The following is a 127,882-nucleotide window of genomic DNA, read 5'->3' on the forward strand; positions in this document are numbered from 1 at the left end:
GCTTCCCTTTTCACAATGTTAAGTGAAAATAAAATGACACAGGAAACATGCCAGGCTTAAAGTAAACAAACATGGACTGTGCACAATATGGACAGAAAGGAACTGAAAGCATACAATGAAGTGGTGCTGTGGTGTGTTGTAGAGGTTAAATGCCGGGGGTGGAAGTGAGTAGTGCTGGATGGCATTCCTCTGACATTCAGAAAGCGACGTTCCTCTGGACTTTTTCCTCTTAGTGATGTGGGGGAATTTGTCCATGCATTGTCGGCCTATAAAACTCCTACAGTTGCAAGATCGCTAGTAAATCTGGAGTCAATGACAAGGTAAGATCACTTTTGACTGACCTAATTTGAAGAGCACTTATTAAAGAAAAATAAGTCTCTCCAGCTAGAAATACATCACCAGTTAAAGCAATACTCATATAAAAGTATGCAGTTATTATTATTATTGTATGTTTTTTTTAAATTGATGTAGACACTGCTGATTATTTAATATAGCTAATGATTTTACCACTAATAGTCTTTTTAAACTTTATTCTATAGGCATGTCCAACCAATATTCTGTTCTGTTATTATTACTTAACTTTTTTTTCTATTCCATTATACATGTTACTTTTTCTTTCTCGTCCACCCTCTTCACATCATGGTCCTCACTTCTCTCTTTTTTCCAGATGAAGTTATTTCTTCTCTGCATCATCCCTGCATGTCTACAAGCCACATTCCCAAATCCTAGGAACCACTGGACTCTGTTGCCCAACAGTATGCTTCATCTTCACGACAATACATGTTCCCCTCTCTTCTCTTTTTTTCTCTCTCTGAATAAGCATATGTATATATATATATGTGTGTGTGTGTGCAGGTATGTATATATAGACACACACACCTCTTTCATTTCCTTTATTTGTGAATGTGTCCCCTCCTAGTTCTGGTTTTGGAGGTGGACGGCACTTTGGGTGAACAGCCTCTGAGCTGCATTGAGTTGCCAGAAGAGCGCCTGAGGACAGACAATCGGAGCCTAAGTATTGTCTGGAAAAAGAATGGGGTAGAAGAAACTCAGAGAGGAAACTCGTATATGGTGCATCTTGAGGAAAGCATAGGTGGGGGCAACTACACCTGCCACAGCGAGGACGGATCACTTCTTAATCACACTGTAGTCTTGATTCAGGAAGACTGGACCAAAAGGAAGAAGATTCTAGTGAAAACTGATCAAGGTAAGGGCTAATATAACAGTGACACGGCAGCAAATGGAAATTTTGAAAGTATTTGCACTGTGAAATAGTCTTGTGTTGTCTGCCGTTTCTCATTAGAAGATTACCTAAAGTGCTATGCTCAAAACTACAATGGAGAGTTCCACTGCTCTTGGACTTGGCACAGCAGTCGTGTTGGCAAAGTAGCATTCATCAAAGCTCGACGGTAAGCTCGCAAGCTGCTGACATGTTTTCTGTTTTGCTGTCCAATAATAACACAGTGTTCCAACTTGTGTCGGTGCTGAGACTACACAGTCACATCCATAAATACCATCTTCTAAAATGAAACATAACAAAGTACATGTTTGTGTAATTTGAAGGACATTTGAAATTACTTTTCATATAAAAATAATACAGATACAAATTTTCTTTAATAATATATTTTATCACTAGGTGCTCCTTCACCTAAATTGCTAGTCAGACCGTGTTGCATCATCAAAGTAAAAACATTTTTTTTCCACTTTATACAGTAATTCTGACAGCTACACCAGTCAGTGTTCTGTGGACAGCAGTGCTCAGCTTTGGACGTGCTCTTCAGGTCACAGTAACTTCAGCTGTTCAGTGGATAACAGCGGGAGTGGCATCTCCTGCCTGGATAAGCTGCACTGCCCCTATGCAGAGGAGAGCCAGCAGATCCATATCACCGTCTATGTGAGGACTGACTTCCTGGTGGAGAACTACTCTAAAGACTTTTACTTGTCAGAGATAGGTGAGACTTGTGCAATTCTTATTTTCTTTTGTTTGTTTCTATTTGTTTTCATCTAACCATATGTTTTGTTTCCACCCTCAATAGTGAAACCTGACAAGGTAACGATTGGCAAAGTCAACACTACATTGATACAGTGGAGTTACCCAAGTTCCTGGAGCAGCCCCTACTCTTATTTCCCCCTCACTTTTCAGATTGCACAGATTAGGAGTAGATGTAAAAGGTGTGACAACCCGTGTAATGACTCAAAACTTTCAAAGGTAAGAGGAACTTTGCCAAATTCTCATGACGATTCCAAACTTAAACATAAAGCAAAGTGAAAAAATTCAGGAAATGTCAAGTTTGCAGTTCAAAAAAAGATGAGAAAGTGGAAGAAAGACTCAATGTTGTTTCACCCTAAGGTTGTTTTCCTTTTAGACGCTGAAAGTTCACTCTTCAGATAGCTGTCAGTTTCAAGTGAAGCACAAGGCAAAGGCTGTGTGTGTCCGTGCAAAGGATGCTCTCTGTAACTCACAATGGAGTGAGTGGAGCCATGTCAGGTTAGTTTCAGTATCCTAGTAATGTTCTGACTGTAAAAACCTTTTGCAGGTTTCTGAATATTCAGAAACAAGATGTGTTACTGTGCATTGTGATGTGTATTGCACACAGAAAATGCTGTTAAAATGATACACTTAATAAGCTGGGTAGCTTTCTGCAATTTAATTCCTTTCTTATTTTTTTTACAGTCTGAGAAGAAATGGAAAGAACAAGAGAAAAGACAAACTGCAAAAAAGCAGACGAGCACAGAAGAACCAAACATCTTAAGAGATGTATGATTTTTTAAAATCTTTTATTATCTTTTATTTAGCAGTTATCAAGTAATGTGATTTTTTTTTCCAAATAAATAAAACATAATTAAACACATCCTTTTGTTTTTGTTTGTCATGAAATACAAAGCACTTTACTTTTAATTTACTGAATGACTAAAGGCTTCATCCTTGCAACAAAATACAATTTACTATTGGGTATTGCTGGAGGTACCTATATTCTTTACTTAAGCAGTTGTAGTAACCAAGTGTTCGAATTACCTAGAAGTTGAATCCAAGTTAATGAAAAGTTGACCTTTGAGGGATGCATAGGTTTGCAACAATACAACTATATTAAAAGAAAAATAAAACACTAACTGTGGTGAGTCTGATTTGAAAGTGGTATTATCCTTCGGTTTAAAATTGTCAGTAACGCAAAATATTCACAATTTTATTACACGTTTCCCGACATATATGGGAAATGTGTAAATGGTATAACACCATCTTGTTTAAGCAGAGACAGTGGTGTGACTGGGTTGGTGGGTGTGGAATGTGGCAATTTGTGCTACCTATCAGTGACAGCTTGACAGTGCTGGACCACGCTGGAGCAATGCAGGCGAGGAGGTCACATTTTTACAGCCACTGGATGTAGTGATGAGGTTTTGTTTTTGTATTTTTTACACAGTCAATAACCAGGGCAAGATTGCCTACTTTCATGCTTTGCCTCTTAAGTGGCAAGTGGTTGGTTGGGTAACTGCGCTGAAATGAGAGAACCCTCTTTGTAGCGACTACTGTGTAATCAGCCGTAGTGTGGAGGATGTGGTGTTTTAGGTTCACTGTTGACTCAGCCTACCAACAAGTACAACACAGCACTCTCTGTTTTGACTTTTCCTCTTACAAGACCAGGTGTACATACCGGTACCTTCAACTCATTTAGCCGTTAGCCTTTAGCAGCAGTGCACCAGTACAGAAACAAGTCAATGACAATATGGCACTGTACATGTTCATTTATGTATAAATTAAATGACTTGCTTTGTTGACAGTGTTAAAGATGGATTATCCATATTTTCATATTGCTATTTGCACTGATCAAACATACACATTGTTACAGCAGGAACAGTAATACAGTTTTTTCACTGAAGTCCACACCAGTGTTTTGTCCTTGTGCCATAAAGTCCAGCAGTGTCAATAGTACTTTCTGCTTGACTAACAGTGAAACAATGTTCAGGATTACATCACTGTAGCCAGGTGGTGAGAGTGTGGTTTTTGGTAGAAACTGTCCGTCTCACACTGGCAAATCACTTAACTGTTGGTAAATGTCTGTCTGCTTTCTGTTCACTGCAAGCAGATATGGCACATGGTATTTCCTGTGTTCAGTGCCAAGAGACACATTATGTTTTTCTTTCATCTTTCTGTCTCTTGGATGCAGCTTCATATTTGTCAATCAAAGTTTTGGCACATACCCTAAATCTACTTTTTATTTAAAAAAAAAGCATGAGGATGCTGAACAAGTTTTTACAGGATCAGCTGATAAATGACAAAAATATAGTTACAGTCAAAACCAATGATAGTAACATAACAGAACAGACTATTTAAAATCCCTAAACAGTGAAAACTAATATGCAAACTGAGCTGAGTAAACACCCCAATGAGAGGAAGCTCATTTACGGTTTACTGCTGAGTTTAACCTCAGTACATTGACCTTTAAACAACAAAAGGGGCCAATGTGTTAAGATAATGCTGGTCCCTAATGACATATTCATTGCCAGTAAAACTTATTTTCTGAGACAGAGGAAGTGTCTTCTCTTACTCAGGCTTATTGTAATGTAAGTATTCAACTAATTTAGTCACTGTAGTGAGTCATGACTTTATCCTTCCAGTGTGACTTATTTATACTAGTGTCATGGTCCCGTGGTTTTTGACATGTGTCTCCTTAAAATGAAACCATGATGAATTCTTATGTCAAGATGTAGTATGTAATACTTCACAAACACTAGTATACAAGACTACCACACCAATATGGCATATTCGACTCAACTCATTTAATGCCAGGTTAAGAAATCTTAAATAAATTATTTATCAACTTAAGTCTGATAACTAGCCACCAATACTATTTTTTGTTTTTTGGATCTTAGAACTGTTACTTTTTCATTGAAAAAAAAAGACCAAGGGTATAGGAATACAGACGCAATTTCCCCGTTGTGGGACAAAAAAGGTTTTCTTAATCTTCTTAATGTAGAACTGTCACTAATCTATGTAACTTATGCTGATGTTCCATATTAAATAAACCGGTTAGCTAACACCATGTGGTGAAAAGGTTATCCCATCCTCACCAGGAGAATGACAGTAGTATTTTCTAAAAGGCAATTTAAGTGCAATAATGTTAAGCAAAGTGAATTTAAAGCTTAAATGTATTTAACATTAACAAAATTATATTTGTATGTAGAAATGTGATGATTGTCTTTTTACACACAGGAAATTAGAAGAAGTCCCCCAAATTATTATTAAATAAGGGAATTACTTGCCCTTTAAAAGCATCAATCTAAACACTCTAAAACTCCAGTGTATTGTTAACAAAGTGCATCCACCTGACACGTTAAACACCAAATTTCCGTGTCACATGTAAGAAAAGCCCATGCAAACAATGTCAAAGAATAGTAAGCCACTCTTCTCAGGATTTGTCCATAACTTGGTTGGTCAGGTGGTTGCAGTGAGCACTTATTTCATTTCCCTGTCATTAAAAAGCAGAAGAGGTTGTCAGCTACTTCACACCCCTGACCTTTGGCATTTGGCTGTTTCTTGCAGGCATCTGACAACATTTTTTGGGAAATGGCACTGATCTTCTCCGTACACTTAAAATGTGATTTGCTGGCACTGCATTCCACTTTTGAAATTTCTGCATCTTAGTGTATCTGTGTTGGTGTGTAAATCACCTTGGTAAAATGACAGCTTAAGAAACATGTCCGTGTAAAGCAATTTAGATCCCATTAAATTATTAAAATAGGTTTCACATTAGTTTTTTACATATTATATTTAGTCAATCTATAAATAAATCCCCCCCCCCCATAAATACATAGCCTAATAATAATAATAATATTCTAAACAAACTAACAACAGTCAGTTTTGCACATGAATAATGTCATTACCATCTGATGTTACCTACAAGATCAATTACATTCACAACTTGTTCTCATGACTCCACCATCTCTCTGACCTTGTCTCCATTTGTTGACCATGTTAATTAATGGAGCACATAAGTAGCTATTTGGACAGATGGTATTTTTCTGCATGCTACTTACTATGCAAGTGCTACATTTGAGAATCCAACTGACTTTAAGTGGAGAAAAGGTGCCTCAAGAGTCATGTAATGTATTTTATAGGCCACTAGATGGCAACATTGCACCTGATACTCGTCTGTATGTGACCTGCGGTAAAAAGAAAATTGCCAGACACGTGTAACAGTCTTACAATTTAAAATGTACATTAGCTTTCCCCGTCACAGTAATAGCCTATCTTTTAATATTTTATCCCAAGTAACGTCATGCTTGATGCCATTAAAGCCTGTTTTTATTCTTTCTATATAAATAACATTGTTTAGTATGCCGGTATCAAGGTAATTCAGTCTGCTGGTAATGCTGCTACATATTTAAAGGATAAACATCTATATCGGTTTCCTTTTATGTCGTCTAGAGAGCATATTGTTAGACATAAGGCCCATTCTCATAAGCATATGCCTGATTTTTACAGCTAGTGATTTTTATGAGTCTTCAATTCAATCAGGCCATTATTATCATCAGCCCAACCTTTTGATTTACGAGAACATCTGGTGGTAGTACAGGAGGCTGACGGCAGCGCCTACAACTTCTTTCTCATCAGTTACTTCAAAATGTCTAATAGAGTTATAGCGCAGGGAATTTTAATAGACTTCCCATATGTGGACACTTGAACATGAGTCACATAAAAACACACACAGACACACCTTTACATCGTTTAAATGGCGTGCGCATTCCTGTTTGTGCGTAATGATCAGAGAGATTTTGCAAACTGTGTGTCCGGGTGCCATAGAGTTAGTTAATCGCAGTATTAACATGGCTGGATCATCGGGCCCCAACTGACATCTCTGTTTTTGGATACTGAGAGTGATATTTGGGCTAACAGTGTGTGTTGGGGCTCTGGGATATAAATATATGTCACCCCAGAGGCCTTTAGTGTTCGCGCTGGCCTGCATGCCGACCAAGGCAGACAGATCATAGATGGAGAGTCGGGCCACAATCAAACAAATGTGCTGAAGGATAGCTCTGGGCGTGTGTGTGTGTGTGTGTGTGTGTGTGTGTGCGAGCGCGTAAAACTTAGGCAGTGTGACAGACATTTTATCTCACGTTGCTTTTATTTATCACTATTTATTGTATCATGTACTCACGTGGTGGGGTGCTCACATTTCCCCTCCCACAGCAGGAGACATAAATAAACAGATATAGACAATGATGAGATGATTGCTGGTTTGGTGTCTAAGCTTGACCGTTTATGGCATTTATCAGACTCCGCAACTGGCCGAGACTCTTATGCTGTCTGCTCTGTATGATAAACAAAGCGTGTTTATCGCTCAAAAAGTAATATCACTGCTGAAATCAAAGTGGAGCTTGTCTTTGAGTTTAAAATCTTAAAAATTCAAATGACCAAATTTTGCGCATTTTGTTATGATTGCATCGCCTTTGACCTTTTAGAACGTCAACGTGTCAGACGGTTTCATTTCGACAATTCGTGATAAAATCTTAATTTTCCAAGATATCCTGATATAACGACTCTCTCCCATTCATTCCAATTCATTATAATTAACCAAACAGTGCTTGTTGAACAGATGTCCTCCGGTCAATTCAATTTGGCAATTTAGAAATGACTAATGATCTTGGAGGAACCAGGGTTGATGAAGAGCATGAGGTGTAGCTGTAACATCTTCATCTACTGCAGAGTTTTCATGCATGTGAGCCCACTGTGCAGTTTCATGCTTCTGTGAGCAGGCATGCAAATATTTCTTTCTCTTCTCACACATATTTTTTGTCGCCTGTTGTTTTTGAGTAGTTCTTTTTTGAGTGGTTGCAAAATTGTTGGACAGCGGGGCGCAGCACAGTTTAGCTGTAATCCTCATATTTATGTTGGATTCAGCACTTAGTCCCGCAAGATTTATGTAATGCATCTAATCAAAGCTAATTTCAAACCACCGGGCTGTAACAGAAAAAAATGTGCGCAGTGGCTGCCAGGCTTTTTTTGGTTAGCTGAAACTTTCTTAAGCTCATAATCTGCCAGAGTTGATACTCTGAATGAACGCTTGGACTGCAGTTAATTCAGTTCTTCTCTATAAAATACAAGTTTCTGTTTGCATGTTTGAAGTTTCTGACAGCACACGAGTGCATAATGTGCACAATTAACTGGATTTCTGCTTGTTGAATTAATCTGACACATAAGTAAACACGATTAAATCTGCACACTAGCTATGCAACTATTCATCAGATTGTTTCTTCTCACTGGAATCTTGTGAAGTTTGTCACATAATAACGAGACAAAATGACTTCTGTGTGATGCTCATTTAAAACATTTGATCGGATTGTGTTCTGGTTTGGTTTGCATGATACATTTTCATGGCTGCAGCTCAAGTGACAACGCAGCAAACAGGCGATATAGATGTTACAGCCGCCCGGGCTCTCCTCCTCACTCATGCTCCTCGGTCTGTGTACTAACTGCCAGGCTTAAACTAATGTCCTCCCCTGAGTTGCTGTTCGATTCTCGTGAATACATTAAATGTCAACTCATGCACAACAAGACACGGAGCACACACATTTTTGGCACAGAAGAACGCGCACCCACACATTGCGCACAGCTTCTGGCTAAGTGAGTGTAGGGCGGGACACTGCGTGGGACGAGGCGGGGACAGCAGGCAGGCGGGCGGGCGGGCGGGCAGCGTGCTGGTCGGGTTGGTGGACAGCTGATTGTCCGTGTTATTAACTGTATTTGAGGGCGTTCCTGTTCGCCTCGTAGGCCACGCCTCCCTCACCTACTCGTTCTCTCCTGTTTGGCATCCCAGAGATGGTCCAAAGTGATTCCTCAGGGAAGAAAAGAGCGCAAATCACCCGAGCTGGAGCTGACGAGGAGCTGGGCTGCTGTTACCTACAGGACTGCTTCGTAATTGCGCGTTTCATTCATCTGAACAGAGGAGAAGACTTTGTAAATAAGGGAAGGGAGGGAAGAGGGCGAAATCTCTTTCATCTCCTTGGTTTTCTTACTCACTGTGGACTGTTTGTTGCAAAAACTGACATTTTGCCTGTGCTTTTGTCAGCTGCACCTTGATCCGAGGGACTGTCGCCAACTCAGCGCAGCCTCTCTCATCCTGCGCTTCCCCTTTCATCGTTCTCACGCTGTTCATCTTCATAGCTGCTGCTTCCCCCCTCCTTTTTTCTTCTGGAGTCGCTGACATGAGGTGCAGCTAACCCTGGATGCTGACAGCTCCCCTTTTCCTTCCACATGTCGCATCTTTTGTTTACTTTGAGAAACACACGCGCGCAACTAAACGCCAAGTGAAATAGACCACGCCACTTTGCTCCTCTGACAGCGCGATCAAACAGACGCAAGAGGAGGGGAGGCAGGGGAAAAAGGAGGGAGTCAAGGAGAAGAGGATAGAGAGAGTAAGAGAGAGAGAGAGAGAGAGTGTGAGTGAAAGAGAGAGAGAGACAGTGTGAAGGTGCGTTTTGATGTTTGGCATCCACGAGAGCATCCAGAGGAGTGGGAGTAGTATGAAAGAAGAGCCCATGGTGGCCGGGATGAACGCGGTTCGGACATGGATGCAGGGCGCCGGAGTGCTGGACGCCAACACAGCCGCCCAGAGGTGAGCCTGAGGCGGCCTTAGCGCTGCGCTGACTCTGGGGTTGTGGAGAGCGGGGAGAAAGCAGGTTGAGATCTGCGCTGAGTTAGGGGAAGACGAGGCGGCTGCATCACTCGGGGCAGCACGCGTCCCCAGAGGACATGGGGATAACCACGGTTCCCGCTGGCATTAGAAGTTTTTAGCTGAAAGTCTTTCTCGAACAATTACTTTAACGTAAAGCACAGCAAGCGTGTAAATGCTGCCTTAGAATAAGTTTAGTGTGGAAACTGAGCTGTGCGCCTGTTTTGAATCTTTTCTGCTCACTTCACTGTGTTTCAAGCAGAGCAGATCACAGCCTGCACGAGGGTTTTTAATGCTTGAATTTAGAAGCTTCTTACAAAATAAAATAGTTATTTACTTTCAATAAAGTTGAACAAAAAGAATGTAAAAAACACACTTTTTTAAAACATTATTTAGAATGGCATATGCACAAAAAATATTGCATATAATATTGGAATATTGGATGTATTTAAACATGGCAGATTTAGTCTTACAGCTTAATATTTTACTTTATTTCTTCTTATATTGTTGTTGATTAAAGTGTAAAGCGCATATGTGCAGGGCTATTAAATATATATATACATATATATACTTTTAGAATGCACACTGACTGGGATATTAGCAACTGCGGTTTTGCTTTAAAAAGCATATTTGTCTGATGTTGCACTTTTACTGTATGGGTTTATATTAACTCTCGGCGTTGTGGGTGCTGCTGCTTTGTGCTTGTGTCCGCAGCGGAGTGGGGCTTGCTCGGGCACACTTCGAGAAACAGCCGCCCTCCAACCTTCGCAAGTCCAACTTCTTCCACTTCGTCCTGGCTTTATACGACAGACAGGGTCAGCCGGTAGAAATAGAGAGAACCACCTTCGTGGACTTTGTAGAAAAGGAAAAGGTAAGTTTGACATTTTTCATTTCATTAGCGTTTATTATTATTTATGATACATTTTCAGAGTATTCAGAGTAAGAGCATAATGTAGGAATTTACAGCGTGCATCGACTGATGTCTGACTCAATAAAGTGAACTGTTAAGGTGATAAATTACCAGACGTGTGTTAACAAAGTGGCCAGACGCACACAGCAGGCATCAGTGGTCCTGAAGGCTTCCCTGATGTGATTTTTAGATGTGCTTTCCTGAAAGCCTTACACGTTTCTGATTGTTGCTTAGTAATATTCAGCTTTATTTATTATTGCTGAATATCCCTAAAAGGATATTAGTTTTTCAGTTGATGCTAATACGGTGACATTATTTCCTGACATGTAGTCTATTTCTGCAAGTGTTGTCAGTCATGATATTTTATTTTTTAAACACTCATCGATATTCCAGTTTGATCACGTCAATCAAGTGTAACATTGACCGGTTTGCAAGTGGGGTTAAAAGTGAAGCTCAATACTTTTGAATTCATTATCTGGAATCAACGTATTTATTTCATACAAATGCATTTTTATTATTAGTCAGTGATATTAATACTGCGTTGTGATTTACAGCAAATGTGTGAAGTTTGATTTTTAAAATGTATGTACATGAGTATTTAAATAGTTTTTATTATCAGGTCATGTCAATAAACATGAGAACGGCTGTTAATTATTAAGAATGTGATTTAACTTTATTTCGTCGTAAAATTAAATCATTTTGAAACTTTGCAAAAGTTGCTTTTTTGTTTATTATTACTGTGGAAGATATAAACGAAGTGATGTGATTCGAATGACATCACAGTTGGGGAAACATAACATGCTAATAATCTAAAAATATCAAGTTGTGGAGCCGCAGTAAAAGTCCCAGGAGGAGAGGGCTTGCTTGCTCTGACTGGGTCTGTTTGGTTTAATTTTCATAGGAAATGACGGGGGAAAAGACCAACAATGGGATCCATTATAGACTTCAGCTCCTCTACAGTAACGGTGAGTTTGGTTTCCATAATTTTTATGGAGCAATAACAAAAGCAGTGAGTGAATGATACGCCAAACCAAAGTGAGGAAATTCCAGGGAAATTCTTTCAGGAGGTCAAATCGCTGATCTTCTATTTTCCCGCATTTATTTAAATAGTTTGCAATTTCATATCAGCGCGTATTTATTTTAAATAAAATACTTTGTATAATAATATGCATACTTAAAAAATTAAAACGGGTCAATATTATTATATCCGTTTCTATTATTAATATTATGATCTTGTTGCAGTGCTTACTGTCTTGGTCCTCGGCCTACTTTTGGAGCAGCAATAACTCAGAGGAGCAAAATAATATGTCATCATTTTAAAGTCTATTGCATAATTACATTAAATTGATTATGATTTAGAAAAATGATTTTTATTACTGCTGTGCACATTTGCAAGCTTTAATTGTTAATAACTGTTAATAGAAATAATAGAAATAAAGTAAAGGAGGAAATTAACATTTCAAAGTCCCAACCAAACTGAGCATGCAACAAATACTGAAAGTGTAGACTCATACTTTGTACAAAGTGTCTCTAAGGGGAAATCAGAATAAGAAGAAGCTGTTTTGTAAAAGATTTTCCACATGGGTAAAGCCGTTCCCACAGATGTGAAAATATGCAATGTGTGAATTACATTTCAACATCTCTCTCTCTCTCTCTCTCTCTACCTGTAGGCATCAGGACAGAGCAGGACTTGTATGTTCGTCTTATTGACTCAATGACTAAACAGGTAAGAAGTTCTGTAGTTTACTACAGGCTCAAAAAAATTAAGATCTCCATCGGTGTGTTGCTCTGAAAGTTGCCCCTACCTTCAGCCACCACTCCCCTCCTCCTCCTCCTCCTCCTCTTCTCTACCTACCCCCCTCCACCCTCGCCCTGCTGCATGCCTGTGTCTGAGACCCTCAACTTCAGCACAGCACAGCCGGCTTGATAAACGACCTGTCTTACCTGTGGAATACATTTACAGAGGCCCAGAAAAGTAGAGGACATGTGTCCTCATACTCTGCACAGCAGCCAGTAAGTGGGGATGGTGTGTGCGTGTGCGTGTTTTTATCAGGCGTTATATACGTGTGTATGTGTGTGATTGTGCACATATAGTGTGTGAATATCTCGCTATGGTGCAGAAGTAGTTGTGTGTTAGTGTTTGAGAGAGACAGTGATGCATGCCAGCTCACTCTTTGAGGACCTTGACCCTCATTTCCTCAATGTGAAACAGAACAAACTATCCCAGAGTGTGTTATGGCCAATTCAATCACACAAAGAAATACAGAGCAGCACATGTGGGCTGGCGCACACTGAGGGAATTCTCTGTTAGGATGAATTAGACAACGAAGAAAGTAAGACCCTTCAATGCTGTTTAGATATCAGGTCTTTTGTTTTGCCAATTCTGCCTCTAGTGCCATTAGGCTTGACGAGAGTTTGCCTTAGAATAAAAAGAGTAGGAGGAGATGTTGTTTGTGTGACTGTTTGCCTGTTTATCTGTGTGTATGTGTGTGTGCAGGGTGATCACAGCCCTGGAGAGCATGTTGAGTGGGGTTGGAGGGGTAACCAGACTAGATTTTTGGACGCTGTGCTGTATGGACCAGATGGTGCACTATACTCCAGTCTGGCAGTCCAACTGCTCACTGTACACTGCATAATAAACACACATGCATGTACAAACACATTTGCACATGCAGAAGTACACACATGTGCACGCACGCACACAAAAATTTCCCTCTTACTGTCTCTGTCAGAACAGAGCGTTCCTGTTCAGGAGGACTGGATTCCCACGATACACACATTTGCCAGATAGAGAAACAGTACTCCCAGATGAAAGACACACACACTTTTCTGTTTTTATTTGTTCTGTGTTATGGTAGACTTTTCTTCAGCACAGCATTCATTAAAAATATATATTTTTTATGCTTTTTTTTCTCCAGCCAATTGTCTATGAGGGGCAGGATAAAAATCCAGAGATGTGTCGGGTCCTGCTGACCCATGAGATCATGTGCAGGTAAGACGAACCACACCAAGCAACATTTCTCTGTTTTTCTGGCCAATATTTAATAGCGTGGATCAAGATGAATGTTTTTCTTACTTTGGAGGTGTCTTTGTTGGCATAAAGAGGGGACAAAGACATGAGGAGCACTGCTAAATTACAATAGAAATCTTATCATTTTCCTCAAAGTGGGTTGGGGAGATGGGCCCTGGCCTATTTCTGTTGTGTGTGTATGTCCCTGTGTGTGTGTGTGTGTGTGCATCCCTCTCATGTTCAGCTAATTAGGACAAGGAAAAGCTCATTACTCAAACCCATCCTCCTCAGTCTGTGTAATACATGCAGTTTGCTGTGTCCTGACAGTGAGCTATGTGCAGAGGGGGGCAGACTCGAATTACACATAAAATACAGACACACACACTTGCTCAAAAGTAGTAAGCAGGCAAAACTCTCACCAGCCCATCGCATGCACTTACAATCAATAACAGCATCATAAAGCATGTGGTTGCTTCTTACAACCATGTAGAAGTACATGTGGAGTTGCATGTAGAAAAATGGCTAGTGGCAAAGTGTAGCCACTTCCTGGTTATCACACAAGGCAATTTAGACCACTTGTTTTCATATGCTGCAGGAAACGGTCGAGATCAGAAATCTGATCTGGCTCTCCAAGCCTCTTGTCCTGAGGGACTCCAGAAAGTAGGGGGAGGGTCAGTCTCCCTCCCTTATCCCTCAATGTGGTGTTTCTCTCCATCTTCTCCCACACACATACAGTCGTCAGACACAGGTACACATAGACACACAAACACTGAGATGAGCAGATAGAGAGAAAAAGGTAGACGCGGTGATACTTTTAGGGGTATAGGAGGGGGTTGACAGCACAAAACACACTGTTACATTGTGCTGCAGTCAAATGATTCAGAAAGGACTCGTCACATCAGTATGCAACCCCCTTCTACCCAGCATGCACTACTCCCCAGGTCCAGTGGGACCACTCTGTGACCCACTTCTGAGAGAGAGGAAGAGCGAGAGAGAGGCGGGATAGAGGGAGGGGACGAGCACTGAGGAAAAATAAGGAACATAAGATTGTCTGGTTGTGTGATGTCTGACAGAAATGGAGCTAACCTGAGCCCTGGAGGCTAATTCAAGTTTGTATTCAGCCCCATTCAAGCTCACTGCTTTTTTTCTTTTCCAAACTTCGCCTAAAGTCACCGGGCTGATCTCACCTACAGTCGTATTAGAGCCCCGGTCTTACCTTTATAAGCTAAACAGAAATCCGACTCTTGTTTTTTTTTAACTCCAGAATAGTCTCACGCCCTTTATTCCTTTTTTCTCTTTCCTGCATGCTCATCTAACTTCCTCTCCCTCTTTGAGCAGTGCCTTATCTTGTACCTCTCTCTGTTGTTCACATCTTGGTGACTAACTCCCCTTTGCCTCCCCTTGTTCTCTCTTCCCCTCAAACCCACAGTCGGTGCTGTGATAAGAAGAGTTGTGGCAACAGAAATGAGACCCCATCAGACCCTGTCATCATCGACAGGTAAGCAAACTGTGCCTTTTAACCCTATAGTCAACGTGATGCTGCACTGTCAGTGCAAATACAAACACAGCACAAACATTTCCATCAAAGGAAGCAGCTGAAAGTTTTTTTCAATATGTGATTTGGCTGAGTGAATGTGACCCACGGGCCTAATCGAGCAGGCCACAGGTTGTCATTCAGCAACCATAATCTTCTGTGTAAGCAAAATGTGTGAAACTGCCGTAAATTATATTCCAGTGCTATGTGTGTGAAGTGGAAGAGCAATCACAGAGCAGTTGAGCTCTGCTTCAAGTGTGGTTAAACAGTGTTTGTGTGGTTGTACTGATGACTTGGCTGATGAGCAGTTAGGGTTACAGCTACAGTCTGGTGTGTATAAATCTTGGACGTGTATGGTGTGGAAGGTTGTTAGCTGCTTTTCACACTCACACACACACTTTTCCCTGGCTGTCATAAACTACCTCTGACTGATGGAGCAGCTTGCATGATTTACAGGCAGTCAGAAGAAAAGAAAAGCCCTGCAGATTTACTGTCCGGCTTCGGCTGTGTGGCACTTGGGTGAATGTACAGTGCGAGGGAAAGTGTTTGTTTGCACTGCAAGTGTGCAGATTAAAGGAGAACACCTACACATTGAAGTGAAGTCCCATAACTTTCTTTGGCCTATGATCTACAAAATGTCAAAAACGCTATATCAGGTAAAATGAAGGACATTGGTGGCTATTTTATGTCTGATTTGACTTTGTCATATTTGAGTGTATTTGTGTGAGTGTTAATGAGGCAGTGACCTGTGCTATCTGATGAACACAGCTGTCTTGTTCTCACTGCTGCTCTGTCAAAAGCTACTCTTTACCTGTGTATGTATGTGTGTGAAAGTGTGTGTGTCTGTATGTGCACAAGTTTGTGTGTGCGTGCGCCACCCTCGTTCCGCTCCATTGAAGCAGAAGGCCTCACCTCAGCGCTCCCTGAGACAGCTGCACCCCACCACGTGGCCTCAGACAACACGCCTGCCCATCACTCTGTGCCATATTTCTAAATTTTTGTTTTCCTGTGTGAATACTTGTTGAATTTCTCATCTGTGCACTTTGTCGCTTTGTCTTTATGGGCTTCATCCCAGCACACTGCAGTTAAACTTTTCCTTGCGTCTGCAGCAGTTTGAGCAGATCCACCTTAGCAAAGCAGGCTGATCTCCTGTAAACAGCTAGCCCACACTGTGCATGTGTTGTGGTCGCTCGCTGGCGGTATTCCCCCGACGCCCAACGGCTCAGGTGTGAGGGCAGCATTAACGAACAACAAATTAGAACAGAGGGAGGGAAAACAACAGCGATATCTCCGTTTTCCTCTCCAGTGAGCACTCTTTCTGGACAGGAAAATAGGTCAGGTGAGAGGAGAGCCTTTGGGAGGGGGGTTGATAGCTAGTTTTAAAGAGGGGGGGACTGAAGGGGAATAAAGATAGGAGGGTTTATACGTTTGCTCATTTAGTACCAATATATTCTTGGCAATTGTAATAATCAGGGATTCATAAACAAACAAACAACTGTGAGGCTGAAACTGACTCAATTACCACGAGTTCCCCTCCTTCAAATTCATAAAGAAATACCATCAGCAGCCCCTCTCCACCCTTGAAGTTATTTAGTTCGTTAAATAAGGGCTCGTTAGCCCTCTGCTGTTTCGCAGAGATGATTAGATTTTACAGCCCTAATTAGCTGGGCTAGCTCTAACTCTTCTGGAAGAGTAATGGGTCTGATTGCCTAATTAGCTCTCTCTCGTTAAGATGGGAGAAACAGGCCACTGCAGCAAAACCGCAGGAATGAGGAAAAATAAAGTCAGCTAATGAGAAACTTATTTGATTGTTAGGAGAACAAATCTGGTACAGTGTGGATCAGCAGCGCTCTGGGTACTGTATTGGCTCACCGGGAGAATCTCTCTCTCACCTTGCTCTTTATCTTGACTCCTGTTGAAAACAGAATTTGTTTGTGCTCTAAAGCATCTGCAAAAACAACAATATGATTCTCATTTTAATTATATAGGTATGTACTTTTGAACATTTGTGTATGCTATGATTGCAAAAAGCACTAGTTTAAGACTAATATATATGGTTATAGTGCTAAGTTTTAGAAGTTAGGATTAAGAAAACCTTTATTTGTTCTCCAATGGGGAAATCAAGTTGTTGCAACTGCAGAGCTAAGAGCAGCAAAATGTAAGATACAGTATAACAAGTATAACATTAAAAATAAGATACAGTATAAAAATACAATAGAGTTACAATTGACTATACTATAGACTGTACAGAGTAATGGAAGCACTAAAAACGAAGACAAGTCATGATAAAGACAAGGTGGCGAGTTCCTGGAAATTCAAATAGACCTTGGCATGACATGTTGTGTCTGCGCTTGACGCTTGGCAAAGAGAAGCAGCAGAAAGGTGAGACGTTCCGGTGCGTCTCTTCCCCAGGGAAACATGTGTGGTCCACTTTAGCCTCTTACAGAGACAGGATAATATGAGGGGAACCCTTAACCCCTCAACCTCCACTTCCACTTCTCTCCATCACTCCTGGTTATCGTGGGGTTAATCATATACAGCCACTGCGATCAGTCCATTATGTGCCTGGATGGGCCTCAAATCACAAACACATTTCCCTCTTGCTCTTTCTGTGCATAGCTTATCTTAAAATTGTCCCTCCACAGAACTATTTCTGGTAAATCCATGTAACTGTGGACAAATCTGTGAACCCTGCTCGCTTTGGGGGTATAACTGTCCCTGCAGCGCCATGTGTCCTCTCCTGCCTCTTACCACCTGTGTCCCTTGGCCCTTTCCTGCTCGTCCAGCTCCCATAGGCCTGCTACAGGGTGTCCCCCAGGCAGGGAGAACCTCTCTGGAGGAGGGATAGAAACACTCTGTGACCAGAGATAAGAATCCGCTGGTTAGTTCTGCAGAGCCTGTGTCCCCCCTTTCCACTCACATTGCTGGGTGGAGCGAAGTGGTGTCAAGTTTACATGCACAGACAATGTTATTTTAGGTTTATTGCTGTTTTTGTGTGTGTTTGCATTTGCACACACTCCTGCAACCCGCTGTTGATGTGGCCCATTTCCTTGCATGCGTGTCTGTGCTTGTGTATCCGCATCGTTGTTGGTTATTTCCCCAGGAGCGAGTGTGTGTGTTGATAGAGGCCATTTCCTGACGAGTGTGTGTGTGTCTTGAGTGAAGAATGTCGGGCAGGAAGTGCTCCTCCCGGGGAGGATGATGTCATGGCGAACAGTTTCCTGTTCTCTAAGCCAGTGGAATGGACTGACTCTCAGCTTTACGGCGGGTCATTAGCACTTGTGGACAAGGTTTTGTTTTAAAGACTACACCTGGTCTAAACAACTCTGTGATTAAGAGTATTTTAAAGACAGCATTTTTGCAAGCTAATGCATTGCTTGTTTGTCTCTTAGGTGGGAAACCCCCTTATTGTTTTGGTTGTTATGTTTGGATGCACTTCCTGGGGTGAGAGGTCATGTGTTGCCTTGGCTAGGCTAACGTGCTCTAGTGAATAATGTATGTCATTGACTTTATGTCAGGCCTGCCAGCCCCCCAAGCATAGCCCACCCATGTTTTATTCATCCATCTCATTTGTGTGTGTGTGCCTGTGAAAATGTGTGTGTGTGTGTGTGGCTGTGAAATTTGTGTGTGTGTGTCATTTAGAGGCCCAGTCTGCACCTGTCCAGCCATTAGCCCCCTTCTCATTTGCATTTGATGCTAATGCGGTTTACTGGCAGCGCCTTCCGTCCCCTTAGCTTAGTTTCATTTTCATATCCATGACTGTGTTAGTAAGAAGGCAAACACACACTTACAGTACAGCTATCTGACATTCTCCTGACTGTATCTGCTGACACATTAATGTCAAGGTCTTCATTGCTTGCTTCTTTTTTCCACTTCCTGGGTCTCTTTTGTTTTAAACATGATAGTCATTCTTTTATTTTCTTAGAGTTGGTTTTCTATTGTATCGCTGACCACCTATCAGTAGCTTGACATTTCCTTCCAAGACAAAGGAAAAAGAGAGAGACCCTGGGGGTGACAATACTCTGCTTGGTGAATCGCCGTATTCTGCTTCCTGTTCTTAACTTGTGTGATCTTCCTTTAGCTTTAGCTTGATTTGGTGCTTTTCCTCAGGGTTGGGGTATATGTGCATTGTATACACAGCCCCCCTCGTTTTTTTTTTTTTTTTGATGTGCTGTTTCTTTTCGTGCAGTCTTAGGAGGGACAGCTGCATTAGATGTTATGTGAAGCTTTGAAAAGGACTGGCCCTGAGCTGGTTCTGGTGTTTGTGCAGGGCTCAGGGGCAAAGAAGCAGAGTTGCTGGCTCATCGATATGCAGGCAGAACTCCCCTCCCTCAGGTGCTAGTTGCCTCACAAATCTAGTTTACACACACACACAGTGGACGCAGATGCAACTCTCACCCACAGATAAACTCATACACAAATACATATGCAGACACACTGATATGTATGGTATGAGAATCCACTGGCGTTCACATATATAGTACATACATAGACACTGACCTGCAGCTTTCTGCATCTGTTTGGTTCTGTTCTTTTTTCCCTATGGTGGTACACCACCCCCCCAAACACTGAAGGAAAGCGCTTCCCTAGGGGACTGACGGCTGTGCTGATTGACAGAAGGCAGTTTGGAGGTCGCAGAGCCTCAAACAGCGCTGCCACTTTCTCTCGGTCTGGTCCTGATATTCAGCCCTTTCACCCCTCACAACTGTCCAACTTCCAGTTGCAAACACACCACAAAAAAAAATCAACACGCAATTCTAAGACTATGTACCTGTTAGTTTATGAAAGATCATGTTAACACAATAATCTTTGTTTTGTGTTAAGGAAACAATTAGAAACATAAGTATTGTTATTAATGTTCAAGTTTGTGTGTGCACAATTTAATTCTTTCCCCTGTAAACTAAACAGAGCCGCTATCACCCTTTATAGGTAGTTGAGCTAATGCTCCCCAGCTGAAAGCAGGTAACAGCCAGTTTATTAGGGCATATAAAATGTAATTTACAAATGTCATAACAGTGCAAAGTTCTAGGTTTCATGACGTGAGGATATTTTTTTGGCTGGAACTACTGTAAATAGCACTGTTGTAGCTCTATTTTCCCTGCAAACTGCTTTGTCATTACTGCTTGACATTCCCTGCTTGACCTGGTCGCTCTCCTTGGTTGTTCCCTCTGCCTTTGTGTCAGTGTTTGTTCTGTCCCAGAATGAAGGGTTTAGCTGGCCAGCGCTGACCCAAATGAGTAGCGTCCTACTTCTCTGAGAGCTATTTAAGACATTTCTGGTGTTGGAAATTGCAGGTTAGAGAGATAGAGATAGAATGGGAGTTAAATAGAATGAAGATATATTTACCATATGAAAGGTCTCATGTGTGAACGTGTGTGGTGCTGCAAGTGAGGAAAGAGTAACGTTTTCCAGGATTTAGTCCGTGACTCGCCCTAGAAGATGCGCTCAATTTGCTTTTCAAATGAGGCGTGAAGAGCACAAGTGTGTGCCTCTCGGTGTGATGCTATACATTTGGACGTGCATGGCTATGTGTGTGTGTGGCAGGAGCAAGGCTTTGTTTTCGCAGAGCTGTGATGTGTGTGGACAGTCTAGCACACAGCCCACTAAGTGCTCTCTCACAGCCAATGTGTTACATGGTTGCCTGTGTTGCTGCTCTTAATTGAATAGACACACCAGGCTCCTCTCGGTGAAGGATACTCAGGACTCCTCTCGTGGCTGGCTAAGGCGGTGTGTCATAGAGCAGCATAGCTTCAAGCTGTCCTGATCTCAGCCCTAACAGATGATTCATTGTTTACTGATTATTTCTGCTAAGTGAGAACACAGACAGTATGTTTCATGCCAGCTTTATACCACTGCCCCCCACCCCCAGCCTGGTGTCTCACTTCCTATCAGCCAGTTTCCATTCCAGCCCCTCCTCTGGCGTTTTACCTCAGCACTGTAGCCCAGGATGTAAGTCCAGGTGTCCAGGATGAGTGGTTGTGACCCGCTGTGCCCGAGCAAGATGTATAGTCTGTTGATTGTTTTCCATCAATCTGTCCAGGAAGAATGGATCGCTGGCCAGGCACTGTGAGCGGCGCTCTCAGTTTCACACGTCACAATGGAAGGAAAACCTGCGCGGCATGGGGGAGACAGGGAGGGAGAGATATGTAGTGTGATACTAGTCGTGAGATTCTATGACAAAGTTATGGCATTTAAATCATATTGAGAATATTTTTTTTCCCAGAGTTTATTTCCAGAATTTTTATTGTCTTTAAAAACATAAATAGAAAAATGTGTATAGGTTTTTTTTTGACCATCTCATTCTCTCCAAGTTCAGCCTTTTCTTATCTGCTTTTATATGTGAGTTTTGTGACAATGAGCTTGACTAATTTGAGCTGTTATGTTAAGAGACAAAAGAAAATCTTCACAGGAGTATCTTCTCGATAATTAAATGTAAAGCAGGGACGTCAACATGCAGACAACTATGGTCAACGGCATTGTTTGATCAAAAGCATCCTATATTCTTACATTCCTAATATATTCTTTTTACTTTGCATTAATCATCAACAAATGAGACCCGAGCACATGTCACTGTTCCACTTCAAAAAGCGGAGCTGAATTTAAAGGCCTTTGTTTGTGTTTATGTAACTCATGAGGGGAGACAAAGTAAAGGCGTAGGCAATCGGCTGAGACACTTTGTTGTTTTACACCGCCTCACCCTATTTACGTGTGTGTAGCTAACGTTGTTTGTTTGTTTACCAAGTGGCTTGACCTAGCTGGGAGGAATGTTCACTTGTTTCCTTTTCTTCTCTGTCTCCTTCTGTGTTCGGGTTTTCTTCATCCATGATTCTCTTTGCTTTCTATCTCTCTGCCCCTCTGTATATGTGTCTTTTTCTTTGGTCCTCCCACTCAAAACTCCAGATTTAACTCTGAAGGTTTTTTGGTTAATCACACTTGGAATCTTCCCCTGCGTTTGAACACTTTTCCTCAGCAGCACGCTTTTCCTCGATCTCTGCATGCGGCGCAGGAGTCACGCTAATTATCCCAGTTATTGGCTTCTCCAACGCAGGAGCTGTGATTTACATGAGGTGACATTCAGTTCAAAAGCACAGACCTTTGCAACCTTTTTCTGGAAAACAATTAACAGCGCCGCTTTCTCCTCTGCCTCTCTCCCCTAGCTTCTTTTTTCTCTCACTACACCGCTCCCTCCCTCTTCCTCTGGCTATTGTCTTCACACAAACAGAGACGATTTATTGCCAGAAGAATGAAGGGTGTGTGAGGTGTGAGAGGCAAAATTGTTGAAGTAGCAAGTGATTACTTGCTTGTTAGTCTACTTTTATTCAATGATTCAGTTTGGAGATACTTTTAAGTGAAACTAACACTGATAACACTCCTGTAGAATTGTAGTTGATCTTTAAATTCTGTAGAAAAAAATATTATATGTCCTCTGCTCCTACCACTCACCCTTTAAAATTCAACACTTACTCTCTTACACACACACACACAAACTCTATGGACAGATAGCCCAGACAGGCACGTTCAAACACAAAGACAAACTTACAAGCGTGCCGTTAATGAAGCGCGTCTCTCTTCTGTCATGACGCCCATGTTAGCATGACAAGATGTTTACACACACAATCACAGCTCCTCCTCTGATGTGGGCCAAGATAAAAGAGAGATGAGAGGAAAAAGAAAAAGAGGAGGCAGAGACATGATAGTGTGCGTCTGGTATGGACTGCTTTTCTGTGTTTGACAGGAGGACAGTTGTAACAGTTCCCCACTGAGAGCCGAGAGAGATGCTAAGAGAGACAGATAGATAGACAACAGCAGAGATGTACCTGCAGAAAAATAATCTGAAAAGATTTTCTTTTTCCTACAAAGGACTTCTCTGAACTCAGCCACATCCTCGAATCTGGAAGAAAACAATTAGATCCACCCGCTTCCCCTTGTCCCGCAGTGTAGATTACAAATGAGCAAACCTGGCATTTATCACATTACTACAAACATTTATTAAAGCCGGTTCCCCTCTAAAGCTGCAGAGATAACAGTGGGTAATTGCAGAGACTGGCTCTATTAGTTAAGTATGCCTAATGTCACTGCCTCAGAGCATTAATGGACGCCGTAGTATTATGTTCCTGTGCTCATTACCACCCCACTCCCCTTCAAACAGATACACGCACACTCACACAAAATCACACATACACACACACACACCCTCTCCCCCCCTACATTGACCCTGCAGCAGGAGTCTGTGCCACTCTAATGAGAAATGGAAAACACTACTCCACAAGCTCCAAGACACACACACACATACATGGACACACACACACGCTCAACGGGAGACATTACAAAAGGACAGAGGGGTACAACACTATAATCACACACGCCCAGGGAAACAATTGTGCCGTTATCAGAGTGATCACATTATAAAAGTTTAATAAACACCAAACGGCCTAATGGTGAATTAGCCTGCATCTGCCCTGTGTTGTGCCAGGCTATAATTAGTGATTTAACAGAGACAAACAAATGTTTTTAGCCAGAGCGTTTCACAGTCAACACATTTTTAGTCGGACATAAATTATCATGTTCATCCTGAATTACAGAAAAATGAAGGAGGTTTTCGTCCCTGTGATGTTGACTCCAAGACACCACAAAAGTCCCACACACACGCAGACAGTCACACAAACACTGAAACACTAACTAAGAGGAGAGTTTGGCTCAAGCCCCAGTCTGGTTTTCTAAGTGGCACTTGAGATGTGTATGGAGAGAGGCGGATGGGTGCTTGAGATTGTTGAGGAGGAGGAGAGAATGAAAGAGAGGTGGGGGAGAGCAAAGAAGAAAAGAAACAGGAAGAGATGACGTTGAATTAGACAAGAGGGGAAGGCAATTGTGTGTTTTGATACACGTTTGTGTGTGTATGTGTGCATACGTGGGCAGGGACGTGGAATCGATGACAATTTATAATTTAAAATCACAAGGACTTATCACTTTTTACAGGGCCTCCATCCTTATTCATCAATATTACATCAGGACCTAGACTCTCCGTGTGGAGGAGAAGGAGAGTGAGAAACGGCTGAGGGGAGAAAATATGGCTTTGGTCCAGGGTGTGTGTGTGTGTGTGTGTGTGTGTGTGTGTGAAGAGGGGGAGTGTTGGGTGGAGGGGTAGAAGGAGGGCATCTGCTGAGGTTGTAGAAAACATTGCTTCCAGCATACACAAATGTGCAAACGCATAGCCCACCTTGCATGTGTATATGTGTGTGTCTGCATCTGTCCGTCTGCTGTTCTGTGTGCATGTATATGTGTGTGTGCGTGCTTGCCAGCTGAGTGACAGCTTAGTATTGATCTGTGGGAGGCCCTGGTGTCATTAGACCCAGTATGGACCAGCAGGCACACGTGGAGGTCAGGGCACAGAGTTTGTGTGTGTGTGTGTGATTGAGTGTGTGTGGACTGGGGGACCAAGTGTTCAGTAGTGACAGGCTCAAGCCTCTGAAAGAAAATCAATCGTGTCATAAGAGGAAGGTTTCCTCCAGCCTCCTTCACCCTCCTCCTCCTGTTCTCATCCTCTCTCCTCTTTTCTTGCCTTTTCTCCTTTTTTTTTCTTTTCAGTCTCCTCATCTGGGAGGTCACCCACAGACTCACCATTTATACATTTACCCCTCTCTTCTCTCTGTCTTTTTTCTCTGTTTCTCAGCCACACACACACACACAACACCCCTGGGTCAGAATCAGGGTTGCATGTGTGATGTGTGGATCAATTTGAGGGGTTATCCTGGCAAAAACGGAGCCATTAGTGACAGAACTGATCCTGGATCAGCCCTCATTAACTAAAAGGGCAAAGGGACTGTTTGTCCAGATAAAAGAAATGACCCTAAACCTGGGCCAATTAACTGACAGGGCATAGACTAGTTAAATTGAAGGCATCTACTGTTGTAATGTAATGTAATGTTTAACAAAAGTTTGATTTGAAAAGAAACTGATAGGACTTTGTTTTATTGTGAATTTAACTGTCCTTCAGTTATTTATCATTAAAGATGAGCACACATGCACACGGGGCAAGCATCCACCTGTTCTCCTCTCCCCTCTCTTGCCTGAGGGGACTAGTATGGTAGATAACAGTTTGAGTGGGCCTGCTGCAAAACACTAATCAGACCTAACACTGCCTAATTAGCACAGAGTCCACTGATTGGCTTACAGCAATAATTAACACAGGTGAGAATAATTAGCTCCCCATAGACCTGTTTGTGGCTGTGTGTGTGTCTGTGTGTGTGCGTGTGAGGGAGTGTCTCTCTCTCTCTGTGTGTGTGTGTGAAGGATGTTATTATGCAGTCTTGGTCCCTAGTGAGACTCAGGAGGCAGAGAGAAGAATCAAACTCATTACTGAAACCAGGCCAACCTGTGTTAGGTGCTCTGCTTTCCCACACCCAGAGAATTAGCCACACAGAGATCCATCTCTCGTCTCTCTTTGTGTGTGTGTGTGTGTGTGTGTGTGTGTATACTTACTTTCTCTCTGTTCTTCACACTGTGTCCGTCCCTTTCCCTACAGCCCCCTCTTGCTGATGACTGAAGGTGCGTTTGAGGAATCTCACCGCTAGGTGAACCTGCTAAGATAAGATGAAACGCAGACATGGGGCATCTCTCTATCATATTCTGTCTCTCTGGTGTTCTGCTTCTCTCTTTTATCCCCCACCCAGTTCCTCTTTCAATTTCTCTTTAGAACAGTAGGAACAAAATTAAGAAAAAAAAATGTTGGCAGCTGCTGTCTTCATAAAAAAGCTTGGTGATGTAGCCTCTCCCTTTCCATAAAAATTGTACACTATACACTTCATGAACTACTACTATTACTGCTTGGCTAAATAGAAAAGATACTGAATCGTGCTAAGCCAACAGTTCATGTTGCTTTTCCAAGACGGAGAAAGCTTGAGATAATGAGAAAGACTGAACAGGAGAGACAAAGAAACGAAAAGGGGGACATTGTTTTGCTGAAAGACTGGCCGTCGTTCATCAGTCTGTAAGCAGCATGGAGTCCTCCATCTCACTCTGCCTGGTTATTTTTATCAAAGTGCTGCTTCTTTGATCAAGCCAACATCACAGAGAGGAAGACGGGCATGCAGACATTGAGGAGGGGGTTAATATTGGAACACAATTGACAGCTTGTCACTTTTAGCTCCGAGGCACCAACATCGCAGAGTAGTTAGTTAGGTGCCAGAAAGGTAGATAGAGGGGGGTAACATACACATACCTCCAAGAGCTTTTTGTGTGCTAAATAAATAACAAGCAATGATGTAAATTGGTGTTTTCCTGGAGTGTGCGGCTGCTCCTGGGATGTATTTTTCATGTCAAGGCATTTTAGAGTGGTTTAGGAGTGCAGGATGTACAGGTAATGAATTTAACCCCGCAAACTGTGTGTAAACACACGCAACCACACATTTCCCCCCCTCTTACATACACATCAGTAAGGGAGTCAACAATTTACCTGACCACAGGTGCACCGCAGCATTAATACGAGGCACAGTCGAGTTGATTCCCACCCTCCATCTCCCTCTCTGCATGATTGTTCTCCACCCACAACAATCCAGGGAGGTGCCAGAGGCGACATCAGCCTATAACCATAAACTAGTAGAGACACAGTGGGAGAGGAAAGCTCATTGTTGGCTGACTGATCTCCAGTCTCTCGCTGACAAGCCTCCCATGTTCCCTAGATTTGTTTTTTGTTCTGTTCGCTCGTGGTAAACACTTGCCTCTCATAACAGGCAGCTACTACCTCTGTCACATTGACGCTGTCAACACAGCACTCACACACACACACAAGATGTATCTATGAACAAAATGGATGTACTCAAAAGCAGCTTAAATGCATATAAGAGCTGTTAAAGCAGTGTTTATGAGAGGAATTTGCATAGTGTTCATAGCACTTTCTGCTTCCTGTCTTTCCTTACACACACTCTCATAAGCTACACTTTTCCACCACAAATACTCTCAACTTGCCTTCCTGACTTTAAAAAAAATGAAAGAGAAAAGAAGGTTGATTGAGGCAAAACAAGGAAGGCTGTTTTTTTCATATTTCCTGTTTCAATAATTAATATGCATGAGTTTTATGGCCGCTTAAGATGCGATCAATTATTCATTAACAGCATGTTAATTGCATCCACAGTCGTGAATATTTAACCAAACACTAAATCAATGAGGTCGAATGAGCAGCAATATGGACGTTTTATAAGCTTTGCCAAAAATTAGGTTAGGCTGTAATGAAAAAACAGCAGAGAACAGATTGAAAAGGGACAAATTTGAAGAAAACACCAACTTCTCAAAAGGGAGTTTTATGTTTAGGAAGCAGACAATATGAATAAATGCAAGGTTGTTGACTCGTAATATTACAGTCAGTGACTCTTAGGCTATTCTTTTGCTTTGTCTCTTTTTTTTTAAATATCCTTTTTTCAAATGGAGAGGATGTAATCTCTTCATCTTTGTCCACTGTAGCCAGCCTTTTTCGCTCTCAAAGACTCCAGACTCCTTTGTCCTGGATCTTTATGTGTATGTGTGTCTGTGCAGCTCTTGTTTGTGTGTGTCTGTGCTGTGTGTCACAGCGGTGTCTGGACAGTGACATTTCTCTGCTTGGATAACCATCGCGCCCTCTGTCCCTCTGTCCCTCCAGCCATGACGCAGGGTAATGTCACCTGTCAGTCTCAAACTCCTACTTACAACCGCTGTCCCCCGTCTCAACTCCTCCACCCCACCCACATGGAACATCACCACCACCACCTCCCTCACCATGACCCTAACTGCTCCTCCCTTGGACCTCACCTTGGAGACAAAGCCCTCTCCATCTTCCCCTTCCTACTCCTTTTGTCCTCCTCTCCTCTACCTTATATGACTCCATATCCTCCTGCTCTTTCGCTGCTCTATATCGAAATGGCAATCCCACCCCTTTCTTCCGCCTTACATTTGCCCCTAGGACTCTAGAATATGGCATAGGAAGACAGCACATACTTTGAATGGCAAAGCCAGGGGTGGGAAGTTGACTTTTTGCCTGGACGTTCTGTGCCTGTTTTCAATTACTCTCGCTGCACTGGCAGGGTGGAGGTTTATGCATTATATGGGAATGTAATTGACTATAACTGCCCTCTTAACATTAACCAGGTGTACTAGCTGAGTGTGTGAGATTAGGCCCCAGGTCTTGGCTGTTGCAGTGTGTGCGTGGACCGTCTCCGTGGTTGCATTGTTGTTGATGTATTTATACCCCACTCCTGTGAGGTGCTGTCCATTAGCACCACATTTAAAAAAAGGCCATTTTCCTGTGTGTGTTTTCCATGTACACAATGTTTATATGTGTGCACACTAGCACTGCTTGTGTAAAGTTTCATCATGGATCGGCCTCTGTGCATGTAAAAAATAAGAGGGAAAGTATAGAAGGAGGCAGGATACAGATACAGCCTGCTTCAAGGGGGGGCCTGACTTTACAAGGACAAAGTCAAAATGGGCCCATTCACAAGGCTGACACGCTGTGATTTGTATGTATAGTAGTGTGCAGCCTGCGGGGCACTAGCCCAGGGGCTATCACAGACACCCAGACCAATACGCCAGCAGGGGGAGGTGATAGGGGCGATGGAAGAGAGGGTGTATGTACAATGTGCGTGCATGTGTGTGTGTGTGAGAGAGAAGAAGAGGGGTGTGTGGTGAAAAAAGGAGCATCAACAGGCTGTCAATCAAGCACTAGCCACAGCTTGTCACTCTTCGATAGAGCTCGTCTAGGGGAGAATGGGAGTCCCTGGGACCCTGAGAGGAGAAAGGAGGAGGAGGTGCTGGAGGGGAGGTGGAGGCTGCAGGGAGGAGGTGACTGTCTGTCTCAGTGACTCAAGCTTGATTTGATATTTGATACCGGGCATGTGGCATTTGAATGCAAATCTATTTTGATTGTCTCACCGTCTGATAGGGTTAAGAGGAATCTATAGGGGATATGTATGTATGCATGCGTATCGGAGGGCTGGATGGAGACAAAATAGGAAAGGGAATTATTCAGTTGAATTATATTACTCACCAATTCACTTGCATTAGGTTTTTTTGTTCTCTCTAAGCAATATAAAGCTATTTAATCAGTATAAATATAATAAGGTAATGGGTCAGAGGTTACAAAAATGTGTTTTGCAGCTATCTTCTATCTGTTTAAGGTTATAGTATTACTGCAGTTGCCAAGCAGTGTATGTAAACATAAAGTATATTACCGTGTGCAATTTGGCAATGTGTGCTTGTGCAGGATAATTATTTTTCCCGTATGCACAAGATTATGTTTAAAAGCGAGTATGCCAAGGAGATAGACAGACGGACAGATAGATGGATGGATAAAGTCGGTATTACTGCAGTATGGAAATCTGAGGCTCAGTTCCCTCCCAATTAGAGCAGTGACTTCTGAAATGCCATAATACCCATTAATTAGCAGGCTGCTATTTTCTCAGTGATTTGGCTAATTAGTCTGCGAGGCTCTACACTATCTGGACCATTATTATTGGGTTGAAGCCATGCAAACACACTCACATGCACACTCTCATGTTTGAGCTGCTGCGCAAACATGAGCACACATAGACACCTTGCAAGTGGAAGCAATACACATCCAATGCACACTGCAGCAATTTCCCATGGTTAGGTGGCCCTAATTTAAATGATACCATTATATGGTTCAGTAGCAGGATAGAAAAGCATGAGAGAACTGTAAACTGTTAAAATGAGGAAAATTAAGAAGAGGTTGCTGATGAAGAGTTAGCCACATGCTGCTCTCTTCTGCTCTTTTTGTAACATACAGCAACTCTGCCCCATCTTCCTATGAAAGAAAACAGGGAAGCATTAACTGCCCCCTATAATGATTTGAGGGGTGTGTGCATGCATGTGTGCGTGTATGAGTGTGTATGCATGTATCTCTCTGTCTCTCCCTCTCTCTCTTTCTCTCTCTACCTCGACAGTCCATCAGTGTCTCCCACCGGACAGACAGGCCACTGACACAGCACCACAAGGCCGAGAAACCTCTTCAATCACTCCCTCACTTTTCCCTCTCTGTCAGACAGCAGATAGGCGTGATTGATCTGTTGTTTCTCCACAGTGGTAAAGCAAAGAGGTTGTGTTGGAATTAAAAAAAAAAGGTCTCCTGGTTTGTGTGACAACCACTTTCATAAGTTTATAAATCATCTTCATCAATAACATAGTCCTATTGGTGCTGGTCATCATATAGCATGTGAGTATGTTTGCATGCATGTGTGAGGGTGTGCTTACACTTCTTGCAGCCCGATGAACTTCATAAGTGTCCCATCACCACTTTAATCAAATTACTTATGAACCAAAATTGACAGTTTTCATTAATTATAAAGGATTATTCTAATTGCGATTCAAATTTATTCATTTAGAACAGACGGCATTCAGTAATGTTTCAGGAAATTTGCATATTAAATGGAGAGGGTAAGCCATTAGCTATGCTAATGTATGCATGATTCCTTATTTTGTGATTGGTGGGCCATATGTAGCAGGCTGGGGGTGTGCAGGTGAGGAATCTAGAAGGAGCTGTAATATGTTTGATAAACACAGAGGGACTCAAGGCCAAAACATGCACATGTGTATACACACACACACACAAGCACTGTAGGAAACCATAGCACTCTGTTCAGTATCAATCTCCCTCTGTCTTTGTCACACACTCTCTGTCTCACATTTACACATTTTCTTCCACTCCCTGTTTCCATATTCCTCCCTCAAGACCCATTGGTGGGAACAACTTTTCACCCGAGAACAAACATGGCACACTAATTAAGTTTCTGATTTCTGATCCTGCTGCATTTAGAAACATAACCTTGAGCCTGTGTACAGTCACAGTCATAGTTATGATTTAATACGGTGCTTAAATGGAACAAAAAGAAAGAACTTTTGCAAGCGGCACATTCATCCCCACAATGTATGGTGCTGGTCCTGGGTTGACACTACGCTCTTTATCAAGCTATATATAGTTGATGCATTATGCATTAAGTTTAACATGTGCTTAAATCAACATTATTCAATATGAATACATCAGTCCTTAACTAAGGCCGAGAGGAGAACAGTTAGGGTAAATGACTGCGCAGGGGAGGTACGCAGGCGGACACAAGCACCCGGTCACACACACATACGCGGTCACACACACCCTTCGGCTGTGCGATGGTGTCTACCCAGGCTGTTGACAGGGCCATTATTCACTGGTCAGTCCCATGAGGGCAGAGTTTGGGCTGGACAGTGTAGCAGCACGTCCCAGCATGGCAGGACAGCGCTGAGGTGAGAGGGACCAGGACCCTTCATTACTCCCACGGTCTAGGGGCCTGCAGCCTCTCTCTCCCTCCTTCTCTCTCTCTCTCTCTTTGTCTCTGTCTCCATCAGATTAATGGGCCAGGCCCGACAGAGGAAGTGTTTCAATCAGCACCGCCTGCCAAGATTGTCCATCACTCAGACAGCCCTTATTCATCATGGCTTTGATACACAGACACGCATACACACATGCACAGATGTTTATTTAGTCTCTTTTTTTCCCCTTTGGTGCTGTGGTGTAAAGTCAGCCCACAGGTACTGATATTATCAGGCTACAAGTTGTTGAAACCAGCACTTCGCACTCTGTCACTGTTCCTGAGTAGCAGAGATGTCATTGCCTGTCTTTCAATGCCGCCTGCAGTTTCTCAGTTGAATTTTGAATGATCCTTTTTGGATGAAATGGATGAAACACAATTGGTTAAGTGTCTCTGGGACTTCTGTCCCCAAGCTGGGACTGGAGCTCTGGCTCCGGGGGAAGCGACGAGCGATCTCTCCCAAGTGGGTCCTCTCCCTGAGCGGCAAAGACACAGCGTGGATCTCCCCTGACCAACCGTCTCCCTTCTCCAGGGTCCATTTGTTCTGAGAAATATTTAACGACGGGGCAAATTCAGCTGACATGACATGCACACACATCAAGCAGATAAAGAGGAGGACGGGACGATGCACGGAGTGAGCCTGAAATGAATTTTTCAGCACAGTGAGATGTTCTATTTGAATAAATCATGACACTTAAGATAGACATGAGGGCAATATAAAGGTGCCCACCACTACTTTGTGGAGCAGCACTTCAAAGGAATGGAGTGAAGTGTGTATGTGAGATGGTCTTTCTTCGTCCATCCAAGGTTTCTGTGTGTTCACTACATGTTTCCATGTATTTTGTTAGATTTGTTCTTCTTTTTAGTCAAGTTGTACCTAGGTATTTATCTAACTGACAGAATGGCATGATGAACTATAGATGTTTCACTACCAGCCTACCTTAACTGGGCCACTGCAGCCTGTTACAGCCTGGTGTCCGAGACCGAGGGCCAGGCCCAGAGACAGACCTGGTTCTGGATTATTAATGTTCCCCCCTGTGGAGCCAGGCACCCTCCCCCACCCAGTGCCCCCCTACACCCCTGGGGTCAGCCTGCATGGCTCCTAGTGCAAGGCCCCCATCATAAATCTCCCTAAATTAGTGTGTGTGTGTGTGTGTGTGTGCTTCCATGCTTAAACGTATACTGCAGGCAGGCAGACAGGTCACCACGAAAACAAGCCAGTCAGGCTCTTGGTTGAAGTGTCAGTGATGCATGGCGGAAAGAGCAAAAGAAAGAGTTGAAAAGAAAAAAAGTGAAAATGAGAAATGAAACACACACAGGGAGGAAAAGAAAATACACAAAACAGTTGAGTTGAGGTAGATATTTGGTTCTCTGAGAGCACCACACTTCACTTTTAGTTTAGTTTAGTTGTTGATTTGTGCTGTAACTTTATTTGCTCACAAATATTTACACTTAATTTGAACTTGCCTCTGACTTCATTAGGATTGATTTCCTGAACAAATCTTAATGCTTAATTGCCGAAGTGCTGCATCCACCATCCGTCTACCTGCCTAGATTAGTTCAACATGTCCCACAGTGGTAACAGGCATGGGGAAGTGCTGTTGTGTCACTTAGTTAACCCCCGAGACAAATGGCTCCCCTCCGGAGCACAGTGAATTACACACCTCATGAAGCATATTAGGAGCCAGACACAGTGCTTTTCTTCTGGAGATGATCTGTGCAGCAGAAATGGATGGAGGGAGCATAGAGGGCTGAGTTATGGCATCACCCCCAGCTATTTTTCCAGTGCATCGGCATCAGAACAAAACAGAGAAAGCACAGAGAGGGGGGGGAGAATAAAGAAATGAGCACAAAGATGTACAGCACAAAAGGCTGAAAAGATAAATAAGCCAGAGCTACTGGAGAAGATAAAACCAGAGTTCTAAAGTTATCTGTGTTAAATTTGACAAGGAAAACAACTCTTTACCTCATTTGTGGCTGATGTAGGAAAATTATTAGAAAATATAAGAGAATTGTACCTCGGAGGCTTCCTTGCTGTTAGCTAATCGCTTAGACAATCTTTATCACCGCAGTAATAATATTTAGATGCTACAGGGATTACTTAAAAGTTGTGTTGTAATTGCTTTCCTTGTTTTGTTTTTTATGGGCAGAGGGTGATTTTGTGTTTAATTGCTCCAAAGTGACAAATAATGCACGTTATGATATGATGAAAGTGTGAGATCATTAAATTACTACGGCGACCAGCTGCATGTGTTTATTCGTTCGTTTTTGCTTCTACAAATTTATGCCACGAGGCTTCAAGAGGCCAAGCAGTTATTTACACAAATTCACTTCCACAGCCATTTCTGGATTTGGGGGTAATTACGTGAGAGCAAAATGGTTTTATTTCATTTAATCCAGCCGGTGCAGCAATTTGCACTAGTAATATTTGTAGCTGTGGAGTAAAGCGGCATGAAAGCAGCAAGAGTTTCAAACACAAACAAGAAGAGGAGGTGATGATCAAAACAAGAAACCGCGCACGAGAGAATAGTATTGATGCATTCAAATCAGCTTGACTTTGAAAAACCAGAATTTAAGAATATAAATACATAAGGAGTGCCCTTAGCACAAAAAAACATACTACTTTTTTAAATTTTATATAATTATCCTAAGCTGTTTTACTGCATTTTCTCTGCCATGTTACAAAAGAATGAAGAAGATGGCTTGTAGAGTGAAAAAAAGAGGAAGAAGATTCTTTATGTGAGCACAGTGAACAAATCCACAGCAGTAGGCAGCCATGTACAGAGCCCAGAAAGCATTTGGGGTTAAAAGCATTGTTCAGGGGCACTTCAGCCATGGATGTTGCTGCTTCTCTAATTTCTTCCCAAACCAAAAGCATGTCCTTGGTTATAGATACAGCAGTGGTCATAAGTAGTATCTGATTTTTTTTAGATTTGCACAGATTTCCATCCAGGTTTCTTGAATTTCAGGTCACATTTGAACAGAACAACAACTCATATTTTGCTCAAAGAAAACAGAGCAATTGAGAGAATTACAGGCTATCATCTGCTATTTGTCCATATTTACTGGTCAGCTGTCAATCAGATTATTCATAAATCCTTATAATAATCTCTTTGCTATTGCATATCAACACACATTGCTCTTTATCCACCACCACCCAGCAGACTCTCACACTGCGCTGATCCATGTAAATGTGTGTAGCGATGATTCCAGTCGCTTGGTTCCCAGGGAGATGAAATAGCTCACACAGGAATCAACTTGCTGCTGTTTTGTAATGTTTCCATGTGGCTGAATCTAGACACCTTTAGTCATATAAATAATGAATCAGATGATGCACACAGGCAAGAGATGACGGGACATGCTGACATATAGCTCAGTGAATGAGGCAAACTGACTTTTCGCGTTGTTTTTCACGTTCACAATCTCAAGTCACAGTTTTTGTTTTCCACCATCTCTATCCTCAAAACTCTAACATTTAACCTCCGAATTTGGTCACCTCTGACTCTGGTGACCCTAACTTTCCTCCTTCCACTTATCCATCACCCATCCATCAGGATGGAGCAGAGCAGGAGGGGTAGGACAGTTGGGGAAAGAGTGAAATCAATGAATTAAACAGGAGATGCAGTGAGGAAGGTGGAGTATGTTGGACAAGTGGATGTAGTCCGCAGCTGTCTGTGAGGCTGCTCCCTGACCTCGAGGAGATAAGAAAGTTGGGAGACCCTCAGTCTGTGGGGTCTAACAGCCACTGTAAAAAAAAAAAAACTCCATCTCTCTGCTTCATGAATTATTGAGATATTGGCCTACAGCTTCTAAAATATACAGGAGGGTGGTCTGTCTCTCCTTTCAGATTTCACAAACTGTCTACCTCAGTGTCTATCTTACTATCAGTTTCTTTTCTGCCTTTTTCTCTGTCTCCCCCCCAGTTTTTCCTTTCCGCCGTCTTCTCATTCAGATTTGGCCTCTTGCACCAGTATGACCGTAAATCAGAACACAAACAAAGCCAAAGGGAAAAAACAGAACAGAGCATCAGAGACAGACAGTTTGTTATTCAGAGCATAAGAGGGTTTCTTCTTCTTCTTCTTCTTCCTTGAAGTGGAGCATCTACCACTAACCAGCTGTCATCCATTTAAAAGTTCGCAGGGATAAATTCACCAGTTCTTGTGTTACATCAGATGCTTGTAATGCACACAGCAGTAGGCTGGCCCTTGAAATGAGACAGAACTCCGGTCTGTCCATTTATCTTCTTTCCTCTCTTGTTGTTGTTTTTTTTCCCCCCTTGATGAAGCAATTGTCCACGGCACACTACTGCTTACTGTGTTTCTCTTGACATGTCTCTCACGGTGTGTGTGTGTGTGTGTGATGCTTTTGCTCGTGCATGATTACATCTAAGGCAGTTGGCTCCAAACGCGCTGCCCAGTGCAGAATCCTAGCCATAACAAATGAACAGAGGGGAGAAAATAAGACATATGAAAGAAAAGCTGAGCAAAGGAGTGATTCTCTTTCTGGCTGGTAGAGATCTGTATTGTAAGCAGTTTCAGCTGTCAGCACTTCTTTGAGCTACCTCAAAGGGAGGAGGAGGGTAGAGGGGTGGGGAAATGTTGTAGTTTTATTTTCCCCCTTTTTAGGGTTCCTGTTTATTTGTACACTGCACTGTTTATTTTTGCGGTTCATTTGTTTTGTTTTGTTTTTGTTTTTTCAGAGACAGACAATGCAGAAAGAGGAGAGTGAAGAAATGTACACTACTGTAGTTTCAGTTAAAGAAGAAGTTGTCAGGCTTCAAGCCTTGGGGTGGGGCTAGGGAATACATTGTCAGCCGTCCCCTTTTTTGCTTTTTAGCCCACCCCCCAACTCTCCCCTTTACTCCTCCGACCCTCCCTCCTCCCTCCCTCCCTCCCTCCCTCATTAAGTATTGATGTGGGTAGCCATACTTGCCATCTCAGCCTATTAATAATGCATGGCAGGTGCTGTTGATGTGGTCTCTCACACTGAGATTGAGAGAGGCAGGAATGGCAACACTATGCTGCAGAGTAGCTACAGAACAACCTCCGTCACACGGCTGTGCTGCTGGGGGGGCCTATGTATGTGGCTCGCAGATGGATATACAAGGTAGCACCTTGCTCAATATCCTGCAGCTGTTTTTATATAAAAAAAACTGCTTTTGTCATAAACAACTGACAGACAAAGGTGGGATAGTGTATGGGTCTTGTCTGCCAGTGCTGTTTTATTTGTTTTATTTGTATTTTGTGTCTTACTCTGTACCCTGAAAGACTCATAGATGCTCTAATAATAGCTCATGTGATTTGCTTTCTGTCTCACACACAGGTTTTTCCTCAAGTTCTTCCTGAAGTGTAACCAGAACTGCCTGAAGAATGCAGGGAACCCTCGAGACATGAGGCGTTTTCAGGTGACAAACAACTGTCTGTCTTTGTGTGTATAGTGGACAAGAACCAATTCCTTTAAACTGTCTTTCACCAGTTTACTGTAAAGCAGCAGACCCTGCTACAGCATAACCTCCCTCACCTTGTGGAATAAAATAGTCACAATATAAAATAAGTCACAATGTCTAGCAGCATAATCTAACATGAAGTAAATATTTACTAAATAAACTGTAATGTAATAACAGTAAAAACATCTGTAACATTATGAACAAAGCTATAAAATGCCTCATTTTAGCCAACATGGCCTTAACAATGCAGTCTAGATTGGCAAGCAACATGGCAGGCTTGCCAAACACATGCTCAAAGTGTAACCAGCAGATTTATGTACAAAATAAATCAACCACTACAAAGCATTTTACCATCTTTTAGCTCATTGTTTCAACTACTTTACGACTTTGGTTCATTCTTTCTGCTCTCATCGAATTGTTTTCAGTTGCATCTAGCAGCTGTTGTCAGGAGAAAAAAAACTTGCACTGCACAGTGACTGCCTGTTACAAATGAGCTGGTGAACATTAGTGGAGCGTTCAAAGAACCTGACATTTCTCTGTGGATTTAGTGGAGACCAAAATAGTGTTAAAAGGACAGTGTCTCATGACAGCTGGATATAGTGTGCAGTACAAAAAAGCATGCTGGAACAGCTCACTTTAAAAGTGGTATCTTTATATGATATATGTGATTATTAAATGGCCAAAATCAAATTCGACATATATGAAAAATACAAAACCAGAGCTTCTAGGTAAAAGATTGCAACACACAATGCCCACGAAACAAATCAAAGTTCTTATGGATACAGAACAGTCAGACATTTTCAAAATAAGTGCAATATCTATGCGACTGCACTAGTGTTTTGCAAGTATGTATCTTCGGTAACATATAATTGAATTGTTTTCTCTTTCTTAGGTGGTTGTGTCAACTACAGTGAGCGTTGAGGGCCATGTCCTGGCTGTATCTGATAACATGTTTGTGCACAACAACTCCAAACATGGGCGCAGAGCTCGGAGACTGGACCCCTCAGAAGGAACGCCATCCTACCTGGAACACGGTATTAAAAGCAGGAACAAAACACCCAGACTCTAAGCCTTCTTTGTCTTCTTCACTTTCTTTCTCTTCCCTTCTCTCTCCCCCCCCCCCCCCCCCACCCCCCACCCCCGTCTGGCTCCACACTCAACCCTTCTTCTGTCTCTTCTCTATTCCCCTCAAACCTGCTTTCTTTCTTATCTCTCTCCTGTTTCCTCCTGGATTCTCACTTTCCTCGCTTGTAAGGATTCTAACTCGAACTAAGCGAGGAGTGAGTGGTAGCTAGTCAGTCTCTTGTCTCTCCCTTGTGGCTTGCTCCCCTCAGGTCTCTGCCTCTGGGCCTTCTACTCTGCCTCGCATAAGCACTATGTGTCTTATGAGGTCTGTTCTGCTTAAAGCCAACACTGGCTTTATTTCCTCGGAGACCTGCTTTTATCCTCTAGCCCTCCATCACTCCCCATCCCTCAGGTTTTCAAACACACCCATACACACACTAAAAAGACCATGCACACGCATGCACAGTCAAACCTTTAATACTTCATAATGACATGTGCACATGATTTAGGAGCCTGCACTGATTCCCAAGTCCCTAATCCAGTTATTTTCTCATTTCGATTTCCCAGACATTGAATAAGAGAAACATATTTTTTTTCTTTGAGGAGAGTCAACCTCAGGGATGATAATGACAAAAACTAAGAAGGGATTTACATGATGGCCTATAGTAGATTGCATTAAGATTGAATGTTATGGTTAAATCTTTCTAATGACTGTTCTCTGGAGGCAAGGTGGACCACTTGTCCCTGCAACTGGTCTCACAGATGATTAGAAAAGTTCACAAAGACGAGACATATTGGAGACGTCAGTGAGACTTGGATCTTACACAGAATGAAAGTACAAACAGTACACTAACAGATGTTCCATGTGTCAGAGAGATTTGTTTGGGAATTTCCTCTTCTCTGATTTTCTGTTATCCTGATGACGGGAGTTAAAAGGCGGAACAAGAAGAGTGAAAGAACACAACAGAGGGGGACATGCGGAGACGTAGGTGTAATGAAGGGGTAAAAAGTGAATGATAATATAAAGAAAAGATGAAATGCTAAGAAAGACAGGGGTTTTTGTTTTTTTTTTCCTTTTCTTTCCTCTGCCTAGTGTGTGTTGAATTTGTGTGCAGGATACACAACTTTGGGGCCCATTTCAGGCGGTAATAGATGAGCAGTGCATGGAGTTGAACAGATGGCACAGAGGAACACCCCAAAGTATAATCCTATCACATGGATTCACGTTCCACCATCTGGTTAATCCACACACACACACACACACACCCATATAAACACACACATCTACACATGCACATTGAGCACACATAATATCAGCGGCTGTGAAAAGGAGGCATCTTAGGCCATGATTACGGCCACAGATTGCTGCTTGGTGAACGCTGATCTCTGCAGGCATATCGGGGGGCTAAATATCATTCCAGCTTGTTGGGGAGGATCAACAGAACAGGGAGTCAGGCAAAGAGCAAAGGCTGGGCTGCAGGGAAAAAAGTCAGCCTAGTCTAAAGTGGATTATGCTGCTTTACAGAATTACAGCATGTCTGACAAGCTGCATATCTGTTAAGGAGAGGAGATTTAGCTTGTATAAACATGTATTTTCCCAATGCTGTTCTTTTCTTCAATCACATCCAGTAATCTCTATTCTATAACACTAACAGCTTAGGTCAAAAAGCACATTGAATACCAGTTATTGAAAATGTGGTTTATTGTCCAAAAAGATTCAAAGAATATGCTTTAAAAGAAAACACTCAAAGCTTACAAAATACATTACAAATATACCAAGCAGGAGCTGAAAAGAGCCCATATGGTCACAGGCTTTATGGCCAGGCTTTTGGTTAGCTGCTGCACAGATATATGAAATAGACAGCTGAGCAAGAGCTAAGTGTTTAGTTAATGAAGGCAGCATATTCAGAGGGCAGAGCTACTGTTGGCTCGACTCTGTTCCCCGGTCGCATGGCCTTTGATCAGACACTGAGCACACCTGACATTTACACGCCCGCACGCTTTGCCACGTGTCATAAAACAAGCACACTGTCGCTGCCCTCACACACAGGGCAGGGGTGATGTTTAATAACGGGGTGCGTATAATCACTCTGATTAGTATTCCTCGCTCGCCCCTGACCCCTGGGAGAGAGGCAAGAGGTGATGTATGTGTGTCCGTGTGTGAGTAAAAGAGAGAGAGAGAGATGGAAAGAAGGGACTGATGCCAATAGCAAAGACCTTTCTGCACTGTCATTAGGTTAGTTAGCATCTAATCTATTATGTGATTTTTTTTTCTCAGCAACCCCAAGCATCAAAGCCATCAGCCCTAGTGAAGGGTGGACCACAGGGGGCGCAACAGTCATCATCATAGGGGACAATTTCTTCGATGGTCTTCAAGTCATCTTTGGAACCATGCTCGTCTGGAGTGAGGTTAGTTACGTATGTGTGGATGAGTTTAAGAGTGCAACCACACCACATTTTAAAATATTGAAAATAGGCCTCACAAACTGTAAACCTGCAGTTTCTGTAATTTTGTTTTGACTTAGAGCATTTGTCTATTTCTCATAGCTCCTGCAGGAGATCATAGGATATGACAGCAGCTCTTTTTTATTGGAAAACCGCTGTTATTAAATTAAAATAATAGCTGGTTGCTGTTGCTCAAAAGTGACATAAATTGTTAAATACTTTTGCTAATATTTATAATCAAAGAATTGAATTAGAAAACATTGTTTAATTATTAAAGAGAGCTGCATCCTTGTAAGAGCAAATCTTGCAATCTTTTACTATCTGAACACCAGCCTGCTATCTCATTTTTCTCTCTGGCAGCTCTTATTTCTGTCACCTCTCTTCCTGTCTTTTATTATGTTGGTATCTGCCTCCTTGAAATATGTGCACATCGTACAGTATGAATCCCTTTGTAAGGAGCATCTGCCAGATGACTAAAATGTAAATGTAGTGTATGTGTGAAATTGAAGGTCAGTGAGCAGCACAGCTAAACAGCTTTCTCTTTAGTAAAGGAATAATTCTATAAAAAGCTCCTATATTATCTCGCTGAGAGGTGAGTGGGGCCAGACAATGGTAGAATGAAAGCTTGGCTAAGTGAGCAATGAAAGGGACAGTTAGAAAGATACACATACACACACATGTGCATACACAAAGCACTGGCAGCAGCATTGATAGCTTTTGAGCACTGCTAGCTTTTGAGTGCTAGTTCACTATAGCGTGCAGAAAATGAGCACTCAGTGAGGTCTCATCTGTGTTTTGTCTTGTTACCGTTTTCCTTCAAAGACACTTCAGAATACACACACACACACATACACGGTGAGTGGGCTCATCAACCACACTAAGTGGGCCTGTTTAAGACACGGTGGTGCTTTAATGTGGCTAACGGCAGCTAGACAGCTTCAGCTGACAGACATAGAGACAGGGGCAGCAGAGACAAGCATATTATACATTTGCTTATACTGTTCAATAGATGTATGCAGAGGAAAGTGTGTTTTATTCATAAACAGATAACTGCTTTTGAACCCCTCTTACAGAGTCCATGTCAACACTGATAACCATCCTAAGCCTCACAGTGGCATTGCCTTGGGCTATGAGGCCACCTGAGGGCTTTAGCGCTAACACATCATTTTCAGGCTTATTATACAAAGAAAGAAAGTCAAAGCTGCAAGGGAAAGGTCTGAGACGAGCTGAGAATAGTCCCTTGAGCACGTGTTTAGATACAAAGTTGCACTACATTAATCCACCTGCCCTCTCTGCTTCTCTGTAGCTGATCACCCCCCATGCCATTCGTGTGCAAACTCCGCCCAGACACATCCCCGGGGTGGTGGAGGTCACACTGTCCTACAAATCCAAACAGTTCTGCAAAGGCACACCTGGACGCTTCATCTACACAGGTATCTACACAATTACTAATGGCACTCATTTACAGTACAATTTAGGGAAATAAGGCAGACCCACTTTACTCAAATGGTGGCTTTTTTTAAAGCAAGTTTCTCCTAGATTCTCTAAATTCTATGAACAACGTATTGTAGCATAGTCTGAAAAAAAGTCAATATCACATAAAAATTCTTCATACGCTGACTTTAAGTTTTATTAAGTCTTGCTTTTTGCTATATCTGCTAAAACTGATGTGGTGAACAGTTTCTAAGCTGTCATTTTTCTACACTGTTTCCTTGCAGAAAAAAAACATGCATGCTAAACAATTTAAAATTCAATACCATGACTCAATAATTCAGAGAAAAAGCCTGCTGATCGGAGGGAAAAAAGTATTTGCCCTTTTTTATGAAGAAGGTGAAGGTCAGGAGGAGGTTTAACCTTTTGATTAGTGGGATTATTGAGAATTAACCCTGTCGAAGGCATGATTCAAAAGGGAAGAGGTCTGTGCGGAGAATGTGATTTTTGATGGTGAGTGCAGGGGCATGAATAGCTTGAGTGTTTCTTCACAGTGCATGGGTGCAGAGTTATAGCTGTGCGGTGAAAAGAGCAGCAGAGAGAGTGAATGTGAAGCGGTGATTAACCAATGCGAGGCCACAGGTCCTGTGGGAGATTGTGAATCACATAAATCTGTCTGTAATCTCAACCACTGATAGACTTAGGCTGTAAGCCCCGGCTGGAATTGCCAACATTTGAAAAAAAAATCACAATTGAGAGAGAGAGTGTGCGTCACGTCACCAGCATGCGTTTTCTGCAGCATGTGTGTGTCCTAATTACTGTGCATGGATGGAATCCATGTCTATGCGTCACAATTATTACTCTGTTTGTGTACGTATGGGTAAAAAGTGCAATAGGATGCCCGTGTTTGTTTGTTTGTACATGTAAGTGTACTCCAAGCACACACATGCATGTTGACAAGTAACTGCGTTACTAAGACAGAGGGCAGATGGGTGGGCAGCCTTTGCCATGCCAGAGCTGTCCAACAGCCTACAGTCTGCCAGACTCATAGAGCTGTGTGTGTGTAAGTGTGTGTAGGTGTGTATGTGTGTGTACGCAGCTTTTTAATGTGCCAGACATGTGGGAACCTTATGCATAAACGCCCTATCGCTTCCCAGCCCTCCACTCTTTCACCTTGTCACATCCACTTATTCAAAACTTGCTCCTCTGAATGAATTCATCCTTCTCTCGCTTTCTGTCTGTGCCTCATGGCTTCTATGGAGGCACATAGAAAGAATCTCAACAGGTGAGAGGTAGCAAGGGGTCATCCACTGGGAGCTGAACACTTACACTGTGATGCTGCTTGCCAAGCGCTGGCATATTCACAGTGACACAGTCAACCATGCAGAGGCATAGATCCCAGTTCTGCTTTTCACAGACTTCACTTCAGCCACTGCTGTGTACCCTCAGCAGGCATTTGTACCTCTCACATACCTTCCTTATCAGCCACTTATACACGTGCTATGTCTGCTAGCATGGAGAAACCTGATCGCAACTTAAATGAGAGCCAGAGAATGACAGGGAGGATGAGCAGAGCATTTGGTGCAAAAAAGCAATTGATGTGAGTGAAGAGAGAGAGAGGTGGATGGAAGAAAAAAAAAGAGAGAAAAGGGATGGGAGAGAAGGATGGAGGATTACCATGGGCCATGTTGCCCTCCTGGGTCTGCTTGGCACCAGTTTGAGCCCAGTTGCCAGTGGGTACTAATCATGGAGGATTGGCAGCACTGCATGGCAGCTGGCAGCAAGCACACACACACACACACATCAACACAGCCTCACTCTCACAGACATGCATATACTCATATATTACATGTGCATGCACAAACTCACACACACATGCACACTCTGAATTACATTGGGGACAGCTGGCATTGCTAATCAACTTCTGCTGAGGAGAGGAAAGCGAGCAGCTCACAGACCTAATTAAGTCAACACATACCCAATACTGCTGCTACTGCTGCTTCGCAAACATATCCAACACACAACCACAAAACCCCTGTATATAGGTTTATTCCCCCCGCCATCTTTATTGATACTTCAGAACCAGTCGCCACCAAATGGAAAAACATTCAGCTGTAGCTTCAGACAGAAAAGGCAAGGAGGAGACTTTTGGTGCAGAGGATATTCAGAGAGAAGCTATTACAGTAATGTGTCCTCTGTCGTCTCTGAGGACTCCTCTGCCATTAGACTTCAGAAAGCTCCAATTAGACTCATCAAAGGCAATTAAGCTATCCACTGATAAGAATAAAAGAATGTTTTTTTTATTCCCCGCTCTTCCTCTGTCTTTTTATCCCCTTATCCCCCGTCTGTTCCTCTCTCTGCCCTCTGCCTTACCCACCTCTGGGGCTAAGAGCTCGCCTTAATCTCTCGCTCTCTCTTTCTCATTATCAGGTCATTGCCCACTCCCCTTCCCCTTCTCCCCTGTATAAATGCATCTCCATGTTTGGTTGTGTGTCACCTTTTACTGGATTGCTGTCTTTCTAACATTCATCAAGGGAGCTCTGCCTTTTCTTTTCTCCATGCAATATAAAGTGATAATGCACCACCAGTAGGGGCCTATGTGTATGTGCGCTCATGTGCATGTGTTTGTGACACAGGGATACTGGCCATAGATTGGTGGAGTTGATGAATCACCCTTGTCGTTCAAAAGGCAATCCCTCCCTCCTCAGTATGCAGCCTTGTCTGCTCAGTGCTTCCACTACAGCTTCGGCTGATATTAAAAGGCTCTGCTGGCTCACATTAAGGCTGGCACCATGCGCGCCGACACGCATCTTCACACACACACGCACAAACATTAGGGGTAGTTTTTCAGCATTGAGTGCAGATTAGGTGTGTAGGAAACATCACTCAGTTGCTGCAAAGAGGGAAAAGAGGGAAGGGAAAAGACAAAAGTCAAGAACAGAATTTAAACCAGCTGTAGCTGACATCTCTTACCGTCTCTGTGTGCCTACTTCTGTGCTCCAAATTAGTTTTAGGAGAGAAGGAAGGACTGTCAGTTGTCTGTCATTTTGTACACTACAGACAAATTAATCACAGCTGATGCCAAAGTGTTGAAATCAGGAAACACATGCTGGAAAGTTTTGTTATATAACTAATTAAACTGTCCTGCACACATTAGAGAAGATGGTTTTGTAAAGCCTAATTTGTTGGTGTATGTGATGTTGGTTTTCTGAGTTTGTTTTTCTCTGCATAATAGAGTTAGCATAGAATTACTGATATATTCTGCATTCATACACACATGTGAAACACCTACACTCATGCATGAGCACATTCACACATCAGTGATGTACAGATGCAGCAATAAAAGTAGGGTGCAACCACGGGTTGGTCAATTACTTGTCTTGCTCCTATTTGTGAATGCTGTCTTTTATTGAGCTTGGGTGGATGCCTGCTGTTGATTAAAACGGCCGATCTACAGCTGGAGACAAGGCCAGCTGAGATAGCTCAACACATTCACATTTACTGCACACAGTCTTAACTGCAAGGAAATTCACACCTCTATTTGAGATTGAGATTAATTTTCTGCACCATGTGGCTTGTCTTCCGTCTTTAGCATGCTCCATTCTTATTACAGTAGCATCTGCTCCATGATGATGATGTAAATGAATTTTGAATGTAGATTATTTTATACCCTGCTGAAATGAGCAGCGTTCACCAGAGGGAATGATTTCTTATGTTTTCTTATATCTTAATTCAAGCGCGCACTTTTCATCCAGATTTTTTTTTAATTTGCATTCTCCCAGTGAGGATCCGTGCTGTCAGGTATTGTTAACTGTCGACATGCACTTTTTGCAACAGATAATTAGAGCTTAGGTTGTAGCAGCATCCACATCTCCATTGATTTGTAAAATCTTTAAGCCCTCCCACCCCAAACCCCCCCCACTATACCATCTTTCCCTTCTTCTTCCCCCTCTCTCTCCGACTATGCCTCTCCCTTCCTTTAGGAGCAAAAAGCTCTACTCATCTGTTTTCTGTGTATGAATTTCCAGCCATGCATTAGTCTCCCTGACATGTTCAAGCGATGCTTTATTTAGCTTGTCGGATTCTGCAAATAAACGCAATCTCAGGGTTTATGGAAAAATGGATAAAAATTAGATTGTAAGGTATTGATCTGGATTGTGAGTAGTTGGTGGGGGTGTTGTGTGTGTACGTCTGTTGTGTGTGGTGGTGGTGGGGGTGGGAGTTGTGCAGCTCTCATCTGTGTGTGGGGGGTGGTGGGGGGGGGCAGAAATGAAGCCGTAATTCAGGGCTATTGAACCCCCTGCCACTGGCGGCATCGATCGCCAGGCAGCGCTTATGAGATCACACCTGAGCACTGGAGACTGCAGAGGGAGGGAAGGCTGGGGGGGGGGGGGGATAGAGAGTGAGACAGAGAGAGAAAGAAACAGAAGGTTGTGATATGATCAGCCTCTTACCCACTGTCTGAGGGCCTGTTAAGGTGTTAACATCAAGCCTCAGAGCCAATTACCTAACCCTGCAAGTACACTATACCCACTCAGCCCCTCACACACACAATGTTGTGACACCAGAGGAGAAGGAGATAGGGCAACTGGACGCTGACTGTAGTTTCCCCTCCTCCTCCTCCTCCTGCTCTTCCTTGTCCATCTCTCCTCTTACCCTTCTGTGTTTCCAGGACAACTCTCTTCTGACCTCTCAATTATCCCATCTACCTCCACCTCCTACTCTATGCACCCCAAACATCCACCCCCTTTTACTCCACCCCCTCCACCTTGGCCTCCTCTCCTCCTTCTCCTACCCCCCCCCCCCCCCGCCTCCCCCTTGCACCCCTTCATACACACTCCCCCTGCGGCTCTGTGGGTTATTATAGTGAAATATGAAGCGATGTGGATTCTAGGCTTCATGAAATTTCCATGAGCATTGATCTGATCTGATGTGGGTGATTGCTAGGTGAATCCCTCCAGTCCAGGGCTGTTGCTCATCTATTCATTTATTTATGGCAGTTATGTTTTACTGGCTTTGATTTGCTCTTCTGGAGAGCGACAGCTAAGGATTATAAATATACCTGTATGGGAGAGTGTGCTTTGAATCCTGGAGTGTAGCACACCACTGTTCTTTCTAGGCAGAGGAGTTTTTTTTTCTTCCACCACTAATTCCTGGTGTGAAATGTGAGATATTGAGCATGGATATAAGGGCATAAAAAACCAAGATAATCCCTAAAGAGACACAACCAGGTAGTTAGCGACGTGCACTGGCCCCCACATACTCCTCTATTGGTTTATGGTCCTTGAAAATGAGCATAGACAATATCACTTCCTCTGTCAATTACCAAAATTGTCTCTGTATTTGTTATAGGGGTATCTCTGTATGTCTTGGGGTTTTTATGCTATTGTTCACTCGAGGCTCATTTGGCACATTGTGGAGAACTGATAAAAAAATTCATCATAAAAACAAAAGCCTTTGAGACGAAAGAGAGGATGTTGTCGGAACAATCCTCTCCTCAGACTGCAGGCCTAATCCAGGGCAAATCCTCCTTAAGGCTTTAGAGAGATCAGAGAATAGGGAAGTAATGTCAAATATTTGTCCTCAGAAATAATTCATACTTATTTGTTGCATGTGATCATCTCATTGTTTTGGCATATTTTATCAGTGGACCAGCTGGCCTGTAATGTGTGTCATTCATCGGAAGCTGAGCCTGCCTCTGGCGTCCTGACTTCTGCATTTTCTCCTCTGTACCGTCTTTGCTTCCCGCTATTCACCTTTCCTTTCATTCACTCTTATGGATTACTGGAATACTCCACTGGGAGAGCTGTCCAAATACGTTTGTGTTGCCAAAACAGAGCATCACCTACTCTTGCTCCTGCATTCTCTTTGTGGTTTGTGTGTTTGAGGGAGGTGTCTCAGGAGCAGCCGTGGTGAAGTCACTAGAGGTCTAGCAGGACAGCTTGTACTCATAGCCGCTAGGGGCCTTTTTTTCTGGGGGCCGCCTAGTCAGCCTGGCTGCTCAGATGTGAGGCGAGCAGGGCATCAGCCCTCAGGAAACGTCCAAGCTGCGACCCACAGGGGAAACAGACGGACAGCACAAACACATACAGCCAGTTCTCACGCATAATAGCTCCTTTTCTCTCTGTCTTTTTTAACATACAAGTGCAAATACACACATTACCGCCACATATATGGCCACATACTCTGTGCAAGGAGCAGCATTGTGAAGGCTGTAGCCTAGAAAAGTAGTCAAGGCATTGACTCCTCAGGCAGCCCACAAAAAGCGGAGGGTAAAAGACAGAGGAGAAAGAGAAAGAGTACATTAGGAATGAATTATGTGGAGAGAGCACTTATCCAACAGTCCTCCTCTGAAGTGTTTGTACTATAAGCCTCAGATCTTCATTGTATTTATTCTAATGTTTAAATATTCATGGTAAATCTTCTCATATTCAATTACCATAGCACGACCACAGCATGCAAAGAGAGTGCTTTCTGCCTGCTGCCTGCATGATCTGACTCTGTGTCTGCGTGTGTTTGCGTGTGCGTGTGAGTGTATGCAACTGTCTGCGGGTGTGTGTGTTTAGCTTGTTCCCTGGAGCGATCAAGCCTTTGTTATATTGGAACCAAGCTCTGTAATTGCTTATATTAGTCGCTGATCAACGCAAGACCACAGAACACACACACAGACACACACACATGCACACATTCAGTGATTCCTGACAGTCTTTTTATTAACCAGCAAAGCAGGCGACAGCGAGAGATTCATTACATCACAGGCAAACAAAGACACAGACTTAATAGAGAACACCCACAATTTCACAGAGTTTAGTTTAATGTTGAAATATTCACGTAAAACAGCGGTTGATTCAGTCAATTGTTCCTTCTGCTGTATCTCTTAGTTGCTCTTGAATAGTAGGTGTCTTCATTATTAAGAATCAGGCAGTAATTGTTCTTTTTTTCTCTCCCTCTCTGTTTTTGCCTAGCGTTGAACGAGCCAACCATAGACTACGGCTTCCAGAGGTTACAGAAGGTCATCCCTAGACACCCTGGAGACCAAGAGAGATTACCCAAGGTACAGTGCCTCCGCTCTTCCTATGTATCTGTGCTCATGCTAGTTAGATAGCCAAATGCAATTATATCATAGGAATTTGTCTTGGTGACTGTGGTGCAGAAATGTATTGACAACTTCTTGAGTTTCATGGCATGTACAGATACATGGCACAAGGGCAGTATGACCTTACACACAGAGAAATAACTGTGCACTATGGACAGTGAGCCATACATGACACTATGCCGTACGCACATAAACATTTAATCCTATGTCCATGGTCATTTTCTGTTCAAACAAACACTTTATTTATACAACGCACACACAAGCAACTCTATTCATCCTTCCACTGAGTATAAGGTCATTTAGACTGGCAAAGTGGAGAGGAAAGGGATAGATGGAGGGAGGAAAAGAAGGAGAGAGGGAGGAAAGGAGGGTGAGGGGAGAGAGGAAGAGAGAGGCAGAAGCAGGTTAGGTGATCCATCATAGCTGTCCAGTCTTACCTCCTGCTGGGTCAGTGGATCGAAGTCAACCCCGGGTGGACTTTATTACTTCCAGCACACACACACACACACACACACACACACACAGAGTCCCAGAAAAGCACATACACATTTACCAATGCCGGTACCTGCAGACACGCAGTGGAGGGAAGTCACCATGAGGCAGAGATGGAGAGCTCAGGTAGATGCAGAAGGAAGATAGAGAAATCACTTGTCCTCGCTGTTTGTCATGTCTTGTGAATACAAGAGTTGTCCCGGTGAGTTCTGGTCTTTAGCCTATCAACCCCCTGTATCTCTCTAAATATCTTTGTATCCATCCATCTCTTCTCCTTCTCTTTCTCCCTCGCTTGGTGGTGTCTCTTTCTCTTCTAAATGAACAGCAGTAGCTGGCAGGCCTGGTTGTTCATTTCAGCTCTATTGATTTGTGCCTTTATTGAGGTAATAACAGTTTGTTGACCACATTTCTCTCAAGTGTTGGCCTCAATCATTAGAGAGGGGCAGGAGAGGGGCATAAACTGGCAACTTTTAGAGTTACAAATGTCCATTCACAGCTGTGACAAACCCTCTGTGTGGTTGATCTTTCAAGAGATTAAACTGATTGCGAATATAATGTATAGTGAAGTGGTATTTAACGCATACAGGAAACAAGCAGGATATACGGCAATGCCTGTTCTATCTCTGTATGGTGTAGTAATGATCCAGTGTCCAGCTGAAAACAGCCCCCATACTGTGCTGTAGCTAATAGTCAGGCAGTCGCTGGGTAGCCAGACTGCTGGGTGTTTAGCTAAGGCTGTGGTGCTGGGGGTCTGGGGCCAACTAATGAGTGACCGCTCTGCCAGACGAGGCCAGGCTCTGCTCTGGATCAGGTTCCCCTTCCTGTTGACGTCTCTGTGGGCCTGCCTTTACTGGAAGAGACCCTGCGCCCAGGAAATGGTCTCCCCTTACAGCAGCAGAGCTAGGGAGGCAGCACGGCGCTAACCACATTTATCTGTTTATCAGAATGACTCTGGAGCACTGCCTAATCGTGTTTAGCTACTGGACAGATCCCTTTGCTAACGAGAGACTGATAGGTACAGACGGGGCACAGGACCACAAGAGAGTGATTAATAGAGAGAAGAAGAAAACAAGAGGGAGACAAGAGAAAGTGGTTTGAAAGACAGGTGAGGAGAGAGTACAAGATGAAAAGGACTGTAAATGAGAATAAGCTGAAGGGCTGCTGAGGAAAGAGGCAAAAATAATTTAAATTAAGCGTCTGAAGTTTCATGTGTCCTCCCAGAACACTGTTAAACTCCAGCTGCAGATCTGTTTGTGTCCTAATGCCTCACACTTCCCTCATTTCCCCTCCTCCTCCTCCTCTTCTTCCCTTCATCCATCCATCTACCTATCTAGCAATCCCTGGGAGGCACAGGGCGTCGAGGAAAAGCAGAGAGAAGGAAACGGGGAGCGGTGCATACATACTAAAGAACCACTTACCTTCCTAGGGCCTCTACATCTCTCAATCACCTCAAGCAGGCCGCCTCTCTGGTCTCCCCTCTTTCTGTGTCTCCCCCTCCTCCCCCTGCCTCCCTCTCTGCCTCCCCCAGATAGTGCTAGTAATGGGAGGTTAACACAGAGGCAGCGCTCCCATTATTGAGTGAATTTAGCACCTCGGACAGCGCTCTACAATCTTTATTGCTTTGCTGACCCTCTCGTCATGTCCTGGGTGTGCTCGACAGCCTCCACATGTGCGTGGCTGCGTGTGTGCCTGAGAGTGTGTATGTGTGTGATATGAGGTCTGATTGAAAGGCGGTGTGTCACGGAACAGAGAGCACACATGCTCCAGGGCTTGTTCACAGCGAGGGATACACTCAGGAGAGTATAACGCACAGCGTGTGTGTGTGTGCGAGTGGAAGAGAAAGAGGGAGAGAAAGAAACGAGGAGAAGGTTGGAGGGGAGGGGGCTGCAATTTTCTGGTTGTCGCGCCTCCAGCATATATCCTGGCCCCGGCACATTAACTTTTAAAAAGGGTTTCGTAGGGCTGTAGGTGTCTACATCACACACACACATATAACGACTGCCTGGAGTCACACACTCATACACTCAGAGAGGGAAAAGAATAGAGACAGAGAGAGGAGCGAAAGGAGGGTAAGCGATAGAAAATGAGCGCAGAGAAGCGGCAACGCTACTTTAGGATAAATGTTTGATGTGGGAAATACCACTCGGCGGTTTTCACCTGAACAATGATGTTCTACATTTATCACACAAAGTGGATGCGGGGCTATTCACTCGGATCATTACCAGGGTTAATACAGGGCAGGAGACGGGTGTGTCCCAGCTGACGAGGGGAGTTGTATAGCCGTCAACCTGATGATATGTTGTGTTAAATGAGATTGATGTGTGATCGTGTGCGGTAGATTCATGATCCAGCAGTGACAGAAGGGCGGGAGAAGATGTAGAAGATGGTTGACTGATAGAGAGATATAGGCTCATGTTTTATTCACAGATAACAGTATCTTCCCTCTGCTCTCCCAAACTGCCCAGCCAGTAACAAAGTGCTGGGATAGGCCCATTTCTCTTCCTCTCCTTTCCTCTGTCTGCCTCTTTCCTCTCTCATGTTCTCTGTTCTGCATTCACAGCATAATGTAAGGAGTGAAATGTAATAAAAGTGACTGAACTCTTTGAGCCGTCACACTCATGATCAATCCCTTTTCTCTTCCTGCACTTGATTGTAGGAGGTGATTTTAAAGAGAGCAGCAGACCTGGTCGAGGCCTTGTACGGAATGCCTCACAATAACCAGGTAAAAGCACACACTACTCAAAAACACAAGCATGTACACATATATACAAGTACATAAATAAAAACTTCAATATCTCTTCTTAAATAGAATTATGTTTGTTGTTTGGACCACCATAGGCAGTGCCTCCGCTGGCCCTGCAAGTATCTTGCTGTGTTTATGCATGACCCGGGACCCACAAACACACACATGGGAATATGTTAGCACTTTTATCAGCTCAGGTGCCAAGAGGAAGATGTAGAATGAAAATGTAGAGGGTGGAGGGAAGAATCAGGAGAGCATATAAGGCAGTTGGAGAAGAGGTGGAGAAGTGGAAATAAGGCATGATTCTGTGGGAGGAGGGGAGGAGTAATGCAGGAAAGCAGGGAGAAAGAGGCAGGCTAAAGATTTGATGAGTCTGTTAATGAGGCTTTCCTCCATTTACTGGAACCAATCCTACCACTCCCAGTGACCAGTGATAAAAACCACTCAGCTCTACTAGGTTTACATGCACAATATCTAGAGTGGAGATCTAGCATTCTTGTGAGGCCATAAAGCATCGAATCAAGGGTGTATTATATATTTCTCTTCTCTTCTCTTCTCTTCTCTTCTCTTCTCTTCTCTTCTCTTCTCTTCTCTTCTCTTCTCTTCTCTTCTCTCGATCCCTTTTTTTGCTTACCACAGCTTTTTTTGTCTTCATTGTCTGTATAGGAGATGATTCTCAAACGAGCAGCAGATATTGCAGAGGCCCTCTATACAACGGTGCCACGAGGGCACAACCAGCTAGCCAGTCTTGGCAGCAGCTCCGTCCATGCTGGCATGATGGCCGTGAACTCCTTCACTGGGTCTGAGGTGGCCCAAACAGCCAATCAGGGTGAGCAAGACTCAAGAGGAAGTAACTATTAACATGGGAAAAGTCACAGTGATTTGTTTTTCTCTTTCAGGATGGATAGTTTAAAATGAGTAGTGCAGTAGAAGTTTTATTTTTCATTTGGGAAATTCAGAGAGGGTGATTTAGGAGCATGAAGCAAATAACAAAGTCTGAAAAAGGAGGACAAGAGGCAGAGGAGGAGGAGGAGGAGGAGGAGGAGGAGGGGAGGTGGCAGTGAAAAACAGGGAAAACTTGAAAGGAAGGAAGAATGCTGGTGAGAGAGTGAAGAATGGAGAAAAAGAGAGCCATGGATGGAGTACGATGGAGAAATATGAGTGGGTCCTAGGGGTGTGTATATTAGACTGGGGTCGGCCCCTGTCTGACAGAGAGAGATGTGGGTGCAGTCAGTGGTGATTCATCACATGTATCAAGGGAACAGGAGGAGAGTGGATGGACCAGCCTCTGGATGTGTCTCAATAATTCCAATGAGCTTCCTCTGCCCTTCATCTTCATCTGGAATCATCTGCTGATATGAAGGAAAACAATAGATTTCACCTGCTTAACTTGTAACCTCATTTGTTCCCAATTCATAGCTGGTGAGAATGGGGAGTACCTAATTATGGAAGAATAGGTAGTGAAGGGCAGCCCATGTTGCACTAGAGAATAGAAATACCTGATGTTTAATTCCAGCTGTTTTTTTCCACCAGTGTCAGCATGTTGGACCTGAGATGTATATTTATAGCCTTCCCTTCTACACTGTCCTCCTTCTTTTCACTGCCCCTGTAAAGCATAAGAGAACAAAAGGGCCTGTCAGAAATTCAAGCTTCATTCTTTATAAATTACAAGAGAGCTGCCAAGGCCTTTTAGTGTTAATTGCCTTATCAATATATCTAATTCTGGAGAGGAGCCAGTGAGGTTAAAGGCCTCTTGTTTCAGTAGTTGGATTGCAGCTAGATCCCCTCTTATATCACTCTTCCTCCACTCTGTTCGATGCTTTCTCGCTCCGCCATATGCTGTCTAAGATTTTTTGAACATTCCTTTTGGCTAATAATGCTATGTCCATTAGTGGGATAAGAAAAGAGCACTTGGCAGCATTGCATGTAGGCTTTCTCGTTTTGTTTTGTCTGCCATCTGCTATACTGCTAACACCTCTCTCTCACTCTCTGTCTCCCTTTCTTTCCCTGTCCATAGGTTTCAGTAGGAGTACAAGCAGTGTGTCCCCTCATGGTTATGTCCCCAGCTCCACTCCTCAGCAGAGTAGCTACAGCTCTGTCTCCACTAGCATGAATGGCTACGCTAACTCTGGCATGGCAACCTTGGGCACTTCGCCCAACTTCCTCAATGGATCTGCAGGCAACTCGCCCTATGCTAGTGAGTAAATGCACCACATGCAAAAACCAAGAACAGGGGGTTCGACAAAAGCAAAAAAAAAGATGAAATCAGGGCTTTTTGAACATAGCAGAATGTGTCTCAAGAAGAAGTGTTGCAGTTCAGCTGGCTCATCTGTTTCTTTAAGAGCAGAGTCAAACGCAAATCCCCACTTTATTGGCCAGGGGAGCCGATCACCTAGCACCCACCCCAGCGTGCGCACACACACACACACACACCCCGCCACCTCTACTCACACACACTCACCCTCTACATTAAAGACTCTTGATTAAATCAATAAACTAATTGCTAGAGAAGCAATTCCATTTCAGCTCTTTGATTCCTGGGTGTTAACAAGTATTTTAACAGGCTCATCGGCCCCACACAGACACTTTCAATCAATGGCCCCTCGGCCTGCCTTTGTAGGTCCAATTTTCATTAATTGATTAGTTAGGCCCCTTCATAAATGGATTATGACTTTATTGCAAGGATTTGTCAGGAAGAGCCATAAAAGCTAAGTGTTGGATAATAACAACAATAAAGGCAGAAGCAGATATCAGAGGGCAGGTGAAATACGACTCAGTTGATTGTAAAATCACTGAGGGGGAAAATGCTCTTAGTGTATTAGCAGACAAAAGACAAACCCAGGAGAAGTGGTTGGATGGGATGATGTCAGTGGAAGACATGATTTGGGTTGTTAAGATAACCGTCTGGTCATTTTTGTCTGTGTGGGGCACTCATGACTGTTATTTACAGAGGTAGCAGTGATTCCAGCTCACAGTTCTATTTTATTTTAAAGCAAGGAAATTATTATTATTACAATTAGTAGTAGTACAGATAAACATTTCTAAACGATAACATTTTGTTTTTACTTTCTTGCGTCTTGTGTCCCACATTGTGGGACGGAGATCAAGATTAAAAGAGGCTACATGGTTTGTGAAAGGACAGATTCAGCTGTGCTAATTTATGACACATGGCTTACCACTTATTAAAACATCTAATGTGGTATGGCATGCTTCAAGTGTAATAAACACACAAAGAACACAGTGAAGAGAGACACTGCTGTCAAGCAGATGTTATCATCTCATTTGTTTTAATTTGTAGGATCTTGATTGAGATCTCCTGCATGATTACCAGAAATAAAGGTGGTGTGGGAAAGCCTTGTTTGTAAATTGCCCTGAAAACAAATTATGGCTGCAACACCCTCAGTACACGAGGAGGTGTTTATCAATCCTCTGTGCCCCTGGAGCACAGGATGAGTCATCAAAACACACTGATCAGAGGGGGGGAAGGTTTTAGGCTGTTTTCTGTGCAAATTTCCCAACTACACATATTGTTGCCTTAGCTATGGAATATGTCTTTGCCAGGTAATTGCTTAACAACACAAGAGGTTGCAAAACAAGTCTGAGGCAGTTGATCTGAGTCCAAAATATTATCCCTCCTGCCATCATCCATTGACCAGTCCCTTTCTGTTCGTCCCGTCTGCCCGTCCTCTGCCCTCGGCCCTCTCTCTAACCCCCTTTTTGTCTTCATCTGTCCTCCCTTTTCCTCCTGTCCTGACATGCACCCTGTGACCCCCCCCCCCTTTCCTACCCGTCCTTCTCCTCGCAGTCGTCCCGTCCAGCCCAACCATGGCATCGTCGACCAGCCTGCCCTCCAACTGCAGCAGCTCCTCTGGCATCTTCTCCTTCTCGCCAGCCAACATGGTGTCCGCCGCTGTCAAGCAGAAGAGCGCCTTTGCCCCTGTTGTTAGACCCCAGAACTCCCCTCCTCCCACGTGCACCAGCACTAATGCTAACAGCCTGCAAGGTAAGCTGCAAAACAAGTAGCCACCTCGCATTTTATTTCCATGATAATGAATTTAGAGCTGCAGTTTTTGTGCAAGTTTCAGTAAATATTTAGTCAGACTTGTTCATGCTCTAACTTTTATCTTGCTCTTTTTCACCTTTTATGATAACAATGTTTTCACTTTTACTCCCACTTCTTCCTCCTATCTTCCTTTTCTCCCTCCTCTTCACTCCTTGTTTTTCCTTTCTTTGCTTTCCTTGAATCCCTCCACTCTCCTTCCTCACTTTAGATCAGTCTTTTGTGGACTCTAGCAAGTACTCATCAGCCAGCTCTCTGCAGGGCCTGGCCTTCTCCTGAAGTACGTTACCCCCCTTGTTTTATTTTCTTTCCACTCCTCACTATCCCAGACTGCTCATTTGCACCATCCTGCCCTGCCCTTCCTTCTCGTTTCTGTTTTTATTTGTCACTCTTGACTTGTCAGAGAGACAGCATGCCACGCCATATGTGTTCTATTTCCTGTTTTCACTTCCTGCTTCCTGCTCGTGCTCCAGTGAGTGTCTCTGTAGGGAGGGAGGTGGGGGTTGTTATGCCACCACGGGTCATTCTGTTCTCCCATTTCCATCGAAAGCAGCATAGGCTCTGTTCGTCTAGGCAGGATGTTGTATGGTGTTGAGATCCTGAGAGAGAGAAATGATGGATGGGAATCTTTATCAGAGCCCCAAGCTAAGCACTTCCTCACTTCCTCTGTCGGTGTTGATGAGCGCTGACCACGGTGACCCAAGGGCCAATGGCCACTATGCACTGATCCCACTGACACACACACACTAACACACACACACACACACACACACCACTCTGTTAATCCCAACAAGCCGGAGACACTTAGGAAATAACCTGGGAATTAGTGGATTGAGGAGAGCGGAGAATCAATAGGGAACCAATATGTTATATGAAAAATTCCTCACTGTGATGGCTTCTGTGTAGAAAATGGGAGAGGGGAAAGGGGTGATGGGGGAGGTAGCATGCAAGGGGGTTATAGATGTAGGAGTTAGTGGAAGGTACAGCAGTGATATAGGAAGGTAAAAATGTGCCTATGACAGACTCATGGATTCCATTTCCATGTTTGAGCTTTGAGCCTAATTCCATCACCTCTGTCATCCCACGTCACTGCATTCTCTCTCTCATGTTTGAATTATGCTCCATGATGCACAATTGCATTACACAATGTAACTGCTAACAATTAACAGTGGCAGCTCTTGCATGAAGCTGTTCAGAAGGGCCCGCGGAAAGTTGAATGATGTTGTCGATGCGCGCCAAGTTAGCGGCACGGCGGAGAGAAATGTTTTGATTCTGGGGCCTCGGAATGAAGAGATAATGAGGGAGAGTCGTCTTTGTTCGCCAGATGCTGGAGAACATTTCTGTTATGTGACTGTTGTGATGACAGATGAAACCCAGCAATCACATGACTGACCCCTCTCTCGCTCTCTCTCTCTCTTTCTCTCTCTTTTCTTTCTCTACCCCTCAATCTCCCATTTGCTCCTTCTTCCTCCCCCTCTTTTCCCACAAAGCAGCGATTCCTGGGATGATCGTTCCACCCATGTAGAGGATCTGGGATAGCTGGAGATTTTGGGAATGTTGAGAGGAAAAGACACAATAGCAGAGTCTGCTAAATCTCTGTTATGCTCCCGGGCTGAACTGAAGGAAGTCAAGATAAGAAACAGGACTCTGTTAAACTCAGGCCTTTCCATTGGGATTTCATCTGAGAAAAGTAAAAGGGGACAATAAAAAAAGAACCTTTGCGATGTTATTTCCCTCTTGGTTGAATTAGTGTAGCTTCTCTGACTCCGCATTGGATGGAGTGTATAGAGACTGATAGTTTGCCCACAGTGTGACACTGACCTCATAAAAAAGAGCATTTATTTATCTTTATGTTTATGCCTGTATGGTTTGGGTTTGATTACTGGAGGCCCCCATGCCGTCTTGCAGTCCGTAAACTCTCACATCACAACAGTGAAGTGTTGGTTTGGCCTTGAAGTTTACATAACTTCTGTCACAATGCTTTCCTTAGCTCAGCCGGCTCACAAAAACCACATAACAACACACTGTCCAAATGGAACCAAGGTCAACAACACAGAAAACAAAGACGTACAGAAAAGAACTAAATCAGCCCTCAATTTTTTTGCTGCTAATTATCCCATAAATCTCAAAAAGAAAAAATCGCCCTATGCTCTTTCAACATCAGAAACCTTCCCTTTCTTTTTTTTTCTCTCATTTGGTTTGTTTGTTCGAATTTTTTACTAAAACTGTGAGGATTGAGCTGTTTGCAATATGCTTTTTCTGCTTTTTAAGTGAAGAAAAACTGATGCTTTTAGCCAAAATTGCTGTTTTTTTTATTTTTGTTTTGTTTTGTTTTTGTTTTTTTTGGAGATTTTAGTGAAGACTTGAAAAGCCAGAGGATTTGTGCGTCCAGCCAGCACTGTACTGAAGGAGTCTAGCAAATATCAAATTAGAATAAATGCGTGATATATGTGATATATTTTTGTATATAAAAAAAAATTCATTTGACATTTCTTTTTTGCAATAGCTATAGTTTGAAATGTAAACATTAAATGTCTTAAGGCAGCTTCTCAGTACAGAAGATAGATTTACTGTGTATTGTCAATATCTCATCTGCTAAACACAATGGATTTGGATACAAAAAGGGGATTCCTGTAAAATATCCTATAAATAATGTATTTATCCCTTGTATTTGTACATTGACTCTCACCCTCGTTTAGTTGTGTTGTGTATGTTTAATACAGCAAGTGAACATATTTCACAGTCCTTGTTTCATTATTTACTGTTGTCTGACTATTTAAATGTGACATTTTTTTAAAAAAAATGGTTTGTTTGGTTTGTTTTGTATGTTGATTTGCATTGGTATATCATGCTTTCATTTGTTGATTCAAAACATGCCATTGTCTATTTTTGTATTATTTGTAAGTTAATAAAAATCTTTTTTTTTCCTTATGAAAATGTTTATTGTATGGCAAAAAGTAGCATCTTATTCAGAGTATTTGGTTGAAGTAGATTTTTTAAGAATATAAACACACATTAATATATACTGTAAATCTATATCTTTTTTGTTTGAACTCTTTGAGGCTTTCAGATTGATACTGTTCTTGAACTGATAATATGCATGGGTTCTTCTCTTGAGTGACTTTTTTGTGTGTGTGGAAACCAAGAGAACTAAAAAATTGCTCTGTTTTGTTTTTTCTTTCTTTGTGTTCTTTTTCCCCTCTCTGTTCTTTCTTTTCCTATGTTATTTATGCCTGCTTACATACTGTATCTATATACTCTTTCTTTTTTTTGTTTTCTGTCACTGTAATCTTTACCAGCAGTCTAGATGCCTTAACAATGCAAACCCATTCTTCATTCAATCACGTGTACAGTTTTCTACCCTCACCACAATTGTCTATTGCCACAGAGGAATTCATGAGAACTTGGGGACAAAGCACAAACCCACTCTGTTTGGTGGTGAAGCCAGACTAGAATACAAAGAGCCATAATTCAACAATCACACACACACACCCCGATGTACTATAATGCTACAGCAGTGGCACGCTTTGAAGGACAGTCAGAGCTGGCCTGTCTCAGCTGTGTTCACAGAAACACTTGTGTCTTTTTTGTAGCGATGATGTAGCCTTTGTTTTTGTTTTTTTTTTTGTTTTATGGAATCATTTCAACAGCATGACGGTAACATTTCTCATTAACCGCAGGATCACCACAGTATGACAACACTGAGCTGTTTTAATTGTAGTACAGAGGGGTGCACAGTGAAGACGAGCACAGCACAATTTTAATCTCAAGCATGGAGTCGTAGGTCTGACTCCAGCATCCGACAGCCGATCCACCCACTCCTACTCTCAGTCTTATAGCTTTTTTGGGGGGGGACAATGCAGCTTCATTACAAGCTAAACAGAACAAGAACCTGCAAGGAAGCATATAAGAGGGAGCTCCTTGGCCCGTCAGCCATTTCTGTAGTCTTTTCTTTGTGTCTGCCGTGTGTCTTCAAGCTGTTGCTGGACAGAGAATAGGGCTTTTTTCTCTGCTTTTCTTTTTCTAGAGCCTGGTTTTGTTAAGTGGGTAGAAAGGACCGTTTTTAACAGAGGCGCCTGCTGACAGACGAGTGTTTTTCAGGCACTTGTGTGCCTGTGCCGGTCTGGGCCAGGGCGGGAGGGGCTGAAACATATCTGTTTCAAATGAACTACAGAGGTCTGTTGTCATACAATGGCATCTTTGTAAGCAAAGTTCCATCCTGAATATGAATATCAGTAATGGGTGACAAAGTTTTGTATTTAGGTAACAAACAACAAAAAAAACGATGCAAACCAAATAGCTGGTGTCTATTTTTTCCTCTGTTTGTCTTTGACTGCAAATACACTGAACAGCTCTATGATATAAGGGAAGAAAAAAATCTACTGTATAGATTGTTATTGTTTTTGATGAAAATTGAGCTGTAAGATAACTTTTGGACTCTCACAATGTTGAATTAAAGTTACCTCTTGTCTGTGACTTTGTCGGGTGTCATTTTCTTTTTTGATACTTTAGTTTTTTTACTGTTTTTTGGCTGAATATAACTGGCTGAAGAATAGAGACGGGTTTGCTTTGAGTTGCTCCACAGGTCAGAAACAGGCCTGCATCCCTTCCCCCACCTATAGTCTCTTTCCTCTAATGAATCTAATTCATTAATGCATTACTGATGGCATGGTGAACATGGTTAGCCTGACAAGTTTCCTCCTAAACATATTAGTTAATGATGATTCCAAGGTTATTAATTGCAAAGGCACCAGCCCACCATAATTGAGTCATCATTTGCATACCCGGTCATCAGCAGAAAATTAATTTCTTTTTTATTTTTTGCATATCTAATTTAGGAGGCTGTGGATTGGATTAGCTTATGAAAATAGCGGATCCCAGGATTCTGCTGACCTCAAAGTATTCCAGGGTCTCCACGGTAACTGGAGGCTTCCGTAACGCCAAAGGCGGGCAGGGTGCTGGTGTTGGTGGGGGGGGGAGGCGACCTGGAAGTACTGATGAAATAAGGACTTGTAAACACTGCACGCACATGTGTGTATGTGTGTGTGTTTGCCTCCTTAATTGCCCAAAGGTTTACAACTGCACAGGGCTTTTTCTCCAGCATATCTAATAACAGACTTGATAGTTTGCTGACAAACAGTAAAGTGGGTGGGAGTGTGCACGATTTAGCAGTAAGAGGTGGATTATTGAATTATGGAGGTTGCACACTTAGTCCTGAGGAAAATGAGTCCTGGAGCTTAATGTTTTTGATTAGCGAGCCGAGCAAACCAATGCTGTGTTGCACCAGGGCGGCTCCAGGGATTCAGCTTCCCCCCAAATGCAGTGCAACACACATTCAAACACACACACACACTCATAAATCATAAATACAAGTAGACAAAAGGTGAGCCCATTTTGCTCTGTATTTCCAGCAGCTTTTCAGGCCTAGATAGACTGGTCAGTGTGGGAGGAGGACAATAGGAGTGGGAGGCTGAGGGCAGCGTGGAGCCAGCAGACCTCAGCCCTCTGGAGACGTAACATTAAAGACGCTATTCCTGGAGAACTGCTCCACTGGATAGAGCCAGCAGAGCCTTCACACATCAAGAGAGGTGCTGTTCAGGAGCTTCTGTGCTACTAGTATCCTAATGAAATATATTAATGCACACATTCCTCGCACCCCTACTCCTTCCTTTTTCTCATTCTCCTCCCTGCATGGACACATGAAGGGAGGAAGAGCGGAGAGGCGTATTTGAAAGAAAAACAGGAGTCCCCATGGGGATCCCAGATAAAGAAAGGAAAGAAATGGAAAGGAGAGAGGATGGGAGTGTGAGTGAGTGTGTGTGTATGCAGGGTGGCTGGGGGGTGGGGGGTGGAGGGTATTCAGAATGGAGGCAGACCTAGACAGTGAGCAAAACACAAGGAGAGGAGGAATGAATATTAATAACACTCTGTGTTGGAAAATAGTCACAGTGGACATCATAAAGTGATGGAGAGAGGCGATGGGAAGCAGGTTCCATTCCTGGCCTTGCTTAATGTGTGCAGGTGCACACAAGTCACCATTCTGCATCTGTGCATGCATGTAAGACAGAGCATATCTGAGCACAGGCAGGATGAGTGTTCACTCACATTCGGTGGGGTTTGCGCTCTCACTTGTGAGGGTGTGTGGTCGTTTCCCACAGTAATTATCCCGGTGACTGTGGGTGTCTGTCTATGATCTGTGTGGTACCTGTCAGAGGGAGCCCAGCAGAGCCAATGCTTTATATTCCCTGTAATTGCTGCTGCTAATTTACTGTGCGTTGGCCTAATGAGTAGGGAGGTGAGGGGCTGGGGTATGTAATGGATGTTAGAGAGATAGAGATAGAGAGATGGATTTCACCACTGCCGGCAGAGAGAGGGAAAAGGGGAGGAGGCCGGCGAACTGTGTGTGTTAAGCAAGCATGTAGAACACTTATCTTTATTGTTCTACTAAAATGAAAAAAAAGATAAGCTATTTGCCCCCCCCCCCTCCTCCTCCGTCCCCTCCTCCCTTTCCTCCCTCCCTCCATCCTCCCCTCAGCTGACGGTACAGTGGCGACTGCAGCTAGCGCATTAGACAAGCTTTTTGTTATGTTGATTAATGATAAAAGCAAATCCATAAATAATATAGATTATTTATTCCATTTATTCACATGCTAATTAGAGCTAGAAGCAGATACCTCTGAGAGATTATCTTTTTTTTTCCCTCATCTGTTCCAATGCAGCCAGAACTGACATTCACAGAGGCAGAGGCAGTCACATATTAATGTCATTCACACTTTGAAGCACCAATGGTATCTTGTGATGGGGACACGTCCACCCTTCATTTCTCCCTAATGAGGTCATGATAGAGGCCAGTGGTTTGGACACACACACACACACACACTTTGCTGTTTTTTTAACACATGCACACACTCCTCTCTGCACACTCCTGATGAGCACTGGATTGACAGGGTCGCCTTTGATTGATGCACCGTGGTTCCTCCACATGTTCTACAGCTCAGTCATTTAATTATGTTTCCTAAGCATCATTAAGTACCATTATATTCTATCATATTCTAATGAGAGAGGTGGCCAGTCACAGGACAAGCTAATTGGTGATTAATGTTGTGTATCAGTGAGAAACAACGCAAGATTGGCCATTTAATGACGCTGTATTTAAGTGCTGTAAGCGCTGTATTTAAGTGCTGAATATGTAAAAACACAAACAGAGGAGAGGAAATTAGAGGTGCTGTGATTGAAATCAAACAGATATCTCCTCTTAAAGGTCTAATCTCACACACACCTCCCCTTACTCACACACACTCCCTGCATTACTCTGAATTGTTCACCTCTTAGCCGCATTACATGCACTTACTCAGATAATGTTGGAACCTGTCTCCGCAGACATAACTCACCTGCTCCTCCAGATTAACCACTAACTCAGTATTGATGCACTGCTTTACAGGTACACATGAGAGTGCACACACACACACACACACAGTGATACAAACATCCTCATCTGGTATTGACATGCGGCACGGCTGTAGGTGTTTCCATTTAAGGTCAGTCGATTGCCTTAAGTATGTAATGTTAGGAGGGGGGTCCGTAAACATGTCAAATTAGCAGTAATGAATGACCAGGCACCGGCAGGGGGAACTGTCAGGGTGCACGCCCAGGACAATACATTACCCTGAGTTATCCTAGTCTGCCCTTATTGTATCACACACATACACACTCACACTGACTGAGCAGGACGTGGGGTGTAAACTAGTGGGACCCATTCAGTGGTCACACACTCTGCTTTAATGGCTTTTGTGGCTGATTGGCGTCCAAGAAATGAAAAAGAGACACAATGTTAGGGAAGTTCAGGGTAAAATATTTTAAAAGCAAAGTTTAAAGATTGACCAGGGGGGAAAAAAGAGAAAAAAAAATGTATGTAAATAGAAAGAGAGATAGATAGAGGACTAAGCTTGAGGGAGAGAAAACAAACTGTGGTATTTATTTTTTCTTCTCAGTGTTGAAACAGGAAAAGGACCTCTGGTTTAATAAACCATGAATCCTTTCACAGAGGGTTTGTATGTTATTCTTCGGAGAAATAGATACGTGGGGAGGGAAGGGGAGACACAGAGAGAGAGAGAGAGAGGCAGGGAGCAGCAGCAGGGGGAGAGAGAGGGGGGGGAAAGAGATGCTCTGCAGCCATATGAATTTTGCGCTCCCTTCTCACACACACACACACACACACACACTTATACATACACTCCTCAGCCCACTTCCAGGCTCTATGTTAGTTTTGGGTTAGAAGTGTGGGATGATGAGGGGAGTCAGGAGGGAGCTGTGGGGGTTACACATCCTCCTCAGTCCACTCTGAGAAAGAAACACTGAGAGCAGGAGCATAAATGGGAAGTTAAAGATATACTTTCCATCTGTAAGTGATTAAATTCTTCTCCTCTTCCTCGCCGACAGTTTGTGATATTCACTGCACACATAAAACACTCCGCTCACCACAACAATGCATGTGCATCAATATGTAACGCAGAATGAAACTGTCCGCTTCAATACCGAGCGCACTGTGCTGCGCATACAGTGATAAATAAACATGTACACAAACATGAACCTACTGTCTCTGTATGTTGTCTCCCTGCCTCCCCCTCCTCCTCCTCCTCCTCCTCCTCTCTTCTCTCTCTCTCCCTCTCCTTCCTGTAACAAAGGTTACATTGATCATGTTTCTAAAAGAGTCTCTGTATTTCCACATGGCCCTGCCTCTGATATGTTTTCCTTGGCAGGTTGGGCTTCTACTTTTGTCATTCACTCAGCATATTTTAACAAATTAGAAACATTAGAAACCAGGATCGCGGCAATGTTTTGGTTTGGTTTCGAAACTCTTACAGTCCCCACAATTATATTTCAAAACACGGGTGAATTGTTTGACAGCTGAGCGGAATAAAACCCTAAAACAACTTTTTCATTAGAAACACATGCTCTCGCAATTAGAAGCCAGCATTATGATAATGTGTGTTTGCGCTGGTTCATTTGTTGTCGTGTGAAAGGTTACACCGTGTGTGTGTATGAATATGCGTGCATGTGTGTGTGCTCTTGTCTGTGTGCGCGTGTGTAAGGGACAAAGGGACACAGTGCTCCACATAACAGCATTACAGATGGCTGTTGTGAGTGGTTGTGACAGTGAAAGCGAGTGAGTTCCCACTCCATACAGATGTACTCTGAGTGACCTTACAAACACAGTGGAACTAAAACAGGCCCCCTACCTCTCGCTCTCACTCTGGCACACACTGTCAATTCTCACTCAGCCCTTGCGGGGCACTAAAAGTTGTTTCCTGAGCCAGGAATACATCAAGGGCCAAGAATATATAAGCAGGGAGCAGGAGAGATGCATAGCTAGGGTCCAGGAAAGCATAACTTGGACTAAGTAAATATTGGACTGAAGGATTAGTAGCTTTTGCCACCTATAAAAGCAAGATTGGTATGCCAGCCTGACTTAACGACCACACGCTCTGACTTTGCCCTGGATTGTTTTACTGAGGAGCTGCTGTGCACAAAGAGGACATTTCAACACGATCGCTTTATGGAGGAAGAGGGGGAAAACTAGAAATGACTTCAACAATTGCCCCCTTCCTTTCGCTGACTTAGAGACTATTCAAAAAATGAGTGGAGTCAATAGGGAGGGGGTGGTGATCTTTATGTGTCACTGTATAAAAAAGCATGGCCCACCCCAGTTGCTCCTGTACATACTACACTGGTATTCATTTCAGCTCTGAGGTGCTAAAGTTAAGATGGTGTAACCCAGCTAATATCTTAATATGGTGCATGGGAATGCCACATAATCATGTGGTTAAAGGTCTTGGGGGGATTTTGTTTGGAGTGATACTGCATGCATATATACATTTGTATGTGGCTCCGAAGGGAGCTGCCTGTAATCTGATAAACTCACAAGTGATGAGTCAGCAATAGGCCTGAGAGGATTAACAACTCTTAATTATTAATCTAAGAATGTGGAGGAATAAAAAAAAAGTTCACCAACCAATGTGCCAAAAACTGACTAAATCCCCACAGACCTCCAGGCTAAAATATACATTTTACAGCAGAAATAAACGTGTTTACAGCTTGTTGTGGAAAATCTTTTTTGGTCTCTATAGGTAGTTTCACCATTTGAGGATCAAACAGCAGTTGTTATCACCAATTATCCACTTTAAAATCAGCATCACGGAGCCTGTGTCCAGCTTGTAAACAGTTTATGACAAAACACATTTAATGCATTCAAATACCAGAATCATGGCTCAAATACAAGCAACACAGTAATATGTATATGACAGATTTAATGAGACACAAAGAGGCTTATGTACCAACAGTATATTATCATATGTTTTATTGCTGACAGTGCACTAGATGGTAAGTTAGTTTTGCCCATTGAATGTATAAATCAGAGTCAGTTTTCTAGGAGGACGCTGTAAAAGAATGTGAGGAATGGAAAGACAATATCTGTTGTTGTTCTGGGCTGATTTTGATCCAATTCATCATGAATCTGAGGGCAATGATAATCCCTTTATTGGACTGAAGAATAGTTTTCACAATGTCTGCCAAACTTATGCCACATTTGTCCTCTGCATGTGCCCAAGTATACATGAAGCCAAGCAACTCTCACAAGGGACAAATAAAATAAAATACAAATCTGGAATGAGAAAAAGACCCTCCTCTGCTTTCCCAGAGAATCATGACCAGCCTCCCCTCATCAAAGAAAAGATAAACACACAACCCTCTTCTTCTCTGACCCTGCCATGATAATAATAATTTCTTTTTATTCGTGTCTGTATGTTAAAGGGTCTGTCTTTGAGCATTCCTCTGCTTGCTGTGATGCTGAGGCTGTTTTTTTTTTTGGTCTTTGCTTGCTCATTTTTCTAGTCCTCTTCTGAGCCAGCTCTTTTCTGGTGGTGCATTGTGAAACAACAAGAATGTTTTTTATTCTCATGCGGTCTCACCCACAACATTTGTTTTCAATTTGACAGATTTTGGAACAGAAATTCTTGGGAGAGAAACTGATGGCTGCAAGATGGTTCAAAAATAAGCTCTTTACAAAAATCTTCCACCTATCCTTCAAATCTCTCCCCATGCTCCGTCTCCTTTAGGACTTCCTTCAGCTCCCTTTCTTTCTTGGTTTGAGTCCAAAGAAAGTCACCTCATCGTGTATTGTGGGAGAGATTGTAAAGTTTTCATTGAGCCCATGTGGAAGTGATTTGGCTGTAATCTCCAGTAATTGTGACTGTAACACAGAAACAGGCTGGAACAGATTGGCCTCATATTTTTCTTCAGGGTCACTATGGGCTTATCTCAATATTTAGCGTCTTGCCTGATTGAGTTATCATATCACATTTGCTGTTTAGACTTGAGTGATGTCAACAAATGTAACTAGAGAGTGTAAAATGTTGCTTTAAATCACAAAGAGGATGGTTCCTGTTTGAGGAAAACACACACATCAATGTCAGCGTGACCCGGAGCGGAGGCCCGGCTTTTTAAAATGTATGATATTTAAGAGTGCTAGTAGGGATGTGAAACAAAAATGCTGTTAAAAAAGCCACCATTACAGTGTGACCTATCCTACATCTGAACCCACTTTACCCCGACACACACACACACACACATGTTCTCTATCTCTTACACACACACACAGAGAAGTCAAGAGCACTCTGCTCAGTTGCTGCTGAGGTGCAAATGGTTTGTCTCTATGCATCACTGACCCAAAGCTGCTCCTTCACCTCCTCTCTGCCTGCTCCTTCTTGACTCTGTCCATCAGTGTACTCCACCTCCCTCACCCCTCTCTCCTTTGCTCTTTTGTCTCTGTGCCCCCTTCTCCCACTTGTCCCATAATTTGTCTCTTTCTCCTCTGCTCAGTGTAGTTTTTCCCGTCTTGTTTTCTCCCTCAGCCTCCCTCGCTCTCTCACACTTCCTGAGGAATGAATAATCTTGTGGTATTGCACTCAGCCATCCTTGTCCATGTTCGATAATGGCTCGTTTGATTCTCCCCCAGCAGTGTTCATTGGATGGTGGAGACTGAGAGCTGGGAGCCATGCAGTTATCATAAAGAGTGTGTCAACTGTGAAGCCACAAAGCCTACAAGTGATTAAAACCCTTCAACGTAGGGTTACTTCATCACAATCATTAGTCTTTTCCTTGTCCTACCTTCTGGCTGTAAAACCCACAGAGCCTTACCCTCCCCATCCGTTAGTAATATTCACTCTGCCTCTGATACATTAGCCAGTGAATGATAGGGCAAAGCCCTGGCCTAATTGCTTTTCTTCTTGTAAAGTCTCAATTCATTTTTGCTGAGGAGACACGGGGATGTGTGCCTATAGCACATACATGAGCCGACACACATACAGTAGACACACACACAGAACCTGACGCGCATACTTTCACACACTTGCACTTACACACAACTCCACCTTCCTACTGCTGTTTTATGATGGATGGGGCTGAAGATGCATGGGGGAGGAGGGGGGAGAGACTGTGAGGCTGTGTGTGTGTTGGTTGGAAAGAAAGAAAGAAAAAGGGAGAGAGAAAGAGAGAGAGAAGCTGAGCTGAGGAGCTCTGATTAACGACACAGAGAAGGGGTCCCAGAGGAGCTGGGGGAAGAGCAAAACTATCTGGGGCCAGCTGAGAGAAAGAGAGAGAGAGAGAGAGAGCAAGAGTGTGTCTATGTGTGTATGAGAGAGAGAGGGAGGGCACAAAAAACAGGTAGAAAATGGGGGCGGTGTGTGTGTGTGTGTGTGTGTGTGTTGGGGGGGGGTCTTTTCATGCCTCTCATTACAACAAGATTCACAAACACATGAAACTCTGCTTATCCATCATCATCATCATCTGCAAAAAAGGAGCGTGAGCTTTATCCATGCTAGCCTGGCTGCTGCTCAGTGCATTCCTTCTTTTACCAGATACGACACACACCCTTCAGATTAAATCTTCTCACCTTACCTACCTTACGATCCCGGAGCAGAGCGCCTCAGGCTTCTGTCCACAGAGCTGTCAGAAGGGGAAACAGGGTGTGTGTTGCCAGAATACAGGCCATCACCTCTCCCTGATTGCACATGAGAGCAGAGGTAATGGGAGTGTAATAGCACCTTAAGTACCCTGCTCTCACTGACACGGGCTGTATAGCATTACTTCTTGGTCTGACTGTGTGGCAAAGAGTATGTGTGTGTGTGTATGTGAGGTGGTGTATGCATTGGCATATGTGCAAGTTTTTTCTCATGTCAATCCATTTGTCTGCTGTAGCTAAGTGTGTGTGTGTCTCTGTGTGTGTGTCTGATCAGGGTTTGAGTGTGCTGTGTTTTCCCTGAGGGTCGTCTGAGCCTCAGCGATCAAAGAGAGAGATGGAGGTTAACTGACCAGACCTGAGAACCTCCACAGAAGGACCTGGGGGACTCCTCTCTGTTAGCCCAGGTACCAATCATCTGACACACGCACATAAACACACACAATCAGTGGAGCGGTAAGTGTGGAAGGGGGCAGTTTGAGTGATCCGAGGGGATTTAAAGATCTGTAAGGCCCAAACTAACTTTGTCACTTCACTCACACAGCCGTACCCTTTCACACAGTATCCATTACCTCAGATGCGTTCGCTACAAAACATCAAATAGCTTTATCCCAACTCCTGCCTCAGTGCTTTCACAGAGAGATGCCTTCCACTGATATGGAAGTCCTGTAAAGTGAGTATAAGTTATATAGCAGGAGTCCCTAGAGGAAAACTCAATGACTAGTCTTGTACTAGAAAGTTAGACTGTATTCCTGAGCAGCTCAAAGTAACGCTGAAGGACTGAGAGTGGCGCACTTTCTGCTGGAAGTTAAGCTGGAAGTTGTGTTCTCAAAGAGAAAGGGGGGGGGGGGGGAGAACAAGCGTGTTCAAGTGTGTTTGTGTGTGTGCAAATGTGAAAGTGAATGAGTTGTGTGTAAATGTGAGGCGGTATGGGTGTGTATGTGTGTGTTTGAAAATGAATGAGAGATAACCATCACAGGCAGCTGCCGTGGTGAGGAGAGATGACTAGCACCAGCTAGATGCTCAGGGGAAGTTTTCTTGAAAATAACATCGACTACTTGTTGATTCCACGGCTGCGTACATCTATTACATATGGGCAATACAACAATTTACAAAATTTTTGTAAATTGTAAAAATATTATTCAATGAATCAATGAGTAATGACATCAGTATGTATTTGTGCTATCCACTAGGTAACATGTTCCTTTATGACGTCATGACCATAGACACCAGAGTTTATTTTAAACCAACCAGCCATACTGTTCACCGTCCTAAAAGTACTTTCCACACAAATGTTTGGCTATTTTTTATAAAATATCCTCTTTAAACAGTGGATGGAGATAATATGCTTAAACATCTGAATTAAAAAAAATCAGCTGTGAAGGAAATCATCAAATCAATGGTGTTACTTTCAAACAATTGTCAGTCTGTCCAGTAGTGGCTTCCTAAGTACATACAGGACCTCAACATTTCCTTACAGGATCTGCAGGAAGCTCTCCAGCTGTTGGTGTTAAAGTGCATGTGTCCACAAACTGTAAAAATGTAACTTGCACTGGAGGTGCACCAGGAAAAACCCTCAGCTCTCCTAGGAACCTCATACTGTGAAGCATTGTGGTGGAAATGTTGTGTTTTGGATTTGCCTCAGGGACTGAACAGCTTGTAGTCATTGATTCAACTCTAAATTCTGGATCAAATCAAAGAGCGCTTGAAGATAATGTGAGACCATCTGTCCAAGGAATGACTCTCAGAGAAGAAACAAAGAATTATGGAATGACCCGGTCAATCTCGAAAATGGGAAGTACACGTAAGAAAACATTGATCTTGCTTATTTTGCTTGGGAAAATGGTCAAACGGTCAATCTCAAGTCAGAAAGAGGGGGAAATTACCCGAAACGCCTACATTTACAGTATTTGTGCAGGACTATGGTGGTTTCCAACTTTCCACACAACAATCTACATGTATTGATATTTTTTAATAACATTTTTAAAAAAAACATACTGAAAGGTTTTTGCATCTTTAGTAGATACAAATGGACTTTGGTCAGGTAAATTACTTTTAATGGAATTTAAAAATATAGAAAAATGCCAGGATTAAAGTTCCAGTATGATTAAAACAATGACATAAGGTAACTTATGTCTTATGTACCTTCCCACCAACACCAAAGACAGACTGCTCCATGGCTTTATAGCGTTGACATGATTGCACAAATATTAGTATGTCTGCTATGTCTGGCTTTTATGGCATTTATGTTGCAGCCACAAATAGTGATCCTTCACTCTGTGCACTAGTTTGTAATGTGAAAGAATTTCACACGGTTGGTTAAAAAATCTAAAGTCTAAAGCCTACCAACAAACTGTTGTGACTGAGACTCATAGTGTATTGTAATGTATATTTTCCAGCATAGCTGTGGTGTAATGTGACCATTGTAATCTCATATAGGATGCATACTAGATGCACTTCCTGTATGTGAAGAATGGTCAACTGTCTCTTTCCTAGAATAAACAAAGTATATCCTCTTCTCTCAAGTTAAACATGACCCGAACGATGACATTGAGATCCAGGCTGTTTGAGTAGGTGAGGGCAATGTGTGTGTGTGTGTGTGTGTGTGAGGAGGAGGAGGAGGGGAGGTAGGGCACAGGAACCTGCTGCTGGGTAACATCTCTGTCAGGGCGGCTTTGCTCCATCACCACCCCACTTCCACGCACACACACGCACACACTCCATCAGCACCCGCTCAAGGCTCATCAGTCGCAGCGGCGCACATGTGGCTGGAGTATTCTAAACAAAGCTTTATAAAGAGCTCAACTAAGACTGCCCGATGTGACAGTCAGGGTACTAATGACGCCTGGAGACCGCTAAATACGCCACTGACAGACCAACGGCCTGCATGCCATGCACATGCATGCACATCACACCACAGGTTTTCCTTTTGGCGTGCACCAACAAACTTGCAATCACTATTGCAGGATGGAACACATGCTCACTGTGGCAAATACACAGACACACACACACACACACACCTTGTGCCCAAGGGCATCTGTCCACAGCCTAAGAGCTCCCAACTGTTGAGGAGAAACAGCTCAATTAACTCGGTGGAGGAACTAACGAAACACATCTATCCAGATACACACACCCCACCCACACACACACACACAGGCTCTACACATACTCAGAATCGCATTGATCCTTTCCCAGTCTGCGCCTCTAATTGGTGTGTTGATGATACGGTGAGAGTGTGGGATTCTTCAGGCAACCATAGAATGACTTCCAGCTCTTTATTTCTCATTTAAAGTTGAAATACACCCACAAACCCTTGCAGTTACACGCTGCAAACTATATTCTACCTGATATTCCTTTTGAGAATTTAGTTTTTCTTCTCTCTTGGTTTAATCTAATTTTGCGAATATGTGGTAATGCCATACCTGAGATCACTGCAGGATCACAAAAAGCACACAGTGTTGCCTTAAAAAAATCATTCCAATGCCATAAATATCTAATAGCTTGATGACTTTGTTGCTCCCAGCAGATTGAACAGTTGTAAAAACCATCTATCCATTATGTGCATGTCCATTAAAATTACGCAAGCAAATGCTCAATGAGCACCTTCAATTCAAATACACCCACCCCCTCCCAGCATGCACACGTATACGCGCACACTGTAACAGCAAGTTATTGAAAGCAAATGGGGTAGAGTTATTTCCATAAAGGGTCTCAGTGGGTCTCAAGGATCTCTACTCCTGCCGACTGGGAGCGATTTAGCGAAGCACACACTGGTATATTAGTAACCAAAGATGTCTGGGGACAAATCTGCTCTCTCTAAAACCCTATCCCTCCACCGTGACCTCTAGAGCATTCACAACTGGGACTGGGAGGCACTCTCCATCTTCTCTCTTTCGCTGACTGTCTCAGTTTGTTCTCTTTTTTCTTTTTTGACTTCTGGTTCTAGTTTTTTTACTTTCTTTCTTGAGGGGTGGGGTGGGGTGGGGTGGGGGGGTATCTTTTTTTATCCATATATACATTACAGTTTTTCCATCTTCTTTTTGCATTCCACCCATATTCTACCCTATTTTTTCCACATTTCTCTCTCTCACACATCCATCCCCTGTCTCTCTCTCTCTCTCTCTCTCTCTCTCTCTTTCTCTCCATCTCCCCCCCTCCCTCCCTCCTTGGCCCCAGGGACGGACTGCTGATAGACTGTGTACACCAGCTGCCCAGGGGCTATTTTTAAGGAGCATTTGTCCTTCTCCTTCCCTCTGGAGACTGACTCAACCCAACAACATCTCGTCCGTGTGCATGTGCGCACAAACACACACACACACACAGGCATTAACACATGCACTCATTAGCCCATGAGCATGCATGCCCCACACTTTCCCTCTCACACACACAAACACACACACATCCTCCGTCCAAGGGCATTCTGTAAATGTAGGGGCAGCTTGTAGCTGCGTAGCCTACTGCTTAACTGCACAGGAGCCCAGGCACTCCCCAGCCAGCCTCAGAGGGCTCATAAAGCTACCCTCCTCCCAGGGCCTGGCTAATACTCTCCCTTGTTCTAACCCTGCCTTACAATAGTTTGTAAAACAATACTGTAAAACACTGTTGCGGGGTATTGCGTCAGGCTGCTTTCATCACTTAACCCACAGCAGCCAATAGGGGCCCTTGAATAATGCATACAGGAAGTCAGATGATTCGAGTTCTGTGGCACCCGGCACACTGCAGCTTCACACCACTGTTGTCTGTCATATTTGACCGTCAGGGTGCACTAATATGAAAATGGACAGAAATAGAAATAAAAAAATCAAACTTAAATCATACTGAAAAATGACTTTTAGGGGTTGCAAACACAGAGAATGAAAGTGTCATGAATAATGTAATTCATCTGCACACAATCCTGAAAAATTTAAAAACGATTTCAATTTTCATTTGTAACCTTGGTTATAATTGTAAAGGAATTTGTTAACAAGCTACTAAATTATGTTCAAAGCATAAAATCTAGGCTGTGAACCTTGCTTTTGTGTTGTGTTCAACCATGGCTGCTCAAAGCAAATGCAAAAGATAAAATGAATCCTCAAACAACTGCTCCAGCAACCTCGTTAAGACATTATTTACTTTCATCGTTAGCCAAGGAAGAGGACACTAAAAATCTGTCAGCAGCCTGAAACGCCTGCTCGAGTGTCTGAGCACTGTTTAATTGTGCCATTTATCAGCCAAAAAAGCCTACACACTCATAAATAAACACAATGCCTGTGCAAAGGAATTATAAAAATGTCACACCGAACCCACAAGTGAGGCCAGCGTTGATGCATATTAAGCGATTTAGTCAGTGAAGGAGTGGAGCAAAAATATGATGGTTAATTTAAGGGTCATTAAAATTGTATGAATGTGCATTGCGCTTGCTTAGAGTGGGATTTTCTCTGATCGGTAACGAAGAGGGAGAAAGAGCAATACAAGCTGCCACACATTGTGGTCTATAAACTCACTGATTGATCATGGGAGAGCCGAGCAAACCTGAGATAGAGGCCCAATCAATGTTTCGGAGACTGGGGAGATATTGTGTGTGGATACAAATATGTGTGTATGTCTGTGTACTTACATGCACGTGTGCACCGTTTTGTCTGTATACAACCTTTTGTGTCTCATGCATATTGAAGTGTGTGTGTGTGTGTATGATTGTGTGCTTCCCTCATTTGAGGAAAGACAATGTTCTACATTCCACAGGGGAACAGAGTCATTACCGAAGCAGGAACTCAAGCCTGGAGGCCACGGCTCTACATGTAGTGTGAATAGATCGAGCTAGTTTCTTGCTGAGACGTGCTGTACAACACTCACTTCACCATTACCAGTGCCCTGCAGTTCAAACCTCACTTCCACCTTATTTCTGTTGGGAAAAATAGGAAAAGTTGACAAAAACAAACAAAGTATCTTGCTACGGCAGCCTTGGAGTGAAGCTATTGTTGTTTTGTATGCAAACACTGCAGCCAAATCATTTTTATTGTAAAACATAAAAGTGCACTTTATTTATTTATTTTTTTTATGTGACCTGCAGATCTATCTGGTGTGATTGTGTCCAAAGCGGAGCTTCTTAGCCAGGCCTCTGAGGGAACAAGCCGGTTAGAAGCCCTCTGCTGCCCTCTGTTGGTGACTCAACCTCCACCACTGTTCCCACACAGTGCAGGTATGGACATATGGCAGCTGTCTATCACTGAAAAAAACAGGTGTGTGAATGATTGTACCTTTTCCTACTTTCCTTTTGTCAATTCCCCTCCTGGCATAAAGCAGACTCAGGATGGCTGGGGTTAATTTCCCCTGTTGCTGATACACACAGGTCGTTAGCATGGCCCACAGGAAACTATTGTTCCATCATAATAGACAGCAATCAGAGGTAAGGTCTGATAACGGCTGCTGTCACCTGATGCTCCGTCTGTCTGCTCCTCTCACTCTCTTCCTCTCTCTCTCTAGTCTGTTTGTTAAAGTGCTGTTGCTGTGTGATGTTCTCATACCTGCACATATATCGTTCCTTTCAGAGTTTTTTGTACTTTTTTCTCCCCCTTTTCTCTTAGCCACTAAATTAAGCATGACATATCTGGGTTGCGATAGCCCATAACACAACAGTTAATGCTTCCATACAGCTTTTGATATCACAAATGCACACACAAGCCACAAGCTCTAACACACACAGGATACATATAACCTCAATCTGTAGAAGAAAATGTCTCTTTCTGTGTGCACACACCCATAAACCTTCATTCCTTACCGCTGATTTTGAGACCTTTTTTATTCTCCGTCCAGATTCCTCCTTGTATTTTCTGAAATCCTTCTAGTACCAACAATGAGTTTCCAGGACCTGCACTCATAAACACTATTATAGACTTGCTGCACACTCACAGTATGCCACAGTAGTGTTGATTTTGATTGACACCATGGCTGATGTGTGAAAAAATATGAATATTTACAGTATTAGTATTAGTCATGGTAAAAATTCCAGTCACATCACATACATACGCTTAAACCACCCTTGATCTATAAACAGACTGAGAATGAAGGCGCTTGATTGGCTGAGAGAATGACTGACAGTTGAACGAGTGGAACCTTTGAATGTGAAACTCAAAGGAAAGATGGGAAGCGTGTTTGTGCGGGTCCCAAGGGGGGAAAAGCCTGGGTTTCACACTCACACACACACACACACACATGCGCGTACACACACGCATGTCCGCACACAACACACACATTGTGATCTTGCTCTACTTTGGGCTGTGCTCCACATGAAAGCATCAGTGCTTCCTGCTGTTTGAGACGAGCTGTGTGTTGCACTGCAAAAGAGCATACAGGTCCGTATATACGTGCAGACGGACAGGTCCATATGTATGGAGACTACAGCAGGTGAGATTGTGTCTGTCGTGGCCTTTGCAGAATATCTCCCTTTTTTCCCTCCTCTCTGCCTCATTTGCTCTTCTGTCACTCTTCTGAGTGCATCTTTCTTTTTTGTCTTTTTCTTTTCCTCTCTCCTCTGTTTTCTCTTCTACATTTCTTCTTCTCCTTCTTTTTGTCCCCAGAGAGCAAAAATTGAATGAATTTCATTCAGATCTTCAGTAACACTCGCAAACAGCAAAATATGATTTTTTTTTCATTCAGTTTGTTTTCTTTATCATTCATACAAAAAAAGCTGCTGTATCCACACAACAAAATTACCTACAAATACACAAAATCCCAAGTTTAAATCACACACATCAGCCATTACTGACTCATCACTCCCTCAAAATAATGTTTAATATAGAAAGTGAATGTATCATCGTGTTCCGCAAATGGCACGCCACAAATATGGAGGCACTGTGCCCTTGACTATCCCCCTGCTGAAAGTAAGTCTTAGCCAATTAACAACGTCTTCCACTAGGTCCACATGCGCACACGCAAACACACATGTGCGTGCACTCACACACGCCCAAACCTCGCAGCTCATGGGACTAAACCTCATTAACTGCTCTGAGACAGACACTCTCTCTTTAATCAATCCTTTTCTAAGACTGTGCGCACATGGAGGAACGTTGACAATACAACGCAAGCACACACACACACACACACACACACACACACATATGGGGAGAGAGAGAGAGAGAGAGAGAGAGAGAGGCTTAGATACATTCACGCACTGGTCTCCCAGAGAGAAAAACATGGTCATTTGCCAGGGTGATTCAACTCTAAAACACCCTAATTACATCGACAAAGCCACTTTGTTTTGGTGCTGGATAAAATGTGAATGATTTAGCATATTATTATTATGCCTCTGAAATATTAACCAACCCCGAGGGACTTTATCTGCTCTTTTAAATATATGCAAATTATTTTATTTTGGTTTGGTTTGTTTCCAATGACTTTTGTGAATTGTGTTTGGATAATTAAATGAGTGCGTGCAGATGTAGAATCGCAAGCAGTACCTACATGATATGATGATCCGCCAGATTAGCATACAAATTAGGAATGTTGCAGCTCGACTGCTAATCGACTAACTTTTGTTTTCACTTCAACCTTGACCTATTTGAAACATGCGCCCAGTGTTTCGCCGTGGAGTGGGAATGTAAACACTCTTCACTGGCTTTTAATTGATAAGGCTCATTTGATATTGTCCTTCATTCCGAACGCTTCTCATTTTGCCTGTGTCAGGCTCTTTCAATTATGACTGTCCTATCTCTGTATGCTTATTCATACAGCTGCACAGGATTTACTGCTACTGCAGGCCCTGTGGTTCTGCATTGACTTAGCACTTTCATCACTGCGTCAAACAGTGTTTCGGTGTGAAGCCAGGTATGATTTTTCTCCTTTTCCAAGGTTGACAAGTTCTTTGGAATGACGTAGTGGACCTGGAACAGTTGATGTGCATAGTGCCAGCATTTCAGCTCTGTCTTACTTCACTGATTGCCTTGTGAATCCCTGATGGGTTCCGCTTCGTACATAATCATTTCCCTAACATGGGATAATTTGATTCTATTACTCTAACAACAGCGCAAACAAATTGCCTACGTAATTTATTGTGCCAATAATAGCAAAAACAGATGTGGTAATGGTACTGCGGCTTTCCAACCACACATTTATATGGACTTAAAGCAAACTGGGTATAATTGTTAAAATACATTTATGAACACCCACTCGGTATTTTGTCGAAACATGTCGAAACATGCCTAATTATGGTTTGGCTAAATGGTGATCTTCAGCTTTTGTTTCTAAATTCTTGTACCCACATAGCTCCAAAGGGGGGAAAAAGCTTTTCCATAGCATTCACTCTGCTTATCAGGGTGATTTCCTGTGAGGAGGTTCACTACAGAAACAGCCTCAGTCAGTGTTATCTTATAACTCTCCTCTACAGTCCTCTCTCTGCTGTGCTCTCCGCTGTACTGCTCTACCTCTCCATTCACTGGTGTTCTATATGCCCTCTAAAGCCCTCTGCTCTGTCCCATTTCTCCCATTGCCTCGGGTCCTTTTTGACACCCCTGGCATGTTAATGGGCCAATCAGAGACACTGTCCTTGAGAATCTCACTTTGGCTCATTTTCATACCCCCCCCCCCCCCCTTCTTGCAGATTTATAACCTCTGCTGCTTACAGCTCCAGATGTTTTGTTCTGGTTTTTTACTCTCTGTAATTGCTAATTCAATCTGGCTGTAAAGGAGCAGATGCTCTCAGGACTCCAGCGTACCTGGTGTGGGTTTCTCTGTGTGTGCTTTCTTCCACCATGTAAAAAGCAACAGGATTTACTGTAACAACCTGACTCATAAACATAACCCTTCACCATTACTCTGGGCTCATTTCCTCATGTAGGGAGTGTAAGACAACAGCAAAAAAATCGCACACTGGCATCAACTTCCATTATACACTGCATTACTGTCACCTTTAAATCACCACTGCGGAGGTTTGCTGGTTTAGCAGGACTGACAGTTGGCTTTGGAGGTCTAAACTGTGGTGGGAGCCTTCTCATCAGCCTCCTCTCGATTTTTTTTTAATCGTCATCCATCCTTTTTCTCACCAGGGAAAGTGGCAATCCACTCCAGTTTAGAGAGAAAAGCAAACAGACTGGTTATCCACAGGAATGTGAATGCTACTTTAGTCCCATTAGGAACATCTGTGTGTGTGGCTTGAGATCACAGCGGGTCGTCTGTGCGACTTTGAACATGTGACAAGTGGCCTCATTGTTTTAGCATACTCACACTGTACCAGATACACTCTGTACACTTGCACACATATTTACAACACATTTACATGAAAGCAAACCCACACTTAAAAGCACACAACCATCAGTCTTTGCTCACACACACACACATAACCACACACACACACAACCAGTGGACCTGTCATGTGTCATGGAGACAGGGGTCAGATACTGTGTGATGTGTGTGGGGGTTATATCACTTGGGAAAAGGACTAAAGATCTTACCGTGGCTGCAAGAGGGCCAACAATAACAGCCTGAAATATAACAGCAGTGAAAGAACCCTCACAACTGACAGGAGGAAAGCTGGGCCCCAGTGACTGACTCCACACATCAGAAACTCTGCAGGCACAAAGATGGGCGGGACCGCTAATTCATAGCTAATGTGCAAAACAAAGAACATTGTTTTGTAATAGCATTGTAAAAACTGCAAAGAAAAACGAGCATTGAGTGTTTGGAGAGATTGGAAGCACATGTTTGTAAAGAAAGAATAATAGCAGAGCTGTGGAAGAGGCGTCCTTTTTTTTTCTTTTTGTTTTTTCTACACATTCCCAAATGGAGATGATGTTCTGACCACATTTGTCATGGGAACTTCAGCCATGTAAACACACACAGTGTTGACTCCCAGTGGTCACACTGACACACACACACATGAACACACTCGCCCCTCAGTAGTCTCCAGTACTAGAAAAGTCAGAGTGCCCCCTAGTGCTGCTTGTGTTACTATTACACCATGTTTATCTTCATCAGAATTTCATCTCCTGCAACTCTAAAGTTGTTAGTGACAACTTGGTCTCGGTAGACTAAATTGATGATCAACCGAAGAGCAAGATGATGAATGGAACGCGGTTATAAAATATGAAATATCAAGGAAAGGCTGATATATTTTTTTCCATATCTAAGGAGAGAATGTAGGTCTGCATAAGTTCTTACAGCGAATGTTTCTGCTTCTCTCATTGAAATGCCTCACAGGCTTGCTTTGACAGAACAATTTTTGAGATTGGATTTTCTACAATTAAGCCTTCTGTCATCTCTGTTTTTTTTTCCTCTGGACTGCATAGCATTATACTGTATTTAAAAGAAAGCACACAAATCATCCAGACTCTCACACACACTTATACATCAGTGTACAGAACTATGATCTTTAAGGACACAAGGGTTTTTTCAATCAAAGCTTTGATTGAATACTTTGCCATCCTCAGCACTCCACACACTCACAAATACACACGCGTTGTTGACAGAGAGTGTCTTGAGCAACATCATTTACCACTTAGGCCCCTCCCCGAGGACCGTGCCATTCCTAATGCGTGGCAGATAGGTTGATAGCTCTGGTTTCTGTCGAGAAGTGCATGTCAATCAACGGCTCGCGTCAACGTCACCGAGGCAAAGTGTTTCTGAAAGATCTTTTTACTGAGTGCCTTTCTATCCATCCTCTTCCAACCCACACACACTCACACTCACACATGCACAAACACATACACAGCCATTTCCATCTGAGCAATCACTTCTCCTAGAGTTCTCCTTTTTGGACGTGTAACAGTAATTGAAGTTGCTCCCCCGGGTGCAGTGCATTCTGGGCCGTTAAGTGCTGTTTCTTGTTGTTTTTTTTCTCAAATGGCTTGTATTTTGGCTATTGTGTTGTTTCCTGCTGCTCTCCTATAGAAGTGTAAGCATTGGGCCATATTTACATGTATCATTAGAGAATAGAAACACTGTTAAATGTAGGGCATCCGAGGGCTTACGCTGCCCCGTGGAATATCAATCAATACGACAAAGGACTTAATACTTTATAGACATGCCGCCGTCACGATAGAATCCAAAATGTTTCAAGGCGGATGAAATACCAATCACACTACAAAACTTATCCAAGGAATACGCACTCATAAAGCAACTGTGTGTGTTTATTGAATGTGGTGCTCAGTCAGTCAAGGGTGTTCACTTGCTACACACTGACCTCCCTGCTCGCCACATCAGGCCTGGCTTGAGTACACCCCCGTGACCTTTCTGCATGTTGATGACGTTGTCCGTCCAGAAGAGGGAGTGATTGATCTGGATTGACACAAACAGCCAGTGCCCTGCCTGGCCTGTCACACAGCATCACTGGGTCAGTGTAGCATGCCTGAATGCCAGATGAGGAGGGATGGTGGACACACAGGGCGTTGACCTGCTGCCTATCAGGGGGGTTGTGTAAAATGAAAATCCAAAGAATGCTCCTGGAATTGAAATAAAAAATAGATTACAAGTAGATAATAGAGATACTGATAACCTTTATAATCATTATTTTTTATATATATCTGCAAATATATTTAACTGAATTCTTATTGTGTGTGTGTGTGTGTGTGTGTGTGTGTGTCGGTGTTTTTTGGGACATGAACTAGTCAGCGACATTTCTCTATAAATTTAGTAATTGGTTGATTTACACAAGTCAAAAACAGTATCAGCCAACATACTGTATAAATATACTGCTCACTTCATGTATTAATAATGTGTTTATGAAACATAACGTTTTTACTGGTCACACACATTATATCTTGGCCTGAACACAGAAGCAGAACTTCTGTTTTTTTTTTAATCAGCTGCATCTATTGCATTTTAACTGGTAAACTTTACACTCAGCCTCCTTAGGGAACAGTTTAATCTCAAATGAGTTGTGCACTGTTCACAACTCGTCACCCTACCCTTGTTTCCTATTTCTACTGCTTCTGTTCCTACATGAAACAAAACCTGAGTACTTACAGTATCAATGGTGGCACCTGTAGACTAGTTAGGAAATAGGAACTACAACTCCTATGCTGCTTTAGCGCAGTTCTGATGACGTTACGCGGGCATTTCCCGTAGTAACCTTTCCTGTCTGTCTAGTGGTGCGTTTGCGCCTCCTGCCTTGAAAGAGAGGTGAAGAATAGTTTACTTTCCAGAGTTCAAGGTTTGCTTTCGGTGTTCGTCTGGAGTAAAGGGTTTTGCCGAGGCTTTAAGCCCCTCTTTGCAGAGCCAAGATGCTGAACATGTGGAAAGTTAGGGAGTTGGTTGACAAAGCGTGAGTACCTCCTAAGTATCATTCGCTTTTTCCGTTTTGTTGTGTCTGTAATTTACCTGTTTGAAACAGACACGTACCCAAAACTTTGACGTCACGTCACTCCAACAAGTTAGCTAGGCTGCATGCTATTAGCTAGTTAGTTAGCTGACTTTTACTAACACTGTTTGTCTTAAGTATGTGTGTCCCATATTAGTCACGGTCACTTTGCTTGGTCGCCCTGTTAGTCTGCGATGTTGTTTGTGCTGTTATTGTATGACTGAGCGTGCCGTTCGTGTGTTTTGTTCGACAGTGCAAGCTAACTCGCTTAGCTAACAAGCTAATTATGTAGCCCTGTTGGTAGGATAGCTAGCTGACTGGACTAGCCAGCTAAGCTAGTTTGACAGCTCCCCTGCTGAATAATTACCAGAGACCGTAAGGAAAGTTAAACAGCACGTTTGGAAGTGAGCTTAATTTTACTCTTCGTCGTTTTGACACTTGTGACTATGACACACTACGTTGTAGTGTAAGTTGAGTTAGTTGGGGAAATGTTTTGCCTGGCTTTATTCTGTTTTCGAGCACTGTAACACGTTAAGTCCAATTACCCTAATTTTTTCACCTTTTTATCACTTCACATAATAAAACTATTGCTATATTGTGATATATAGGAGTTACGTCAAAGTACTTAAAAATCAGTGACAGTGTGTGCAGTGTTTTGCAGTAAATGTAAGTGCAAACATTGGATGATTAAAGTTAAACATGGGTAGTTTGTGTTTACTTTTGCAGCAGACTGAACCAGGACAACACCTTGGGGTTTAGTATGCCTTTTGTTCTGCTTTGGGCTCAGGTTTACTTTGAGCTGCTGACTAAATGTGAACAGGCCGTGCTGTATTGTAGGGCTGTGGTAGACAATTGCACAATCCCCCCTCCCTACAAACGTTTAGTGGCTAATTTTACAAAACCAGACAATAACTAGTTTGCATAAGAATGAAGTCCTGTAGATGTGGTTGTCTCCCTGTAGGGTGATTTCAGGACTTACTTTCATGAAAGAGCTAACAGATAAAACAGATCAAGTTTTTCTTGTATTGATGTATTTATTGTTCTTTGATATGCTGCTACTAAGACTTCATTTCCCCACGGGGATTAATAAAGTACTTCTTAATTCTTAATAGAAACAAAAGATGTGAATATGTTTTGGGTTATTTGTAATTATTATCATAAACTTATTTTTAGACATGCCAAACTTGTGATTTATACTTAAACTGAAGGTTTCATGATGCAGCATCACTATTGCGTGATTTACATGAAGTTTTTGCAGGTGCAGGTGAATGGTATTTAATTATTTTATAGACTGTTTTTTAATGATTTAACAAATGAACTGCATTTCAGTTGAGTAACTGCAAGGGAAATGCTTTGACAGCACTACAGCAGCGGAAACCTTCATGATTGTGTGTCACTGTGAGAGAATCACAACTTCCGTTTTATCAGTCTGATATGTAAGAAAGCAACCGCTTCTGTGAAGAGATAAGCTGTTGCATCACTACATCTTGTCATCGTGTGTTTTGTTGTCATTGATGCAAAAAGTCTCTATCTCTGTGAAACATTTTCTAGGTTAGTGGCCTATAAGTTAATATTCCCACCAGAATTAAACTAGACTTTTTCAGGATCTCCTAAGAAAATAAGGTTACTATAGCCCTTGGGCTAGCCAGGAGGCTGCAAGAGTTGTAAATAAACACCTGGAATGGAAGTCTTTGAATACTTTACAAAAGACAGTATGTTAGCAGAGGGTGAGCATAGCCTGGAGCTTTGAGTAGTGACACAGCCCGTCTTTGGAACCACAGAGAGGGTGTATCTCTGTTAACCCTACCATCAAATCATGGCTACTCTTTCAGGCCCTGTGAATTTTGTTGCTGATGTGGCAGTAGTGAAGGATGAGGAGGTGCAAGTTTCAAATTCCGCGTGTGCCTCACCATGGTTTTGACTAAAGCTGGGTGATGGTTTGCTTAATTATCTGGAAAAAAGATTCCTGTTTACTTCTTGATTGTACTTGTGTTGTTTGTAATCTAGGTTGAAGAAAAGTCAATGGTAAACAGAAACTGCAGGAAGTTTTATAGTCAGTTTGAGTAGATAAATACATTTCCTCCTGCGTAGCATGTTCTCTTCACTATTGAGGTTACACACAGCTATTGAGTCTGCCTTTATGTTTGTTTTTTTATATATTGTCTTAAAATACAAAATTCTATTAACTTACAGGTGATATGAGATATTTACAGAACACTTTCCATATTAGACTATTAGCATCAAAGAGCTACCATTTGCTGTGTTGCTCTTTTCTTATCTGAGTTCCTTTTTCTTTGTAATTAGTTTCTCAGAATGTCAGCCGCAAAAACACTCACACTCAGTTGTACAAAGCCATTTTACTTTTTGTTCTTGTGTATTGGATGCATATTTGCATTTTGCTTGTTTAATCAGTTGCATTTGACTGGCAGTTAGATTCAGACATGCACAGCCTGAAGTCTTATTTTTCTCATTGCATAGAACCAATGTGGTGATGAACTACTCGGAGGTGGAGTCTAAGGTCAGAGAAGCCACCAATGACGACCCTTGGGGACCATCAGGACAGCTGATGACTGAAATTTCAAGGTAGGGACACTGAACGCTGCACTGTTAACATGTCCTACTGAAAAGCTTCAAGGTTATTTGAATAAAAGCAAACCACAGAAAGACCATGATAAAGCCATTTTCTGCTACATTTACAGGAACCTGTTTTGAGTTCAGCAAAGATATTTTTTATTAGCCCTACCCGTTCCTAGGTAGTATATTCCTGTTGCTACTACCAGTACTCAGCATTAGCCGTGTTACTCCTGCAACACATGTATCATCAGTTCAGAATGCTATCTGGGAATTTTAAATTATGTAGTCACTGATAATTGATTAATAATCATGCTGCTAATCAGAGACAGGTACTGCATATAATATATATAATGTAAATATATAAACTTGCTTATTGTTTCTTTGTAACAAATTACTAAGAGCCGAAACACTAAGAGGGTCTTTGCTACTTTGGAATTAGTCCTGGGACAGTATTCACAAAGGGTTGCAGCCTACCATTGAAAGTCTGCCATTGAAAGTCCTCATAAATTACACTAAAAGCTCCTAACCAAGAGCTTCCTAAAACAGGCATTAACTGTTGCATGGTTGTTCTCTTTTGCTTTGGAGAAATCATATTGATTGTCCAAACGTTCTTTTGCTCACTCAACATACAGATTATGCTACATGGATGTCTCGGTATTCGATTGAATATAGTTCACACTAACTTGGCTCAGGCTCACTCTAAGCAGCCAGTGTTGGATTTATGATTTTTTTATGAATGACCAATAGATTTTTAACACAGCAGTCAATTAAAAGAAAATAACCTGAAAACCTTGACTGTATTATAAACAAAGTGGCATATGGGTTTCACCCTTTATTGGTCTGATTTACCTAATCCTTGGAATTCTTAGTATTCAGTAAGTATACAAAGGCAAATGCTGAAGAAACCTGTAGTTCCTGAAATACTGTTTAGCTCATGGGGGTTTGTAGTCTCAAGAGTCTTTTACCAAAGGCTAAGTGAGTAACCAGTTCAAATGACATCATGCATTGTAAATTAGACCTTTTGTCAGTTAAAACTATCTTCCTCTTTTTTCTTCTGTTTGTAAACAGAGCAACTTTCATGTATGAGCAGTTCCCAGAGGTTATGAATATGCTGTGGTCCCGCATGCTGAGGGACAACAAGAAAAACTGGAGGAGAGTCTACAAGGTAGTAATCTTGCAACATCCCCCTAAGGCTTGAAACACAAAGTACAGTTCTGGTTAGGCCTGAAACTTTGCTGAAGTTAATAATAATTTGGTTTTACCTTCATCTTTGTAATTCTTCCTCCATGCTCAGAGACAAGATGATATCAACAAATTTAGTTACTTCACATTGTTTTACTGAACTGAACCAAACGTTTTCTCTAACTACTGTTGTGCATCTCTGTTCTCAGGCCTTACTGCTGCTGGCACATCTAATCAGGAATGGATCAGAGAGAGTTGTAACCAGTGCCAGAGAACATCTGTATGACCTAAGGTCATTAGAAAGCTATCACTTTGTAGGTAAGGTATTGTGGTGGTTTTTTGTTTGTTTTTGTTTTTTGGACTGTATCTTTTTTGTTTGTGACAAAAACACCTTGCTGTTCCTGTTCCTGCACATCAGGATTATAGTGTTTACAGTAACAATAGCTTCAGTGTAAGCTTTAATGAATAGATGCAGGCCCTAAGCACTGCTTAGTCCTCAAACCAGCTGTAAAGCAGCTTTTGTTTTTCCCATTGATGTGCATATATTAGGGTGTTTACAAACAGGACACTCAGGGTTCCATGTACTGGCATATTCATATTTATTGGCATTGTGAGTGTATCCTTAATAACTTACAGTTTCTAATTTTTGTTCCATTTTCATCGTTCATCCCTCTGTCTTTAGATGAAAATGGGAAGGACCAAGGTGTAAATGTCCGTCAGAAGGTGAAGGAGATGGTAGAGTTTGTTCAGGACGATGACAGGCTAAGGGAAGAACGGAAAAAGGCGAAGAAAAACAAAGACAAATATATTGGAGTGTCTTCTGACAGTATGGGATACAGAGGCTACCGTAAGTTAAACAGACAACTTAATTATTTAATATTAATTTTTAAATTCAGTTCATGAACCTGAACAGATACAACAGACACTTCATTATATGACTGATAACAACAAAATGAGGAAAAAATGTAGCTCTGTTCTTCTTGCCTCTCTAGCGGGGGACAGGTACGACTCCAGTGAGAACCGGGGGAAATGGGACGATGACTGGGACAGGAATAAAGGGCAGTTCCCCTTCAGTGAAAAGTTGGGGGAGATCAGCGATAAAATTGGCAGCACCATCGATGATACTATAAGCAGATTTAGGAAGAAGGAAAGAGATGACTCACCAGATCGATCCAGGTGAGAGACAGCCACCAAATGTATGGTGCCATATCAAACCTATACATGACAAACTGTGTTTCAAATATAAACACAGTGAAGGTTTACTGATGCTGCCAAATGTTCTGACATCACTGTTAAACTACACACCACTCTATGTTCTCTGCAGTGATCACGATGAGGAGTGGGGTCGATCGTCTCACAATGGCAAGCAGGGAAAAGAGTTTAAAGATGAAGAGGAGACTGTTACCACCAAGAGTGTACAGATTGTCCAAGCAACAGAGACAACAGCAACTCGAAAGAGAGGGGCACCGTCCAAGAAAGTAGACCTTGGAGCTGCAGCGCACTACACAGGAGACAGGAGCCCAGATACCAGTACCAAACAGGTAGCAAGAGCACGTGTGAGAGCTGACATTGAGGCATTATTTATAAGGTCTGTTTGCATTTGTACTGTGACTTTATTTTTTTTATTTTATGTTTTTTATTTCAGTCCCAGCCAGCACCAGCCCCTCAGCCCTCCAGTTCTGGCCTAGCTGACTTACTAATGGTGGATACCACCCCTAGACAGCCTGCTGGCACAGGTAAAATGTAACTTGACGCTCAGTGTAATAAAAATGGATTTGTTATCTGTCTTGCCAGCATAAAGATAAGAGGTTATCTATTACATTTCTTTTTCTAGATACAAATTGCTCAAAGACCAGAATCCCAAAAAGAAAAATATCCCTTCCAGTAGCTGCACATTTGCCTTGTAAAACCATTAATTCAGTGTACAAACTAATAAACCCCACAGTAGCTACAGACACACACACACTGAGGCCTGTTGGAAGTGACGGTGCCCAGCTGCTGACACTAGCTTCTGATTTTGGGGACAGCAGGGGGAGGGAGTTGATGTATATGAACTAAGTGCACCAGATGTTTTTGGAGGAGTCCCTAGTGAATGGTGAGGGCGGGAGCACTGAACAGATGTTTGGTCTCCTCTACCTATCTGCTGCTTCCACCCCTCCCCTCCATTCTACACTTCTGACACTGAAGGAATGCTAACTATTCCAGAATGACACCTGGTGCTCACTTGTTTAAAATTCACATTTCTGTTTCTCAATGCAGACCTAATTGGTGGATTTGCTGACTTCGCTTCACCTGCTGCCTCTGCAAGCCTGTCTTCTGCTTCTGGTTGGTTTACAGAATTTTATTGTTTTAGTGTGTGCAAGTGTATGCTGTGCTTTTTGCAGCCATACTGCTAGAATATTCAGAGGGATTCTAGGAGGGAGCCCTGGCCATATGGAGCCTGCTACCTGCTCTGCATAATAAGAACAGACACACATCAACTCCTGTTATGTATGACAAAGAGACAGGGACAGAGAAAGAAGTTGGTGGGGGTGGAGAAAGCTGAGAGAGGGAAATAGACAACAAGGCAGGCCATTTTAATGAAAATTTTAAATGCAGTACCAGTGGTCACTAAGAATGTACCTGAATAAAGCTAAACTGACCCCATTGATTATTCAGTGTATAGGACAGCATGCTTGTTTGACTTTTCTTTGCCAGATATATAGATTTTTTTACTTGCTTAAACAGTGATACAAATATCCCTGTTTGGAACTCAAGCCCAGGCATCCATACAGCTGTCATATTTCCCTTTCTTATTACAGCAGCACCAGGCTCTAGCACTAATGGGGACTTCGGAGATTGGAACGCCTTTCCTGGAGGTCAGATGCCAGCAGCTGCTCAAAATGTTGATGTCAGTGGAAATGACCTTTTTGGAGCCATGACAGTGGGTCCTACCCCTGCCCCAGCCCCCGGCCCATTCTCAGCGCCAGGCTCCGGTCCTTCCTCAGCAGATCTATTTGATTTGATGGGGCCAACTCAGACCCTCACCTCCTCTCAGAGCCTCAACTTTAGCATGAGCAGCACACAGAGCATGAGCACCACAGTCCTGCCTCAGTCTAAGTCACAGGTATGCATGATTGCACTCATGCACACACATTATTTTTTAAATAATTTATTGATATACATACCATTACAAAACTCTTGTGTTGGGCATGGAATGAAAACACCTGGAGATGAATACCCTGCAGACGACACTTATGATATGTTTTATTATTTTTATGATTATGTGTTTTCCTCAGTCAGAGATATGTTGGATGGTTCATACATATTCAAACATAGTTTTCATGATAAGTAAAAATACTGGTTGGTTTTACACGACTTCAGAGACCTGGCTAAAGTACATTAGCAGGCATATTAATGTGAATCAGCTGCCATGTAACTATAAAATGTTCTTGTCAGGTATGTGCCTTCACTGTGAAATAGAAACATGTAATAATATATAATAATACTCAGTAGCAGAGCATGAACACAGTTTCAAGCAATGGCATATATACCAGTTTGCATACCAGATGGTTTATTCATTATTTATTACTCATAAAACATGATGGTTAGAGGCTTTAAATACCCATCCTTTGCACTGCTTCTAGCTTAAATATTTTAAACACAAACCTCAGAATTGACCAGTAAATTCTGTTAAGGTCTCTATATAGCTATTACTTTTTATTATTGTTAATGCCCACTGTAATGAGCAATTCTTCATATCTCATAGAAGAATAAATATGTTTGTTTTTTAATAGTGGAGACAGATAAAATTTTGAATAGTATTAATAATTACACACTATATAGTTGAAGCCAAAATGTTTGTTGTAAGAATAGTTACCATTTAGTTTTTCGCACAATACATGGCCTTCACCTCTACTTTGCAAATGAGGGAAAACATATTGGAAGATATGAAAATGACTGCAACTCTGGCTGTGTCTGGAGCTGCAGTTATGTGACGGTAGAGTCGGCCAGTTCTTTAAAGCCTGCATGTAGGACTAGTTCTGCAAAGGTAATGACGGCCCCTAAACGACTTCTCTTTCACCTCTCAACAAAGTACTGTAATGAGCTTGACCAGAATCAGAGTCAGATGAGACTGTTTGATAGAGACATACGGTACATAATGTGATTGAAAGACAGAGAACAAGCGTGATAGTGGAGAGTAAACATACAGCCTTACCAGATGCTCATCTCCCCCTGAGACCACCCACTAACCACCCACTCCTCTGACACAGAATGAGAAGAATGAGATTTGAGTTATAAAAACAGTAAAAACCCAACAAAAGCCTGCATATGTTAACTGTATTTCCATGTTAAAAGGTTGTTGACCTACTTAAAAAACAGTTGTTCTTTGTTTTATTGAAAATACACCCACCTATTCCTTCTATGCCAGTTACTTTAGATGCAATGTTTTTAATGAGGTCAGAAAGAGACACAAGCAGATTCTTCTGACAGTATCAGGGTTAAGTGGGTCAGGCTAAAGGTTTTTAGGGACTTGAATATTGAAAAATGCAGCTTTTCATCATTTCACTATTGAAGCATTTCTTTGTCTTTTTACTGTTTATATCTGATTTAGTGTCTTCTCTGTATCACTAGCCTCTTCAGAACATGGGTGGTCCTCTACAACCACAGTCGCTTCAGCCTCTCCAGCCAATGCAGCAGGGTGTAGCCACTCAAGGTGCAGGAGCCAAAGCATCCCTCCCATCTACCTGGTCAGATCACTCAGTCAACATCAGCCTTGACTTCCTGGGTCCTGGCATGCACCCCCCCAAGCCCAGTCAGCCCAGCCTCAACACCCTCCAACACGGTGAGATTGCAAGCGCTAACATAAGTGGCAACGGCACTGTTGGTTTCGTTCAGAACTCGCTGTCAGTCACATTAACTTAAGATTTGGCACTGTTATTCACTGAGATTCTTCTCCTACCTCCAGGCCAGGTACCTGCCAACATGCTCTCACAGGGATTTTCCGGCATGAATCTTGGACCTTCAAATGTCAGACCAACCATCAATCCTATGATGCTCCCTGGAGCTGGCATGGGAATGGGCATGGCCCCCAACCAGGGCATGATGGGGATGGGTATGAACATGGGGGTGCCACAGGGAGGTATGACCATGGGGATGCCTGGTACTATGGGGGTGGGGATGGGGATGGGAATGGGGATGAACCCTGCTATGGTCCAACAGTCCAAACAAGATGCCTTTGCTGACTTCGGCAACTTCGGAAAGTGATGGAAGCCAAGGGCAAAGATTATCAGGAGGGGTGGTGGCAGTCTCTCCGTCCACTGGTGAAGGATTGTTATGAGCTGCAAACAAAGAGTACTTGAATAATATCAACTATCATAAATACCAACACCCTGCAATCTCTCTGTTTTTAAAGTGTTGTAGTGATAATGAGAATTTGTTTGTGTGTGTGTTGTTTGAACCAATGATCTGTCTGGGCTGGTGGTCAGACAGACACACTGAAGACAGTGTGCCTTGTTGGTTGGTTATGAGTCAGTGAGAGGAAGGGAGAGAGTGCCACTGAGAGAATGTGAGGGGGATTTGCTTTATAACCTCAATCAAGTCAAATCACCAGATTAGCTTAAGTGAATGATGAGTTTGAATAACATTATCAGCCATTTTAACTTTCTACAAACGCTGAAGAATGTCAAGTTACCTCTTTTTTTTGTCCTCGCTCTTCCTTTGACCTGTAAATAAAAATCTGCAGCCCGTACAGTAAATTATGAAGTTCATACATTAGAGGCAGTGACAATTGAAGAGTTATATCATACAGACCAAATCTGATATGAATTAAGGCCTATGATGAAGCACACCATCTCTTTGTACATAATTGTCCACACTCCAAATGTGGCTGTGAGTGCCGCAGAACGAGTAAAGAATGATTGTTTGCAGTGAATGCTATTGATTTAGAGAAATTTATCCTTTAACCGACCATCATTTGTGGCCTTCCTTTTGGGTATACAGCTATATATTTTACTTCAGAAGTTTATTGTAATCTCTTTGCATCCAAATGAGATAATCAGTAGATAGAAAGAAGACTCACATGAGGGTTGTGGGTTCTTCATTATAGCAGTGCCTGAAAGACTTTAGCCTTTCTTCTTAATTTAAGCTCTTTGAAGGAGACAATGTAACTGTGCAGTGTTGAAGCCAACTGCCAGATTAGAGCTTCTGTACTATGTACAAACATAATGTATGTTTGTACACGTGCCTCAAGCCAAGTGTACTCTGGGTACCGATATCAAATGCAATTATGTAATTGCTTCACTCATCTGGTTTTGTTCATTCCATGCACCTTTAACACAATTTTGGCTGGTGACGGAAAATAACTATTAACTCAGCACCTCAAGTGTTGACTCAGACTGTTATTAAGACTGTTCAATGCGTTATCTGTTCTGTTATTTTACATCTGTGCATCTCTGTAAATGCTGCTTTCCACCTCCACCCTCAGTCTTCATTAGTGTTGCACATAAAAACTGCACTCTTAAACATTGTCACCATGTGTCTTGGAACATCAGTTACAGAAGACTGTGTTAGAGGAAGCACTTTTACCAGCTGGGATCATGTTAGTTAAATGTTTCTTGGGGTTGCAAAATTATGCAGCTGTACACCAGCTACCTTATGTGTTTGATGTTAAGAACAATGCTCCCTATTGGTTTTAAGTGCCTGTTGGTGGTTGCCTCCTGACCTTTGTAATGAGTGACTGATAATCAAAATTGAATCTTGGCTGCCTGATATTTCTAGTATGTTAAACATGAGAGAAATAAATCACTGACCAGAGGAGAAGGCAGTGGGTTCTAGGCAGGAGGATCCAAGTTGTGTGTTCTCTGCTCTCCCAGGGGCTCAAGAGGCGGAACACACTAACACATAGTAGCCTTGCATCGGTGTCAGAAGCATTGAAATGACCAAAATCTTTTGCTGTTTTTCTAATATATATATAAGTAGATCGTTTTATGCGTTTTGTTTCCTCTTTGAATTGTTTTGGTCCTCTCTAAAATGGCATTGTTACTGAAACACTAGTATATGCAAATGTAAAGAAAATCCTTTGAGAAAATTAAATTTTGCATTCAGTTTTGATTTACACATTCAGATTCTCTACAACATTAAACAGTTGATTGAAATTTGTTAATGGTGTGTGTTATTTGGTGTGCTATGTCATTAGCCTTATTCAAAAGTGCTTCCAGCAGCAGAAGTGAAGCCACCGCACTTTACTTTGAAATTACATTTTACTGGGTAGGGGCTTTAACTTCGTCTGAGTTAATAAGGAAAGGCCTTCAGTGTTGACTTTGTGTCCTTAATTCTTCAAATACACAGTTTCTCTTGGTGAGAGATGGCCTGATTAAACTGGTATAACACACGAGACAGATTGTTCAGTCTAATTGTGGCTCATCTCAGTACGATTGGTGCTGTGACCTTCTCATATTGTATCAAGGTTTGTTGGAACACACTTGTGTGACAAACACGACTAAAACACGGCATTGCATTAAACAATTGACCCCATTTTCCCTCTCTGGAGAGCACTGTTAAATGGGCTATACTAATAATAATATTCTGATGCATTATATGAAAAGTAATAGTATATACATTAGATGAACAAAAGCCTAGCTGCTGATAGAATCTGCCCCACTTTTGACATAAAATATAAGGAAAGAGGGTCAATTAATCTTGCTGCAGTAAAATTAAAAGAAACTAAAGTACAAAAATAAAACTCAGACCCAGACTGTGTTGGAACATGCAATTATACTGTGCCGCTCATCATCCACAACTAACCTCTGTCATTTAAAAAGAAAAAAAAACATCCTCACAACTTTCATGAGACACAGTAAATTGTGCTTTTATGGGTAATGTGCCCATTAAAGAGTAAAAGCAATCTGAGACGTCAAGACAAATGACAGCTTTTGAGTGCCATCTGCAATCTCCAGCTTCACAAACTCAATTATTCATAATGCATTTATGAAGTCCGCTGAGACTGCGCTGTCATTCCTGTTCAAACTAACGGGGAAATGCAACATAAAGGGACAAGCTCTGTGAGATGACAATGGTACCACAGATGGCTCACATGTTTATGCTGCCACCTGCTGGGTAATAACAACAACAACACAGATTTTCCTTTGGTGAGTGTCAGACAAAAAAAGCAACATATTTCCATAATTAGAAATTATACGCTTTTATTCCTCAACAGCAAGATAATTTCTCTGGTGGATAGAGGAAAAAAAACTCCATATCAATATGATATAACAGCTGTCTGCGAAGATTCACCTGAATCTGAAGTGAGAGTATCTCGCAGCAATTATTAACAAAACTTGCAGCACATCTTTGAGAAAATAACGCTCAGAGCGGCTGTAGGTTTACCAGAATAATGTTCTCACCACGGATGAAAAGCTGGTTGACGTGGCGTGTGTGGACTTTGCCGTACCTCTGGGAGTCTTTCTTCTGATGAGCCTGCGGATCCTGGGCTTTCAGTGTGACTGTGTGTTCATCTTGTTTAACAACATCTGACAGCTCGGACTCTGCTGTCCTGCTACTTCCTCTTACACTAGCAGGCTGGACAGATGAGCCTTTTTGGGTAGTTTTGGGATCTGCAGGTTGATATGTGTTCTTTTTTTCTTGGGTGTCCTGCTTCTTTGCTGGCCCATCACCTCTTGGGTTCTCCTGGATATTTAGCTTCTCAAAGAGCTGCATTTAGATTTCAGTCATGATAATATTTATGGTTAAAACTTGGATCATCAAGTTATCATGATAAAGATTTTTTTATGAGACCAAATCCTATTTTTCTAAATCTATTTTTGTATATATCAGAAAATGTCGATTCTATAATCAGTTTTTGTACATTACTAAAAGTCATTATGGCTTTTTATGACAGCAGATCAGAGAATGTTTGCTATAAAAATACATTTTGATTAAATATACAATAAAAACTAGTAGGTACCCGTGAAACGGTGAGGGCTTTCTCATGGTATAACGCCTCTCCAAGCAGAGGCTCTCTGTATGTCTCATCGACATCCACCATAGCCTGCCAAAGAGAAGACAATTACCACTGTAAACACATCATGTACATGGTGGATTATTTCAGATTAATTACATGACAAATAAAAACTGTAACGCATAAACACCAGCGGAGTCTCTCACCATATTCCAGAACTTGTCGAAGGCCACGACAAAGCCAGAGCACACGCCTCTCAGTCCTTTAAAGGTCCTGATGTGAACTTTGACCCTGATCCTCTCCTCGACACACCGGTACAGCTCTCCCAAAGGACTGCCTCTACACACTGCAGGCACATACATGCAGGTTACACAGCCAGCTTGGGACAAAGACAATATTACAAAAAAAGTAGTAAAATATGAAATAAGTAGATAAGAATGAAAAATAGCATTTTAGGCATTGAGTCTTTGCTTGTGTGACTGAAATGATACCAAATGATGAAGCTTTCAGTGGAACAGGTGTGACGTCTGTGCGTGTGTGTGTTGAACCTACGGGTCATCCTTGTCAGGACATTTTTATGTGTCTTCTGTCTCCTCCTCCGGGTCGTGCCGCTGCTCTCCCCTTCCTCTGACTCCTCCACCGGGTTATTCACCATGAGCTTCTTCAGCCTCTCTATCCGCTCCGGGTCCGCCACCCCTTTCATCGCCTTTAGCCGTCTTTTCTCCACATTTTCCGGCTTGGCTCTGCCCCGGCCGCCCTTTAAAAAGCTCTCGTACTCCGCGACGTTGTTGAAGCACTTGATGTTGGGAACGGGAAGCCGCACATTCGGGGAGTACAAGGCCACGAGTGGGTCAAACTTATCGGAGCAAACATCTGTACTATCTGCACCATCGCCCGTAACTTTACCGCCTGTCTTCGGTCCTTGCTCCTGTGCTGATGTTGTGCTCGAGCAGGAGGTAGATACCGTCTTTTCACTGTCTGATTTGACACATTTTCTTTCCCCCTCCTCCATGTTTGAAAAGCCGCAGAAGAGTTTCAGTGAAGCGAGGCATGATGGGAAAGTTTAGGTCGCAGAGTAAAGCGGCGACACCGCTGCTGCTCTGAAACACAACATACTCGCACGTATCTGCCATATTATGTATGTATTGTGTATTTTCGATTTTTACTGTAATTATTTGCCATTAAATGTCTATTTTGCACTTTCAAATTGAATGATTGGAACAGAACTACAAAGTTCTATAACTTCCTGGTCATGATGTTTTTTTCCTCCTTCCTTGTGTTGGTGGATCCCATTAAAGCTGCACATCGCCCTCTACAGGTCGGAGGGTGTAGCTTTACGACGTCGTGTAACGTCCCTTCTTTTGACCACAAGATGGCGATAAAACACTAACAAAGTTTGATAGCTTGTACAGAAACCCGGTTTCCTTTTAATAAAACATGTCTTGTCGCGACGTAGGAATAATTTAATGTTCGGTCATTAGATTGTTAAAGGAGAATTAGAAAGCGTCAGTGAATGATCAGCTGCTTGTAATGACTTCATTGTTCCTCGCTCGTACTCCGGAACTTTCGTGCCTGGGATTTGTGCCACTACGACAGCATTCGCTGACGGAATGTATACAAACCAACGTGCTGGAGTCAAACCAAAGGTTAGTGTAGATATAAAATAATGTTTAGGTAGTTAGTTGATGTAGTTTTATGCCGTGCAAAATAAAAATGTATATGTTAGTGTAAAAATTGTGTTTCTATAAGCAAAGTAAACGGGCATCCACGAAACTAAACCACTGTTTAGCACCCCACAACATCCATGTGTAGGCTAATAGGTGAATATTAATGTGAAACTGACAAGGGTGCGACAGTAATTATTAGCCCGTCATCATTCCAACTTCTTTTCATATTGGCTTCACACTTGTCAAGTAGCCGCAAATCTTCATTGAGTGGGGTTGTGTATTATAAAGCGTGTGGGGTTTTTTTCAGGGACACTGCACATGCTGAGCGGGAAGGCTTGCAGACTCGGTGGACGTTTAAGGTCTTGTTTTGAGACACCCTCTGCCCGGCTTTTTATCAGTTCCAGCAACATGGCCAAGAGTAAGTTTGAGTATGTCCGTAACTTTGAAACAGACGACACTTGCCTACGGAACTGCTATATTGTTGTCAGACTGGATGGACGCAACTTTCACAAGTGAGTTTCCCCCCCTGCATTCCAGTGAGGACATGGGTGATTTTGCATCAGTAGATGAGAAATGACGAAGCCTCTAACTGAATTTCAGGTTTGCAGAGCAGCACAAGTTTACAAAGCCCAATGACAACAGGGCCCTGGGACTGATGAGCAGGAGTGCACGCTCAGTCATGGAAGAACTGGAGGATATTGTCATCGCTTATGGACAAAGTGATGAGTACAGCTTTGTTTTCAAGAGGACCTCCACCTGGTTCAAAAGAAGAGCCAGGTATGCATGCATGTATGATTTTACTGTACTGTAAGCTGTAATGTTTGGAGAATTTACATCAGGCCAATGTGTTTTTAAGCAGCTGAACCATTGCTGTCACTCATTGCTGCTATAATCTTGACATTCAGATGATTTACTGCACATTTAATGTAGAAAAACGTAGTTTACCAAGTTGTTTGTACTTTAACCTCCAGCATCAGGGATTAATATAAAACATACACCAACCAATAATATATCTTATATAACAGCTGATGTCAAAAGATACTGTTTAGCAGAATATGCTAAGTGACTTTCTCCTAAAATAAATATTCAATTAATTATTATTATTACCTTAAAATAATCTTTTCTACCAGTCACAGGTCCGTTTAGTCAATCCAGTTAATGAAGGAAACTCTCTCTAGCCAATCAGATGCACCATGGGGCCTGTCGCACCTTGACCATCATATCAAGAAATAATTGCTGGCGGCACACAACAGAATACATATAAGAGGAAATCTAGCCACTGACAGCAAATATATGCCATATACTTCCCTGCAATGTATCACTGTTGGAGGCTTCTGACATTATATGGCTTTGTCTAACTCCTCGTTTCTTTGGCAGTAAGCTCATGACTCACGTGGCCTCCCAGTTCTCCTCCTCATATGTGTTTTACTGGAAGGAGTTTTTTGGAGATCAGCCCCTTCTGTACCCGCCAGGCTTCGATGGACGTGTGGTCCTGTATCCCAGTAACCGTAACCTTAGAGACTACCTCAGCTGGAGGCAAGCCGACTGTGAGTATGCACTGTGCTCCAACTGATTTTTGAGTCTTATGCTTGTCCTGGGGTACAAGTTGTCAGACTGTTTTTGTTTTTCTTTCAGGTCACATAAATAATTTGTACAACACAGTGTTTTGGACGTTGGTACTGAAAGGAGGACTCACCACAGCTCAGGCAGAGGATCGCTTAAAGGTGAGAGCGAAATGCAATCTAAAGTGTGTGTGATGTGCATGCATTTGTTTACTTTAGTAAAGACGAAGAAGGATACTCCAGCTTCTTATTGGCTCTTTGAGCTGTTGTAAATAACAGAACAAGCAGCAGATTATAATACAGGGGTTGACCACGTGAAGGATAATAGATTTGCTCAGGTTATGTAATGTTTTAGTGCATTTCTTTATATTCTTTCAAAACAAACCAAGCCAGGAAGAATGATAGGGTTTGATGGACATCATTCATGAAAAAAAATAATGCGAATATTAGATTTCCACTACATCAGTGTGATTATTTTGTGTATTAAAATACACATCAGGTCTGTCACTATGTGTGGCAGCTGCTGTGAACTGACGCAGCTGTTCTCTGGAAGTCATTTTGTTCTCGGGCGGGCTGTGAGGAAATCAGCCGACGAGTTGTGGAAATGTTCGCTGCAGCTGGGCAACATTAGTCCTTGCCTACTCTAGGGGTTTTTTCTACTTATGTTTTATCAATAGATCATAACATCACTGCCTGTATCCTTTTGGTAATTCTGCAGAAAATTACACATCATGCCAGTAATAGAACTCTAGGTGTGATGTTGCCATGTATGTCTAATACTTTGATATATGTATTTTCAGGGGACACTAGCTGCAGATAAAAATGAGATCCTCTTCACAGAATTTGACATCAATTACAACAATGAATCAGCCCTGCACAGGAAGGGCACCGCCCTCATCTGGGAAAAGGTAATTATCTGTAAAGCAGGTAAAGAATAAAACTTTCCTGACTTTCTCACTGTAAAGGAATCTGCCTAATATCGGGAGAGATTCTAGAAACCTACAACCAAATCATTAGAACAAAATGTCACTCAGAGGTCCACACTCTGCCTTTCGGGACAGCTGGAGTTTAAGGAGTGGGATTAGTATCATGCAGCAGTGCAATGTTCCCTGAAGAAAAAAATGTGTCCACTGCAGACATAATGGAGGTAGGCTAATGTTATTAGCTGAAGACTTAACTGTGAGTGCGTAACTGGATAACGACATAAATGCCCAGTGTATGCGTCTTGCAGTGGTTTCTTACTAAGTAGGACTGTCCCAAACATTTGTTTGTTGATATTAATTATTTTTATGACAGGCTTCACATCCTTTACACTTACAGTCTGTTATTTCGTGCATACGTCCATTTTATAATATGTGTATAAATCATATCTGTGATGATTTTTGTTTGTTTGTTCAGCGAGAGGAGACTACAACTAAACGCATGAAGTTACCAAACGAAGAGGAGAAGGAGGTGCCCATCACACGCAGCAGGAGAAGGGTGGAGGCCTACCACTGTGACATTATAGGAGACCAGTTCTGGGAGGAACACCCAGACATCCTGGAGGACGACAACTGCTAACACCTCATGTATTGTCAGAACTGAACTCTCCTGATAGAACAGTTGAAGTGGATCCATTTAAGCGGTGTCTCCAGAGGCACATCTTGATATTTGACTATGTGTCAAACATCCATGAAGCTTGATAGAAGGCGTCTCACTGTTGGCACTTATTCTGACTTTCATGTATTTCAACTTATGTCATCATGTTTGCACAGAATAGGAACTGGCTTTAATTGTATGATGGTGCTTCTCACGTCAAGCAGATGATTTTATAATTGTTGGTAACAGAGGGCACTGAGGACATGCCCAGCAGACGGATTAGTTTATGGTCTACCCCAAGCTCCAGGTCACCCCTTTCTCATCCAGTCAGGCTCACGTTGCCCTCCTAAAGTTGCTTTTCTAAAAATATATTGTCATTTAGTATCATGAATGACATTTAGGTTACTACCAACACTTGATCTATCAGCGTGTGTGACTTTTTTTCTCTTGGCCTTCATCGGCTTTCTTTGCTGATTGACTTTTTGACAGCACTTTCTGACTTTGAATCTCAGTTGTTCTTCCTTTCATCACTTCCAGTGTTTACATTTTAAGCAACAAAGTGATCAATATCACTTACAGTAGGAAACTGTTTTAGCTGAAGTAGAAATAAGCCGTGTAAAGCAGAAAGCAATACCTCCCCAGGAACGAGCGGCCTCGTCTTGCTGCCAGGGCACCATTTAGAGATGTGAATGGATTCGCTGGCCTGCAATGTCACCAGCGCTAAGAATACCTCACACACCCTGCATACACTCAATCCTCCTGACATGTGCTCTGTGGGATATTTATCATCACACTTATAAATGACCGGCTCACTATGAATGGCTGTTGGAAGCTTGAAGAGGCGGAAGCCTACTGTATGTTGATACTTTAGTAGGCTCGGTTACTAGAGTTGTATTTTTGGTTCTGTGACCTTGTTAAAAGCATGTAGCTACTGTACTACTTTGTGTAACCAGAGGGGAACATTCTATGCATGTGGCTCCATATTCTTTCAAGGAAGCCTGCTCTAATGGAGGTAGTGAACAGGTTTTATATCAGTTATAATAATAATAGGTCCATTCACAACATATGGACTGATGTGAGGAAATCCTAGAAACTGGAGCGTGTTGAGGCAAGAGCTGCTGGTATTTTAGGACAACCTATGTTTACATGCTGAGTCCAAGCATACAGTAAGCCTGCTGGTTAGAAACAAACCGAGGAAGGAGTCTTCATCAAATCAAACTTCAAACTCAAGTCAGCCTTGAGGATTATGTGAAACTTTAACAGCAGCAGCATCTTCTGCTGTAGTGTTACAAATAAATAACTACATTTAAAAAAAACATGCTGCACAGCTAGTATCTGTTTACTCATGCTCCAAATACTTAAATCAACAATAGTAGCTACAAGTTGTCCTAATGATGTCACCCAGATTATCATAACTTGAGCTCCAAGACTGCCAATGTACAACAGACAGACTAAATGTCCATTGCTGCACATTTGTTTTTGTCAATCTAGAAGAGTTTTGTCAGAGAACTATACAATACTGTAAAAAATAAAAAGACAGAGGAAAGTCGGCCAGTCATCGTAACCAAAACCTTGTAGGAATGACTCTGTGTACCAGCTCTTAAAAGCCACCTTACTTTTGTACAGCTGCAGCTTTCAGTGTCTATTGTCTTTGGAATACTATGAGTGACAGCCATGTGGGCAAACATGTTCCCCTGGTCCATTTAACTGGCAAATGATACCAAGCGGCGTGTTTGTAGTGTAAAAGAGAAACATTTAAGCGGTGATTGCATTATAGGAAGTGTTGAATGGAGCTTTCTTGCATAGAGGCGATTCTCTGTTTATTTTTGCATATTTTTAATCAAAAAATTTCTGAGCCCTTAAATATTACCCTTAAAAATAAAACTGCTTAATTTTAAATGAATGAAATACATCGACAGGGCATGATGCTATGTTATCACGGCTGTAGATCAGGTATAAGACATTTCACCAGCCTTCGCGCTGCAGCTCGGGTTGAGATTTTCATCATATCCTGGCTCTTGCTCCAGCTCAGCGTGCGCGTATACAAGGGGAGTGGCTGCTAATGAAAGAGAGATGTGCTCCTCTGCGAGCATCTCATTCTGACTGTCGGCAACCTCGGTGCATCTCAGGTGGAGCACGCACGCTTCTTTACTGCACATTTATGTCTAGCAAACCCATTCGGAGCCTTTTATTTTTAGAATGCGTTCGAGAGCGTGTCGGACTCCTGTGGACGCGGCGCGGCGCGCTCTCGGTCTCCTCCTTGTAGTTCTGCTGTGTGTCCAGGCTGCTGCTGTCTCTGTTTACAACGGTGAGTGATCGTTTCCCTGAGCCATGGCTGAACTGATCAATAGTCCTTACATTGTAGGCATGCATCGTGCTGGTAACTGCATGTATATTGTTAAATGTTTCATTTGCTTCATGTATCTTTGATCAGGAGAAAACAAACGAGGTTCACTCAGCAGCATCCTTGAACACACACAGAGTTATGAGGTCACTTATCCCATGTGGTTGCATCCTCACAGAGACAGGAGGTCTGCCAGTGACAAGGTGAGTAGCTGTCTCACTTTTAACAACAAATGGATTTTTATATATATATATACACCTGATTAATGAGAGATTATTGTCTTTATTGCAGCATCCAGCAGAGGTACAGGTCCTGATATCAGCTGAGGGCCAGGAGCTCAGACTGCACCTTCAGAAAAACGAGTGAGTACCAAACCTCCTTTATAATGTGCTCCATGTAAAGTAATGTGTTTGACAAACTATGAACAGCGTGTTTGAGGCATTCAGAAGGCACCTTGTTAATGTGAGCAGATGTTAGCTGTCACACAATTATAAGTTCTGTGCCCCTGTGGGTTGGGATGAAGGGATGAAGGGAGGACGCTGGTTTTGGACAACAGAAGGTTGACACCCGATCCGTGTGCCTTGGGCAAACAGGAAGTGAGACTGTGCTTCTCTACCTTACATCCTGTAATCTGATGGAGCAGTTCCTGCCCTGTAACAATAGGGATGGTGATAGGAAGGGAGCAGAGTATCTCAGCCATTTAATCTACAGTATGATAGCTTGGTGGGATTGCAGGGAGGGATGTGAGTGGTGACAACAGGGCTGCAGTTTATCGCTTCTGGATCTGAGCCAGCGTACAAGTAGAGTGGGAAGCTTTTATGAACATCGAAAACGAAGTTCATTTTGACCCTTTGAGTGTGTGTTCGTCTCTGTCATTCATTCACCCTGCAGGCACACACACACACACACACTCAAACCATGACTCCACTGTGTCTGACTGTCTGTCCCCTGAGGGATTTGGGCCCCCTGCTACTCCCAGCCCAGCAGGTGGTCATGCAGTTAGATGTCGTCCTGGGCATGGAATTTTCATCAATCACAAAGTGTCCCTGCATGTGTGATAAGAAAACAGAGATGGACTCCCAGAAGGTGAATTTGCAAGGACTGACATAGAATTGATTCATTCAGCTTTTACAGTCTCAGCAGAAGATGGTGAAGGCGGTATACCTCTGAGAAAGGACCACAAACCGTTCTCTGAATAACGGAAACTGAATTCATACAGTGTTGAGAAACATTTTTATGCAACTTCTCCTCATCTTTCCTGGAGCAAGGGCAGGTCTGACCATTTCTTCATTGTTATGCAATTATTCATTTAAGCATAGAAGTTACAAGGACACAACTATTGTAGAATGAAATCATGAACTCTTTGACAGAGAGTGTTATTGGTTCATTCTATGTGTGTAGCTTTGTATCTGGACCCAACTGTAGGAAACAGGAGATAGACAGTTGGTGACAGTGTCAGCAGTTATTATGTCAAGCAGTGGTAGAGACCAAACACAAAGTTAAAAGAGTGCATGAAACTGCCATGTAGGAAATGAGAGAGTTAGAGAAGTTCTTATTTTTTTATTTATTATATTTTACATCCCACTCACACCGTGTAGGTTATTCTGAATACTACATGTGATACTTAGCGCTGTCGTTTCCTGTTATCCAGAGATGAAACCCCACCCCACTTATTTGTGTGCAGTCTCTTTTCGTAGCTTGTGAGGTTTACCACCTCATCTCCTCACTAAGCAGTGCCCCACCATGACTTTGTTCCTAAAGAGAGAACCACAGGGCTGACGAAGACGGCAGTCTGTGTCAGGAGAGATTAATGTCTGATTTTGGAGAGAAGCCAGAGAAAATGCTTCTGCCAGTGTCCACCCATGTCCTGGCTACTCCTGTGTGTCCTCGTTGCCCCCTCCATCTGTGCTACTCCAACAGTCAGCTCAGATAAGAGAAAACCCAACGTAGCTGTGCGATAGTTTTATCATGTCTGTATGTTTATCTCCCTGCAATGTTTTACATTTATTTTTCCCAGCTGTCCTCCTTCTAAAACCTGTCCACCTTATCTGCTTCACACCTAATGTATCACTTAATCAAACACATGGTGGAAGATATAACTGAGAATTTCTGTGGCCCTCCGTGCTCCCAGAGTCCGACCTCAATCCATTTGTGTCCTCCCTGGTCAGGTTGGTCAATGTGTGTGTCTTTTTTTAGTGTGTGCTTCGCTGCTGTGGTTGTGTATGTGCGTCTGCCCTAGCTTTTATCTTAATGAAAGGCTGTGGTGCACCCAGAGAGGGTTGATTCGGTTAAGAGCAAGGCGGGGACCACAGCGCGTGCTGACTCAGAGAGCAGGAAGAAAGAGAGGGGAGGAAACAGTGGAAGAAAGTGAGTGATGGAGCAGAGGAGAAGGGTTGAGGTGGGAAAAGTCACAGAAAGAGGAAAAAGTAAAGACAGTCGGGTCAGCTGAGAGCTGAATGAATCGTGTGGATACTCTGCTTCCTCCTCTGCTTGACTTTCTCTGTTCTTCAGTTTAATGGCCTTTCTGCACACCCTTAAGTGCATGAGCCAGAATTAAGCACTCCTTTGGGAAATGCACGCCGTATTGTTTCTCCTCTCCCTTCCATCTCCGCTCATCTTGTCCTCACCTTGTGTGTCTTCCATTGTCTACGTTTAAAAAACGAGCACCCCGATCTTTCTCATTTCTTTCCTTCTCTCACCTCATCTGATATTCCCCAGGGCTCCTCTACAAATATACATCTCCCACGCGCTCTCAGCGGTCAGGGTTTGGGAGGCTGCGGCCACACGCAGACAGATGACACACTCGGCACCCCAAAAGAACACAAACAAGACCTAAAGCTCAGAGCTGATTTATTGCAGGTCTAGGGATCAGAGGATACATTCGCTTGTCCTTGTTTCCCTTGTGTCTATGTTTAGTCTCACAGTGGCGCGGGCCTGTCTTAATCTAGGTCTCTGCCTTTGTAGCTTCACACCACACGTTAGCCTCCTCTTTCACAATAGAAGCTCCTTCATCATCTGTTGCTGAGTGGTGCTTTGACTTTGCAGCAGCCTTCTCCTGACCCACCCGCGTGTGGTGATGTCATCTGATACTATGAGAGAATGCGACCCACTGACCCTGATGCATTACCCCACATCCCCTGCTTCTCTGCCCCCCTTCACCATCTCCCAAGCACATTAGCCCGTCCCTTCTTTCTCCTCAGGCTTAACCGATCCTTTGTCTCGGCCTCACTGCCAGACACTTCTAAATCAGCCAGTGTAACGCTGCTAAATCACAGCGTCTGTCTGGACGCTGGACGACATCCAGGCGTTGTTAAGCGCTCCTGCCATCGCATAGATGTTTTTACAGTCTTGATTTGAAAGCTGGCACAGTATTTACTAGAATACATTTAGGCCTAAAGCTCTAGGGTATTACAACAGTGCAGAAGAACTTTATGCTGATTGATTCAAGGCTTTGCATGGAGAGTTATTTCTCAGATCAAGGCCAGGAACGAGTGTGGGATAAGCATTTTGTTAAATTTCACCTGGCTTCTCTCCTCTCTGTCAGTAATCTGATCCTGTTAGAGCAGATTCACTTACAGCAAATATTGTCGTTACAAAACATGCCTCCCTCCCATTTGCAGGATGCTGATGTGTCAAAATGAAACTTTATTTTTTGGTTACACCTACAAGTACTTTTATCTGTGGTGTTTGTGGTTGTGCATCGTTCCCCTTTAATTCAGTTCTTTATAGCTCTGCAAAGGAAATGTCGTATAGTGCAATGTTTGGTGTGTAAAGTGCAGCAGAGCGTAGCAAATGCATTAGTTGATTTTCATTTTAATTAATAGTGACATGGTTTTCCATCATGATGTATAGCTTTGGTAATACCATGTTGTGTCTATGTGTCACATAGTGGCAGGTTATAGTGATTAGTCTACTTGTTTACACAGACTGAAATCCCAAAGGACTAGTAAGTTAGCATAGTCCTTCACAGAGACAGAGCTGCTGACTGGCATGTAAGGATAAGGGAGACTGGAGAAGGAGTCATTATGTGTTTCTCTCATGGAAGCAGTGACTGCTCTTCTTGTATAATGACTGCAGAACAGCAGCAGGGTACGTAAATAAAGTTCAGTCAGTCATCAGCTATTCTGCCTGTTTGAGAAACAGAGGAGAGAGGAGAGCATGATGGGAATATCTGAAGAGGAAAACTAGAGGAAGGCCAGATATAAATGGGGTTAGAAGGTCAAATCACAGCAAAGTGGGGGTTACCCTGTTTATGGTGACATCAGCCGGATACATTTCCACTGACTGATCATTTTTAAGTCCTCTCTAAGACTTGTTGTATGTGCATACACAGCCCATTTTCCCACTGAGTCATAATCTGTTTAAGGATGAAACAGCCATTTTCTGTCTTTCACTTGTTTCATTGCAGATAGGATCAACAGCCTGACATTGTTTCAAGAGGGTTGTTACCCTGAGGGCATCTGATGTGAGAGAATAGAGAAATCCCCATCTTCCCTTCATTCATCCTTTAAAAGGGCACTTTGACATTTTGCTTGTATGTGTTCTTAAATGGATAGTTTGACATGGAGACATGGAGGCCAGCTATAAACTGCAGTGAGGCCACATAAAACAAGGCACACACAAAAAAATCAATATGTGTTTATTGAGTATATTATGACCACTTTATCTTGCCAAAGATCTCATTCAGTTCAATCTTCTCTGCAACCAGACTCCATTGACAAACAGTAGATTGGTGCTGTGTGACTTAAAACGTATTCATTTATATCTGAAACAAGGCAGACGTTGATATCTTTACCACAGATACATGCACATACACACAAAACACCAGAATAAAGAAGAGGCATCATCTGTGTGCAATGATGAGAGGAGATTTAAAGCAACAGACCAAAACAAAACCAGCTGTGAGGCAGACAAAGTTTATGAATGAAAACAGGAAGACTGAGTTGAGTTGGAAGCAGAAAGACAGGAAAGCACTGGACTCAGTCCAGATACACTCAATTGTACATATACACTCGGAGATTAAGAGGGATGTGTGTTGCACAACTAAAATGAATGCTTCTCCAGATTTGTGTGTGCTTCTCTGATTTATTAGCCTCGCTAGTTTGTCATGTACACCAACTGAGATATTTGGTGCATTAGTAAATAATAGCCATATCAAACAAATGCAGTCATGCTACACCAAGAGCTCTCAGCACAGGAACGTTATGAAGGTTGTGTACATATGGGCTTTATTCCAACACATGTGCACATTCTTCTTTGTGTTTTCTCTAAGAAGAGCTTTGTCTAAATCTTTAAAGCAGTTGGTTTCTGTCAGAATGAATGTTTCATGAGCTATGGGGCGGCTGGAGAAAAGCCGTCGTCTTCTACTTCCGCAGCTTCCTGCAGCTTTTACTCATATTTATATTTCAACCATGTTGTTGTAGATTAGATGCCTGACACAGCATATATTCTGTTGTGTTGACTTTCACCAGGCAGCTGCTGGCCCCTGGATATCAGGAAATATGGTACACTTCTGAAGGAGCTCGCATGTCGTCTTCTCCTGCCAACACTGTGAGTCTAAGGGACCAATCTAAATGTTTAGTATAGATATGAAATACTAGAACTCTTACTCATTCCTACACAGAGAGCCTGCATGCTAAATTATATTTTTTCCTTTTCCATGTTTCCCAGGGTCACTGTTTCTACCATGGTGAGGTTCTGGGAATGGAAGGCTCCAGTGTTGCTGTCAGTGCATGTTCAGGACTCAGGTAAGGTAGTCATAAAGCTGCTGAACAGAGGTAGAGGTGGTCCCAGTGGTTAAAAAGAAAAGACTTGAAAAGACTTGATACAATGAAAACATAGAGCTCTTTCATCCAAAGACTGACTGAACAGCAAGAAGTCAGACAGGAGAAAGGTTCTGCCCGACAGAAGGAACAGGTAATTATTAGATTCAGATTAGAATGTGCAGTGATGCTGTTCCTAATTTTTCTCATTAAAACGTGTGTTTGCACCACTCACTTAGGATTCAAATCTTTAATACTATTTTCAACCTTCTCATATCTACTTTCTAGAAAATCTAGCTGGTTGTATGATATTTCTATACATATCAGATGGCTGCTGAAAACTCGTTCTAACCCTGTTATTTATGTGTACACATTAAATGCAGCGACTGATAAGTTGCAGCCAAAGTCTGCACAGACAGTAACGACACAATGGTTGAATAGATAAGGGGACAGGAAACAGTTGTGTGTAGCGTCGCCTCCAGTCCATTAGGTTAGTAGGTCATTGGCTGCAGAGTTGGTTCATTGAGTACATCTCTGTTTGGAGATCCTGTGTTTTCTCCTGATGTGGCTCCAGAGCAGCTGACTGCTTCCTGCTGGAGACACTCGCAGAGGAGCGAGCAGCAGCAGAGGAGGAACTAGCGAGCGCTGACAGAAAGCGTAGCCATATGTGTGTTTGTGCAGGGTCATTGCTCTGCATCTGGAGGACGAGTGGATGAATATATCTTCCTACTAATGTAGATTCTGTGGAGGAATGCAAACATACAGGGACACTGACTCGTGGGTGTCTGACTCCTCCAGATGTTTTCTGCAGCTGCGTGACCTGCTGCTTGGTGTGTACTTGTGTGTTTGTGTATAGGCGTCTGAAAGTGGTTTTGTTAATAATCTAGTGGATTGTGTGCAGCTGTGTCATTCCCAGCTGATCTTCATTCCAAACAGCAATAAATCACCCGAGACTCGCATCTCTCTGCTCTGCCCATCCATAAAAGGATAGCACTTAAATTCAAGTCTTTGACATGCAACATTGAATTGAACATGTATTTAATGATGATAACAGTGTTTTGAATCAATAGGACATTGTTTTGCAATAGAATATTATACTCTGTTATACTAGCAGCAGCAACACATCAACATCACTGTTGCATGTTTCTTTGCTGATTGGATGGAACCATTAGATGTGCCTTGTTTCCCCAGGGGACTGATTTCTCTGAACACCAGCGTCAGCTACATGATCGAGCCTCTTCCTTCTTCCGTGGATGCTGAGCAGCATGCTGTGTTCAGAGCCGAGAGTCTCCATCTACCTAGGGGTAACTGCCTGCATCACCATGGCAACAAGGAGCATGAGGACGGGCTTAATGACTTCATTCATGGAATGATGTCACTACGCAGCAGGAGGGTGCGTTCAGGGCAAACATCAACAGCAGCATCTCTCTGAGAGGCTTTGTGAGCTTTACATAAAACGTGACAATGTTGTGTGTCGTCTGCCTCCATTTTTTTCAGGAAAAAAGGGAGCTCAGCCAGGATATGAAGTATGTAGAGCTTCTGATAGTGGCAGACAAAACTGAGGTGAGGATGCCTTTAAAGTTAAAGTGGGTGTCGTCGGGGAGGTGGCTGTTATGAGAAATGTGTGGGCAGACAAGATCATGAAACAACACCATCTTCAGTAGATTGTCAGAGTTTATAATTTACATAACCCTAAAATAGAAAACCCATATACCAGATGGCTGTCTGTCACTCTGTCAGTTCAGTTAAAAATATATCACAGTCACATCCTTTGCTATGTGTCATTTATTTTGTGGTTTTTGTTGCAGTTTGAAAATCATGGGCGAGACTTCGAAAAAACAAAACAGAAATTACTTGAAGCAGCCAACCTGGTCGACAAGGTAAGATCTGAAGCTTGAAATCTCAAACGGATGCTACACCAAGTGTCGTTCATGACCGATGAACCCCCATTCTGTCTACACCAACAGTTCTACAAGGCTTTGAGTATCCGTGTGGCATTAATCGGACTGGAAGTGTGGACCACTCAGGACATGATCAACGTGTCTGATAACCCGTACAGCACTCTGGCAGCATTCCTGTCCTGGAGACGCAAACAGCTCCACTCTCTCCCCAACGACAACGCTCAGCTCATCACGTCAGTGTCCCTCACTCTCTCTTTTATACTTCCTGTTTGTCCCCCATTTTTTAACACAAGTGTCCCACATACCTTGGGGAAGATCCCTCAGTCCGTCTTCATTGTGAGAGACCATAATCAACACCACTTACATCTCAGTGGGCTGCTGTCCAGATGGAACTAATTATCACTGATGTGTTTTTGTCTCCAGGGGGAAGTCATTCCAGGGTACCACCATCGGGCTGGCACCGCTCAAAGCCATGTGCTCCGACTACCAGTCTGGTGGAGTGAACTCGGTGAGAGACAAGAGACATTAATCCTTTGTGTGTATAGGTACTTTTATCAAATGAATACATATGCAAATATGCTGCCCAACTGTATTATCTCACTGCAGCTTCACAGTAATATACGTAATTAAAGCTCTAGATAACTTTACCACATTGGTGTGCCACATCTCCTAAGCTTGCCTCTCTGCTGAACAGGACCACTCAGAGTCAGCCGTTGGTGTTGCTGCCACAGTGGCACACGAGATGGGCCACAATTTTGGTATGAATCACGACACTGTGGGCTGCTGCCAGGCGAAAGCAGATGATGGAGGCTGTATCATGGCTGCTGCTACAGGGTACAGATGTTAAAACTTTTACAGTTGTTAAATTCAATTAGGTTGGAGAGGTGAAGTTTGTTGATCTCATTTGTGCTTCTTTACTACCCCAGGCATCCATTTCCACGTGTGTTTAACGATTGCAACCGGAAGGAGTTGAAGAGCTACCTGAGCTCCGGAGGAGGGAAGTGTCTCTTCAACTTGCCGAACACCAGAGCGATGTATGGAGGGCAGCAGTGCGGCAATGGTTACCTGGAAGATGGAGAGGAATGTGACTGTGGAGAGGAGGAGGTCAGTGGGTTTCTGCATGGAGTGTAGCTCTTTTCCTGATGGCCTGTGCCAGTAATCATGACTATACAATTTACTTTTGCTTAGGAGTGCACAAGTCCCTGCTGTAATGCCAACAACTGCACCCTGAAAGCTGGAGCCGAGTGTGCCGATGGAGTCTGCTGCCACAACTGCAAGGTACTCATATTTGAATCTTAGTTCATCCTATCTGTTCTTTCAGACAGATACAGATGCAGCTTTTTCTTCTCACATTTCATCTGTTCCTCTCTTGGTGCAGCTCAAGAGCCCAGGTGTGCTGTGCCGTGCTCCCTCAGGGCAGTGTGACCTGCCAGAGTACTGTGACGGAAAGGCAGAGTCTTGTCCTGCTAATTTTTATTTAGTGGACGGAACATCGTGTGCAGAAGGGCAGGCCTACTGTTACACCGGCATGTGTCTGACCCTGGAGCAGCAGTGTCAGTCACTGTGGGGACGAGGTGTGTAAACTGCATCAACATTGACTTTTGTTTTGTAGGGCCTAATTTAATCTCTGTGACACAGATACTTACATGTCTTGTCTAATATGCTGTTCACAGTTTTAATACTACATATCACAGTTGGATATTTTTGTTGGATTATTTTGTTACTTTGTAATTTGGCCAGAGAAGCAGATTGTACTGTAACGTGCACCCGGATGTAGTCGGATATCTTTTGGCCCAATGCACGTGACACACTATAAATGTGTTTTTCTGGCATAGTACTGGGCTAGAGTTACTGGAATGTAGCCACACTGTTTGAAACACAAAGACTGCACAGAGTTAAAGGTGAGTCCTCAGTGGGTTGCAGGATCAAGGATTGTTATTGGCCGGTATCCATATTCATGTTGTGACAGTACTTTCCTGGAGAGCCTTTGTAGTACTACAGGAGCCACACAGAACAGTAAAGGTTGCCATCTGGTCTCCATTGGGTGGTAACATAACACACTGCGTACACTGGTGTGTGTTTCTTATTGTGTTTGTGCTTTCATATGTTTCTATGTATTTTTCTGCCTCAAACCACAGACAGCCGTCCGGCCCCTGACCTCTGTTTTAAGAGGGTGAATGAAGCTGGGGACATGTACGGAAACTGTGGCAAAGATCTGCATGGAAAATACAGGAGCTGTAAAGACAGGTGATGATCACAGTGTTCAGCAGCTAATCTCAACTTTCATGTACTTTCATTCACTTCTTCATTTTACATGTGTCTATCTGTCCTTTTATGCTAGTGATGCTAAATGTGGGAAAATCCAGTGTTCAACTTCAGCCACCAAGCCTTTTGGGCACAATGCTGTCAGCATAGAAACCACGATCCCTGTGGGCAACAAGAAAATTCGGTGTATGGGAACGCATGTTTACAAGCTTGGCCAAGGAGACGAGGAGCCGCAGGGTGACACTCTGGACCCAGGCCTGGTCATGACGGGCACCAAGTGTGGTGACGGCTTGGTGAGACTTGTTAAAATACACTAAAACAAAGTATACAGGCAAACTTTATGGCTCATACTCAAAGTCTTCTCAATTCTTCCACTCCCACACAATTACCCTCAAGCACTTTTTGCAGTTAAGAGGTCTGATGATGATCTTCCCCTCTGGCCTTCTTATTTTTGCAGATTTGTTTTAATGGATTGTGCCGCAATGCGTCTTTTCTCAGTGCGGATGAGTGCAATGCCAAGTGCCACGGACATGGAGTAAGTTTCTTTGTGTCACAGCAGGGATGATGGATTTCTCTGAACCTATGTGGAAGATTTGGCCACATGCCTGCTATTATGGAGAGCAGCCTTGGCACTGGTGCAAGGACTGTTCAAAATCCTTTGCCTAATTAAAAGTATCGACAAGTGAAGCCAATGCAGAAGTGTCTTAACCCTCAGAATCCCAAAACCTACCAGCAGCATTCAAATGGATGAGTTTTTTCTTTTTGAAGACCATTGAATGCACCATGTGCAACACTTGCAACAAAATAAACTTTTAACTTTTAGCTTAAGTAGTAAGCTCGGACTGACTCAATTATGAGCACCAATCTTATGATGTTCTGGCCGATCTGCAGTTTGATGTGTGGGTAGAAAAATAGCTTGTAGAGAACATAAAAATCCAAAAGTAGCATGTAAATCTAAGCTACAGCATGTGTTGTTCACATTTCATTTTTCAAGATTTCCCATATAATACAGCAGGGATCACAGTATGTTGGCTTTATATATGTGTCATATGTTTTATGAGGGTTACACCTGCATGCCATCAGGATGACACATCTTGTCTTGATTTTAAAGCACCGCTGTTAAATGTCATTCAGTGTGATGAATGCAAACATAGGTGTTGTACTTATCCACAATATATTCTGTCCTTCTCTCGCCAGCTGTGCAACAACAACCATAACTGCCACTGTGATGCAGGCTGGGCTTTTCCTCACTGTGACCAGTGGGGGTTAGGAGGTAGTGTTGATAGTGGACCTGTCCCTGGCAAAAGTGAGACATATGAAAATGTTTTTTATATGCAACTAATTTAAAAAGGATTTCTTTCTGATCACTGTGATTCATTGACTTTCGTTTTGTACCAACAGACAGCCTCCTTCGATTCCTGATTGGCTTTCTGGTTTTCTTTGTGGTTTTGGCTGCAATTATACTTTGGTGCCTGTACACACATAAACTCCGCCCGCTGAAAGCCTCCGCTCCAACACCAGTACCTGCGTATGCAATGTAAATATTAATGATAATTACATCAACAGTGATCTGTGGGTAATGACTTTTTCTTTCTGTTCTAATCCTCAGATGTTCCGTCCCAGTTGAAAGCAAACCCATCTGCACTGACGGTCATGTCAGCGGCCATGCCAACCCAACATTTTTGCTAAAGAAAAAGGACTCGGTAATAAAGCTCACTGACTTTGACTGATAAACTGACTTTAACATAAAGTTTTGAATTCAATTAAATTTGTGTTACTTTGTGTTCCTCCCCAGGATAAATCATCTCCTCGGCCAAGTCCACCTTGTCCAACTCGGACCAGAAATGCAATAGTCCGTCCAGCAGTGAAGCCTCCTCCCATACCAGCATATGCTGCAGAGCAGAGAGCGCCAACACCGCAGGCCCAGATCCAGCCTGTATCGTCTCCACAGTCACACCACTCTTCTCAGGGTTTAACTTCTTCTCCTCAGCTCACTGGACAGAACCCAAACCAGCCTTCTCCACCACTTTCAGGGCCTCCACCTTTACCATCCATCAAACCAAAAAACCAGTCAGCAATATCCAAACAGCGACCCAACCCTCCAAACAGACCTCCACCGCCTCTTCCTGCCAACAAACAATCAGCGGTAAATCCATTTTTAAACAAAGCCATGTGTATCCTTTGGGTTGAAATTCATGTTAATGGTCAAATATTTACTGTCTGAATGTCTTTCCTGTTATATTTATGTAGAGACCACCTCCTGCTAAAAGCCTTCAGGTGACCAGTAATGACCTGCAGAGAAGAAAAGCTGCTTTGGCTCCATCTGCTGGACAGAAAAAGCCAAACAGGTAAATTATCTGGAGTTTTTCTTACATCGTTCCATAGAAATCCCTTTATAACTGATTTTCTTTGCATTTCTTATTTTTAGAGCCTAAACTCAGAGCTCAGGGAGGCATCTGGGACCACCACTTCCATCCAGTAATGTACTGCCTCACACTGGCTAGCTAAATCAAATGGCACTGTGGGATGAGATGAATTCTTATGAGTATTTACAATGAGTATGTTTTCAGATCTAAATAGTCTTTTGTAACGCTTTATTCACTTGAAACAGCTGGAGCTGTCAGTTTAAGTGCTGTTTAAATGTTATTTTTATTATTGTTATGTTATGAGATGTTGGTAGAAATGTGAAATGTGTATTTATTTGCGTAGCAAAGAGAAGAAAAAGAATGTTTACAGTGCAGTCTATGTACCAAACATGGTGCCTCAGCTATAAAGGGATATCTTATATTAAGAAGAGATGCCAATAATGAAGTGCTATTCTTCTGTCTGAATTAGCGGGGTAATTAGGAGCTGGATTAATGATAACAGGGGGAAACTCTACATGCATGCTGTAAGTATATGCGTAAAGACACATGACATGTTGCAGTAAATGTAAGAGATTTTACAGTTTATATCATTGTTAATATTTTTATTGTTTTATTTTTGCACTTTGTTATTTTTTTATTACCCCAACGCCCTCACTGACCAAGGCAACAGAATTGTTAGGAGCCAAAATGTTATTTACATTTCTAACGTGCTCCATGAATCTATGTGGTTCGGTGTGTTTGTCCAACAATGTCCCTAAAACTTGACCAAAAAAACTTTGATGCCACTCCTCTACATTATGTGACCACAGGGTGTGACTATAGGTGATAAATCAGGCTTTATTATATATTATTATTCGGTACTTTGACACACTGTGGTCAAGTCGACTGCTGAGGAAATGCAATCTTTAAGCTGCCGTGTTTTACTTTCTTATCAGACCTATGCAAACACTGGGAATGTGCAACCTGGTGTCTCAACTGGAATTCAAATGAACACATGGAAAAATAAAATATTGGACTTTTTTATGAACTATTGCTGTGATTTGTCAGTATAACCATTGTGAATGTAATTAGAGTCATAACCACACTGCAGCTTTGTGTTGCACCAAAGAAATTGTAGAACTTTGTAGAATCCTTTGTTGGGTATGACCATGACTATCTTTGGTCATTTCCGCCGTGCCTTAAGCATGTGGTCCTCATCCAGCCAGTCAACAAAGATGACCCTACATCACAGTCACTGTGGCATTTGACCAATCAGAAGAAACCCAAACGTCAGAAAAGGACGCTCCTTGGGCTCGTCTCTGTACATTAACATCAAAACTAACCATGGTAAGTTGATGAATCTCACACATTCTATTTCTGAATAGTTGTACTAAGTGATGACACATGCGTTATTTGTGTAGGACTTATAATGAGTGAAAGTACGGTATGGGAACCTCAGTCATCATATACCTGGTTCACTTAAAAACTAGTTAATTTGGTAAGTCAGTTTTTGGACATATGCCAGATGCATCTAATGAGCCATACTAAGTGCATTTACTTTACAAATAACACAGTACAACTTGGGATATTGTGTTTTAATGTTGCCAAAGGTTTTTTCATAACACATATATATAAATGAGTGGTTTTTGTAGGTTTATGACCTATAACAGTTGTTTTATTGCATGTGTTTAACGTTTAGATATCTGCTTGGATGTTTCATGGCAAGAAAAGGGAGACTGCCATCAGTGACGATGACAAGGAGAAAGATGATGTGGCACACTGACTTTGTCCCACCCACCCACAACCAGGGCATTCTAGGCCCAAGTGGCATGGGCCCCTTTGCCAAGAGGAAATGTATGCAGCCTGCAGTGGAGGTGCTACAGGACAGTGACAGTTACAGTGAAGACAATAATGATGATGATGATGGTGAAGACCCAGCAAACCCAGTAAGTCAGCAACCAGGCCAAGCACATGGCACAGAGTTGACCTGAACAACGCAGCCATGCCTGAATACAGGCAGGGCTGCTGGGAAGGGTTATCCATCTCAGTGACAACACTGAGATCCCTGGCACCAGTAACCACTTCTTTGACCTTGATTTTTTACATGAAAAAATTAAAATATATGAACATTAGTCTTGTTGTCCTCTAATAACACAGGTTGAAATTTTGAATAAAGGGTTAACATGCTTTTTGGTAAACATCAGAATGGCATGTTCAGAAAAAGTGAGAAATTCTTCAGTTCAGTTAGATTAAATTCATATTTTGGCCACTTGATGGCAGCCTAAGAAACACAAATTTACACAACACAACAAGTTGCTAAAGCAAACACTTGTCAGTGTCCTGTTACTGTTACGTTCACTAGTTAAACAATAAACAACCCACTTTACACTTTGACCTACAGCAGGTTAATGTTATTTTTCTGAAAATGGCTGCCTGCTTAAAAAAACATACCAGAGGAAGATTTGTGAATAATTACCAAAACAATGAGCTGAAAGTAGCTAAGATGCCCCCTAAAATTCTTGCTAGATTATTGAAAATTATAAAATGTAGACATTAGTATATTGATTAGAGCAGGATTAAAGGCCATTTTAAAATGTGTAGTACTCCTGTTTAGAAATAATCATTGTTTGAAAAGTTTTGAGACAATGACACAACTTTTATCATGATGTGCTGATGCCATTTGTGTTTCTACTCAAGAAACAAGTGGGTATAAATGTTACCTTTAAACGGTGTGGCTTATTTTGTTCAGCAGGTGGAGGTATTCTACAGCTTTCTCATTTTTTTTAACAATCTGTCACCCATCAGGAGTGTATGTATTGGATTGAATGACAGCCTCTGTTAGTGCTGCTGGAAATGCTGAAAGGTGGCTGCCCTTTAGATCTCCACATCCTTCACTGAGATGAAAGCTTTCTGATTTATTCTAATCAAAAGACTGTTAAATACCATGGTCAGACCCCCTGAACCAACCTGTCTCCAACACAAAAACACCCTCTGACACACACACTCACACACATACACACTCCATGCCTGACTGCAGACTAAAGAGCCAGGTGATCTTCCACAGGACCAAAGGGAGCTGAACGTTTAACTGTGGCTCAGAGGGAGACGAGGAATTGGCAGCCAAAGGTTTTAGCATGTAGCTTAATTGCAGCCAGCCCCTCCTGCTGAGGATAATTAGTGTTAGCTAGCATGTCACTTCCTGCGGAGTTTCATTTATTAGAGATGATGATTGGCTGAGGGATGAAACACGGGGGTGACACCCCTGCCTCCCCTCACAGTGGGGGGTGGACACAGCCAGGAGGGCAGTAAAGGGAGGATCTCACCTGCTGAATGCTCCCCTGCCTTGTATAATGACCTAATTAAGCTGTTTTTCCACTTGTACTGTTGATTATCTCATTTTTCCTTCAGTCAGTCCCTGATTTCTGACTTCTTCTGCCACGTTTTAGCCCCTTTATCAGGCTAATCAATCAAATCATTTGGTATATTCGTTGTTTGTTCATTGGAAGATGTTCAGCAGCATATTTAACAGAAAAATCAGGTGGCATTTCAGCTGCGATTATTCATTAGGCTCTGTAAGTAACTTGAAAAATACGTCATTGCTCTTCACCTCATTCAGGCACATTTTGGTCCCTCTGCACACATATTTTGTGTGTGACATCATTGTTTGGACAGACAGTTTATTTTTTATTTACATTTATTTACAATATACAATAACCATACTCAAAATGATAAGACTCATAAAAATATGTAAAATGAGAGAATGAAGAGTTTTCTGGATTTAAAACTTCTAGTTTGAAAAAAAAAGGCAAAAAAAGAGACAGACATATAGATATGCAATCTGCATAATTTTCTTGTCACATCATGGCACGGTATCTTCCTGCATTTAGTCCTCGGTTAAACATATGGTGCCTTCAAACCCTTCTGAATGATGATCATACCAGGAATGTGCTGTTCTTTGTTTAATTCACATTTTGTAGCATATTGTTTTATCTGTTGATGCTGATCGGGGCAGAGCATCAACAAACAAAATGATTTACTGTTCTGTGTCTTATTTCCTATTTTTTCAGAGTGTTGGACAGGACAGAATGGACAGGTACCTTATACATATTTTAAACTATATGAAATCACACATGAGCAAACATCATTTAATTCCTCTTTCTCCAATTTTCATCTGTTTTCTTTGATTTTTTTTTTTTTAAGAAGTGTACTTTACTTATTTTGTTAATGTTTGGCTTCATATCTCACATCACCTGCAGCTAATGGCTGTTTTCCTCCCTTTTGTGTACAGGATCCTCCAGGAAAGAGACTCTCCTGATCCTGAGCCCAGCTGTGTTTCCTGTAAGACTGATTGGTCTATGGATAAACGTCCAGACTTCCATCATGATTCACCTGTCGATAGTAAAAGGTCAGAATTAATGGTTTAAAACATTTTTTTAATTTATTTGCAACAAAGCTACATTAAAATATTTGATAGCTCTACCTTCTCCATCTGCCAGAGAGTAAACATTTTATCTTCACACAGTTAAAATGTAAACCCCCGGTGTTGATGCTATAATAATTCTGTCACCACACCTTTTTTCCCATGCAAAGATGTGCAACTTCACCTTGCTGCTTGTCTATGAAGAGTGAGCAGTCCATGGGTAAACCAGAGGACTTTAAAATAAATCCTGTTGAAGAAGGGTGAGAGAAAAACACTTAAGGAAGCAACAGTGGTGTATATATTTACCAGATTGACTTATAGTGATAGTGATTTGGGCAAATGTAATACAGGTCCCTATATACCATGTGTATTTTTATGTTTTGTTTTTTCAGTGTATTCATCAAGGAAAAACCAACCCAGTGTCCCCAAACAAATCAGAAGGAGATATGGAAGGTTTGTCCATTTGCAATTATCAGCTAAAAATAATAAAATAAGCTGTTTGTGCCAGCTTTCAAGATGGATGTGATGTTGTATGATTACAGCTGCTGGAGGACAAAATTGCCATTTTTGTGAAAGATGAGCTGAAGCGTTTCCAGCAGGTTCTGAGCCCAAACTACCCTGAATGCTTAGAGAGTCAGGGGAAGGATGAGGAGGTGTTGGATGGTGAAGATGCAATTGACAGGAGGAACCGCAGCGAGTCATTTCTGAAGATTACAGTGGACTTCCTGAGGAGAATGAACCAGGATGAGCTGGCTGACTGCCTGCAGAGCAGTAAGCTGATTTTTATTTATATTGTTTTATAGCACAATTTCACCAAATTGAACACAACAAAGATCTTTAAGTTAGGCTATCACAAAACCAGAGGCAAAGGACACCAGATTTTGTGGTCTTAACTGTGGTGCCCCGATAGATATATTTGAATTCACATTTTAAGGCACCTTTTAACAACATGGACCATCTGAACCAACTTTAGCTAGCAGAAACTGCAGCTAGGTGTTTCCAGACCTGATGTTAAAATGTTTTAAACTGCTCTTGGAATGTGTTTTAATGTTGTCATTGTATCATCTAGAAATGCAGCCCAGTGTCCAGTGTAAACTGAAGTCCAACCTGAAGGAAAAGTTCCAGTGTGTGTTTGAGGGAATTGCCACACCAGGAAACCCAACCCTTCTGAATCAGATCTACACAGAGCTCTTCATCACAGAAGGAGGGACCACAGGGGTCAACAATGAACATGATGTCAGACAGATTGAAAGATTTTCCAGGAAATCCGACAGATTAGAATCAACCATCAGACAGGAAGACATCTTTAAAGGCCCACCTGGACGAGCTGAACCAATCAGAACAGTGATGACAAATGGAGTGGCTGGCATTGGGAAAACTGTCTTGACACAGAAGTTCACTCTTGACTGGGCCGAGGACAAAGCCAACCAGGACATCCAGTTCACGTTTCCATTCACTTTCAGGGAGCTGAATGTGCTGAAAGAGAAGAAGTTCAGCTTGGTGGAACTTGTTCATCACTTCTTTACTGAAACCAAAGCGGCAAGAATCTGCAGGTTTGAAGAGTTCCAGGTGGTCTTCATCTTTGATGGTCTGGATGAATGTCGACTTCCTTTGGACTTCCAAAGGAATGAGATCCTGACTGACGTTACAGAGTCCACCTCGGTGGATGTGCTGCTGACAAACCTCATCAGTGGAAAACTGCTACCCTCTGCTCGTCTTTGGATAACAACGCGACCTGCAGCAGCCAATCAGATCCCTCCTAAATGTGTTGACATGGTGACAGAGGTCAGAGGGTTCACCGACCCACAGAAGGAGGAATACTTCAGGAAGAGATTCAAAGATGAGAAGCAGGCCAGCAAGATCATCTCACACATTGAGACATCACAAAGTCTCCACATCATGTGTCGCATCCCAGTCTTCTGCTGGATCACCGCTACAGTTTTGGAGGACATGTTGAAAACCAGAAAAGGAGGAGCGCTGCCCAAGACCCTGACTGAGATGTACATTCACTTCCTGGAGGTTCAGGCTAAACTGAAGAAGGTCAAGTATGATGGAGGAGCTGAGGCAGATCCACACTGGTGCCCAAAGAACAGGGAGATGATTGAGTCTCTTGGAAAACTGGCTTTTGAGCAGCTTCTGAAAGGAAACCTGATCTTCTATGAATCAGAACTGACAGTGTGGCATTGATGTCAGAGCAGCTTCAGTGTACTCAGGAGTGTTCACACAGATCTCTATAGAGGACAGAGGGTTGTACCAGGAAAAGCTGTTCTGCTTCATTCATCTGAGTGTTCAGGAGTTTTTGGCTGCTCTTTATGTCCATCTGAAGTTCATCACCTCTGGTGTGAATGTGCTAGAAGAAGAGCAAATTCCAATACAGCAGGCAGAAGAGGGTTCAGAGACACATTTCTACCAGTGTGCTGTAGACAAATCTTTACAGAGTCCAAATGGACACCTGGACTTGTTCCTCCGCTTCCTTCTTGGTCTTTCTCTAAAGACCAATCAGATTCTCCTACGAGGCCTGCTCACACAGACAGGAGGTAGCTCGCAGACCAATCAGGAGACAGTCTTGTACATCAAGGAGAAGATCAGTGAGAATCTCTCTGCTGAGAGAACCATCAATCTCTTCCATTGCCTGAATGAGCTGAATGATGGCTCCCTACAAGAGGAGATCCAACAGTCCCTGAGATCAGGACATCTCGCCACAGATAAACTGTCTCCTGCTCAGTGGTCAGCTCTGGTCTTCAACTTACTGTCATCAGAAAAGCACCTGGATGTGTTTGACCTGCAGAAATTCTCTGCTTCAGAGGAGACCCTGCTCAGGCTGCTGCCGGTGGTCAAAGCATCACAAAAAGCTCTGTAGGTATCCTAGGTTGAATCATTGAGTACACAGTTATCTAACATTTTCAGTATGAGTTATTTTAATTGTTTATTTTTTCAGACTGAATGGCTGTAATCTGTCAGAGGGAAGCTGTGAAGCTCTGGCCTCCATTCTCAGCTCTCCATCCTGTAGTCTGAGAGAGCTGGACTTGAGTGACAATGACCTGCACGATTCAGGAATGAAGCTGCTTTGTGCTGGACTAGGGAGCCCCCATTGTAAACTGGAAACTCTCCGGTAGGAATTTAGGATAAATTTACTTGATATGTTCTGTACCTGACATGTATGTTGTTGTGTATTTTTCCAGGCTGTCAGGCTGTCTGATCACAAGGAAAGGTTTTACTTCTCTGATCTCAGCCTTGCGCGCTAACCCTTCCAGTCTGAAGGAGCTGGACCTGAGCTACAACCATCTGGGAGAAGCAAGAACAGAACTGGAGTCAGTGTTAGAGATCACTCCACACTTGAGATTGGATGCTGTCAGGTATGGGGAAATGTTTGCTGCATGGTAGAGCTAATGTCTGATGTCAGCTGTAACATTCAGAGTGGGTTACATTATTTTATATTACAGGCTGTATCCAGATGGTATGCAATGGCTGAAATCAGGTCTAAAGAAGTGTAAGTGTGTTTTTCTTTTCAATATAAATCTTTATAGATGTTGGAAAGCCTGTGGTATCTGACTAACTGTGTTTTGTTCTCTACACAGATGCTTATGAGCTCACACTGGATCCAAACACAGCACAGAGATATCTCCTCCTATATGACGACAACACAAAGGTGGTAGCGATGGAAGAGATGCAGTCATTCTGTGACCATCCAGATAGATACAACCTCTGGCCTCAGGTGCGGTGTAGAAATGGTTTGATTGGTCGCTACTACTGGGAGCTGGAGTGGGAAAAGGAGGTCCTTATAGCTGTGACTTTCAAAAATGACATCGATGGTGACGACAGGTGTTTTGGAGCCGACAAGCACTCTTGGTGCTTGCACTGCTGTCAAGGTGTTTACAATGCTATGCACAATAACAGCAGAACAACCATAAAGCTTCCTTCTACCTCATCCTGCAACAGAGTAGGGGTGTATCTGAACTGGCCTGCTGGCACGTTGTCCTTCTACAGTGTGTCCTGTGATGCAGTGACACACATCCACACTTTCTACACCACATTTACTGACTCTGTCTACCCAGGGTTTGGGTTCACGGAACAAGGCTCCTCCCTGTCTCTGTGTAAGCTCTAAGTTCACATGCACATGTTGTGTATGTTGTGTTTAAACCAGTTGTTAAAAAAATGTGAAATTGTGACTTGTTGTGATGAAGGAACAGTAATTTATCACAGGAATCTGTAGTTTTCAGTAGTTTTAGTTTTTTTCTGTAGTTTTTTTAATCCACTGCTCTGTATAAACAAGCTCTCAGAGATTATGCACAATGACTACTTTCTGGGAAGTATGTGCCCTGGTTATTTTACAATGCAGTAGAATAAACCAAATTTGGTGCTCTCATGAATCAGTACAGTATTGTATACTCATCTTGTAATGTTCACACAAAGCATTTTACACATGTCTCTTTTCTGCATAATTAGGGCACAGTTGCTCGTTTCATTCAGGTGTTTGGAGAAGCAGGCTTGTCCTCACAATCCTGATCTAATCAGGCAAAACAAGTAGAAACACCTGCAATGTTAGAAGACTTTAAATCAGTCTCAGATACAACACAGCCTGGTTTGCTCCAGTTCTCTTTCAGATTAGCAGATTCTGGGCTTTTTCGTTGAAATCGGATAAAATCCTACAACAACAGACTTGTGTTGGCTAATTTGACTGAATAAATGTCACATCCAGGGGTGTCAACGTTAAAGGTTGGGTTACAATTATATTTAAAGATAGTGATTATTTTTGGATTTAAGATTTTTGTTTCTGTAGTTAATCTGGGAGGGTTTAATATCAGCCCAGTATTGAGTGCCCAGCTTTCTCACCTTCAGTGTTTATTGGCCAGGTCAGTACCCCAGGGACTGATGGTGGGTTATATACTTTACTGTTGCTCTGATTGAGGTACTTGCCTGTGGCAATAAAAGGTCAGCATCAATGATTAATGAGAGGAAAATGTCATATGGGAGGGGAGGGAGAGAAAGAAGAAGTATTAGGCAACTATGAGGTGACTACAACCTAAATGTACTTTTTTTAACCAGCTGTAGTAGTTTACCACCTTTAAAACTGCCAGGTTCTAACAGAGAAAAGCCTTATTTACTTAAACTCTTCAGCACAGCCAGGTTACCGTTGCAGTTGCCAGAGAGGCTGATTGTAGCTCTGTTACTATTTACATACTTAATGTTTATCCCTTTAACTGTGAGGTTTTGACCTATCCACGTGCATTCAGATCAATGGAGAGAGAATTCCTTATGAGGCTACCACAGAGGGGAGTCTACTGCAAATACGTCTGAGTTTCCTCTAATTAGAACCCTTGGCAATTCTAATGGATGCCCTTATGAAAACATATTTAATGACTCTGTGTCAGCAGGAGACGTGTCTGATCTATCCTATTAAGACTACACTGTGTGTGTGTGTGTGTCACTGCTTTGACGGCATTCATAATTGGACCTAAACACAGAATCACACAAAGCAATCGCACTTCTGTTGTTCTTCTCATTTTTGTTTTTAATACCACAAGACTGTTTTTTGAATTGTAAACACATCATCATTATTCAGATGTACAACAATGATTAGATAATTCCCTATATTTGAAGGGTATATACAAACAAGTACATATTATACTTAAGCTCTTTAGTTATATGTTGCAGAGTTGAGAGTAAAGTAATTTCGATTCTCTGTATGTCCAGCACATATGGCATTATTAACAAATACAGCTGATTCTGACTTTGTATTAGACAAACACATTGTTTACATCAATCTCTGAATTATATGTCAAATTAGGATTCTCAAATAAAAATATTCAAATACTAAAATCTGTTGTATTTTATACAGATTTACTACAGCCTACTGAATATATACAAGTACCTAACACCACTATACTGTGGTCAATTTACATTGTCATCCGCACTGGAAGCTTTAATTTACAGCCACAAAAATATGAGCTAGTTATACTCTGCTTCATTTAAATGTAATTGCAAAAATATCATCTATGATGCTGCTCTATTTGTAGTCCACTCTCACACAGATCCTTACCTTTAAAATAACATCATAAACACAGAATACCACTGATTTATGGTGCAGCACTCAGCAGTCCATTCAGCTGATGTCTGTCAATGATGGGTTGTTATTTTTTTTCCTTTTCGCTCTGGTTCTCCCATGGCACAGGATCATTTTCCTCCAAGTGCGATCCGGTCTCCCTCTCATGCCAGAACTGCTCCACATCATGCAAGACGATTCCATCTTTAAGGCTCACCCTGTCTCCTTCTTTCCCTCCCCCACCTCCTCTTGTTCCACCTTGCTCCGGCTGGAGTTCAGCCTCCTTGCTGTTTTCCTGGCTGCAGCTTGACTGAAAGCTCAGCTCCCCCATCGGCAGCACTGAGGTCTCTGGTCTGGGACAAGGAGACTGGAGGGATGTAGGGTTGTGAGGGCCCGGCTTGGGCTTGGGTGGGGATTGTTTGCGTAGGGTGATGCGCCTCCAAAGCCCCCTGTAACCCTCTCTGAACTCCTCAGAGAGGGAAAGAACGATGAGAGGGTTCACCAATGACAGACAGAAGGTGAGCAGCTGAGCAGAGAGGGTCAGAAGAAGGGGAGGAGATGAGATGAGGGGCTGAGCACTTTCAATTTCTTTCTCTGCTATGTGACGCTCCCAAATCCACACCACCCACTGAGGAAGCCAGAGGATAGCCATGGCCACAGTGAGGCTGAAAAGCATTAAAGTCAGTTTCCTGGATCTAATCTGTGTTCGCAGGTTCTGAGTCTTACTGGAGCGGCGCTGGCACTGGCCATATGCCTTCCAGAAGTACATCAGGGCAAAGCTGAGAGGTGCACAATAGACCCCCAGAGGGTATGCTTTGACGTAGACAGACATGAAATCCTGAGCTCCAGGAGGAACCACCAGCACACACACCAGCCTGTGGAGCTCTCTCTGCAGTTTGACAAATAGCCATTGAGGGATGGTGACAGAGCAGGCAGACAGCCAGAGGAAGAAGAGCACCACCAAGATGGAGCCCAGGTGGATGCTTACCTGCTTTGTTGGATTAGACACATAACGATAGCAGGCTTTGGCCATGATGGCAACAGTGAAGCTCTTTGCTGCCATACAGGACTGGAGGAACCAGTCAGCTGTCTTGCATACAACCCAGCCCAGATTCCAGCTAGCCTTGGAGAAGGAGGCAGCCCTGAAAGGCACCATGAACATCAGCACCAGCCCATCAGCAAACATCAGGTTGAAAATGAGCGAGTTAATGAGTGAGAGTTTGCCCCTGTGTGCGTTTGAGAACAGGATGACCATCGCAGTGAGGTTACAAGCCACACCCAAGACACAGATGACTCCCAGAATAGCTGGCACCAGAACCCGGAGCTCACCGGGGTCCATTTGCTGGAAAGAGCCATGATCATTGAATGACCACATGTTTATGGAGCTGTTCACCACAGTCGCGTTGTTCCCACTCAGCTTGTCCATCTTTTCCAAAAAGACAATATTGTGACAAAAGCAAAAATAAAATCAACAGCAGGCAGGAGATGAAGGAAGATTCTGGATGAAGAACGCAGTCGCTCTGAAGACTGATCTAAACCTGTTTAAATACCTGCATCGGTGAGGGTATTGATTGACAGTCAGTGATCAGAGAGGAGCTGCTGTCTGTTGCCTGGTTTAGCCTCCAGACGTAATGATGCAGCTTCTGCGGCTAGTTATAAAGATACAGTTTGATTGACAGCTGCCGTACCCAGCTGGCAAAATGTGCGTAGACTACACCCTCCTGGGGCCAATTAGGGAAAACTCTGCATAATGTGCCCAGATGAATGTAGTGATTTCTAATTTGTGTAAGTGAAAGTAAATTAATGGTCATTACATTACGTTTTTGAGTATGGTAATTAGATCAGCTTTAAAGTTAAAATAATCTCATTACAGGTAATAAAAGGGTTTTGCACAAAATCAGCGTCATTACAACAGCATTAGTTTTGTATTTGTCATCAAAGAGAACATCAAACATTAGGTTGTGTGCGTTGTGTAGGACTGGATCCTTAATGTGACTGCTCTTAAAATGACAAATTAATAAAATACTGTGACAGTGGCCATTGAGTTCAAATCAGCCACTAAATATCTCCAACTGATGAAAATGTTTCATTTCTCTTTTTTTATTAACAATTTGTCCACATGATGGCGCCACTTTACTACAATCAGCATAGTAAGAACATGGTGTTACTATTCAGCTCAGTAGATACATGTTAACAGATGACATCCACCCATGCAGTATTTGAACTTGCACATCTTTATTCTTTTTTTTATTCAAAGAAAGTCCAGTAAGCATAAAGACTGCATGGTAATTCATTGCATTTCAATACATTCTGAGCTATAAAAGATTTTTTTTTGTTTCAATAAGTGTCACAAAGGAGGTTGTTTAGAAGACATTACTGTTTAAAGGATTCAAACTTAATAATTCCCTGATTTTACAGAGTTAAGTTAGACCTTTGACCGCTTTGCTTTATGGGAGTTGGCTCAAATCTGAAACAAGTGACGGATCTCCATACCGAACAGAACTGAGCACTGAAAAGACAACCTGTTTCCTATCTTCTGCCAGAGGAGAAACATGGACAGTAGTCTAAAATCAAACACTGTTTAAACTGGCTTCTGCTGGAGTTTATTTTAATTGCACAGTGCCTTATATGATCTGCAGATGTTCAGATAACTACAGGCAGGCTGTCAGTTTCATCAGGGTCCAATCCAAGGCATGCAAAAACAGCTATGTTAGCATTGTTAAGCCCAGAAAAATCTCATGTTTAAAAGTTCTGAGATACCTTTTGCCATCTACAGATCATTTTCAGCACT

At 42.6% G+C, this 127,882-nt stretch overlaps 7 protein-coding genes and 1 pseudogene across 17 annotated transcripts; 6 read left to right on the forward strand and 2 right to left on the reverse strand.

The window, feature by feature from the left end:
• The first annotated feature begins 246 nt into the window (after nucleotides 1-246).
• il12ba (interleukin 12Ba) lies at nucleotides 247-2,753 on the forward strand. The gene is made up of 8 exons (XM_028416928.1): nucleotides 247-320; nucleotides 668-755; nucleotides 920-1,207; nucleotides 1,304-1,409; nucleotides 1,714-1,952; nucleotides 2,037-2,209; nucleotides 2,367-2,488; nucleotides 2,675-2,753. Exons 2-8 carry the CDS (start codon nucleotides 668-670, stop codon nucleotides 2,751-2,753), a joined length of 1,095 nt encoding a protein of 364 aa, XP_028272729.1. The 5' UTR covers nucleotides 247-320.
• Nucleotides 2,754-8,703: 5,950 nt separating this feature from the next.
• Nucleotides 8,704-60,593, forward strand: ebf1a (EBF transcription factor 1a). 7 transcript variants are annotated; one of them, XM_028415706.1, is made up of 17 exons: nucleotides 8,704-9,611; nucleotides 10,383-10,539; nucleotides 11,480-11,543; nucleotides 12,249-12,304; nucleotides 13,497-13,570; nucleotides 15,018-15,086; nucleotides 36,773-36,854; nucleotides 37,789-37,930; nucleotides 40,240-40,370; nucleotides 41,713-41,839; nucleotides 48,803-48,891; nucleotides 52,082-52,147; nucleotides 52,835-52,997; nucleotides 54,186-54,365; nucleotides 55,974-56,171; nucleotides 56,440-56,508; nucleotides 57,719-60,593. In XM_028415706.1, the coding sequence occupies exons 1-16, from the start codon at nucleotides 9,478-9,480 to the stop codon at nucleotides 56,505-56,507; spliced, it is 1,800 nt and encodes a 599-aa protein (XP_028271507.1). In that variant the 5' UTR covers nucleotides 8,704-9,477; the 3' UTR covers nucleotide 56,508; nucleotides 57,719-60,593. The 7 variants fall into 7 exon arrangements, with proteins under 7 accessions (XP_028271507.1, XP_028271505.1, XP_028271508.1 ...); XM_028415704.1 differs by having other exon boundaries at nucleotides 57,722-60,593; XM_028415707.1 differs by lacking the exon at nucleotides 56,440-56,508.
• Nucleotides 60,594-82,268: 21,675 nt separating this feature from the next.
• Nucleotides 82,269-93,340, forward strand: clint1a (clathrin interactor 1a). Of its 3 annotated transcripts, none has more exons than XM_028415697.1 (12): nucleotides 82,269-82,474; nucleotides 84,989-85,093; nucleotides 86,153-86,249; nucleotides 86,476-86,584; nucleotides 86,949-87,113; nucleotides 87,259-87,442; nucleotides 87,591-87,807; nucleotides 87,912-88,002; nucleotides 88,526-88,591; nucleotides 89,068-89,372; nucleotides 90,881-91,091; nucleotides 91,215-93,340. In XM_028415697.1, exons 1-12 carry the CDS (start codon nucleotides 82,434-82,436, stop codon nucleotides 91,511-91,513), a joined length of 1,890 nt encoding a protein of 629 aa, XP_028271498.1. In that variant the 5' UTR covers nucleotides 82,269-82,433; the 3' UTR covers nucleotides 91,514-93,340. The 3 variants fall into 3 exon arrangements, with proteins under 3 accessions (XP_028271498.1, XP_028271499.1, XP_028271500.1); XM_028415698.1 differs by having other exon boundaries at nucleotides 89,071-89,372; XM_028415699.1 differs by lacking the exon at nucleotides 88,526-88,591.
• Nucleotides 93,341-94,480: 1,140 nt separating this feature from the next.
• Nucleotides 94,481-96,239, reverse strand: lsm11 (LSM11, U7 small nuclear RNA associated). The gene is made up of 4 exons (XM_028415741.1): nucleotides 95,757-96,239; nucleotides 95,411-95,550; nucleotides 95,211-95,294; nucleotides 94,481-94,957 (listed from the first exon to the last, which is right to left on the reverse strand). Exons 1-4 carry the CDS (start codon nucleotides 96,214-96,216, stop codon nucleotides 94,613-94,615), a joined length of 1,029 nt encoding a protein of 342 aa, XP_028271542.1. The 5' UTR covers nucleotides 96,217-96,239; the 3' UTR covers nucleotides 94,481-94,612.
• A 365-nt stretch (nucleotides 96,240-96,604) lies between these two features.
• On the forward strand, nucleotides 96,605-101,650 carry thg1l (tRNA-histidine guanylyltransferase 1-like). 2 transcript variants are annotated; one of them, XM_028415744.1, is made up of 7 exons: nucleotides 96,605-96,850; nucleotides 97,179-97,383; nucleotides 97,472-97,648; nucleotides 98,249-98,418; nucleotides 98,507-98,595; nucleotides 99,234-99,341; nucleotides 99,832-101,641. In XM_028415744.1, exons 2-7 carry the CDS (start codon nucleotides 97,190-97,192, stop codon nucleotides 99,991-99,993), a joined length of 900 nt encoding a protein of 299 aa, XP_028271545.1. In that variant the 5' UTR covers nucleotides 96,605-96,850; nucleotides 97,179-97,189; the 3' UTR covers nucleotides 99,994-101,641. The 2 variants fall into 2 exon arrangements, with proteins under 2 accessions (XP_028271545.1, XP_028271546.1); XM_028415745.1 differs by lacking the exons at nucleotides 96,605-96,850; nucleotides 97,179-97,383 and having other exon boundaries at nucleotides 97,582-97,648; nucleotides 98,344-98,418; nucleotides 99,832-101,650.
• A 474-nt stretch (nucleotides 101,651-102,124) lies between these two features.
• adam19b (ADAM metallopeptidase domain 19b) lies at nucleotides 102,125-115,577 on the forward strand. Of its 2 annotated transcripts, none has more exons than XM_028415680.1 (23): nucleotides 102,125-102,319; nucleotides 102,446-102,558; nucleotides 102,647-102,717; nucleotides 107,827-107,905; nucleotides 108,026-108,102; nucleotides 109,309-109,510; nucleotides 109,615-109,680; nucleotides 109,926-109,997; nucleotides 110,085-110,251; nucleotides 110,442-110,526; nucleotides 110,713-110,852; nucleotides 110,945-111,122; nucleotides 111,207-111,296; nucleotides 111,397-111,592; nucleotides 112,157-112,265; nucleotides 112,360-112,576; nucleotides 112,741-112,818; nucleotides 113,481-113,589; nucleotides 113,685-113,820; nucleotides 113,893-113,986; nucleotides 114,079-114,429; nucleotides 114,534-114,631; nucleotides 114,712-115,577. In XM_028415680.1, the coding sequence occupies exons 1-23, from the start codon at nucleotides 102,211-102,213 to the stop codon at nucleotides 114,716-114,718; spliced, it is 2,844 nt and encodes a 947-aa protein (XP_028271481.1). In that variant the 5' UTR covers nucleotides 102,125-102,210; the 3' UTR covers nucleotides 114,719-115,577. The 2 variants fall into 2 exon arrangements, with proteins under 2 accessions (XP_028271481.1, XP_028271482.1); XM_028415681.1 differs by having other exon boundaries at nucleotides 113,685-113,811.
• Nucleotides 115,578-119,241: 3,664 nt separating this feature from the next.
• Nucleotides 119,242-123,171, forward strand: LOC114442273 (NLR family CARD domain-containing protein 3-like; annotated as a pseudogene).
• A 2,008-nt stretch (nucleotides 123,172-125,179) lies between these two features.
• gpr151 (G protein-coupled receptor 151) lies at nucleotides 125,180-126,517 on the reverse strand. The gene has a single exon (XM_028415717.1). The coding sequence runs from the start codon at nucleotides 126,515-126,517 to the stop codon at nucleotides 125,180-125,182; it is 1,338 nt and encodes a 445-aa protein (XP_028271518.1).
• Between the last annotated feature and the right edge of the window lie 1,365 nt (nucleotides 126,518-127,882).

This window comes from Parambassis ranga, chromosome 10 (genome assembly GCF_900634625.1).
Source record: "Parambassis ranga chromosome 10, fParRan2.1, whole genome shotgun sequence".
Classification (NCBI taxonomy): Eukaryota; Metazoa; Chordata; class Actinopteri; family Ambassidae; genus Parambassis; species Parambassis ranga.

What these genes read in the sequence shown, in the direction of transcription:
- il12ba (XM_028416928.1), top strand. Translation starts at nt 668, where the DNA reads ATGAAGTTATTTCTTCTCTGCATCATCCCTGCATGTCTACAAGCCACA. An exon ending in TCTAGTGAAAACTGATCAAG is followed by an intron (nt 1,208 to 1,303) that starts GTAAGGGCTAAT and finishes GTTTCTCATTAG; the next exon opens with AAGATTACCTAAAGTGCTAT. An exon ending in ATGACTCAAAACTTTCAAAG is followed by an intron (nt 2,210 to 2,366) that starts GTAAGAGGAACT and finishes TTTTCCTTTTAG; the next exon opens with ACGCTGAAAGTTCACTCTTC.
- ebf1a (XM_028415706.1), top strand. Translation starts at nt 9,478, where the DNA reads ATGTTTGGCATCCACGAGAGCATCCAGAGGAGTGGGAGTAGTATGAAA. An exon ending in TTGACTCAATGACTAAACAG is followed by an intron (nt 12,305 to 13,496) that starts GTAAGAAGTTCT and finishes TTTTTTCTCCAG; the next exon opens with CCAATTGTCTATGAGGGGCA. An exon ending in ACCAAGAGAGATTACCCAAG is followed by an intron (nt 48,892 to 52,081) that starts GTACAGTGCCTC and finishes ACTTGATTGTAG; the next exon opens with GAGGTGATTTTAAAGAGAGC.
- clint1a (XM_028415697.1), top strand. Translation starts at nt 82,434, where the DNA reads ATGCTGAACATGTGGAAAGTTAGGGAGTTGGTTGACAAAGC. An exon ending in AGGGAGTTGGTTGACAAAGC is followed by an intron (nt 82,475 to 84,988) that starts GTGAGTACCTCC and finishes CTCATTGCATAG; the next exon opens with AACCAATGTGGTGATGAACT. An exon ending in TGCCTCAGTCTAAGTCACAG is followed by an intron (nt 89,373 to 90,880) that starts GTATGCATGATT and finishes CTGTATCACTAG; the next exon opens with CCTCTTCAGAACATGGGTGG.
- lsm11 (XM_028415741.1), bottom strand. Translation starts at nt 96,216, where the DNA reads ATGGAGGAGGGGGAAAGAAAATGTGTCAAATCAGACAGTGAAAAGACG. An exon ending in TCGACAAGTTCTGGAATATG is followed by an intron (nt 95,295 to 95,410) that starts GTGAGAGACTCC and finishes TCTCTTTGGCAG; the next exon opens with GCTATGGTGGATGTCGATGA. An exon ending in AAGCCCTCACCGTTTCACGG is followed by an intron (nt 94,958 to 95,210) that starts GTACCTACTAGT and finishes ATCTAAATGCAG; the next exon opens with CTCTTTGAGAAGCTAAATAT.
- thg1l (XM_028415744.1), top strand. Translation starts at nt 97,190, where the DNA reads ATGCTGAGCGGGAAGGCTTGCAGACTCGGTGGACGTTTAAGGTCTTGT. An exon ending in GATGGACGCAACTTTCACAA is followed by an intron (nt 97,384 to 97,471) that starts GTGAGTTTCCCC and finishes ACTGAATTTCAG; the next exon opens with GTTTGCAGAGCAGCACAAGT. An exon ending in TGGTTCAAAAGAAGAGCCAG is followed by an intron (nt 97,649 to 98,248) that starts GTATGCATGCAT and finishes TTTCTTTGGCAG; the next exon opens with TAAGCTCATGACTCACGTGG.
- adam19b (XM_028415680.1), top strand. Translation starts at nt 102,211, where the DNA reads ATGCGTTCGAGAGCGTGTCGGACTCCTGTGGACGCGGCGCGGCGCGCT. An exon ending in TCAGTCACTGTGGGGACGAG is followed by an intron (nt 111,593 to 112,156) that starts GTGTGTAAACTG and finishes CTCAAACCACAG; the next exon opens with ACAGCCGTCCGGCCCCTGAC. An exon ending in CCAAGTGTGGTGACGGCTTG is followed by an intron (nt 112,577 to 112,740) that starts GTGAGACTTGTT and finishes TTATTTTTGCAG; the next exon opens with ATTTGTTTTAATGGATTGTG.
- gpr151 (XM_028415717.1), bottom strand. Translation starts at nt 126,517, where the DNA reads ATGGACAAGCTGAGTGGGAACAACGCGACTGTGGTGAACAGCTCCATA.